Source organism: Sarcophilus harrisii, chromosome 4 (assembly GCF_902635505.1).
Source record: "Sarcophilus harrisii chromosome 4, mSarHar1.11, whole genome shotgun sequence".
NCBI lineage: Eukaryota > Metazoa > Chordata > Mammalia > Dasyuromorphia > Dasyuridae > Sarcophilus > Sarcophilus harrisii.
In genome coordinates, this window is record NC_045429.1 from 182,781,563 (window position 1) to 182,925,741 (window position 144,179).

General features: G+C 33.5%; 1 protein-coding gene across 1 annotated transcript; it reads right to left on the reverse strand.

Moving 5' to 3' along the window:
* Positions 1–45,516: 45,516 nt before the first annotated feature.
* On the reverse strand, positions 45,517–111,024 carry RFX6 (regulatory factor X6). The gene is made up of 19 exons (XM_003769394.4): positions 110,805–111,024; positions 110,301–110,460; positions 104,879–105,002; positions 101,883–101,944; positions 88,434–88,511; positions 85,412–85,439; positions 77,866–77,973; positions 72,271–72,348; positions 72,063–72,176; positions 68,792–68,841; positions 65,550–65,709; positions 62,842–62,986; positions 59,766–59,875; positions 57,778–57,895; positions 55,708–55,830; positions 53,786–53,995; positions 50,906–51,418; positions 49,243–49,464; positions 45,517–46,413 (listed from the first exon to the last, which is right to left on the reverse strand). The coding sequence occupies exons 1-19, from the start codon at positions 111,022–111,024 to the stop codon at positions 46,238–46,240; spliced, it is 2,799 nt and encodes a 932-aa protein (XP_003769442.2). The 3' UTR covers positions 45,517–46,237.
* Positions 111,025–144,179: the final 33,155 nt, after the last annotated feature.

Sequence of the window (144,179 nt, forward strand, 5' to 3'; positions counted from 1 at the left end):
CTTATCTGTTAAGTTAATCATCCTTTCAAGAGGGTATTTCCATATGTTTATTTGGATTGAATGAAGTTGATAAAAGTTTACGACAAATTTTCTCATGTTCTTTCCCAAGAAACAACGACTATTTATCCTTAGGATTTGGGGTAGGTGGATACATTTTTTAAAAGATTGTATTTTAGTTAATTGTGGGTTTGGGTTTGGTTTTTTGTTGTTATTGGTTTTTTATGTTTTTTCTTTACCTAGAAAAAAGACCTGTAATATAATACATTGAGTCCTGAATTTGTAAGTCACAGAAATCTGAGTATGAATCCCATCTGAGACACTCAATTGCTCTGTGACCCTGAGCAAGTCTCAACCTCTCAGGACTTTAGCTCTCTATCTGTCATTTGAGACAGAGTTTAGCTCCATAACCCATGAGGTCCCTTCCTTCCAGTTCTAAATCACTGATCATATGATTTCATATTTGAAAATAATCCAGGGAAGAAACAGAGGAAAAAGCTGGAATTCTCTCACCTGAATAACAGGATTAAGCAGCCTGTTCAGCTGCCACCACTTCTATTTATAGCTTTAAGGACTTCCTCTCAAGCACACAGTAACTCTGCAACTTTGAGAGGCTAAGTGATGTTTAACCCTTGGCATTATCTTATTGGCATTTGCTTTTTCCCATAAACAGCCATTTTTTTCATTCAGAGAGAACTATTCTGCTCTTATATTCCACCTAATGTAGTGGTAAAAGATTTAATAGAAGTATAACACTTTCGTCACAGTATATTTTCAGGAGCTAAAGTATGAGCAAAATGGAATAAGGGACAGGTGGCAGTATCTACAAACTGCTAATGGCCCCATCAACATATGTTTAATGTACTCAGAGTTATTCTTCACATCCTACTGTTGCTAATACATTTCCTCTGATACCTCCTCTCGACACAGAAATTTTGAGAGGGAAGGAAACATTAATAACCCCAAAGTGTTTAATTTGAAAGGAGATTTAAATTTTAATACTAGTCATAAGATGACCTATTGGACCAATGAATGGCTCATTGCAGGCTCCAATAATTCTGTTGCCATCATTAGTGAAAGGTTGGAACAAAGTAGGAACTGAACAGAGTTATGTGCTTCCTCCTGTTTGCCCTTTGATGCAAAAGAGCTCCCAAAAATGAAAACATGAGCCTGCTGGGATGGAAAGAGCATGACAGAACAGTAATTGGGCCAGGTTTAGGTACTGGTGGGTTGGGCTGGTGCCTGTGTTGAATTAGCTGAAGTAAATCATTACAAGGAAGCTTAACTCAAAAACAGCTCCTCTTCATTCCCAATAAAGGACTCTCTCTCTCTCTCTCTCTCTCTCTCTCTCTCTCTCTGTCCATCTGTCTGTCTGTCTGTCTGTCTCTGTCTCTGTCTCTGTCTCTGTGTCTCTTCCCCCCCTCCAAATAAGTGAACAACAGATCAAGAACCAGCCTCTCCAAAATAAACCCCTTATTCACATCCAGTTGACAAATAAATCCTAGGATTTTTCTTTTTTTACTCTCTGGAGACAGCTCTGTGCAATGTAGAAGAATGAGTCAGATGGTAGGAATTTGGGGTTGCAAAATATTTTACAAATATTGTCTCATTTTTCATCTTCTCAACAACTCTAGGAGATAGGTATTATTATCCCCATTTTACAGATGAGGAAAACTCAAGCTCAAATTTTGTGACTAGTTTAGAATCACACACTTAATAAGTATATGAAGCTAGGTTTGAATTCAGGTTTTTCTCACTTCAAGTCCAGCTCTCCATGCACCAAGCAGCAAAGATGCCTTTTGCCTTTTTACAGTTACCCAGTCCTAGCACCATTTTACAGGTGACAAAACTGAGGTTCAAAGAAATTAAGTAATTTCTTTGAACCAGTCCCATGACTGTAATCTGAGAGATAATTTGAATCTTCATCTTCCTTGTTGTTATTGTTGTTGCTGTTGTTCAATAGTTCAGTCATTCTTTGTGCCTCACATGGACCATATCACACTAATACTGTCTATGGGTTTTTCCTAGCAAAAGTACTTAAGTGCTTTTCTATTTCCATCTCCAACATCTTTCTCAGTCTATTGCACCCTACTATTACTATTAAATAATTTCTCCAGTTTCTTTAACTATAAAATGAGAAGATTTAACTACATAATTTTAAGGCATTTTCTAACGCTAAGTATTATCATTCTATGAATCCATAAATACTGGAGAGGTAGAATAGAGGATCCATCTGTGTTCATTACTGAAGTTATTTAATATAAAGAATGTTAAATTTGTATTAAAGATCATGCCTAAGCGAAGGGGCAGGTTAATTCTCCGAGAGCCTCCACAGCTGTGAATCACAACACTTGAAGGAGTTGCAAAGTAGCCTTTAGACACAAATATTCCTTGTGGATTGGGAATGAAATAAATTTGAGACAAGAGGAAAGAGGAGAGAGGTCAGACAATGCAACTGTCTCTCAGTCTCCTTGTATCATCATCATCCTCTCACATGAAGTGAATCATTCTACAGGTCTGAGTTAGACCTTCAGCAGCCACTAGCAGGTGGCTCCTGTATCACAACAATTTGTAAACAGAAATCCAGGGCTTGAATCCATTCTCTCTCCAAGAGTATGACTTCAGAGAAGTTACTTAACTTTTCTAGACCCCAGTTTCCTCATCAATGAGAGGTTACTCAAGATTATTTCTAAGATTTCTTCCTATTCTAATTCCTACAATCTAAATCTTATACATCTTCTCTGGCAGTTGTCTTCATGGAAGCCACCAAAACTTCACACTTGGACAACTGCAATAGCAGACTGTTTGGTCTTTCTGCCTCAAGTCTCTCCCACTATAATCCATCCTTCACTCACAAGCAAAATGAGCTTCAAAAAGTACAATTCTGACCATGTCATTTCCCTATTCAATAAATTCCAGTTGTTCTATATTACTTTCAAGATCAGATATAAAAACAAATATAAATGCTATTAAAGTTTTTCATAATCTGGTCTCTTCTATTTTTATAGTCTTACTAAATTTTACTATTCTGTCATTCAACAACTTGGGAGTCTTTACTGTTATTTGATATTCTATTTCCAGAACCCATTTCTTTTCTCTGTATCCCATGCATAAAACCCTTTTCTCATTATCCCTACCATTTGGCTTCCTTCAAATTCTAGCTAAAAACTCATTTCTGTAAGAAGCTGTTCCCAACCCTAGTGCTTTTCCTCTGAGATTATCTACAAATTAATATCTATATCTATCCACAGAGATTATTGTTTGTCCTTTATTCTTAAAGAGAACCATGACATCAGGGAGGTAATGCCATGACAAGTGAGTGAATTGGATTTAAGTGAGGGAGGGCTGGGCAAGGTCATCTGCTTCACTTTCCTCTCCAGAGCCATCTGGGTACAGTGGCCAGGTATAGATGAAGACAAATAGAAATGGCCCTAGATGCAATGGGAAACTTTGGCCTTTTAAGCTGAAGTCTTCAATAAGTCTTACTTTAACTGAGGTTGCACACATTCAGTGATTAAGGCTAGGTACTAATTGGAAAGAATCTCCTCTTTCATCTAGTCCCAAAACATCTAAATAAATATATAAATGAATAAATCTGGGAGGGAAAGACTGTCAGGATTTCTGACCAAAACAGAAATAACTGCTATTTACATTCAATCTGAGTCCATCAGGACGCAAATAATGACCAAATGAGGCTTAGTCCAGGACCTATTGGGGGCCAATTAGAATCAGATTGGTTTTGCATTAAGGCGGGGTCCTTAAGAAAGAAATCTAGCGTACAGACCTCAAGATATCTTGGGAAGATTCAGAGGTACAAAAGAGAAAAAAAATGCTTTAAAGAGCATCTCTAGGTAAGAGTATGATATCCTATGTGGATGGAAGAAGGGAAGAAAAGAAGGAAGGAAGGAAGGAAGGAAGGAAGGAAGGAAGGAAGGAAGGAAGGAAGGAAGGAAGGAAGGAAGGAAGGAAGGAAGGAAGGAAGGAAGGGAGGGAGAGAAGAAAGGAGGGAGGGGAGGGAGGGAAGAAAGGAGGGAGGGGAGGGAGGGAGAGAGAGGGAGGGAGGGAGTCTTTCAATTCCAGGTCAGCTTTACTCACAGAGGTTGCTATGTTCTCTGTATCTAACATGTATTTGTATGTACATTAACATGAATATTTTATATTTGTATATGTAAATATCCATATTAATATTTATATGGTTACTTATGTTTATATCAATATCTATATATGTATAACCATATAAGTATAAGGTTTATAACATATAAATGGTCATATCTACATCTATAATCTATCTATCTATCTGTCTATTACCTAATAGACAGTGGTTTGCATATTGCTTCCCCTATTAGAATATGAGTTCCTTAAGAACAGAGATTGGCTTCTTTTTTTTTCCTTTCTTTATATTCTCAGGATTTAGCACAATGCTTAGCACATAGTGTCTAAAAAAATACTCGTTGATGATTTAGAATGTCATAGACTTCATAATAGTAGGAAGAAAGGCTTAAAGTACAGATGGGCCCCAAATACCAAGAAAGCATCTAGCGAAGCTAGAGGACAAAATTTTTCTTCCTGACTTTCCTGACTATATGTATCCCTCCTCCTTTCTCTCACAGTAGATAGAAAATTTAACATGGTGTCAGAAAGACCTAAGTTCAAAATCCAGGCCCAGATACTTACTAGCCATGTAATCCTAGGAAATCATTTAGCTTCCTCCTGTCTCAGTTTCCACAATTGTGAAATGAGGGTAACAATAGCGTCTTTCTTCTAATGGGGATAAAATAATATATTTATAAAGTACTTTGCAACTTTAAAACACTATTTAAATGCTATTATTATAATTATCTCTTAATCTTGTCCTTCCCTCTTTTTCACTATATTTTTATCTTTATAAAATAAAAAGGAAAATATGTCCACTAAAATATTTTATTTGGATAGAAGACTCAAAATAAATAACCAGCATAAATGGAATGCAAAGGGTTGAAAAAATATATTGAAAGATTGATGAGTACTTCTCAATAGCAATAAGTCAATAAACACTCAAGTGTCTACTGTATGTCAGCACTATCAATGTTTGGATACCTATATTTCATCAATATGATTAAAATTATAATAAAGGCATTGTCACTTACATAGAAGAACTATATCCTCTCCTGTAACATTATAATTTGAAGGCTTCTTAGCTTACAAAGTATGGAATTTCCTTTCATATGACATTTATAGGGCATGTATATAATAAAGACTTCCTTTAACTAAATCTAGTTTAGATAACATTTTTAATAACCCAAGGCAAGATCCTGGACAATGAGATTATGTCACTAAATGTCACCAGAATTGAAGGAAGAAGTTCTAATACAAATATATTCATATCAAGCAAAGTGTTCTCCCTTAATATAAACAAAATACAGGTAATAGATGTTACCACAATATCTGCTGATTATTCCTGACGTTGCAACCCCAACTCAAGACTCTAAAAGATTATACAATTCTGCTTACAGATATTCAAAGATATGCAAAGTATGGGTCTTTTTTAAAAAAATTTTTATAGCTTTTTATTTACAAAATATATGCATGGGTAATTTTTCATCATTGACCCTTGTGAAACCTTCTGTTCCAACTTTTCCTCTCCTTCCCCCCAACCTCTCCCCTAGATGGCAGGCAGTCCAATACATGTTAAATACAATATATGTATACATATTTATACAGTTATCTTGCTGCACAAGAAAAATCAGATTTAGAAAGAATATAAAAATAACCTGAGAAGGAAAATAAATATACAACCAGACAATACCAGATAGAGTAGAAATGCCGTGTTGTGGTCCACGCTCTTTTCCCATAGTTCTTTTGCTGGGTGTAGCTGGTTCTCTTCATTACTTAACAATTGGAACTGATTTGGATCATCTCATTGTTGAAGAGAGCCACTTCCATCAGATTTGATTGTCATATAGTATTCTTGTTGAAGTAGATAATGATCTCCTGGTTCTGCTCATTTCACTTAGCATCACTTCATAAAGGTCTTTCCAGGTCTTTCTGAAATCATCCTACTGGTCATTTCTTATCAAACAATACTATTCCATAACATTCATATGCCACAATTTACCCAACCATTCTCCAATTGATGGGCATCCATTCAATTTCCAATTTCTAGCCACTACAAAAAGGGCTGCCACAAACATTTTTGCACATATGGGTCCCTTTCCCTTTTTAAAGATCTCTTTGGGGTATAAACCCAGTAGTAATACTGCTGGATCAAAGGGTATGTAACTTTTTGTTTGATAACTTTTTGAGCACAGATCCAAATTGCTCTCCAGAATGGTTGGATCCCTTCACAGTTTCACCAACAATGTATCAGTATCCCAGTTTTCCTACATTCCTTCCAACATTCATCATTATCTTTTCCTGTCATTTTAGCCAATCTGAGAGGTGTGTAGTGGTATTTCAGAGTTGTCTTAATTTGAATTTCTCTGATCAATAATGATTTAGAGCATCATTTCACATGACTAGAAATAGTTTCAATTTCTTCATCTGAAAATTGTCTTTTCGTATCCTTTGACCATTTATCAATTAGAGAATGGCTTGATTTCTTATAAATTTGAGTCAATTCTTTATATATTTTGAAAATGAGGCCTTTATTAGAACCTTTGAATGTAAAAAGGTTTTCCCAGTTTATTGCTTCCCTTCTAATCTTGTCTCCATTAGTTTTGTTTGTACAAAAACTTTTTAACTTGATATAATCAAAATTTTCTATTTTATGATCCATAAGGATCTCTACTTCATTTTTGGTCACAAATCCCTTCCTCCTCCACAGGTCTGAGAGGTAAACTATCCTATGTTCTTCTAATTAATTTATAATCTCATTCTTTATGCCTAGATCATGGACCCATTTTGACCTTATTTTGATGTATGGTGTTAAGTGTGGGTCCGTGTCTAGTTTCTGCCACAAAGTGTGGGTCTTGAAAGGGGAAGAACCACCTCAAGAAAAGATGTCATTCAAAATCCATCTAAATGAAACCTGAGAATTGCTTTTACAATTCACATCACCTGCCATCATCATTCTTAATTAGAGACATGACTATGCCCGCATAGTTGGGGCACAGAGGATCAATGGCAACATGTCTCAGAAGAAAGCAGCTCTAAGAGCAATATTGCTATATGAACATGAGTATGTATTGTATGGAATTGGAAATTATTGTGGTTCAGCACTTTGGACCGTGGTACTTAATAAATGATAGTGGTTCAGGAAAATTGCTTTTTATAATATTTTCTTATAAGACCTATTGCTCAAAATGTTTAGGTCACTAAACAGGCATTGTGTTTTTAAATTTTTAATGATTTGTTATACAAACTATATCCAACATCAATACCTGCTTAGTCATCTTTTGCATTTAAGTTTATTTCAGTGCCTATCATATAACCATTTTTTCATTCCCTTTAAGATTCTATATAGAGTCTTGTCCTTTACTTCTCATTCAGTTCTCTTAAATATGTAATGTAAATGCATGTACAACATTCTTTAAAGTTTAATGTAAATTGTTAATATTTTCTCCCTTAAATCTGGAAAATGAACAAAACAATAAAGCAAGTTTTTTCCTTCATTTAGCGTTTGCCAATTTTTGCAATGTTAATACTTACATTGAAAATTGAATAACTGGCTCTCTTGAGTCTGTATGAATTAGTGTCAGCCTGTTTCTTGAACTCCCCTCCTTTATGATTTTTACAATTGAATAGAGCCAGCTATTATTACCACAAATCCTAGATTTGGAGCTAGAAAGAAATATAGAATATATCTCATCTAACTTCTCATTGAAAAATTAATCATTGAGGTACACTGGGTGAATAGATTACCCAAAGTTAAAGCGGTGGCAAGTGGTTAATCAGAATTTTAAACTATAATTCCTGATTTCAAATTCAGGATACTTTCCTCTATCAGGTTGCCATCAATTCATTTGATAAGAAGAAAGATTATCATTTTCCCTAAGAATAAAACAATACAATTTAAAAATCTGATTAAACAGTTTCTGAATCATTCTAGATGGATGATCTCAATTGTGATGTGTTAATCTTATGCCTAATTCAATAATCCAAGTCATATAATTCTTAAAGAAGAATACAGATACATTGTTAATAGACTTAAGTAGCACCAATTTCCAGTGATTCCAATCAACGGACTCTTGCTATTTTTTCTTGTGGGAGACAAGGAATGTGGTAAAAAGTCATAACTTAAATTTCCCTGAATTCACTTAACAAGATCTAATTGTTAATAGTACCATATGCAATTATTATTCACTTAGGGACATTCTCAGTTAAAGTATTTTCAATCTGGAATTTCTATTAACTTCTCCAAAGCTTTATAATTTATAAGGCCTCTCTCAGTGCTCACATATGCTAAGTTATTTTAATGGTGTCCTAACTGTAGGAATAAGAGGAAGACCTCAGTGAAGTATTTCATGAAATTGTATATCATTTCTCCATTTGTTTTCTGAGCAAAAAAGGGAAAAGGTAAATCATAATTTCCCACATGCTGGGCATCCCTACAGAGTTCTCATAGGTTATCCTGGTGACATTAACTAAGATCATAATGTTTGGAGATAAGACCTATCAGAAATGTTTATTCTGTTTAACCATTCAGGCCCTCCTACACCTGCTCAGTAGTGCTACCTCTTTTTTAATCACCAGATACCTTTAATGATTATGAAACAAAATTAAGGCTATTTGAAGGAAAATGTATATGGATTTCTCCCAACTTAATTTTCCTACATGATTTCTTTTTTTCTTTTAAAAGCTGATGTAAAAATAATCGCCCTAGAAGAATGTCACTGTTGTATTAGTGACACTGAATTTTACCATAGAATTCTACATCATTCTGCGTGTGTGTATGTGTCCCTCTCTGTTTCTGTCTCTCTCTGTCTGTCTCTATCTCTATCTCTGTCTTTCTCCCTCCCTTCCCCTTTCCCCCTCTCTTCCTTCTTCCCCTCCCCTCCTCTCTCTCTCGTTCTCTCTTGTTCTCTCTCTCTCGTTCTCTCTCTCTCTCTCTCATTCTCTCTCTCTCTCTTTCTGTATGTGTCTCTCTTATTCTCCCTCCCTTAAGTAATAAAAGCCAGCATTTCCATTATGTCTTAAGGTCTGCAGTTATTCACATATATTATCTCATTTTATTCACATATAACTTCATTGATATAAGGAACTCCCAGTGAGAAAACTCCCTCGATTAATAAGGAAATGCAATTGTTCTGCAACCTGGATAGTCTTTGAGAGTTTCCTGAGTACCATGAGCTTAAATAAGTGTCAAAGGCTACACTTGATTCCAGGTCTTCCTGATTCTATCCATTAAGACACACTTTCTCTTACATATTAGTATGAATTTGGATCAATGTTTTAATCTATGAATAATCTTCAATCTGTTTCCCATGACTTTTTTTAAATAATAGCACACTTTAATAAGATAATCTAGATTTAGATTCTACCTATATACAACTTTACAGAAAGTGAACATTATACTCATTTCTGCCACCATATTTTTCTGACATTGATTTTTTTTTGTTTGAGCCAAAGCCCCTAGTTTTAATTTTAGTTCAATCAGCTTTATTTTTCACAAATTCAAAATGCCATGATATTGTTCATTAATTTCACATGCACTCTGCTTCAAAATTCTTCCTAGACCCTCAGGGGGTGAGTGGAATAAAAATTCAATATGAGGAAGCGTTGTGACATAGCCAAACAAAAACAAACAAAAGTATAGGGGAAGAAAGAAAAAAGAAGACAGGAAGGGAGGGAGGAAGGAAGGAAGGGAGGAAGGAAGGGAGGGAGGGAGGGAGGATTGTCTGGAACAATTCTGTTCTCATCAGACTATATTTGCAGCACTATACTCAGTCATTGAAGTGACATGATTAAAGAAGCATTGAAGGGTTCCATGAGAATATATCCAAGATAGGGAACTGAAAATAAGCCTACAGAAGGGTAGAAGCTTCAGAGAATCAAGTACTGACATGATATAAGCCCAAACTTCTTAACAATGAATGTTTTCCATAAACTGAATAGAATTGGTGACTCTTCCATCACTTAAAAAAAAAAAAAAAAAAAAAAAAAGGCTTGTCCTAATGAAGGTGAAATGTCAGAGAAAGGATAACTGTTCAAGTAAGGATCAGATAAGATTGCTTCTGTGATGCCTTGCAAATGTGAAATTCTATGAAATGTCTCATTTTTACCAGAACTGCACTCTGCCCAAGAATATGGTGTTTTAATAAGCTTCCACCAACTTTGTGTTACTCATCGCCTTCCTGTGTTTTTTTTTTTTTTTTTTTAATGTAAGTAATTTTTTCTCTGCCATCTACCCATTCTAGAGGAGAGGTAGTTAGTAAATAAGGGTTGAGGATCAGTTGATCATTAGTTTGCTGAAGCCCTGATGGAGAGCTGTACTGCAGTAGCTAATGCAAAGTTCTAGTTAAACATTGGCCTAGCGTTTGCCCTGCTCCGTCTGTTGTTTTTACACTAAAGACTCAGCCAGGCTTGGAGGCAGTATTGACTTTGTAATTAAACTATTTTACCTTCAGAATTTTGTAATCATCACATTTAAAACCATCTGTTGCAGTGCAAGAGTGAATTATTTTTCCTCAAGGCACAGAAAAAAAATCACCAGTGATTTTTAATGGCAGAGCCCCAGATTTCAGTGCTTCTATTCACTTAGTATATATGTCAGAAGAAGCAAGGGTGGTGATTTTTCTCTCTGAGACATAGAGAGCAAGCATGTTGGAGAACCCATAGTAACTATTGCTTTTTGCTTTTTAAAAAGATGGTTTGTTTTCTTTTTGTATTGTGTAAAGTTTTTATTAATCAATTCAAGTGAGAATTTGATGGACTTAAAGACATATTAATTTTGTGTAATGTTGGAAATCATTCATTTCTGTCATCTTGCTAGTCCCATTATCCATTTAGAATTAGGGTTGAGAGTTACATTTTACATATTACAATACATCTAATGTGTTGCTTATTTCAATTAATAACAAATTATTCATTGAAGACCAAAGATATCAAGGATAGAAAAATATTAAAGTAGCAGTCCCATTGTAGTACCATGAAGGTACTGAAAATCTAGGCATGATCATTCTCAACCCTAGAAAAACAAGACAGAAATATTTCAATAAGAGAGTGCTTTTAAAATTTCTTTTAGCCCATGCCAAGTGTGATGAACGTATTAAAAAAATCTTCACCACTTCTTTTGGATGGTTCTAATATCAACCCATGGAGTTATATTTCTGATAGGATGAAAGTCAATTTTAAATATTCACTAATATTTCCATCAGTTGAAGCACTAAACATAGATTTGTGGATTTTTTCCTAGTTAGCTTCAGAATTCTGAATAGTTGGTATCTATTATTTATTACTATCCAATTTAGGATGGGAGTAATAACAAGTAAAAATCTCCTATAATCGAGATGTATAATTATCTTAGTTCTCCTATTCACATGACTTTTGCCATTCGGGGATTCTCTTCCTTCCTCTGGACCTCAGTTTCTTTATTTGAGGGTAGCCTATATTTTTGGAGTGGTTGAACTGAACAATCTTTAAAGTTCCTCCCAATGTTAGATCCTATGTTTCACCCTGGAATTTCAATTCTTTATTCTCTTTCTCTTACATGGACTTAGCCCCAATTCAATCTGTAACTGCATTAGTATTTCAAAGAACCAGGAGTCCAAAATGGAAAGAAAGGGAAGAAAGCAATAGCAGCTCTAACCTTCCTAGTTCCATTCATCCAAGTGACACATTTTTAGTAAGGAATGACCTAGGAGAATTAAAAAGCAGATGTAGCATTCCAGAAGGGGATTCCAGAAGAAAAAAAAAAACTAATTCTAAAATGGAGCATTTAAAATGTGTTTGGCAAAAAAAATTCTAGAAAAGGAAGTAATGATTATAAAGAACCAGCATAGCTTAGTCAAGAATAGGTCATGGCAGACTAACTTCATTTCTTTATATTGACAGTTTTACTACACTTGTTAATTTCTTATGGTTGAGGCTTTCCAATTGTGTTCAATTCTTTGTGACTCTATTTTGGGGATTTCTTGGCAAAGATATGGAGTAGTTTGCCATTTTTTCTCCTCCAGTACATCTTACAGATGAGGAACTAAGGCAGAGTTAAGTGACTTATCCAGAGTCATACAGCTAATAGGTGTCAGAGACCAGAGTTGAATTCAGGAAGACATCTTCCTGATTTCAAACCCAGTGCTCTACCCACTGTTGCAAATTTAGTTTACCTAAATTTTAACAGACCTTTTGATAAAAGTATTTAAAACTATTTTTGTGGACTGGGTACAAAGATGACAGGTTAAAAAACAATGAACACTGATGAATTAAATTGGTTGAATAACAAGGAATAAAAAAGGGGTGGTTAAAGACAATGTAACAGAAGGTAAGGGTGAAATGTCTCAGGGATCTGTGCTTTTCCCTGTGCTTACAGAAACAATGAAGAAAGCAAACAAAGGAGATTAAGGAGAATGAAAAACATATTCTTGTAGTTCTGGCAAAACAGTCAACATTTTAATCAATGATTTGGACAAAGGCTTAATTATTATGCTTGTCAGATTTGAGGATAAAACTAAGCTTGCAGGGAGAGCTCCCGCATCTTATGACAGAGTAAGGATCCAAAAGAATCTTAAAGGTGAGAATGTTAGGTTGATCTAATAAACTAAAACTCAGTAATTGGATAGATAGATTAGATAACATTTAATATATATTTAGAGGGGGTGAGGGAGTCTTATATGTAAAAAAAAAAAAAAAAAAAACATTTCCAAGAATAAGATGTTAAGAAACATGCTTTGGCAATAATCGTTCTGAAAAAGATTTAGGGGTTTTAGTAATCTGAAAGTTCAATAAGAGTCAGTAGTGTGATGTGAAAGCCAAAAAAAATTTAATAATGTGACCTGTGTTTGGATTGAAGGATACAGGGCTTCCAGGATTAGGAAGATGGTAAACCCATAGTACTCTGCCCTCCCCTGGGGTGTTGTGTTCAGTCTGGTGAATCATGGCTAAGAAGGACACTCCTAAGTTGGACAGTGTTCAGAGGAAGTTAACCAGAATGGTCAAGGCTCTTAAGTCCATGTCATATAAGCAGTAGTTGAAGAAACTACGAATGTTTAGCTTGAAAAAAAAAAAAGGCTTGGGGGAAGACACAAAGTTGACTTCTTAAGAGTATTTGAAAGACTGTTATATGAACAAGGATTAGGTTTGTTCTGTTTAATTTTATAGAGCAAAGTCAGATACAGTAGGTAGTAGATACAAGAAGATAATTTTAGGTTAGGAAAAACTATGTGTAAATTAGAATTGTCCAGTGGAATGAGCTACCATAAGAGATTGTTGGTTACTCTTCCTTGAAGGTCTTCAAGCTGAAACTTGACAACTTGACATGAATGTCATCATAGGGATTTCTTTCACTAGATGACCTTCTAACATACTCCTATGACATAACTAAGAGGTATACAGAGATTAAGTTCTCATTTTCCTCTAATCTCCTATCCAAAGAAAATGGGTCCCAGTATCATAGCATTACTAGCAATTCCTATTCTGTAGGAGACTAACTTTATCAGAACAATGTAAGTCTTACCTCATTTCACACTATCATCTTTTGGGTTTATTTTTATTAGGATTATTAAATAAGGTGAAATCAGTTCATTGATAAGAACTGGCACACCCTTAAGAATAGAGAGAATGATTTGTAAAGTTGGAATCCAAGCTCCAGATTTTTGTGGCTAAGGTAAGATAATAAGTTTGTGATTAAGGCAATAATGAAACAGTGCCAAAAATTGGGGGGAAATCAGTTATCAGAAGAATTACTCAAAGGGATTTTTTTTTTCTTTCTGGTCATTTAAATAACTAATTAACTAATAGAAATATTGAGAGTCTTGAGTAAAGCAGTTGAAACATTTCTAAGATAGAAATGTCCAAATATATGATAAGGCACACTTCAACCACTCAATTCAACTCAACAGACATTTATTAAATGACTGTTATGTGCCAGACATTGTGCTAGATCCTGGGAGTAAAAAGGCAGAATTCATATAGAATACCACATATGGCATATTTCCCTTAGGAACTTAGATTCTAATAGTTGTAGGGAAGGAGGGACTAGAGAAGGGAGTAGTGACATGTATCATAATAAGGAAATATACAAAGTATGTTTATACTTTATAAAATAAATATTGTAAAAGACTTTGTATAATAAATGTATACAACAAATTAAAAAGTAATATGGAGAGTAAAATGAAGGGAATCAGGAAAGGCTATTTGCGGAATATAAGAGTGCAGTAGAGAGTGCTGGACTGGAATCAAAAAGATATGAATTCAAATCTGGGCTCAAGTCATAGTTATATGACCTTGGTCATATCTATTTGGCTTCAGTTTCCCAATATTAGCACCTACCATAATATTGTTATGAGAATCAAATGAGATAATATTTGTAAAGAGCTTTTCACAGTACAATTCAGGATAGGATTCCTATTAATTGTCATGGAGGATCAGACAAATATAGGTGATTATATCATAATGTCCCTTTTTCTTCTACGGAATCAAATGATGTGTTTTCTCCTTTGTGGAATGACATAACTAATTAATAATACTGTTTCCATTTTTATTATTCTTTAGATTAACTCAATAATACTAAAATATGAATTAATATGAATATGAATATATGAAAATATGAATAACCCTAAATGACAATATCACTTTACTCTAAATAGCATGAGGAGGGAGGGGAAGAATTAATATCAATAGCAAAATAAATGCTTACTCACTAGCCTTTTAATGGAATCAACCCCAAAACATACATTGTTCCCAGATTAACTAGGAGTGACTATTTCAATAGAATATGAAAAGTGGGAATTTAGTGAATTGGCAGGTAAAAATAAAATACTATTTTATATCTTTAAAACTTAGAGGCATTACATGTTTAAATTATATATTATTTATTACAATAAATATTTAATGTTTCTAGTAATATATAACCACTATCACTATTATCTTTTTGCACTAGATTTATTAGGAATGAGAAAATAAAATCACAAGAAATCGTGCAAATCCAAGTCAGCATAACTAATATTTTGACATTTGAAAAAAACACCAACTTATAATGATGATAAAGCTGCTCTACTTAGTAAAAAAAATTATAAAAAGCAAATGCCAGGAAAAAAAGGATACACATAAAACCAATAGAGGAACTAAAATAAATATAGAAGCTAAGAAACTTCAAAGTCAAGCAAATTTTCTTAGCAAATGAGATAGTTTTATTTGCAATAGTTGAATATTTCATAGGGTGGATGATATAACATTTGGTGACAATTCAGAAGACAAGATTTGTAGACATCAATTATATATAGATTTCTTTCCCCAGAGAAATAGGTATACTATATGCAAATAAGAGGCTGTTCTGACATGATGAAATTTTGTTGTTCAGTTGTTTTCAGTTGCGTACAATTCTCCATGACTTCAATTTGGGATTTTCTTGGCAAAAATACTGAACTGGTTTGCCATTCCCTTCTCTAGCTCATTTTACAGATGAAGAAACTGAGACAAACAAGGTTAAATGAGTTGTCTAGGTTTCAAAACTAGTGTCTGAAGCCAGATTTGAACTCAGAAAGATGAATCTTCTTGACATAAAGACCAGGTACTCTTTCCACTATACCATCTAGGTTCCCATAATAAAATTATGAAATTAACAATAATAATCAATGATAGTATTTCTAGAGTACTTAGTGCATGTCAGGAACCACACTAAGTACTTTAAAATTATTTTTTCTGTGGATCCCCACAACTATCCTGAGAAGCTGGTGCTATTATTATTCCCATATTACAAATGAGGAAACTAAGGCAAAAGCTAAATGCCTTGCCCAAAGTCACACAGCTAGTAAGTATCTAAAGCACTCTATATACAGTGCTACCTAATTTATCTGAGCAAACAATGATGATCAATGATATTCAAATCTCTATGTCCAGAAAGTAGTGATCTTGAACATGGTATTGAAAAATTAAGATATTGCATCATATTTGTGTTAATAAAATAAAATTTTCCATGAAAAGTCACATTCACATTTTCTTAATCCTCCTTATTGCTAACTATCTAATAACAAATCAAATGGACAGATTCCTGGGCCTTTTTAAATTTCCAAGATCCACTTTGATAATTTCCCTGGGGTTATGGCAAAGTCAATGATAGTCATTGCTTCTGGCCATTAAACAATTAACACTACTGAAATTGGCTATCACAGAATGTATTTAATAATACAGTTCCCAAATGGGAAGGAAGGAAGGAAGGAAGGAAGGAAGGAAGGAAGGAAGGAAGAAAGGAAGGAAGGAAGGAAGGAAGGAAGGAAGGAAGGAAGGAAGGAAGGAAGGAAGGAAGGAAGGAAGGAAGGAAGGAAGGGTAGGAATTAAGCATCCGGATCAAGTCATATACTAAATGCTTTACAAATAAAAGAAAACTAAACTCTGATAAAATACAATAATAAATCTTAGTTCAAGAGAAAAAATAAAAATTCCTCCCTATGTTGTAAACACAGTTAGATATAGTTAACATAGAGATTGGTTGTTTTTGCTCAACTATTTTATGTTACAAGGAAAGGTTCTATAATTCTTGCTAGAGTGGAAAGAGGGTAGCTATGATGTCAAAACAAAAGGCATCAATAAGACTTGTTTGAAAAAAAAAAAGTGTATGAGTGGAGAAGGAATTAGATAATGACAATGAGCTTCCCTTCAAACAGCCAAATTTCTGTATTACAATTCATACAAATAATGGTTTTTATGTAAGGCAAAGGTTCTTGCCTGAACTAATATCTAGGCTGTTGTGAGAGCTTTCAGATCCCAGTCCTTTCATTAATTACCATTCATTTTTTCCCAAATTACACTATAATCAATGATTCTCTTGATACATTTAGAAGTATGATATCTCACTTGGTTTGTGTACATTCAAATACATTCGTAGTGGGTTATCATTTTGTATTATCCAGCTCAGAAGCTTTCCTTAGGTTTATCAGTATAGATAAAATGGGTGAAATCAGATGTGAAGAGAGGTACAGGTACCTGTACGTCAGCTCTCCAATTGTTTATGTCCCTTACTCTGCTCTTGTTAGTCACCCAGGACACGAAGGCCTCAGCTTTGATCTCAGTCTGACTCTGTTTGACAAATCTAGTCTTGAACAGTCTTTGGGGATGCAGCAGATTACAGATAATACCACCTCAAAGAAGTATATCTTCTATCCATTCATACGCTGCCGCCAGCTGGCTCCTCATCGTGAGATTTGCTTGTTTCATGGAATGGCAGAAACAGAGTGACGATGGAATGAAAAGAATCTGTTCTTTTCATTGATGTGTCATTTGTTGGGACACATCTTCCTCAGAGAATCAGACATACCCATGAGGATGTCTGCAACCAAATGAAAAGTAGCTCCACAAACTTAGCTGTTGTAACAATATCAAGAATTATTTATGAAGGTATAGTCCAAAAAAAAAAAAAAAATGATGATGCTCATTTCCTGGAAACTATTATAGAGAAGATGGCTGAAGGATACTGGCAGATATCCATCTTTTCTTTCTCCTTTTCCTCTTTCCCTTCTGCCTTCCCCCCAAATCCTTTCCACCTTCATCCTGTTAATGAATACAGATAATAGAATTTTATGGCTAAAATTCAAATTCCAGGGATGTGATGTGAATGCTGAATTCCCAGTCTAACATTTGGTATCCCTACTATTTACTCATAAGTTTCTGGTTTCACTAGGATAAATATTTTTATAAATATAATGGTTATTTTGCAAATTTTATATTATTATATTTGATAATTATTCTTAAAGTATTAATAAACTTTAGAATCAGAAAGCCAATCAATATCCATTTACCTTTAAGTTTAGGATTTTACTATCAAGATCTAGAAAATAATTCTGAGGAGGATACTGGGTGAGTGAGACTAAAATGCACTCTTTTATGTTTATCAATTAACTATCATAGTAGAGAATGTGCTAAATTTGGAGTCCCAGAAATTTATTATCTTGGTAAATTACAACCTCTTTTAGACTCAGTTTCCTTATCTGGGATAATAATAGTACCTACCTCAAAGTGTTGTTCTAAGGATGAAATGGGATAATATTTGTAAAGTGCTTTGCAAATCCAAAAATTCTACACAAATGTAAGCTGTTGTTTTTATTTTAATGGGAACAATAAAGAGAATATTTTATATTAAGCATATCATTTGGTATTTGTGTTAGACTGAATTGGTAAAATGACATTTGCTTTGGCAAATTAGTAGTCTCTATCATTTGTATAGCTAGTTTCTCAGCCTTCCAGTTAAAACATATGAACTAGAGGCAGATAATTAAGAAAACATAATTACCAGATTATATTTCCATACAATATCAATAATGTTATTTAAACTACATTAATTATAATTAATTAATTTAAAGCTTATATGCAAAATAGAAAAAAGAAAAATTGCTATGCACAGCAAAGCATGAGAGGATTCAAAATATCAAGTAATAAATTTCCATTTCAAGAAAATCCATATAATAAATACTACATTGTATTCAGAGTTGTCTATCATTTCTTTGCTTTCTTATAGGTAATCTTTTGATCTCTGCTATGCACTTTTTACTAAATTATAGCTTTAAAATTTCAATGGGGAAAAGGGTGTGTGTGTGTGTCTGTGTGTGTCTATGTGTGTCTGTGTGTGTGTCTGTGTGTATGTAAGCACACCTGTGTGTGTTTTTGAAGAAAGATGGTCTCAACTTCCCTTTAAGTTAGAAAATATTTAGGAGATGATTTATCTTTAAAATCAAGTAATCCCATATTACAAATCAGTTTTCACTTTAGCATTATTGCTAATGATTTTCAGCCTTCTCACAATCAATTACTTCACTTGTAGTTTATATCTAAGACTTTCATATTGCATAATGAATGGTAATTTATAGGCATTTAACAAAATAAAAAAATTAGGCCTAACAAAATGCCTTTTAAAAAAAGCATTAACAAATGCTTATTAACTTGAAGTAGCAAATCATCCCCCCTATTTTTCTGTAAAAAACAATTATTGCCTTAACATTGGCTCAAATCAGGAAAATATAAGTAAAAATGATTATTCAAATCAATTTAATAAATATCTGCTAAATACCTATTATATACAGAAGTAACTGTTCTAGGTACTTAACTAGCTGGGGGAGAGAATGGGGAGGAAAGGAAAAAAAAAGAAATTTACATGATAAATTTATTATATGTTTACAAGGAATAGAAAGTTGTACATAATAAATTTTCAGTTTCATGTGCAATCAACTTTTTATTATTCTAAAATGTTATCAAAATGCACAAATTAAAAATAAATAAAAATCCCTACATTCAAGGAGCTTATCTGAGAGAAGGAGGAAAATACTTCAAATACACAATTAAACAAATGTAATGAATGTGCAAAATAATGCAAAATGATTCCAACAGGGAAAGAAGGCTCACAAGTAGGAAGTTCAGAAAAGGTTTCATGTAAAAGGTGTATTATCTGAGCTGTGCACTGAAAGAAGGTAGGGATTCTATGAGACCAAGTAGAAAAGGGATCATATTCTAGAGTTGAAGAAATATGTGTACAAAGGCATAAAAGTGAGACATGAAGTATTGAATATGGGAAACAAACCATTAGGCTTGATTAGAATGAGGAATATGTGAAAAGAAATAATATGAAATAAGACTGGGAAAGTAGGTGGAAGCCATAATGTGGAAAGTCAACACTCTAGTGGCAATTCAGTTTTGTTTTTGGTTTTGGGGTGCTTCTAGTGGCAATCAGGTTTGTAGTTGACCAAGGGTAGATAAATTGCAGGAATTATTCAAAAACATGCATTTTTCCCCTTCTACCATCAGTTCCTAGATTGCCTGTCTTTTATCTGATTTGGTTTAGAACCAATGATACAGAAACATCACATGGATTCCTTGGAACTAATGAGCTGTATACTAGATGCAAATTGTGTCCATGAATCCAATCAGAAAGTTCATTTGATAACTCCACAATGGTCAGATTTCAATCATCAGGATTGACTGAAAAATTTAAGTGACTCCTAGACCATCAGACAAAATATCAAATTGCTGTAGAGTTGGTTGACTGAATATACTGTAATGATTACCTTGTTGTTCTGAATAATTCAGGATATTTCATTTCAAAACCCATTCTATAATATATATATTAGTGAATAAATAATAAAATAAATGAGTAAATTTCTAAGATGTTACAATGAGTCTCATACAAGATGAGGTATGGTGAAAAAAAAACATAAAAAGAAAAACAACATAATTTTAGGAAAAGTGTCTCATTCTATTTACTTTGCGGAAATCCAGAGATTTAAAGACCTCAGCAAATTGGCTTGAAATAAGCCAGAGTGTGACTTTTTTCACTATTAATGGAAAGGACTAGAGAGCAGTACAGATTCAGTGTACATGTATTCACATGTATTAGACAATAATTAACATAAAAATCTAATTAACACAGCATCTAATCATTTTCTGTTCCTCACCTGTAATGTAAGCCCACTGTTAATTAAATCATCTCTTCACCCTGACCATCCTAATCCTAGTGTTTTGATTATTTTTCCACAGTCAATCTAGAGCTATAACCCATTGTCCATGAAAAGAAATGCTAACACCCTTGCCATAGATTTTCTTCCCAATTGTTGCACAATAGAAAACATTTTGAAATTGGTCTTTTTTGCAGATTTGTTTACAGGCGAGAATGATCTTTTAAAATATGGAATATGAAAGCAAAAGGCACATATGCACTAAGAGTATCTGCCGATCCATGAACATATTCTTTCAAGATAGAATTTTCAGAGTACATATTTTCTTTTTCACTTTGCTTTTTTTTTTTTTTAACTGTGGTAACCAGGGCACAAGGGCAGTATGAACATGTGGCCCTTTATTTGATCAGGGGATAATAATCAACCAAGCAAGAGGAAGGTAAGTAGGTTTTCCTATTTCACCTGCTTGGTTAAATCTTTTATGCGCTTTTCAATTGTCTATCCATCTGTGCCACCATTGTGATGAGGAAAACCTCAAAGGAAACAAAGATGAATTAGGGAGAAACTGAAGGCTTCAAATAGGAAATATCACTTTACATTTATATGCAGAAGTACTAGCTACTGAGTAGAATTTTGTTTCCTGTCCATTTCAAATGTCCTGGGATGATTGCTTATTTTGTAGTACTCAACTCTACTGACCTCATCTTTTCTGTTTGTCCATTTTTTTCCCTTTAGCTTTCTACAAAGCACCCCAAAGACAAAAAGAAAAGTTGCATGTATAGCAAAATATTCCTAGTAGTACTTTTTGTGGTAACAAAGAATTAGAAACAGTATAATTGGTCATTGACTGGAGAATGGCTAAACAAATTGTGGTACATAATGTTATAGAATACTGTTCTCCATAAGAAATTTAGAATATGAGGAATTAGGAGAAACATGGGGGAAATTATATGACCTAACACTGGGTAGTAAGCAGAGTCAAGTACAACCAAGAATATTTACAAAAATTATTATAAACATAAATTATAAAAAACAAAATTGAATGCTATGCAATTGTAATGATAAAGCTTGGCCATATAAAAGAGATGAGGAAATATATCTCCCTTCTTCCTTTCATTGGAAATGTGGGAGACTATCCACATGGATGTTGTATATTCTGTCAAATGTATTCAATGTATTGGTTGGTTTAGCTGGCTTTTTCTTTGATCAGGGGAAGAAAAATATATTTATTCATAAATAACTATGATACACAACCAAAAAACATCAATAGAATGTTTCTAGAAAATTTAAACTGCTATTGGTTGAGAGTACATATCTCGCACACATACATGTACATGGGGCATTATGTGTATTAGTTAAAAATAGAATTTCTCCTTTTTATGTGGGGAAGAATTGCAAAGGAGAAAGGAAGTTCAATGGGAGGCAGCACAATGTGTCTGCCACTTATTACTTCTTGAAGCACTTTGAGCAAATCCCTTGACTTCTCTGAGACTCCGTTTTCTAATCTATAAAGTGAGAAGACAGGGAGATTCATCATTCAAGGTCCCTTCTAAGTCTAAATTAGTAATTTTATGATTCTACAGATTTCCATGAAATTTCTTGGGTGTAGGATATATTAATTGTCTCCTGGGATCATAGATTTATTACTGCAAAGGGCCTTAGGGGTCACCTAATCTGTCAGCCAGTCAACTGTTAAATAGTCTACAAGGTCATTCAAATGTATCCAGGACAGCATTCCTGACTCACTGGTTTTGTTTGTAGATGCCTATGGACACATGTACAAAACTGAAATGAATATACTATTTTATGGAGATGCTTCAGAAAATTCCACCCTGGGTTCTAGTGACTCAGTGACTCTCAACAATGCTCATCAAAGCATTTGGAACTATTAAATCATATTTTAAGGATTATGTTCTTAAAGAATATAATTTCTGCTGATGGAGGCTGATAAGTGGCACAGTGAATAGAATGCCAGGTCTGGAGTCACAAAGACTCATCTTTGTGAGTTCAAATGTCAAATCAGACATTCACTAGTGTGTGATCCTGGGCAAGTCACTTAATGCTATTTGCTTCAGTTCCTTATTTGTAAAATGAGCTGGAGAAGGAAATTGCTAACCATTCTGGTATCTTTGCAAAAAAAAAAATCCCAAATGAGCCCATGAAGACTTGGACACTACTGAAAAATAACAATAGCAATAAATTCTTGCTGGAATGTTTATCCATAAATCGTACAAAAATGCCCAGAAAATTTTCAGTCATGTCTAACTACTCATGATCCCATTTGAGATTTTCTTGGCAAGAATACCAGAGTGGTTTGCCACTTCCTTCTCCAGCTCATTTTATAGATAAGAAAACTGAGGCAAACAGGGTGAAGTGACTTGCCAAGGATCATACAGCTAATAAGAGTCTGAGGTCTCATTTGAACTCAGGTCCTCCTGACATCAAGACCAGCCAGTACCCATTACACCATCAAGCAGCTGCACTTTCATTCTCAAGACTACAGGTAAGCCAATTTGGTTTGGCTTCAGAAAGCATCTGAAGAATGGGTCCTCTAATCAATAAGTAAGTTTGATAAGATATCTTGCTTCCTTTCCTGCCTTCTGCTACAATGTTGTATCTTTCAACTCCACCCTCTTCAACAGAAGTCTTATAATTTTCCATTTTGATTCTTTCACCTTTCATGCCTAATAAAGAAGAGATGACTAAGAAATAGGCACAGAGAGACTAAAGGAAAGAATCATAAGTAATAGCTACTAAAAGAAGAGTGGAAGGAAAGAAGGAAGGAAAAAGGAAAGGAAGGAAAGAAGAGAGGGAGGGAGGGAAGAAAGAAGAAAGGAAGAAAGAGAGAGGGAAGGAAGGAAGGAAGGAAGGAAGGAAGGAAGGAAGGAAGGAAGGAAGGAAGGAAGGAAGGAAGGAAGGAAGGAAGGAAGGAAGAAAGGAAGGAAGGAAGGAAGGAAGGAATCGGAAAAAAAGGGAAAAGAGGGAAGGACAGAAGAGGAAAGGGGGAGAAAGAAGGGAGGGAGGGAATGATCCTTAGTTGTTATAATCATCACAAAATGTGTTGGGAATTTTATATTTGGAGGAGATATTCAGTGGCTAGCTTTGTGGACCATGATTGTGTAAGGGCAGGTATTGATTAACTAGGCATGTGCCATCTTTTAAGCCTTCTAATACAAGGAACATAAAAGTGTGCCTTTCTGACGCCTTGGTGCCTCCTTCTATCTGTTTCTGATTCCAGAGTTTATCCGTAATCAAAGACAACCAGCACTTTCTTCCCTGTAGCTATCTCCTTCTCCTCCTTTCCTGTCTCCTCTTTAAGATTGCTTGTGAGATTTACAGCTGGGGTCATAATTCTTTCCTTCTACAGGTTAAGGATCAGCAGCTGTTGAATACAAATAGGATATGTAGGAAACCTGTATCCATACAATCAAGCTTCCAAACAATCAGCCAATCAATAATATTGAACAATAACACGAAAGACAGCATGGTGTAATGAAAAGAATGCTGGATTTGGAGTTTTAGAACCTGGATTCAAATCCCGACTAGTACTTATTTGCTAACTGATTTTAAGAAAATCATCCAGTCTTACAATGTTTCAATCTCCTATGAAATTAGAATTAGACTAGATTTCTAAGAACTCTTCTAACTCTAAATATATAATCCATGAGTCTAGCAATATAAGGAGGGTCCTAAAAGTCTCAGTCAACTTTTAAAGCTTTTAAATCTTTACAAATGAACTAAGACTTTTGGGACATGATTATAAGGTGCTAGAGGGTAGGAGGGACAGAAGTACAAGTTCTGTCCTCAGAGTTCACATTCTATATGATAAGGGAAAATTAACTTTCATGAAGCAATGAGAATAATGGACTATTAGAAAATAAAGTATTGACGAAGTGCAACAGGAATTAAAAGGGAAATTTTTACCACACCCCCTAGCTGTCACAGATGGGCTGTGATAACATACATTTACACTGGATGAGCAGTAAGGCAGGACTAATTTTTCTTGAAATTGACATTACACAGAGTATTTCTTTTGAGGAAACTGGCTGGTCTCTTTTCTGTCTAGCCCACAGTGCTGTATCTCTCTTGGCAGCATATAAAACGTATAGATGTCAGTTTTGTATACTTTACTCTCTTAAGCACTGAAGAGCAGAATAATAGTAGGGAAGACAGTGGGAATTTAATAGTCTTCAGATTTGAAGGGATTTCATAAGGATATCATAAGGGATATCTTAAGGACAAAGGATTAAACTTTTTCTGTCTTCCTCAGATGGCAGAAAATAGAATGGGTGGAAGTTTCAATGCAATGAGGCAGTTTCCTCTATGTAAGGACTCTAACAATTTCAGCTATTCAAAAAGGAAATTGGCTACCCAAGGGAATAGTGGTTTGCCCTATCTGGGGGTCAAGCAAATACAATAGAAAATGGGTGAGTTGTGTTCAACTGCTGTTTTAATAGCTTTTGTTTAGTTGTTTTCCAGTCATACTCAACTCTTTGTAACCCTATTTGGGATTTTTATTGGCAAATATAATGGCATGGTTTGCCATTTCCTTCTCCAATTCATTTTACAGATGAGGAAACTGAGGCAAACAGGATTAAATGACTTGCCCAGGATCACATAACTAATAAATGTCTAAATGTGCATTCTATCAACTGTGCTACCTAGCCCCCCCCCCCTTTTTAATAACTCAAAATCCATTAAATCTTTTGGAGTACCCTAAAGAGTTATGACTCAATGATCTCTGAGATCCCTTTCAACTATTAAATTTTGCAAAGGGACTACAAGTAGAGCAAATACAGATGTATTTTTTTGTTTATTGAAGAAAGGTTTCATCTTTCCTCTGTTCCAAAAGAAGTCCAAAGCAGGTGGGAGATGTATCCTTGGAGAAGAGCAGGAGTGACTGAAAAATTGAACTTTACTTAATGGTACTTAATGAGAAGGGGATCTCTCTTAATTTTCACCATTAGTTCATACTAAGATCATCTCATTAGCGATAGGCATGTTTCACCACAGCTTAAATGGATGCTACTGAATTATTAAGCCCTAAGGGACTGAGCACTAGCCTATTAAATTCCCATTAGGAATCCTCTGATCTAGCTCTGAGCTTATTATAAGCAAACAAATTATTTAAAGGTGGCAGTAATAATAATAACATCTGGCATTTGAATAGCACTTCAAGATTTGCAAAGTGCTTTACAATTTTTTTTCATTTAGTCCTCAAAATCACCCTGAGAAGCAGGTGCTATTATTATCTCCTTTTTCAGATGAGGCAACTGAGGCACAGAGAAGTGAAGTCAGAGTCACACAGCTCATATGTGTCCAAGAATGGATTTAACCTTAGATCCTCTTGACTCCAATTATCACACCATATTCACTATACCACCCACTTGACTATTTTTAAGATATAAAGTTAGAAATTTTTCTCATTGTGCTTCAGAAGTTTCAGAGCTACTCTTTTAGTAGATCCAATAGCTTCCTGGGGAGTTCAGAATATTATAGCAAATAATGGAATCGAAGAGTTCAAAGCAATAGTTGATGTCCTCCATGTATCTCATAAAAGTCATCTTGGCTCTCCCCTATTGTTGGAAACTTGGAAAGGAAAGAGAAGTGTTGAAAATATATCTGAATCACTCCATTTAGTTAAAGGAATGCTTATCATATCTAGTTATGAGAGCTAGTATAGTCAAAAGAGTTGCTAGGCTATTGATAGGTATGCTTGTATGAAGAAAGATCTCAAGGCAGGAAGCCCAGTATTTACATCCTCACAGATATTAGCTTGAGTTTAGACAATAAATTTTGAAACTAGTCGATCAAATTCTTCTCTTAATAATATATTATTTGTGTTGAGAATTCTTTCCACTTCTATCTTTGGAGTTTTCCTATGTACTAATTTTACTTTCTCTTGTAGTCAATTATTTGTGTTTATCTTTTTCTTCCATTAGATTCTAATTTCCTTGAGGGCAGTCTCTAAATTATATCTCTCTTTATATTTCTATTACTTTGAATATTGCCTAGAATAGGTTCTTAATAAATGTTTGTAGAATGGGTTGAAGAATAAATAGCTATGCCAGAGTAGAATTTGCACCTCTATTCCAAAAAAGCCAAAATAAACTGCAAATTTTATTTCTCCTCATTAAAGTTTCCTTTAGTTATGGGTTACAGTGAAAAAGTGAATAGGGAACTGGAGTCAGGGAGAACTGAGTTCAAATTTGACCTCAGATACTTACTAGCTGTGACTGACTACATGTCATTTAATTCTGTTTCCTTCAGTTTCCTCAACTACAAAATGAGATGGAGAAAGAAATGGCAAACCACTCCAGTATTTTGCCACCAAAAAACACCCCCAAAAATGGGGTCACAAAGAGTAGGGCACAACTGAACAACAACAACAACTGAACTAAGGAGTCATAAAAACTGCATTCCAATCTTAGTTATGACACTTCTCAACTGTGTGAATTGGGTAATTCATTTGCATTTGTGTTAAAGTTTCATCTTAATTGAAAATCAAAGCACTGGTTTCTAATAAGAAATCAACACTCAGATAACTATTTCGAAACCACTGTGTCTCCATTATAGCCATCATCCCTCCTAGAAATTTATACTCTGCCTTTGAGCTCTAACAGGTAAGTTTTTTATTCTGTTCCATTGGAGTTCTCTATCTCCCTTCCTAGCCATCTCCTAACAATGTGACAGCATGTTTCCCCACCTCTCCCCTTTCCAAATCCCCTTGATGTATTGTTTTCTCTAGAATAAAAATTCCCCGAAGTCTGGGACTGCCTTGCTTACTTGCATTTGCCCCCAGGATTTAACACAGTACCTAGGCACAGTAAGTGCATAATAAATGGTCTAGCTACCTGCTTGCCTACCTATTTACTTATCTATTTATGAACTAATTTCTCAAATTCATAAATGCAAATCACATTCTTCTTGTAATTCAGGCAAACAAGGTAGTTGTGATTAGTCTACCATAAAGTGATCACAGTGCTAAAGTGTCTAAGGCACAACAAGTATATTGTGCTCCTCAAAACAACTTTGTGAGGTGGATAGAACAAGCAGCATTATCTTCATTTTACAAATGAGGTAATATAAGGGTCCAATAGATTAAATGACTTCCTCAGGTTAATATTTAGTCATTTTCATTTGTGATGCCATTTGGGGATTTTTTGACAAAGATACTGGAGAGCTTTGTCATTTCCTTTTCCAGTTCATTTTTACAGATATGGAAACTGAGACAAAAAGAGTTACTAAGTTGCCCAGTGTTTGAGGCCAAATTTGAACTCAGGATTTCCTGACTCCACGCCCAGAAGTCTGTTCCCTGTTCTGATACAGGAAGCTGTGTATCAGAGATGTAAACATTCTGGGTCACTGTCAGTCAACTTGCCACTGGAGTATGATGACTCTGGAATAAAGAATGAGGTCGATGACTGCATAACTCTGTCTCACACTCCTGATATCACTGATTCTCTTCAAGAACGAGGATGAACAACAACAATATCAGAGATGCGATTCACAAACCCAATCTTTTCTGATTCAAGATCTAACATTTTCTAATTCCACCTTTCCCTCACACACCTATCCCTTGTGTAAGCTCACAAGGTTAGATAGAGCAATAGGAAACCCAAGGATCATCTTGCCCAACAATCTACATTTTTTAAAATTTTATTTCTTACTTTAATTTTCTTTTAGATTACAAATTTTATAATCATCAGCAATCACAAACATCTCATTTTATAGTTGAGGGAACTAATGTCCAGAGAAGTTCTGGACTCAGCTCTGGACAAAAAATAGGTGATTTTTAAAGCACCCTCCCAGCTACTCCTTCCTGCTTCCTTTGCATAAGTCCAAGAGTGAACATGTAGAAGCAGCGATAAAATTTAAGGGGAAGAGAAGGATAATTCAAGCTCCACCAGCGGAACAGGAGCTGGTCTGAATTAAGTAAGGGCATGGTAGTTGGACGGCTGAATTTAATAATTACATTTAAAAATGAGAAAGCTTGCAGATGGAGAGCTAAGCTGAGAACTCTGTGTGCTACAAACTCTGGAGTAAGAGTTCTTAGCATAGTGATAATAAGAGGAGCAATGGGAGCTAGAGGGAAGTAAACAGGCCAAAGATGCAAGAGTAGGATTCTTATGGAGATGATGCTCCCTTAATTGATATCCTCAAGTCTGTCCATTAAGTATTGGACTATATAAGTTTTCCAGAATGTTCTGAACTTGATTAATGGGAGAAAGGAAGTTCACCAGAAAGGAATTACCTATAAATTCTTTCTTATGCTTCAATCATCTCTAATATGATTATTATTTTATTAGATGTTTTGGCTACAGGGGAACATGGACCTTGAGTAAACAGAGTTGATGTCCCGAGCTGTTAGCTGTACTCAGAAAGAAGTAAAATGAACAGAACCAAGAGAACATTGTATATAATGTATTGTTTTAAGAATGGCATTGAGTGAATAAGTCCTTTTACTATTACAAATATTCTAGCTACAAAGGACATATGAAGAAAGATGCTATCTGCATCCAGAGAAATAACTGATAAATTGAATTATATTACATATATTTACATACATTTATATTACATATATTTACATATTTTATAGGTATATATATTACATATATTCACCTCTTTAAGTCTAATAGTAGCATCTTCAGAGGGAAGGGAGAGAAGGAAAAAAGACATCTATATAGAAGCTTTATCATATTTTTAAAAGAAATGGCAAATTTTTTGCAGCTTCATGTATAATTTTTATTATATTGATAGGGAAATTTTATTTATTCCATAAATTAAAAATAAAAGAATTTTTAAAAGTGAAATTAAGAACATTTTATACCCAAGAATCTTTGAGAATTTTAATATCCCATTCATTCATTCAATAATTATTTATCTACTATGTTTCAAAGGTAGGTCATTGAAAATCTTTATGAGTATGTGGCTGTGACCATCATAATATAATATGAATCTAATCATTTATTGACCCAGGAAAGCTAAATCTAAAGTTATTTAGGTAAGAAGATTGCTGCATTAATTGTCTGCCTGTCATCATGATGATAATGTAGATGGCACAAGGAAATGAGCATTCACTGGGAATCATGAAATCTGGGTTCAAATCCTGATTTTCCCACTTATTAGAAGAATCTTGAGCAATAATAACTAAAGTTTTATAGTCATTACATTCTGTATTATTTGGATGTATCTGAATATAAAAATGTATGTTATCTAGACCAGACAATGACATGCATCATTAATGTTTTTCAGTTTTTTAAATAGAATTTTTTGAGTGGTATCAATATGTTCTAAGAGAACAAAGTTGGAGTTAGAGGAGTGGGAAAGAATCTAGAATTTTAACCATGACCATAAGAAAGCATCTAACATTAGATATGGGATAGTTTTAACCCAAAGGAAAACATAAGATATGAATCTGCTGTTCTTTTAAAAATAAGCACCAAATTCTGGAACAGCGTGTCCATTGTGGCCTGTGTCCATAGCCTTACATCATGGCCCATTCTGGAGTCCCCATTGGTTTGGTCTAGGGCTAGGCATAGTAGTGGGTCAGAGAAAGGTGGTGGCAGTTGTGCCTCTGTTCCACCATAATTCAGATTTCAAGTATACTGTTATAGTTGTTTGTTGCTGTTCAGTTATTTCAATCATGTCCAATTCTTCGGGACTCCATTTGGGCATTTCTTGACAAAGACAATGGAATTATTTGCTATTTCCTTCTCCAGCTCATTTCACAGGTCAGGAATTGAAGCAAACAGAATTAAATGATTTAACCTTGTCACAAAACTAATAGGTGTCTGAGACTAGATTTGAACTCCTGAAGATGAATCTTCTTGACTCCAGGTCCAGGATCTCTATTCTGCCATTTACTGAACTACAATCTTGGCCAAAATACTTAAGTTTTATTGGGTTCAATTTCTTCATCTGTAAAAAAAGGGAGATTAAGCTTAATAATTAGATTTTAGGTTAATCACAAATAAATCTATCATCCCCAATCTCACCAAGAAAAACATAGTTTATACCTTAACTTGTCATAGTCCAGGAATGCCCTGTTACATTAACATTCATTGAGTTCCAATGTCATGTAATCAAATATACACTCTAGACCTTAGTCTCAGCCTTTCTACATTGGCCTATGTTTCACACTGTGATACTTTTTTATATCTATCTCATAAGCTCCCTGGCCAGTTATCATAAAGACCTACTTACTTCCCCCTTGCAATATCACATTGGAGCACAAAACAAATGTGAAGACTTGGGCCAAGAATTTCCACTGATTCAGCACTCTTTCAACCAGAATCTCTCCTCTAAGTAGAAAGCTAATGCTCTGAGTGGTTTCAATGCCATTAAAACTAATGATTTTTCTATAAACATTTTCATTAATCTTGCTCATTTATCAAACATGTCCCTAGAACTCCTATCTTGACCAAAAAATACAGAGGAAGTTACAGTCCCTGTAAAGTGATTTGTTACCATTTCAATATCCTGTAAATCTTCCTTGGTGACCACTGTCTCATATTACATGGACATAATTGACTGAATATTGTAGTGATAGCATCAGTAAGAAAAAATAAAGGGAAAATATTAAAATGATTATTACATATATTTGTGTGTATGTACATATACATAAAACATGTAACATTTGTTTTCTACATACTCAGAAAAATATTTGTTAAACTTTTTTCTTACAAAATATTTATTTCTATCTAAATAGACATATCTCTGACACATATACTCCAGCTTTAAAAATTCTTTTAAATTTTAAAATATTTTTGAAATTAAAATTTAATTAAAATTAAAATTAAAAAATAAAATAAAAAACAAATATCAAATAAAGAGCAAGTGGAAAAATTCCCATTGAAAAGTTGCCCTCTGACAATAGTTTGGGGTTCATAGATTTGTGTATATGCGTGTGTCTTCATGTTTGTATGTGCATGTATTTTCTCTCCATGTATAGCTCTTCTCCCACCATCTTGAAATGAGGCAGATTTCCTACAAAGTTCTAGGACCAGCTTCCTCACTCTACTACTCACTTTACTTTCTAGTTCTTTCTTGTAATAATGTATAATAATAACAATTCACATTTCCATAGCACTTGAAGGTTTTTAAAGCATTTTTGTCTCAATAATCCTAGCATTCTAGGAGAGCAACATGTATAACATTCCTGCAAGAGATTTCAGCCAGAATAATGGAGAAACATATGGAAATGGACAAGGTACATGTCTTTGCTTGTAACAGAACTTAACCCTACAATCCATTCTTCCCCATGCCCCACCCTTGCAAGTACCCTGGGGATCCAAACTCCATAAATGACATCTCTCTCTTGCTGCTGAGCCATATTTCTGAGGAAAAGAGAGAGCAGGGACAGCACATAAGAACCAATGTTTGAAATGTGAAGAAACAAGCTCAGATAAGGAAAGTGGTGTGCTCATGATCATACAACTACCAAATTTCTGAGGCAGAAGTTGAATGCAGGTCTTTTTACTCTAATTCCAGCACTCTTTCAACTATGCCATGTTTCTGAGACATAAGAAAGTGATGGGGATGGAAGAAGTATTTCTCTTGATTTTGTCTCAATATCTCCTATCATTATTTGCACTCTAATTAAGCTTCTTGACTTGATTATTTGACAGTAGAGTCTTGGATCTTTTAAAAACTTCTTGGAACTGATTTTTTTGGATTTAGTAGTTTGTTTACATGTAACTATATTTGAAAGGGGTTTTTAATTGTGGGGCTATATTTGTTTCTAAAAAACAAGAAAGACTTGGGTCAGAAGATCTGGCGTCAAACTCTAACTCTGATATTTGTTGTGCAGACAAGTTACTTTCAATTTGTTTACATGTTTCCTGACCTTTAATAAGAATTTGAATTAGTGTACCTCTAAGTCCCATTCCATCTTTTAATTTCCAATATTGTGATGCTTTGATTTAATAGCTACTTTATATGTAATAAACTGAGGACCAAAGGAAAATATCGTACCCTTCATGTGATTATGAAAGATTGAAATATCATTCAATTAATTTTTTCAATGATAAATTTTCCATTAAAGCAAACAAAATATGTTTCATAAAATTGATTTTTACTAAGAAAACAAGTTAGTTTAATTCAATGAAAAGAAAAGAAAAAATTGAGTAACATTGATTTTTATCAGGTATCTTCCAGTAGCAGAGGTTTCATTTTACTATCTCATTTCATAAGCCTGTGATGTCATGAACCTACACATTTCACTTTTGTTTGATCATTGGCATTCGTTAGAAAATAGAAGCAGGATATTATTTTGTCAGTGTAATTACTGAAATTCCATGTTATGTTTCTGGCTCATGAGCCCATTCAGTTGGAGAACTGGAGATTTTCTCAGATCTTTGATACCCCTAAAACTTCTCCCAAATGGGAACTAGGGGTCAAAGGAAATGTAATTTCAGGTATCTGTGATCCAGGACATCAGATCCCAAACAAGGTAAAAATTCAATGAACTAACAAAAGAAAAAAATAATAATTCCTAAAACTTAAAACTCTCATTTAACATCCCATCCCCTATCACTCCACTAAATTCCAGGAAGCAAAACAAGCCACAGAAATTAACTCCATATCCTAAGCCTCAATGCCTGAGATTCAAAAGACAGAAATTTGCTCAAGCTCAATAGCAAAATAGCAACATGGCAAGTGATCTCAGCCAGAAAAATGGAAAAACAGAGGGAACTGTGCAGGACATATGTCTTTGCTTGTAACATACTTATTTCTACAGCCCAAACTTTCCTTTACCCCAGCCAAGTACCACAAGGATCCAAACTCCAATGATGTTGCTGCTGTTGCTCTGTTGCTGCTAAGCCATAGATCTGAGGAAGAGAGAGCAGGGACATGATACTTCATAATGTTAGATATAATGCAAGAAAACAGCCCAGAACTTCTGGACACAGAAATCAAAGAGCCAATAAAGAAATCAGAGTGGGAGGAAAAACACTCTTATAATACAAACTCTGATGCATATGATGCAAATATTGAATAATTCCAATAACAAAAACACATTCTGCAAAGGATCAGGAAAAAGATCTTCAAATGTAAAAGAAAGTATATTTTATTATCTCAAAGCCATTATGCACCCATCAGAAAACTGCATAATAAAGTGGAATAATGTGTTCCAAAGAATAGAAGGGCTCAAAATGCAGGCCAAATTGACCTACCCTGAAAATAAAAGGTGTCAAAATTGGAAAAGGAAAGAAAAAGAAGTTGGAAAAAGAAGTCAAATGGAAATGAGGGTGGGAAAAAAAACCTTGAAATATCATAGACTAAACCTTTTAACACCCCATCTATAAATAAATCAATATTTTTGTGGGACTATATTAAGAATGAGAAGGTGAATAAAAGGGAGAGAGGAGAAAAAAGATAGAGGGGAATATGTGATGTTTGCTAATCAAGTTAAAGGCTAACAATGAAGGTAGAAGAACACTTATTTCTCTAGAGGAAGAGAATAGTCAGGAGAATAGGGAAGAAAGCAAAAGAAGGATTGAAACTACAAAGAAAGAAATCATGTTTTAATGATGAGACTAAACCAACCACTCCAATGAGAAAGAGAAATTCTATAAAAGGAGCTGAAGGCTTCACAATGAGTACAACCTGCAGGGATTTGATGCTTAAAGAGATACCATCTTATTCCTTAGAAGTAGAATCAGAGCACCTGAGAGAAACACTTAAAGGAGTGAAAATCATGAATCAGTGGTGAAGATTCTATAGCAAATGAGATAGAAATGATGGTGAAAAGGGCAATAGTTAATAATGAACTGCATAATTTTGGATATAGGAACATTGCTACTATGGGAAAGTTTTCTACAGTAAATGATTTTTTAAGAGTGAGGCACAACAGAAATGGTGTGTGGGGAGAGGTGTTGAATCTAAAAGATATAAAAATAACAGTATTTTTTAAAAATAGAGAACCATAAGAAATACATGAACTAAAGAAAGTCTAAATAAGTATAATAGACATGAATCAAAGAACAAAAGTTTAAAATGGACAGAAAAGAGGGATAATGAAAAAAAGTTAGGGAAAGAAAAAAATTTAGATAAAGTGCACAAAATGAAGTTGCTAAAACTAATAAATAAGACAAAATGAATCAGAGGTGAGGTATTGACTCTTTTTTTTTTTTTTTTTACTTTACTCCTTTATTAAGAAAGATAAATGTGGAAAGTAATTAAGTAAATGGATAAAAGGGAAAAAAATAAAATGGAACTACCAAGCTAAACAAAACTCCAAAACCAAGGAAAGGGGATACAAATGAGAGGGCACTTAGGATGAGATGAATAGAGCTGATAATAGGACTGCTTTAATAAAAATTAAACTAAAATAATTGAAGTTACAAATTCATTGTTTACAAAAATTGGCCTTGTAATAAGGTACATAGATATTGCAAACAAATATTAAAAGGTAGCAATATAGACATATTCTTTATAGATCATAATGCAACAAAAATAGTAATCAGTTCCAGGAACATAAACAGAAGACATATATCTAAATGGAAACAACAATAAAATCCTAAATAACGACTTGGTCAAAGAACAAATTGTAGAAATAAATCATGTGGAATATGACAAAGAATATTGATGATAATATGATAAAGAAAAATACACCCAATTTCTAGGATGTATTAAAGTAGATTTCAAGGGAGAAATTATATTCTTACACATATATATATTAAGAAAATCAAAAAGAGGCATAAAGAACTGAATATTCACTTTTTAAAAATTAGAAAGCTAGCAAATAAATATAAAATAAGCACAAAGGAAGAAATAATAAAAGATTGGGGAGGAACAAATTGGAAACTAAAAAAAAAAAAACAAATAGAAATGATCAATGAAATGAAAAGAATCCCCTCGGCAACACAAAACACAGTTTACTGCCAAAGGATGCATACAGGAGACCACACTTAAATTTGGTTTTTAGATGAACTTTAATTTCTAGTATTACAGATGATACCATGAATAATGAGTGCATAGAACAAGAAAACTGACAATGGACATTTAATACATTTAAAAGTCAAAGTACAAAAATGTGGTACTTTGAACATTAAATATAAAAATATGGTTAGGTTTTTCCCTTAGAAGTCATATATCTAAGGCATTAATAAGCTAGAGTACACAGTGCCAAATGACAAATCCTGATTAACAATCTATTGGTGAAACTTGTATTTGCCTCTGTGTGTTTAAAGATGCTTGAAGGCTATAAATCTCTGACCCTTATTCTAACTATTGATTGGTGAGAACACTACCCTTGTTTTCAACTAATCAAAACAATGGTTTCTCTTTACTTAAGAACAGGTATCATTTTGAGTAGTTAATTTTTCACTTTTTAAAATGTTCTCTATACCCAAGTCTTTCTTGGAGTCTCTAAAGCATCTTTTTTTAAAGCAGGTCTTCCCATTACACTGAAAAACTTAGATTGACCTTTTCTTCACCTTTACCTCTTTTCAACTTCAGGGATAAATCAATCAAATTTACATATAAAAAATCTTATCTAAGGATTTAAACATTTCACATACTTTTATTAATATTTTAGCTGGAAAATATGTATATATAGACATAGAAATATGGATGTACATATATATCTATAATTCCTCCAAAAGAAGGGGAAAACTTTATTGCACACACATATATAAACATAGATATAGATATATATATGAATAAGTATGTGAAATAATAAAGGGTGCTTTATTTTTCTTATTGGAGGAAGCAAGGAATTATATTTTCAAAGTTTTGTGACCTACCAAGAATAATCTTGTTTAAAATATCTTTTTGAAAGATAAATAAAACTTAATAACTTCAACGCATTGATAGCACTAGGTAAGAGATAGTATGGTATAGTAGATCAAGCTTGGTGTTGGAATCAGGAAAACAGTTTGGTCTTCTACCTCTAATATTAACTAGTAGAGCTTAGACAAGTCACCTAATTTCTCTGTGATTAAGTCAGTTCCCTAACCATTATCTACTAAGACTATGATTAGCAAGTTTTGATCCCATGGAAGAGGCTGGTGAAATCACAGATCTTTCAGGTATTTGTGTATGCAGCATTGAAAGAAAAATATATTAAATGAATTCTTTTAGTTTGTGTGATATGTCACAGAAAGAGCAAATTCCAGATATTTTAAACTATAATATCAGGGAAATGACCCAATCAAAAAATTACCTGGCAATAAATATTTTAGTTGCTTTTTAACAAATTTCTCCAGTCCTTCCTATTCTCATATGATGATAATTTATTATCACTATATCTCATTACTATTACATATATATAGCTGCTGTTTATATAAGAATTTAAGGTTTGCAAAGCATTTTCAATACCACAACTCTGTGATGTTAAGTACTAAAGATAAGGAAATTGAGGCAAATGGAGGATGTTACTTGCCCAGAATCACTTAAGTTTTGAAGGCAGGATTCCAGGTCTAATTTTCCTGATTCAAAGTCCAGCACTCTCCTCTGCTAAATATATATATATATATACACACATATGTGTGTATGTGTTATAAAAATATACTGTATATATGCATAATATATAGAGACATACAGTCTATATATTTGTATGTATATAAAAACAGCTCTAATACTATTATGTCATCTTTACCTCATCCTTTCTAAAATATCTATTTTGTATGCTTTATAAGACATGATTATTAACACAGTAGCAGATACAGATATATGTTATTGAAAAATAAAATGAAAAATACACATATCAGGGGAATATATTCTTTTTTTACTTCTACAATTGCATGATCTCAAAACTGGGGGCTACCAGCTTAGAGGTCAGTCCTTTATTCACATTTTATATATAACAGAATATGTGGAACAGAAATTAGTAAAAACATATGGAAGATTTCTCCAATCAAAGAGAATTAATTTTTTATACTAAGAGAATAAAAAAGGCACTATCAATAAACACTAGGATCTATTTTTATCAGGGATGTTATTGACAAATAAAGAGAAACTTTTATATAAACAAAATACAAACAAGCCATTATTTTATAAAAAAAAAAAATTGGTCTCAAGATGAGTGACCAGATTTAAAACAAATTCAGATACTAATTACTCCCCTGTAAGTCTCAATCTTTCCAGGCAATTGGATATTCTTGTAATCAAGGGGTAAATATGGCCTTTGAAAGGGAATCTATTTTTACTTGTTTGGTACATTTTATGGAGCAGTATGATGGTGTCCCCTACCATTTACAAACTAAAGAGTTTCATTTAGAATTCAATAATTGAATAAGATAGGATAGAAACAGTGTGTGTAAATGCATTGTCTTTTATCTCCCCATAAGAACAAAATCTGCCCAATGTCAGTCATAATGACTATAAATGTTGTTTGCTTTTCTTTCTGCTCTATTTTTGCAACTGAAATAAATGTGTTAACCCTTTCCCTTAAGATCCCAAACGGGTCTCAGATCCAGACACTTGTAAATGCTCATGGCAGCTCTGGTGACATTTATAGGAAAACTGAAACTTATCACTGTTCTACAAAAATGATAGAATTATCAATCCCAGAGTTCAGGGGAGCTTGTGTAAACCAAGCTTCTTGTAACCAAGAAAACAGAATCAACCATTGTTACTGACTTTCTGCTTCCTAGCAGAGTTGACACTTTGCTCTAGAACTCACCTATTCTAATGTCTTTCCACAGATGTTCTCCATGAGCAAGTTACTAATTTGAACTATCTTTAATGAACTTGAAAATTACTGCTTTTAGTCTTTTCTATATGGCCAATATCTGCTAAATATGGAGGTACTTATTCACTCTATTTGTGTTTACAAATGAGAAGGCCCAAATTATAATTAGTGAGAACTCAAGACCTATCAAGAGACAATGTTATATAGCAGAAGTAATCCAAAACCAGGAAAAAAGAAAAACATACATCAAATCTTGCCTGTGATGATGCTTAATATTTGTGTGCCTTCAAACAAGTCTCAACCTAGTTGATCTTATCCTTCTTTACTTGTAAAGTTGGACAAAGAATAATCATGGTATTTTTCCCACTGAATTGTTACAAAATTAAGTTAGATAATGTGATGTTGTTCAAGAAATTTATCGAAATAATCTACTTTTATTTATCATTTGTAAATCTCCAGATCTCCAATTTGTCCTTTATCTCTCCAATCTTTGTTCTCCCAGTTAATCAAAAAAAGCATCATGATTTAGTACAAAGCTTTTTAAACTGTGGATTACAACCCTACATGGGCTTGTGTACTTGCATGTGGGGGTCACAAAAAATTTAAACAGTAAAACAGTAAAGGGTATCAAATATTTCAGCAAGATTTAATTCTTTATATAAAAATAAATAAGCACATCTATTCATCAGTATCCAAAATTTGCTTTCATTTTTAATAAATGGCAAAATTATATATGTGTGTACATACATATTCCAAAAAATGATTTTAAATTATTTTCTTTATGATTTATTATAAGTAAATGTTTGATTTGTATACCTACTTTATGTACCTGTGTACCCAGGACATGTAAAAATTTCTGGAGTAAAAAGGAGTAGCAAGTAGAAAAAGTTTAAGAAGCTCCAGTTTAGTTTATAAGACAAAAGACTTAGATTTAGGACAACTAGGTTCAAAAACCACCTCAAACACTTATTATACATATGACTCTTTCTTGCATGTTTTTGTAATATTTGCTGTGGTCTTGCTTTTTTTCCCTTCATGGTTTTAACCCTATTATTGACAAATTCAACTATACACCATCCTTTACTCTTGATTTCCATTTTTATTGCTTCTTGTGTTTTGATATATTCTAATCCTAGGTTGCCATTTATTTACTTCTACTCCCCTATCTGCTGAATCCTGCTAGAAATAATAGATAATTATGTAGACCTCGACCTCTCCATATTTATGTTTTATCTTCTCAACTGTATCCTCATTGCTATATGACAATCTAATTATTGTTAGATAATTTTGCTCTCCCAAAAAAGCTCTTCAAACTTTAAGAAGGATTACTTGTCTCTCTTGGGTAAAGTGCTTTGTCCAGTTCAAGACATGAAGACAAACTAAATAGCAGTATTTGGCTCTATAGAAGTTTATGTTCTGCTTGGGGATTAAACATGTAAATAAATAAGTAAACATGAGCCAATCTGAGGGGGAAGAGAACACTAACAACCAGGGAATTAACACAACCCTTCTATAGGAGGTGGTATCTAAGCTTAGCCTTGAAAGAATGAGTAATTCTAAGAAGTGGAAGAGAGAAGAGGTTATTTTGTAGGCATGTTGGAAAGATGGTGTAAAGACACTGAGGCAGATTCTGGAAATAGAAAATAGACCAAGTTGACTAGAATAGAAAATTCATGGAAAATAAGAGATAAGTTGGAGCTAGACTGAAGAAAGCTATAAATGCTAAAAAGTCTTTACTTGTATTTTATCCTGAGGAAATTATTGTGACACTCTGAAGAGGATTAATTGAAGAGGGGAGAAACTAGATGCAGGGAGACTTATTATAGTCTGGGGAAAATCAAAGAGGATCTGAACTAGGCTGATGGTCATTTGAGATCAAAAAGGTTTTCAAACTGGTATTTTAGAGAGATTTGTCTTTGGCCTTGGTTTATTTGAGAATTTTATTAATGATTTGGCAAATAGAATAGGAAATATTCTCAATAAATTGCTAGTAAGAGCAAATCAGATGAGAAGGCTGGTACATTGCTAAACCCAAAAATATTTAGATTCTAGACCCTGCTAGGAATTATGTTTACATAGTTTTGTAAAAGGAATGTTTAGGAGTAACAATAAGTAACTTTATAGAACACATTCCAAAAGTCTCAGTGCAATTTTAAGCTTTGATAGGGTATATAGGGTATAAGAACGACTTTTTGTTGGAGGGTGAATGGATTAGGGGTCTGGAAAAGAAGTGAATAAGTACCTACTCTCATGTCCATTTATGGTAAAGACAATCAAAGAAGGAATCCTTTTTATAATGTAACAGAACTTAGGTAAATACTTGGAGTGAAATGTTTGGAAAAACTTTCATTTTAAGGATTATGAGTCACATATTAAGAATACTTCTTCCCTTTCTTCTCTTTTTCCTACCTCCCAGCTTCCAATGACTTAAGTGAAGTTTTAGGGAGATGAATGACATAACCATATGATTCATCCATCCTTACAGTTCTATCGTATTGATTCAAGTGGCTTTTTTTTCCTCCAGTTTTTTCAGTCTCTTACCTTTCCTAAGGATCCACCTAATTGATGCACTTATCTGTCCCTTTATTTTATGGAACTAACCACAAAAATGTATAATTCAAAAAATGGTGCACTCTAGGGATTTATTGAGAAGATAAAGATTTAGCTATATTAATTTCTAACATTGATTGCATTAGAAAAATTAATAACTTTTTTGTTCCTGTTTTCTTCATTTAAAAATTGGACATAATTTTTGGGGGGACAAAAAGGGGACTGGATTTGTAATTTAATTGATATCAATAAGTCCCCGTGATGGAAACTCTTTCCACCAAAGCAAATTCCTTCTGCTATTGCACATGGGCACCTATTTTGTGATTTATATTTGTTTATTGTCTGAGGCACTTCAGGTTAAATGACCAGGTCTAGATTGGGATTAAAGTCAGGACAATTTATTTTCCTGAATTTAAATCTGCCCTCAGACACTTCCTAGCTGTGTGACCTTGGACAAGTCAATTAACTTTGTTTCCTCATCTGCAAAATTAGCTGAAGAAGCAAACAACAAAACACTCTAGTATCTTTGCCAAGAAAACCCCAAATGGAGTCACAAAGAATTGGACATGACTGAAAATGATTCAACAGCAATACTTATTAATCAAGTATGTGTCAGAGGCAGTGAACTCAAATGTTTTTCATTCAAAAGGACAGTTTTCTATATGTCACTGCAATTACCTCTATAAAAAATATGTACACACAAAATGTGCTACCAATATAAAAGCTTATTTATGACTACACTGATAAATCTATTATCTATCACAATATAACATGTCATGGTAAGTGTAAACTTCAATAGAATGACAACTCCTTGAGGGCAGGGCCCAGATGCCTAACAGATATCTTCCTCTCTAAGATTTTTATAACAGTGCTCCATTCTAGTTGTCTTCCTTCCTGTCTGACCATTTTTTCTCAGCCTCTTTTGCTAAATCACCCTCTTAGTCTGTGCCTGGATGTAACCCTAAACTCTATCCTGAATTCTTTTTTCTTTCTATCTTTTTCTCTTCTCTTTTCAATCGCTGTGTATAATAATTTGGACAAAGTATATATTCCTCTGTTTACCATTAAAAGCTTACCATTGTAAGCTAATTCCAATCTATTTTGATAAATTCACTTAATATTACTCCCCCTCATGTACTTTACACTCCTAATACTCCATCTCTCACCTCTGTGCCTTATGAACAGGTTGCCCTTCAAGTCTATGTTTCTCTCCCTACTCACTTATGTCTTTTGGAACTCCTAGTTCAAATGAAGGTTCAGTTCAACTGCTCCCTCCTATAGAAGATCTTTCCCTGTCCCCATTGTCTCCCATCAATTTCCTAGTATTAGTGATTTAGTATGCAATTACTTTCTATCTGCTTATTTACCTGTTGTTTCTCCTCAATAGAATATAAACCCCTGGAAGGCAGGAATTGTTTTATTTTCATCTTTGTATTCCCAGTGCCACGCACAGCAGTAGTGCTAGGCAAAATAGGTGTTTAGAAAATGCTTTAAAAATCAAATGTTTGTTGTATTGCTGGATCAACTTAGTTATCCAACTTTAATAACTATCATATATTTGATTTCTTCACTAAATCTTTCTGTTCTCCATAAAAACTATGTTCTTCATTCTTAGCTTCTCTCTCTAGACCTCTCACTTATTGATTTCATACATTCCACAATCTCATCTATGTAGACTATATGGCTGACTCCAAAAATTATATCTTCAGTCCCAAATTGTCCTCCAAGCTATAATCATTTTATACTGCATGCTTGAAATACAGTATCTTGAATGTGCTACCACCACTTCTTTTTTTTTTTCCCCCTGAGGCAATTGGGTTAAATGACTTGCCCAGTGTAACACAGCTAGGAAGTATTAAGTGTCTGAGACCAGAGTTGAACTCAGGTCTTCCTGACTTCAGGACTGGTGCTCTATCCACTATGCCACCAAGCTGCCCCCATCACTTCTAAGTATTCTCCCTGCCCCCACTAATATCTCAAAGCCAGCTTACTCTCCTAATTTCTTTAAATCTTATTCATCAACCAAATATTTGTTAAACATCTATTACTTGCTGTTCCTCATATAGGTTCAGTGCTATCCTACCTCAATTCCTGTGCCTAGAATGTTCCCTCATTCATTTGTATCATCTGAAATCCACTCATTGTTCAAGGTCCAAATCATATGCTCTGACCTCACTCTGCCCCTCCCCCTAATCCAAGCGTGTATTGGCTCTCCCATAGCACTTTGTATTTCTTTTAGAAGGTAAGTGATGCAGTGGATAGAGTCTTAAGTAAGGTCAAGAGTCTGGAAGACCTGAATATAAATTTGACTTCAGAAATTACCTAACTATGTGATCCTGGGCAACTCATTTAATTTCTACCTGCCTCGGTTTCCTCAACTGCAAAATGGGAATAATAACTCCAATTTTCCATTGTTGTTGTGAAAATCTAATAAAATATTTGTAATATTAAACATTTATAATAGTATACTGCCTAGCATACAGCAAGCATAATACATGCTTGATTCCTTACTACCCTCTTTCCCAATATTCCACTCTGTGTTGCTTATGTGTGTACTATGTCACCTCTTAAATGGTAATTCCATCAAGGCAGAGCCCATCGTATTTATCTTTATTTTAATCTCCAGCACACAGAAACTAGCTTTTTACATACTAGGTGTGCAGTAAATATTTGTTCAATTTAAACTGTTATATTTAACTAACCCCTCTTCATTAGCCTCAAATCAAGTCCAATTTCCTTTGAAATGTCTCACAGCTGTCTTTTCTATTTCATTCCTCATGTCTCCTTCATAGTACAGATTCTCACTCAATTTAAGAGATATTTATCAAGCCTTTACTGTCTGCCAGGCACTCTGCTGGGTACTGGGGCTATAAAGACAAAAAAAGGAAAAGAAACTATCTCTGCCTTCAACAAGATTACATTCTCCTTGGATAAAACAACAGTACATCTTTAATAAGAGATTATTTTCAAAAGGGAGAAAGTGTTAACAATTGATTGGGGTTGGTGTGAGAATCAGGATTTGCCTCAATTACTGGACTAGCAAGTTGGGCTGTCTCATTCATTTCAATCTCTACATATTACAATAAACCTTGGGTAGCACTGCCAGATTAATATTTCTTAAATATAATTTACATAATGACCCTCATATTCTGCAAATTTTCAATTGTCTCTATTTCCCAACATATAAATTCTATACTCCCCTAAATTTGCTAGATTATAAACTCCTTGAAGATAGATATCATGTCTTATTCATCTATGCATCAATCATGGTTATTACCATGGATGATATTTAATAAAACATTAGCACTTATTGTGTTGAATGATTGGCTTTTAACCCAGTTCAAGAACCATGTATTCCAAAAAGCTTTCCATAATTACTTCTGGTTTCACTGAACTCCTCCTCCTCTGAATTCTTCAGCACTTACTGGGGGCTGCCTCAGATAAACTGAAAACTAGAAAAGACCAAAACTTAAAAAGGCCAATATTTCCTCCACTATATTTGAGATCATCACCAATCATCCTTACCTACAGCTTGCCAATGGACTTCAGTGACTTTGGCGGAGAGAATGGGGCTGATATTTTGTATATCTGTGCCTCACTTAAATCCATTCCACTTGCAAAATAAAACATCACCCTTCTGATGTCATTGATTCTCTTCAAGAACAAAGGACAATGACAACAGCCCTTAAGACACCATATTGCAGAATTTGATCATTGTAATTGTTTCACCTGTATCAGTCTCATAAATTCATAAAATGTTGAAGCTTTAGACATAAACTAGTTCAAAGGTAAGGAATTTTTTTCCTGTCATGGACCATTTGGATATTTATAACATCACTCATGGGCTATACAAAAATATGAACTTATAGAACTCAAGCAATGGGAGGTTGCTGTGCTTATCTTTCAACTTAACATCACCTGCAGTTGCTTTAAGCAAACAATTTCATATATGGACCATGGACCAGACATACCTTGCTTCTGATCTAGCTCAATTACCTTATTTTATAGAAGAGGAGACTGAGATACAAGAAAGTTAAATGATCAAGGTGACACAGCTAAGGAACAGAATATATACTTGGAATAAGGGTCCTAATGCAGGGCCCTTTTTATTATTAAGCTGCCTCCTCATCTTCTCTCTTCATCTAGATTGTCAATTTCTTGCATGGAGGTAGGTAGAAGGGAAGAGAGCAATCATCCCTTATACTTCTATATTTCCCAACTTATTTTACTGATTACATAGCTGCCTTTTCTACCAGGATATATAAAAAGGGAAACTAAATGCAATCATGTAAATGATGTGTCAAGTTATTTAAAATTTATAAATCATGTGATAAAATTGTTTTTAATAAACCTTAAATTGTAGGTGTATGCCCCCACATCTCTTTCCAATAGAAATTATTTCCAAATCTTAGTCAATTTCAGAAGACAATCTCTTCTCTCTTAGAACTGCTAACTCTTGAACTCATGCCTAAAATCCATTACTTTTAAAGGATAATAGTCATCCATTGGTCTTAGGAACCAAAAATTTTGATGCAATTCCAAATAAAAGTAATTAACCATCTATTAACACATCCTTGATACCAATTTATAGATGATGATGTAAGGCAGAAAGGATTGGTTGGCTTCATTTTTCTTTCTTTATGTTTTCTATAGAACCTTGGAAATACCTCTCATGTTTTATTTTGTATACTGCAGAATGGATCTAGTTATTGAGCATGTCTGTTTGCTAAGATAGCCCAAAGCTACATTATCTAAAAATAGCACCATTTATGAGAACAAATAGAAAAAGCATATCAAAACATTTTAATTTTTGAGATATTTCCTTGCATTCCCTCTTTTATTTCTCCTCATCTTTTTCCACTTCTTTTAAACAGGTAGAAAGCTTTGGTCTCCATTCAGTTACATAAATAAAACTATCCTTATGTAACAGAAACCAATCTACTAAAGCACAAAAGATTTGAAAGTTAAGCAACTTTGGCATAGGCTGAATTGAATCAAAACTCGACCTTGTAAACATTTCCATAGGAGGTAGAACACATACATTTGACAAATAGTCAAATAAGGGATCGTAAACAGTGATTCTGTGATACTAATAAATAAAGGACAGTATACAGGCATTAAATAAACTTTTTCTCTTAAAAAAAATAAAGAAGAAAAAAGAGAAGGAAAAGAAAAAAAAGACATTTTCAATTCAATAAATTAGAAAGGGAAATGTGAATTCTCCATAATAGAAATATTTGCTTTTCCATATCCCTACTAATTCTATTAGCTTGCTGATGCTTGAAGCTACAACTATAATAAGAACTCATATCAAATGATTCATGTGCAATGTACTCTTTGCAAGTGTTTGTTTTCTGATGAGTAGATAGATCATCCGGTCTTTTAAAAATTTTTCTTTATCAATGAAGTGACTTCAAGAGTAGTATCCAGCTACAGCAGAGTCTATTTTCTCTTTTCTCTTAGAAAGCTGAGAGAATAGTGGTCTTTGGATCAGTGATTTGGGGAATGCTTTCGAAATGGATGCACCACATTTTCTGGTCTAAGTCCCCCCAGCTGCTGTTCCCATGAAGACAGTGTTGATTGGTGGCAAAGATGACACTATATCTCTATTATTTGTTCCATGGGAGTCCAGAGATTCCTGAGTTGGATATTGATTAGAAGTTCCAAACATACACTGAGATGAGGATGCAGAAATTGCTGTTGACATACTGGAGGCTGCAAGACAAAGGGAAAAAAAAGCAATCACCACCTATAGATTCTGTTCCATTTTCTTTTCATCTTTAACTGTCATGTTCTGCAATAATGACTCATATTTCTAAATTATTTTAAGTTATGCAAAGATTCAACTCAGAACCCTGTAAAGTAAGTAGTAAAATTATCATTATTCCTATTTTACAGATGATAAAATTAAGGCTCATAGAGATGAGTTGACTTATTCATTGTTACCCAACTAATAACATTAAGTCAGTGGCTCATGCACAGGTCTTCTAATTGTGTGTCCATCCTTAAAATCATAGCATAATATTTAATATTACTTTTCTTCATCTAATTTATTCTTCAATTTCCCACAGAAAATTCAGTCAAGAACTTGAACCATTTTTCATAATCATCAAATATCCAAGTTGTTTCTCTTCTTATATCTAACATAGTACTTTACACATAGTAGGCACTTTTTAAAGTGTCTGTTGGATTGGGGGAAGAAGGGAAGAAGCATATACGTGTGTGTGTGTGTGTGTGTGTGTGTGTGTGTGTGTGTGTGTGTGGAAACTGAGATAAACAGGCTAAGCATCTTGCCTAAAGACACATAGCTTGTAAGTGTCTCAGGACAGATCTAGATGCTTCCTGCCTCCAGGTATAATTCTCTATTCACTGCAACACCAGCTGTCTCATGAATTAAATTTTTTTTTTGGATAACCTAGTCTCTCTTTTTTTTGTTTTTTAAATAAAGCTTTTTATTTTAAAGCATTTGCATGGATGATTTGACAACACTGACCTTTGCATAGCCTTGTATTTCAGATTTTCTCCTCCCTCTCCCCAACCCCTTCCCCAGAGGGCAAGAAAGTCAATACATGTCAAATCCAATTGTATAAACATATTTATACAATTCCCTTGCTGCACAAGAAAAATCAGATCAAAAAAAAAAAAAAAAAAGAAAAGAAAGTAAATGAGTAAGAAAACAAAATGCAGGCAAACAACAACAAAAAGAGTGAGAGTGTTATGTTGTGATCCACATTCAGTTCCTACAGTCCTCTCTCTGGGTGTAGATGGCTCTCTTTATCACAAGATCATTGGAACTGGCATCGGTCATCTTATTGTTGGAAAGAGTCACGATGAACTGAATTTTTTCATCACATTTGTCATATAGTGATAAGTGTAAGATATGCAGTTAGAGAACCTGAATCAAAATTTCAACTGTGCTATCATTATCTGTGTGGTTTGGGGCAGCTCAGGGAGAAAGAGGGGGCTAAATGGTCTCCAAAGAACCTTCAAGTTCTAGCTTTCTGCCCAGCATCTCCCAAAGCTGGGATTTTAACCATAAGAATTTGGGGACAGAAGCTAACGGGATTCTCATTTCATTTTATACCACTTAACCTCCTCCTTGGTTTTGCCTTATCTAGTTGAAACCCTTTTTGCCTGCAAACTGGCCCTGTTACAAATGCATACAACTGCATCATTCCATCAAAAGTATCACTATCTCTATGTAAATAAAATGAAGAGTTACAATGGGAACATTTTAGTCTCCCTTGATGAGGAAACTTCCTAGACAGATATTTTCTGCTTCATTAAAGTAATCTAAAAGCAATGACCATTTGCAGAGGACAGAAGATGTGTTGCTAGACACTACTCAGAACTCATTTGTATCAGCCACAGGAAAGCAAAATGTTTCCTGTCAAATTGTTGAAAGATTACATTGAATAAGATAAGGATATTAATGACATTTTTTTCTTCTTCAGTGATTGTGAGTCAACAGTCTTCTTCCCTGTAAGGATCTGAAGGAGGCCTGAATATAAGAATATTGTGCTAATGGGCCTCAGAAATAGTTATGAGACACATAAAAATGTAAAGCTGATGGGAGGAGATTGTTCCCTCTTCCTCTTTCCACCCATTTCACTGATTAGTTGAGCTCTTAATGTACATCACACCAGTCAGTGACAGCTTTAATTGATTATTATATCAATTCTGGCTGTCCTGCCAAGCAAACTGACAGTTTAGCCAGACAATGACAGAGGAAATAGTCACAAAGAGACAGACTATACACATACCCAGACACACATTCCCCACACCCCCTTCTTCTGACAAAGCACAAGATAATCCCAGATAGTATTCTAAGGACATTGCTTTGTTAAATGGAAATGCTAGAGCAATAAAGAATATTGCTAGTATTTAGTCTGTTACTCAGTGTCTCCCTTAATAACAGAAAGGGGAAAAGTAGGTTTCCAGCAAATGTCCACAAATATATAGTTCTTCCATATGCCCTGGGATCTTTATGACATCAATCCAACATCAGTTCCAAATGAAAGGCAATGGCACAGTGGAAAGAGCATCAGAATTAGAGTCAGGAAGACCTGCGTTCAAATTTTGCTTCAGATACTTCCTGGCTGTGATCCTGAGCAAGTCACTTAACCCTGTTTGCCTCAGTTTTATCATCTATAAAATAATCCTGAGAGGGATATAGCAAACCATTTCAATAGTTGTCAAGAAAACCCCAAATGGGGTCAAGAATACTCAGACACACTGAAACAACTAAACAACAATGAAAATCCTCCCAAGACCATATCTTGGCAAAAGCAGTATGGATAGAGAGCAGAATTAGAAACGCCTTATCTAAATCATGTATGTGAATGAATGCATATATGTGTGTACATATATTATACGTATTTTGTGTATTGTATATGTATACATGTATGTGGGTACATGTATGTGTATATATACATATGATACAGTACCCTCCAGTGCCCACGGATAACTCCCAAAGATTTTAAATTAAAGAGAAGTGTTGAATGTGTGCATATGTGTATGTATAAAATATGCTCAAATACTTACCTATTGTTGAAGTTCGACAGCCAACTGAAGAGGATGTATCTGTGTAATAGGAGCTTGCTGGTTTCTGACTACTATCATCCAAGATATTCAGGGGATCATGGATGTCATTGTATGGGGGCAGTGAACGAATGCTGCTCACACTGCTGATAACAGACACATGTTGATCAACCATTGATCCAAGCCTATGAGATTCTGTATAGTTTACATTGTTTCCATAATAACCTATTAACAAAAAAAGATGACAGTTTGACAATGGATTAATTTGCTCTAAAGTTCATTTAATCCTGAATGAAGGTGGAGTGGGTGGGGAAATCTTAACATATTAAGAAAGCTCATTCATTATACAAATAAAGATCCCTAATTTTTCAACATTGCTCTTACTATTTAGCTATAAATTTGGTCTTTAGTATGTTCATTCTCAGGAGGGATAATAGTAAGGAAGCAGAAGTATTGCTGGTTCTAAAAGCAAAGAACCTATGTTCAAATCCTCCTTTGATGTTTCTTATTTGTATGACTTTGACCACATTTTTTATTCTTGTGCTACTTGGCCAAATCATACCCCTTCTGTTCTTCTATTTCCTCAGTGGTAAGAGGAAAGTGAGAAGACTAGACTGACCTCTGATAGCCTTCTTAATGCCCACTAAAGTTAAGAGGACTCTTGGGTGCGTGAAGAAAGAAGGATCAGGCTCATTATTTTAGTTCCTAGATAAAGAATTTGTTTAATTCAAAGGCGTGTCCTTGGATAACATTAAGAGGAGCCACACATATGTATTAAGAAATTAAGGATTTCATAAAATAATACCAAATTAAATTTACCAGTTTATAATCCCCATAATAGCTAAAATCCCCTCTCATTTATCTACATATGCCCTAAAACATCCTGCCTAGGTATTCAGTGTTGAATGAGTAGATTTTTAAAAAGCTTTCATTATGTGTCAAAGATAGAAACAATTGACACAAACTGTTACAAAGTTAGTGTTACTGGAAGAGATGAATTAGAACCATTCCAAGAAGTGGCACTAAAAACTACCCCCAAAGAATGTCATAGGCTTTTCAGAGGTTCCATATTATTTATCATAGCTTATATATTTGGGGGCAGATTAGAGGAGGGTAGAATAATCTTGGGAAATAGAATGGCTTATGGATGGGACATAATACATTTTCAATTTTTTTGAAAAATAGGGAACTGAACGTTTTTCCAATTGTTTATTTCATGAAAGGCAAGTTATTATATTCAAATAATGTTCTAAGCTAAACCATTAGAGAATATCTATCTCTAATTATTTCCAAAGAACAGCATTACAACAATTCAATATTAAGGAATTACTTTAAGTAGCAAATCATTTTTCAGTGTAGAATAAATTCCTATTTCTGGTTAGGTTCCTCTTTCACAGTTTTAATACAACTTTTTTCTTTGGTTAAATAAATAAGAGATACTTATAAAGCTAACAAAATTAGTCAAAGTACTTAGAATGGATTTTTATGGGGGACAAAAAAGAGACTTAACCAAATTAATTGCCACCAGAAATTTGCATGGCTCAGCAATAGATAGAGCTATACTCATTCATTCTGATTACAAAAATACCAGTGTATACTTCACCTTACTTGGAGCATAAAACCAGCTAAAGAAAGTAAAGGAAGGTTCTTTAAAATTCCCCAATACCGTTAGGTGCATTTGGAAGATATGAGGATCCTTGGCAGCCATTAGCCCCTGTATTACTCAGGAAATTGAAACTTCCATTATTTAGAAACTGCATACTGTGTGCCTCCTGCATGGCTGAAGATGATCCATAGTTTGAAGATGACCTTTCATTGTATGGAGACACAGCACAGCTGTTACTGAAATAGTCTCGAGAAAGTTGTTGCTCACTTAAAGCCATAAACCGACTATGTTCAGATCTGTGATGATAGATTCCTGTAGTTGGGTGGGTCTGGGCTCGAAACATGGTTTGGTAATTGTGGCTGGTCCCATAATAGTTCTGGTTTGTTTGTGAGAGAGTCTGATACAGGGGCTCTGAGTATGATGAGCAGTGAGACTGAGCAGATAGCACCTGACCAACACTGGGAGGTCTCCCAGCCATTGGTCCCTGGTTAATGACACTTCCTCGGCTGACCATGGCTGGAGAAATAGGTGGTGTTACCAGGTGACCAGTACTCTGAGACAGCTCTACTGGACCTGAAAAAAGTCAAAATAATAGAAACATCAATGTGAAATTCTTTTTGGAGGAATTATTAAAGGACAAGTCTATGTCTTCGGAACTAAAGAAATTCAATGCATCAAAGTTAAAAAATAAATAGCAAATGGTAATATTTCATAAATCCTACATTTATCAAGGAAATCTGTGTGTTCAAGCTTGAAGAATGATAAGGAAATGTTGCCTTAAGAACAAAAAAAAAAAAAGTGGAACTTGAAGTATACATTGTTAATTAACCAGGTTAGAGAAGCATAACAATTTTTTTCTATCTTCCATCCTGATCTCTGGTTACAACTGCCTTAAATATTGTAGCTAAAACCTGTTATTAAAAGTTACATTATTTTATAAGTTCTGTTCATATATGAAAGTAATATGTACTATATATTAAGTATAATTGAAATAGGCTTGGGAATATGATAAGATTTTGTAGAGCAGTTTAACCAGAAATGAATCTGCTTCCTGACTTCATGTATTCTAATTCCAACTAAATTAAACTGCTATTGCTTTTCCAAAAATCTATACTTTTATTTTTTGATTCAATGCCTTCACAAAGACTGCCCTCCCATACTTGCATGCATTTCCTTCTCATCTCCAATTCTCTGTGTCCCCTCTCTTCTTTCCTCTTCCTATTTTACTTCTTTCATGAGGTCTTCTTTTCCAACTCATTCTATAGTCACCATAGCTGCTCATGCTATCTTAGACTGCATTGAAAGGCAAAATTCAGGACTAGGAAGGTAATAACCCTGCAATGATTTGCCCCGATCAAGTATAAGTAATGGGTTCAGTTCTGAGAATTGCATTTTAGGACTGATAAACTGAAAACTGTCCAGAGAAGGGCAAACAGGATAATGAATTCTCTCAATATCATGTCATATAAGGATCAGTGAGAAAACTAAGAGGCAATGATATTATAACTATCTTTAATTGTTTGAAAGGAGTCCATGATGAAGAATTGGACTTGTTCTTCCTGGCCCTAGGAAAACATAAAAAAATATGATTTGAGCTTGATTATTTGGGAAGTACTTTCTAGTAATCGATGCTGTCAAGGGTGAAATGGCTTGCCTTGAGAAGCAATAAATTCCTCCTTAAATGAAGTTCTTTGAACACATTAGATAAGCATTTCTTAAGCATAAGGAAAGAGATTAGATAGGGCTTTGACTGGATAACCTCTGAGGTGTTTCCAATTCTGTGATTCTATGATACTGACTACTAAGCAGGCTAATAGTCATAGCCATTCAGTTGGCCACAACCATGTAACCTTGGAATCTACACTATACTGGAAGCTCCTTACAATAAAGGATTCATAAAACTGGAATCATTGATCCCTTCTCAAAAAAATGAGAGGAAGAAAGGATAAATTCACCCTGATTTTTTAAATGGAAGATTTCTTCAAAACCTTAAATTGAATTATCTAGCTTTTATATACTTTCTTATTCTTTGATATCATATGAATGCCACTGAAGTTTAATAAAAATCATTCAGACTGGGGTACTTAGGTTTTCATGATTTTACTACTAGTACAAAGATTCTTAGAAGAATAATGTTTGCCTAGCATCTGCAATATAGACAGCATGGTGTTAAAGAGCACTATCTTAAGAACCTAATTCTACCTTTTATTAATTAGTGTATTACCTCAAACAAATAATTGAATTTTGTCATTCTCATTTTCCTCATCTAAAAAATGGGAAGAATAAACCAATTCCTTTCTTCCTCAAAGGATTATAATACTGATCAAAGGAGATGATGTATATGAAATAAGTGAAAGAAAAATACTTTTTAAAAAAAGAGGACTAATGTAAGACACTATTATTATTGCTATTATCTATTAATCACTAGCCATTTTAGCAACAAAGGAAGGCTAAGCCAACATAAAACAAAAACTAATTTGAAGAAAAAATTTTATTCAGAAGAGTTGATATAGCTTTGCTACAGTCAGTTAAGTCAAAAAAGTAATATTTGTAAGCACTATAATAAAACTAGGTTACTAAATCTGCCCCTCTCCATCCCTATCCTTGAACTATGTTTGAATTGCATTATATAGATGAAAGCTTGGTCTCTTTATCCATACAATAAAGATAAAAATCTACTTGTAGTATGGGATAATTATGTTATTAATAATAATTATGTCATTATAGAAATTATAGTAGTAGCCATTATAATGAGCATTAATGGCAGTTGCTGTTATCATTCAGTAGAAAGGTTTACTAGGTTCCAAATGGAGTAGATTAAATCTTTCCTATTCTCAGAATCATTAGAGTAGAATGGTTCTAGGAAAGAGAATGGGAAGGGAGACAAAATCATTTGTTGAAGTATAGTGAAATATTGTTCTTGGTTATTTTATACCGTACCTGTAAGCTGCATATTCTCTGTATCTCCAGGAGAGAAAGGGTGTAAAGCAGAAGGCAAGATACTAGACTGGTTGGGGGTCAGAGAAACGTAATTTGCCTCAGCAAGACATTCATTCTTGACTGAAGCATCACTAGGAACAGTGCTCCCTTTATTCCGGTTAGCCAAAAAACAGGAACTTGGTGAAGCAGTGAAGGCAGCTTTGCTTGCATCTGAAAAGATTAAGACAAAAAAAGTCCCATTCACTTACTTACACAGCTTATGAGATCAAGTCAAAGAGAAGGAAAGTACCTGAAAGTTAGATCATTTAGTTCAAGGTTTTGAAGAAATATCCCATTAAAAAACAAGATTAATTGAGCTTTCCTTCCTTCTACTTTTTGGGGGGAAAGTGTAGGAGTTCCAGATTTATAAATTCATCATTATAGAGAACTTCCAGTGTAAGGATTCCCCACAACAATGAAGATTAGAAACAAAACTGTAAGTTATCATGTTAGAGAATTGCTTAGGGACACTAAAAATTTAAGTGACTTACTGATGGTTACACATCTCACTAATTGTCAGAAGCAAGCCTTGAAAAGTCTTTTTGCCTCTAAGGCTGGCTCTCAGTTGCCACACTCTGTATTTCTTCCTTTCTATGGCTATTTCTTAAGTCATTAATTCTGGAGTTACAGGTAACATAAAATAACTGTCACTCTCAAAGAAAGTGATTTCTTACTCTTCTAAGCATTGATTTAATCAGACTAACAAATATTGATAAAGTCTTCACAATGATCCCTCACTCCTATCCATTAGTTAATTTATATTACTGAAATATATAAACATTAAATTTAGGATTCTATTCACATAATGGTTAATGTGTATTTCTGTTATTAAAATTATCTGTATCTTATCTCCCCTCCTAGAAGAGTGCAAGGAAATTGAGGACTCAATTTGTTGTTCAATCATCACAGTGATGTCTGACTCTGTCACCCCATTTGGGGGTTTGCTTGGCAATGGCACTGGAGTGGTTTGCCTTTTTTTTTTTTCAGCTTGTTTTAAAGATGAGAAACTCAGTTAAGAGACTTGTCCAGGCCCACACAGCTAGTATCTGAGGATGGATTTGAAGTCATGAACAAGAAAGAGTCTTACTGATTCCAAACTCAGTGCTCTATCCACTATACCACCTATCTGCCTCTGATACCTCAAAATCAGGGGTCCTCAAACATTTTTAATAGGGGGCCAGTTCACTGTCCCTCAGACTGTTAGAGGGCCGAACTATAGTAAAAACAAAAACTTTGTTTTGTGGGCCTTTAAATAAAGAAACTTCATAGCCCTGGGTGAGGGGGATAATCATTCTCAGCTGCTGCATCTGGCCGGCAGCCGTAGTTTGAGGACCCCTGGAGCCTCAAATCATGCCATATATTACTTTATTCCCTCCTCTTCCCATTCCTGACCCAATCATGCTTCTCTAAACACAACACCTTGCACATAGATACATAATTATTTTTTGAATGAATCAATCAATAAACTAGCATCTGGTCAAAGAATTTTAGATTTTTGAGCCGGAAGAGAATTATAGATGTCATCCAATGTTTAGACTTTTTTTTTTTTTTTTTTTTTTTTACAGTTTTTACAGATCAGGAAACAGATTCCAGCCCCCATTTTTTTACAGATGAGAAAACAGATCCAGAGAGGTTAAACTATTAATCCAAGATCATGTAGGTAATTAGCAACAAAATCAGGATTGGAACACAGATCCTTAACGATAGAAATCTACCTTTTCCCCACCAATGCAAATATTTTATATTTCAGCAAAGAAGCATTCTGAGGTACTTTGAAAAAATTTTGCTTCGTAAGCCCATTTGGTTTATTCACTTTAAAAATATGAAATGTCAGATTAGATAAAGTCTGTATATTTCTCAAATGTATGCATTTCTCAAGTTACCTGAATTCTTCATATACTTTTCCAACAAATTCTGCAACTCTTGCTCTTTGTCATTGTTAAATTGGGTCTCCATGGCTAGTAGAATATATTCATCCAAAAGCATTCGGATCAAATGAAAAGAACCTTATGTGAAGAAAAAAGTAGAAATGGGAGGAGAAAGGGAAGAAAAAAATGAAGAAATGATTGTAACCCAGTTATCTCCATGACCATCTTTCAACACTTTACCAGAAGCAAGTGAAATAAACAAATAATCGTTGGACTTTATATGACCTGCCAAGACCAACATGCTTAACCTGAAACTCTAATCTTTCTTTGTCCTGGCCCAGCTAGTTTAGTGTGTTTACTATCCCTCAAGCTCTTTGGGCCCTAATTACATCAAAGTGAAATACCGATGAAAGTGAGACATACTTTATACTTAAAGAGGCACACACTGGAGTGAGATAAGCTTTAACTGCAGGAGAATGGGGCCAGTTCTGTACTATTGCTGTTTACTTTATATCAAATAATTAGACAGTTGTCAGCATAATTGTGAAAGATATCAAAAGAAGATTTCTTTCTAATTTAAAAAACTTTATCTTTTATTTTTCAAAAGATATGGATATATTTCATGGGGGGGGGGGGGGAAATCCAATATACTGGAAAATCTTTGACTCATTCTTAAACTGTCCATAAACTGCCTCACAAAAAAGAAATGGGAATCTTTTTCATTTTAAAAATGTTTAACATCTGTGAAGAAATCACTAAAAATGAAACAGGAACATAATGTTCTAAATCAGGACTTTTTATACTTTTTCCACTTGTGACCCCTTTACACCCAAGAAATGTTTATGAGGTCCCAAGTATATAGGTATATAAAAATAAGTATACAAATCAATGATAATTCATTATTATGATAATAAATAATAATTTCATGATCTCCACATTCAATTATACAGTCACAACCTGCAGTTTAAGAAGCTCTATTCTAAACAATAAGTGTTATATATACAATCAATCTCTGCATATACGATTTCTCTATCTTTTTTAGAAATACATTTGAGATGAAGCTGGCCTTTTCTTTGCTCACAATGAACCATCAAAATTTTTTGAAAAATATTTTTAGTTCAATTAGTTTAGATATTATATTTCAATTCAATTATATGCATAAGCATTTATTACATTCCTCCTATAAGACAGGCACCATACTAGGTGTCAGGTATCAAGGATATAAAGAAAGAAAAACTTCAAGTATTATCTGACCTCAAGGAACTTAAAAGGATTTCAAAAACAAATGAACAATAACAAAAAAAGAAAAACCTTATGAATGAGAGTGTCAAGAAACTAAATGGCATAGTGGCTAGGGAGTCAGCCTTAGAGTCAGGAAGGCTTGAATTCAAGTCTTACCCCTGCCACATACTGTCTGTGTATTGCTAAATAAGCCACAACCTCTGAGTGCTCTAACTCTTTAATTCTGTAAGTTATAAGCTGATCTTCATTTCACTAAAATTATTTCAGGAAGAAAATAAACAGAAGCCTTCAATTTTGGAAAGACATAACTCAAGATAGCTTTCAGGTTTCCCCCACTCAAGTAATAAAAGTATCAAAAGATGATTTAATATCTAATCAGATAGACCTAGAAATGGGTCTATGTGGCTCCTCTCTCTGACTCCTTCCCCAGAGAGCTCTCTCTAGATGGAGTCTTGAAGTCTTGCCTCAGATATCATTGAGAGCATTCTTTTCCCCTGTGGGTTGGACTACATGGCTATTGATGTCCCCACCAACTCTGACATTCTAGGATTCTCTGATCTTATAGATCAGCATTTTGGATACATAGCCAAAAGCCAGTGGCTCCCACATACAACTCACGTTGGCATGGAAAACCTGTAGCCTCTCCTCTTTTTCTTTCAAAGTCAAAAAAAAAAAAAAAAATCCAAGCATTGAACGGATGCAACATTACATTTTCATAAAGCACAAATGGTGTAAAAAAAAAAAAAATAGGAAGATGAATCAGTTTTATGAGTGATCAATCCAGCTATTGCACTAAGCAGAAAATACATTTCAGAAGAGTTTCCCAAAGCATAGAAGTGATACCAAAACTGGAGGCGTTGTTCAAGGTCAGGTTGTGCATGACTCTAGCACCAAAGAAGCTCCATTTCAATAGGAAATCTTGAGCCCTCTTCTTTAAGGATCTGCCATTTTGCTTGCTGGTCTAAAATTAAAAGGACAACCCAAAACTTTTAGTCTTACACAAAATAGAAACACTGACATTAGTTTAGACTGGGTCTGTAATTTAATTGTTGTAGGCAACTCAGTGAGGAAATCCTTTTAACAATGCAGAGCATCACCAGCTCTGAAATGTAAGAGTCTTGGAGTATTATCTGGGATACTGAAACATTAAGTGATTTGATTAGGGTGACACAGTCAGAAATAATGTGTTCAAAGGGTACATGGTTCAGAATACCTACCTCCCAGAGCAATGGGATAAATTGGAATATTGTTAAAGCACATTTCAAACTCTAAAGTGATATATAAATTTTAACTGTTTTTATAAATGTTTCTAAAAATCTCTTCTGAAGAAATTTTATGTGTTTTATTTTTTTTAATTTCCTTAACACTGTTCAGAGCACAAAGCTTAGGATTGGGAAGACCTCAGTTTAAATCCAGCCTCAAAGACTCGCTAGCTGTGTGACCTTGGGCAAGTCATTTAACCTGTTTGCCCCAGTTTCCTCATCTGTAAAGTGAGAGCATCCACCTCCTGGGATAGTTGTGAGGATTAAATGAGATAGTAATTGTAAATGCTTACTTAGTACTGCTTCTGGCACATAATAAGTGTTATATACATTTTTAGCTATTATCATTATTATTATTATAATTATACAGAAGTACAAATTGACCTTCAGTTTTCCTAACTCCAAGCCTATTTATTATGTCACAATAGTTCTTGATGTACTAATTATTGCATCATGTTAAAAGACATTCTTCTATACTGGGCTTTAATCTTAACTAGCCTTTATTGTCATTTTAAGGTTAGAAGCATTTTATCTCATATAATAACATTATAGAATAGAATTAGAATTTGTCATTTGCTCAATTGAAATAGTCTACAAAATTATGTTATCTCTGAGTTTTCCTGTGACAGCACTTTAAAAGTGAACAGACGGCAAAGTGCAGGGGAAGGGTTACATGTCCCATGAATGATTAACTTGCACTCATCTGATCCCGAATGATACGAGCAAGTCCTCACACCATAACTTAGATTAGTAAGCAATTTCTACACTCTGATTGTCTGGTTTCCTTGATGAATGACTTGAAGGTTAACTGAAAGAACCAACAAAATCACAAATCATCACAAAATATTGAATGCTTTTAAAATTGAGAATTTCAAATTATATTTTTAAAATGATATTTTGTGATGCAATCATTTCTTATTATTTATTTTAATCTAAGCTAGATTTAAGTTTCTACATTTCATACCTATATTCTCTGCTCCATGCTTTTCTAAGTAGATTACCTCCTCATAGCACCAACCTTTGGCAAATGAAAAAATAAGGGTTTTATTCTTTCCCATAATTCTTGCTTATTTTCTTGGAGTATATGTCTAATATTGGTATCTCTGGTAAAAAGATATGAACACTTTAGTTACGTTTTTGTTTCTTAAGTTTAATTCCAAAGCTTTCCAATGATTGCATCAATTTTTTGACTAAGAATATACTAACGTGGCTATCTTTCCACAACCTCTCCAGTATCTACTATTTACACTGATTGTCATCTTTGCCAATTTGTTGAATATTAGAAAAAAATCTAATTTTGATTTACATTATTCTTTTTATAGCAATTTGAAGTAAAATTTCATGTGATTATTAGAAGCTTGAAACTCATGATTTCTGTATCTGCATGCACAGTTCTACTTGGGTTTGGTAGAGAATATTGCATATTATGTTGCTGAAGTTTTCTAAAATACTTTTAACCATCCCCTTTTCCCTTGTCTATCCCTAAATTATCCTTCATTGTGAAACTTCAAGCAACTATTAAAACAAAGTTTTTATTATCACGAATCTATTAAAACCATAGAACAGTACCTTAATAACCCTTTGCTCTACCACAGTATCCAGCCACTCAATAAATGATTCCACAGTGGCATTCTTCTTTAGCAAATCCTTCAGTTCTTGAAACACTGTAATAGAGTCATCTACCATGTAAAAAGGAAAACAAAATGTTGCACTCTACGCAGAACCCAAATCCACTCACCAAGAACCATTGACAATTTGATAGCATGCAAAAGAAAAGACAACATTAAAACAGAAAAAAAATGTACCCTGATTTCAAAGCAATGCTAACATCTCATCTTTGTTCCCCTCCCTGCTCTCTATATGTTAGTATGATCATTTTTACTTTGTGTATTCTCAATCAATTTCGATAATTTCTGAAATCTTGAACAACTTTCATAGATTTTTTTTCTTCATCAAAGTCTCCTGCCTCAGGTTCCTCATCTGTAAAATGAAAATAATGAGTACCTACCTCCCAGAGCAGTGGGATAAAACAGAATAATATTGATAAAGCACATTCCAAACCCTAAAGTGATATATAAAATTTAGCTGTTTTTATAAATGTTTCTAAAAATCTCTTCTGAAGAAATTTTATGTTTTATTTTTCTACATTTCCTTAATTTTTAAACTGGATTCCTATATCTAATTGCATAGCAACTAATCATTTCACTAAGCAACTAATATTTATATAGTCTGTTGTGGTTGACAATGAGCTTTCTCCCCAAGAACCTCATGAAGTAGGAAGTGTTAGAGTTCTCATCTTCATTTTATAAATGAAGAAAAAAGCTCAGGTCAAGGTCTCACAGATTTGAAACTGATCTTGAGCCATATCTCTTGATTATAAAGCCACAACTCTTTCCACTTCACAATGAAAATTTTTCAAAATTTATGTCAAAGCAAATTTCAACTGTGTCAATGGACTAATTGTTTAGAACATTTCTTTGCTTATGGTCATTTCTAAATTTAAAAAAAAAAAAAAAAAAGGATTCGAGTTCAAGAGTACTGGTAGTGTTTTTTCAGATTTATTCAGGTTCTAGCCAAAACATATATTTAGAATTAATGCCCCAACTGAGCATTTAGTGAATGTGGAGAATTAACTCTTAGGATAATACAATACTATAATGAAAAAAATTAGAATTCACTCAGTTGGCATTTCTAGCTACTGTGTTATGATCAAACTAGAATAGTGTGGTAGAAAGAGTAAAAAACTTTGAGTAAAAAAATTAGACTTAGCATTTCATCCTTCTGGACCTCAGTTTCTTTGTCCATTAAAGTAAGGACAATAACACATCCAAGAGGCTTTCCACATTGAATAATAATGAGAAGACTTGTATATGTGCTATGTAAATGCAAATTAAATTCATATAAAACACAGCTGATATCCTAATTATGACCTAATGAAAAATGTAAACTTTTCATTTATGGTTTGTGTCATAAGCTCACAAACATGCCCAGAAGACCTGAGAAGCATCTTGGATGGCTTGATAGAAAACCAATCACAATATGTTCCTTGTTTTATTGTTCATTGAAGCTATTAGTTTCTGATAGTGACAAATGTCTGTGATTATAGAAGCCCTAGGAAACCATATGTGACCGAACAGTTTGTTTGTTCTAATTCTCATTGCCTGGCACAATATATAGTCTCCTTTAAGTGATAGGGATATAGGAGTGGCAGCATCCTAGTTTGTAGATATGTCTTCCAGAAGTTACTGTTAATTAATTTAATCAATGTACTTCTGCAGTTAATTTTCTTATTATATTATGAAGTTAAATATTCTTACTGTGATTTGATATATTAAATTTAAAGATTCTCATAATATATTATTAATGAGAAAACAATCCTCTCTATTTCTCCTTAACTCACTGATAATTTCTTAAGTGCTTTATTTTGCTAATTTAAAGTTTTAATTGAGGTCTGAGTCAGCAAGTGTAAACTGCTACCCAGTTTCTGATAGAATAATCTCCTAAAAGCATATCTTGCTTGCAGAATGATTTCTACTCTCAATAACACATCCAGATAATATATAAGAAGTACTATAATTAACTTTTGAAATCAAAATATAAGATTATAGCACTGAGGAGGCAGATGTCTCTATTTCATTAGATAATAGTAGATAACATATCTTCGCTGAATTTTGCTATATTGTACAAATTAGACTGACTCATAAAATATGTTCTTATATCATAACATGCATTCTAGACTTAGAAACCAAACTATAAATGTTAGAAGAAAGATCTTGTTAAAATATTGAAATATCCAAAGATCAATTAAACTAACCTGTCTTTAAGAACTGGAGTGCTGTTGCTTAAAATATTGTGAGATAGAGTAATAACTAAATATAGAAAAGTAGGAAAACTCAGAAACTGGTGGAGGAATAAGAAATGTTTACTTTTTTAAAAAATTATCATTACAGCAGAAACTTTTTTAAAGCTATATGTTTTAAAGCTTGAAGTTAGAATTCAAGTAACTGAGATTTACAAGTATAAAAGCAAAACTATCTCTTACGACAGCATATTAGACCTCACAAATAAATTCAAAAGATCTTTTGAATCTAAAGTACCTTTGTCAAATAAAAGAGAATTATTATTGAGAGCTAATGAATTCAATGTAACCTCATTATTTTGCTAATTTTAAGATAAAAATGAAGTTACTTAGATTTTTCTTTCCTTTAAATACCAGCTCCTTCATACTCATCAAAGTCCCAAATTCAATACTATGGGAGAGGGGAGGAGGAAGGTACAGATCTCAAAGCAATTTCATACATACAGAAATGCATGTATGTGTGTATACACACACATAGAACAGAATCAAAATGGGATTGGGCTACCATTAGACCTCACTCTGGATTGGGCTATCCTCAGATTTTATTCTGCATTGGGCTACACTCAGGCTTCAAACTGCTATCAGATAGATGGTCTACAAAAGAATGTGAACTTTTTTTGCACTTTTAAAGGTAGAAGATGATCACAGCGATAATTTAGAAAATGTCTAGTTACTTCATCATGTGGAATTTACCCAGTCTGTAATTTGCTATCAGACCAAAATTGGTCAAAAGTTTCTTGGTTTATTTTTAACTTAAATATCATAGGGAAAAAAAATCAGACTTACATTCAGTATAGACTTCAGATTCAGGATCAGTGCTTCCAGAAACAGTGAGAAATGCCTGAGATCCAATGCTATTCAAATCAACCTTTTCAATGTCAGACACCATAGAATTCACAACATGTTGGTCAAACAGGGCTGGTCTGGCAATCTGCATTGATCAAGAGAAAAGATATGAAGAAGATTTCAATTCTCCCAGAAAGAAAATCTTCATGATGACTAGAGGAGTAAACAACCTAGATAAACATCTTCCTCCTCTACTTTTAAGACTAAAATAACAAGCTCATAGAATTAAAGCTAAAAGTGAGTCTAGAAGTGCTTAATAAATGTTAATTGAGTGACTGATTAAACTTTAGCTTTTTCTTCACATAGGTATTTTGTTGTATGCATTTTTACATAGTTTTAAATATTATTTCAAGGAGTTCATAGACTTCACCAGACTTACAGAGATCCAATTCTCAATCAAGGCCACACTTCATTTTACAGATTAATATTAATAATAAATCATATGTTTAAAGAATTAATTTAATTGTCAATAATTAACTATAATAAGTCATTAATTCTCATAATAGCAGTTATGCTTGTGTTCAAAAGTATTAGTACTTTTGAGAAATCCTATATAAGCCCTAAAGGGGTAAAGAGTACTTTAATTTTTATCTCATTTAATCTTGACAATAATTCAATGAGACTAGTATTATTATAATCCCTATTTTCCAGTTGGAGAAACTGAGGATGAAAAATTAAATGACTTGCTCGAAGTTAAAAAGCTATCTTTTAAATATCTGAAGCAGTATTTGAACCCATCATTTTTAACTCCAAACCTAGAACCCTACTGTGCTCTGCTATGCCAAGTTCAACACTATCTATCTACTCTGTCACCAAGCTAATGAGGAAACTGAAACCTCTAGAGATTGCTATTGTTCCAAAGTCACACACAGAGTAAATATGAAAGATTTATGTGAGAGTCAGTGGAGATGGCACTGACTCTATAGCAGAAAGCCAATCCTCCATCAGATACTTACTACCTGAATGATCTTAAGTACTTAAATCTCTATTAGTATGAGTTTCCTCATCTATACCATTTTTGTGTGTCATTGACCCCTTTCATGATATAAGAAAGGCTATGGCTCCCTCCTCGGAGTAGTGCTTCAAATACCTACAATAAAATATATAGACCTATAAAGAAAACAAAACTTTATTTAATAAATAAGCATTTATTAATTTATTACTGTGCCATGCACTGGGATGATCACTAGACTTGCAAAGAAAGGCAAAATTCCTGCCCTTGAGGAAGTCACAGTATAATAGGAAAGATAGAATGAAAAAACTATGTACAAGTAATACAGCAGAATTTCATACAATGAAAACTGAAGGAAATTACCAGAGGGAAAGGATTAACATTCAAAGAAATCAGGAAAGGCTTTTCAAAGGTGGAAATTCAGCTATAATTTAGGCAGAGAAGAGAAAGAGACTCCCAAGCCTGGGGGTTAGATGGTCATTGAAAATGCATGAAATAGAGAGGTAGAGTGTCTTGTGTGAGGAACAACAAAGAGGCCAGTATCAATGGATTGAAGAGAGGGGATGGGGAAGAGAGGTATGAGGTATGAGAAACCTGGAAAGGCAAAAGGAAACCAGTTTGTAAAGACCCCTTAAAACTACCCACTTGTGTGAGGAACAGCAAAGAGGCCAGTATCAATGTATTGAAGAGAGGGGATGGGGAAGAGAGGTATGAAGTATGGGAAAACTGGAAAGACAAAAGGACACCAGTTTGTAAAGACTCCTTAAAACTACCCACAACCCCTTTATAAGATCTTTTCTTCTCTTTCCAATCCTATATCTAAAATCCAATGAATAATCTTGTAAGGCAAATGAATGATGGTTCATTGTTTGTTTTCCCCACAGAATTTAGCTATTTCTACATCTACTACTTATGTTTTTACTGATCTAGATATATTAGGAAGGAAAGAAGGAAACATTTATTAAGTTTCTTTGGTGTTCCAGGCACTCTGCTGAGCACTTTACTTATATTATCTCGTGTGGCCTTCAAAAATAACTCTTGGATGTTAGTGTTATTATTATCCCATTTTACAGAAAAGGAAAGTGAGCCAGAGAGGTTAAGTGATTTTTCTGGTGATCACACAGCTAGTAAGTATCTAAGGTTACATTTGAACTCAGTTCTTCCTGACCCAGGCCCAAAGTTATATCCACTCCATCACCTCACTTGTCTTGTCTTGTAAATGATTTTATGAGCTTCTAGTCTTAGAGAATTAGCTCTCTCCTCCATAAGATCAAAATGAGGACTAGAAAACTCACATCTGTTTTATGATAATCCATAAATTCTTCCAGAGATTAAGACACTAAGCACTTCCCAGAGGGGAATAATCAGATGAAAAAAAATACTTTTAAGAAATATAAATCTTTTTTTCTTATTGGCAGTTCTTATTTAGAATGAAACTTTTGATGTCTTTCCTTCTCAGTATATTTAAAAGGGAATTGGAAGATTTCTAGTTTGTCACTTAATAAGCAGTGAATAAGTGGGCTTTCTCCACAGCTCTCACCAATTCACCAAAAAGACCACACCAACATCACTTTGACCATTTGAATGTTTGTATTCAAAAAAGGATTTCATCTCTTGATTACACTATGACAAATATGGTTTGTTTTAATATAGCAATAGCCAAAAGATTTTAGATATAATTTACACTTTGGCTTACCTGAGCAAGATGTAAGAAAGATGTTTGTCGTTTTAGGGAAGATACAAATCTCCGTACGATGGGTAGTTTCTTCTCAGTTAGGGCTTCTGGCAGGTTTTCCAAGGATGAAACAACCCACTGTTCCCAGTTTTTAGCAAAATTTCTTATGTCTGCTAACAAACTACAAAGAAACCCATATGTTAAGGTAATTTTACTTTAGGGGAGGGAGAAGTAATTACAAACCTAGAAATCAAAGAAATTTGGTGGGTTTAGACTTGGTTGTTTTGAAGTGTCCTTTCACAGCTAAATTTCTATGACTCTATGAAATAATAAATGTTCTTGAAAAACTATTAAGTTCTGAATAACTTTCTGACAACAGACATTTGAACTTTTCACTACATTCTTCAAAGGAAGTAAAATTGACCAAGTAATATTGTCAAAACTAATGATTATTATTCACAGGCAATTAAACATAATGGACAAAGCAAACTTGGAATCAGAAGACACATAATTGAATGGTCTCATTGTTTACTAATTATAAACTTCAAAATTTATCCATGGACTTAAGTTTTCTCATCTTCAAAACAGAAAAAAAATAGTACCTTCACCAGACATTCTCTCCCAAGATTGTTGTGAAAGTCAAACAAAATCATTCAAATCCTCACTTCATCTACTATATGCAAATCATTTTGCTAGGTGCTGGTCATATAAAGACAAAAAAAAATTTTTTTTAACTACTTTGAGAAGAGAGAGGTAGAAAATAATTTGAAAGTAGCTGAGATTAATTCAGTATGACTAGAAGGATGAAAGGTAATAGAACTCTCAAATGGGAAAGAGGCAGTTTGAAAGGGAACAGAAGATAATCAATTCTGTTTTAAACAGTAAATTTGAGATTTAAATGGATTATCTAGAATAAGATGTGCAGCAGGTAGCAAGTGGCATCAAATTTAAGGCCAAGAGAGAGATTAGAGCTATAGATTAGGATTGTAAAATAGATAGATGGATGATAGATAGATAAATGGATAGGTGGATATGACTATATGTCTTTGAAATTGAATTCATTGAAGTTGATGAACTCTACCGTGAAAGCACTTTGTAAATTTTCAGTTGCTAAACAGTAGTCATAGTTAACATTTATAGAGACAGAGAGAACCCTTTATAAAGTGCTTTACAAATATCATCTCATTTTTATCCTCACATCCATCCTGAGAGATAAATGAAAAAAATTATCAGTAATCTGTGTCTTAGCTGCAATTTACCAAATACCTTTGTATATGCAATCTATTCATATATTTATAAAATTCACTTGACTGGATGATTGTAAACATAGCCACTGTATTGCAGAAACTTTGATCTACTGCAGAGCCAAGAGACTATGTATAATTTATTCTTATTGATCTAAATTAATATCAGTTTCACGATGCAGAAGTAATAAAGAAGTCAAAGGAACATATGGTAAAAGAATGGTAAAAGGAAAAACTATAAGAAAAATGTAACTCAGTTAAGTGTAATTCATAGGATCATAGATTTGAAGCTATAAACATTCTTAGAGACTAACCACTTCAATCACCCTCTTTTCACAGGATCAAGAATCTGTGGCCCAGAAAACTCATTCATTCTACCCATGGTTATGCTACATAAAATACAGGAATCAGATTGTGTACTCAGGACCTATGACTCCAAAACTAATTACAATACTTTTTCTTTTTCAAGACACCAAGCTGCCTCTCAATTTCTCTATCACATATTTATTACACACTTTCCATTTACTTAGCACTGTGTGCATTTGCTCCTTGATATACTAAGGTTTTAAACTGGTTATTATTCAAAAGAAAAGAGCTTTTTAAAAATTCTGTTTTTTGGCTTGGTCATGTAAACTTATGGTGTATCTAATTTATTTATATTTAACATCTACTGGTCATCCTGCCATCTAGGGTAGGGGGTGGAGGGAAGGAGGGGAAAAATTGGAACAAAAGATTTGGCAATTGTCAATGCTGTAAAATTACCCATACATATAACTTGTAAATAAAAAGTTATTATTTTAAAAAATAAAATAAAATTCTGTTTTTCTCCTATTAGCAAAAAAAAAAAAAGTTTTATAGAGGCCTCCAACAATCAGTTCACATCAAATCATCAGAACCCTTTATTCTTAAAAGACTACATTACTATAATATTACTTTCTCACTTAAGCAAATTTTTAAGTTTAGGGTCATTGTTTCTAAATAAATATATGGTGCTGCATTTCTTGATGCACTTAAATCTTTCCTTATGATTCTTATTGTTAGAAATTTATATTTAACAAACCAGTTTCTATTGAAACTCTGTCTGGGGAATTAAAACTTAGATTTTGTCTAAGGCTACCCACAGGTTTTAAAGACATCATGTTCCTTCACCTCTTTTTCTATGATACTCAAAAAAAAGACTTTTGGCTGAAAACATACATAATTAATAAAATTGGGAAAGGAAACAAAATGCATGCAGATTGCTACCTATTACTTAATGCTCCATCCAAACTTGCCATTCCCCAAACATTTCTTTTTTTATTTTACTTCCTTCCATCTTTACCTTGGATTATACCTGAAATTCCTTCTCTTCTACTCTACCCTAGGCCAATTTTCGATTACTGAAATTCTACCCACTCTTCAAGGCCCAGCTTGAATGCTTTGAAGCTTTTCTCTGATTTTTCCAAAGTGGAAATGATCTCTGCCTCATCTGATCTCATGGTACTTATATACACTTGTCTCATTTAATCTACATTATACTAACCTATGGACATTTTACCTCCTCTACTAGGCTATAAGTTTTCTGAGGGCACAGGTCATTATTTATAAATAGGGCAGATATCTTCATTTAACTTTTTAATATTACTTATGCAAAGTCTAGACACTTAGTAATTTTATTTTACTGAATAGATATCTTTTGTTCTGGTGTGATTTTTTTTTAAATGTGATTAATTGGTAGAGAAAGAAGAAGAATGGAAACTTGAATTTTCATTGGCATAGGGATTTGTCAGTAGGAAAATTCTTCAACCAAAATAGATTGACATTTTCTTTGCAACTTCCAGTGTTAGAGAGTCCCTTGTATGCATCATAACTTTGCCCAGGGTCACACAGTCAGTAAGTGTGAAAGGGCAGGATAAGGTCTTACTGAAATCAAAACCAATTCACTCTTCACTGTACCATAGCATCTCTCCTTTAGTGTAATATGTAGAATGAAACTCCTCTGTACTGACAGGTTAAACATATTTTCCCCAACTTACCTACCTTTCAGGCATTTCTTGCATTGTTGCAGGAATGAGGACATCTGTTAAGACCTTAAACATAGGAAAAGATAGTCATCTTAAATCTTTAGAGCCAACACTTTCCATAAAATCACTTAAAAATTAATAATTATTTGATTATTTTCATGTATTTATAGTTTTAATATCTCTAAAATGTGTGGCTACATGGGAACCTAGGGCAGGTGGGATATATATATATATATATATATATATATATATATATAAGAATTATAGACAATCTATCACTTTAAAAAGAATCTTAATCATCTGGAGTGAAGCAAGGTTGCCCACTATCACCATTATTCAATATTGTATTAGAAACACTAGCCTCGGCAATAAGAGTCGAGAAAGAGATTAAAGGAATCAGAATAGGCAGTGAGGAAACCAAACTATCACTCTTTGCAGATGATATGATGCTATACTTAGAGAACCCCAGAGATTCTACTAAAAAGCTATTAGAAAATAATTCATAACTTTAGCAAAGTTTCAGGGTATAAAATAAATCCCCATAAATCCTCAGCATTTTTATACATCACCAACAAAATCCAACAGCAAGAGATACAAAGAGAAATTACATTCAAAATAACGGTCAACAGCATAAAATATTTGGGAATCTATCTACCAAAGGAAAGTCAGGAATTATATGAGCAAAATTACAAAAAACTTTCCACACAAATAAGGTCAGACTTAAATAATTGGAAAAATATTAAGTGCTCTTGGATAGGCCGAGCGAATATAATAAAGATGACAATACTCCCTAAACTAATCTATTTATTTAGTGCTGTACCAATCAGACTTCCAAGAAAATATTTTAATGATCTAGAAAAAATAACAACAAAATTCATATGGAATAATAAAAGGTCGAGAATCTCAAGGGAATTAAGGGAAAAAAAATCAAATGAAGGTGGCCTAGCTGTACCTGATCTAAAAGTATATTATAAAACAGCAGTCACTAAAACCATTTGGTATTGGCTAAGAAATAGATTAATTGATCAGTGTAACAGGTTAGGTTCACAAGACAGAATAGTCAACTAGCAATCTAGTGTTTGACAAACCCAAAGATCCTAACTTTTGGGATAAGAATTCATTATTTGACAAAAACTGCTGAGATAACTGGAAATTAGTATGGCAGAAATTAGGCATGGACCCACACTTAATACTGTATACCAAGATAAGATCAAAATGGGTCCATGATTTAGGCATAAAGAACGAGATTATAGATAAATTAGAGGAACATAGGATAGTTTATCTCTCAGACCTGTGGAGGAGGAAGAAATTTGTGACCAAAGATGAACTAGAGACCATTATTGATCACAAAATAGAAAATTTTGATTACATCAAATTAAAAAGCTTTTGTACAAACAAAACTAATGCAAACAAGATTAGAAGGGAAGCAACAAACTGGGAAAACATGTTCACAGTTAAAGGTTCTGATAAAGGCCTTATTTCCAAAATATATAGAGAATTGACTCTAATTTATAAGAAATCAAGCCATTCTCCAATTGATAAATGGCCAAAGGATACAAACAGACAATTTTCAAATGATGAAATTGAAACTATTATCACTCATATGAAAGAGTGTTCCAAATCACTATTAATCAGAGAGATGCAAATTAAGACAACTCTGAGATACCACTACACAGCTGTCAGATTGGCTAAGATGACAGGAAAAAATAACGACGAATGTTGGAGAGGATGCAGGAAAACTGGGACACTGATGCATTGTTGGTGGAGTTGTGAACGAATCCAACCATTCTGGAACTCCATTTCCTTATCCATAACATGGGATAATATCTGTACTCCCTACCCCCCACAAGGTTGTGGTGAAGAAAGTATTTGGTAAATTTTTAAAGCACTATAGAAATGTAACATTATGAAGGAGCCAATTCTACAGGCCTTCCATCATTTTAAGCATCAGGTGCTAGAACTTGAGGCTTCCTTGAATTGCTGCCCAGTCCCTGGATTCTCCATTTGGGAACCAAGGACTAGGAGAAGAGACATGCAGATGCATTGGCCTATAGCTCTACTTTCTATTCAGATCTCTCAGCAGCCAATCTAAAGTTCATAACCCAGTTTGTCTTTCAACTTATCCCCAATGCTGTGGCTTGAGTTTGCAGAGTAAGTGGTCCAAGAAGCAAACATTTAAGGGTGAGCCTAAGACTCAAGCACTATAATTCTTTATTTGTCTTCTGAAGCTACTTAAGCTTTAGTTTTGATTAATGGCTTGTTTTTTACATTAGAAATGATGAACTATTCTTTATACCTGTTGTTACAGCTTGAACTCGGGAGAACACTGCATCTGCCCAATCCTCTTAGGTGATAATTGTTTCATTCCTTGATTGGGAGGAAAGAGGTTGAACAGGATACTATGATTCTGCCCCTAAGTTTCTCTCCTTCCTGCATCTGCAACTAAGTCACTATAAAGATAAGTACATTTTCTAACAGTTTTGCCACTCTTTTAGCTTGAAGTTCTCTTGATTCCAATTTATTTTGTAAAGAGCTGATTTTTTTGGCAATGTAAGTCTTAAACTAACCAAGCAAAATCTGATGATATTTACACAGTGGGCTGGTTCTCCCCACACTTTTATGTCCATTCACTGTGACTGAGAATGAAATTAGTTATGGATCCTTCTTGACCATTTCCTCTCCACCAGAAAAGCTTCCATGTATGCTACCTCATTTAGTGTTTGGCTAGGAGACTGAGGCTCTTGTCTTTCCATAAGAATCCATGATTGATGAATCTTTTGTAGATGCCCAAAATCTTTTATTTCAGTTGAAACAACATGCTAGGAGCTTTTTTATTAAAATCAGGGGCCTTTTCTATTATACCTAATCTTTTGTTTTGAAGGCTGCATTTGAAGCCAATGGAAAATAAGATGCTCAAAGGAATTTCCATAATTGCACCTAATTCTTTTTTGCAAATATCATAAACTTATCCAGTAAAATATCTAAATGGTTTTCTTTAGACTATAATCTAATAATAATAATGATAAATTTAAAAAAAAACAGAAGTTGCATCTCTTCAATTGTTAATGCTAAGTGATAGATTAGACTAGTTTTGTAAAAAATAAAAATCCTTTGAAAATCAAATAAAAATTAATTTGCCAGCACCTCTTCAGCCTGAGGGATTTTTGTTATTTTTATACTCAAATGTAAAATTTATAGAAAACATTTCCCATAAGGTAATCCAATAAGAAGTTGTTTTTTTAAGTGCACATTACATGTAGAAAATATTAATATGTGATGAGGCTCACCTTATAAAGAATTGAGTCACAAACACAAAAAATGTCAATGATAACAGGGTTTTCAAGTAGTGGAAGAAGATGATCAGGCATTCCTTGCCAAAAATGTAGTAAAAAATGTTGAATCTGTTGGTGGGAGAAAGGGTAAAAGTAATTAATTTCTTCACTCTACATGAGCACACATATAATATAAAAAGAAAATGTTTGTGATCACCCTTACCTCTTCAAAGTTTCCATTAATTGCATTATCCAGAATACACTGACAGTGAGTTTTGTACATCATAATGAGAGTGTCTACCTATTCAAAGAAGTGAAATATTAAGCAAAAAAAAATTTTAATTTCTTTTTAATGTTAAAGGAACTCAAATAATTCTGTCTTATCAGATGGGACAGTTGGCAAAAAAAAATAACATTAATATAATGATGAAATTACTTTTTAACCTAAAGTAAAATGAAGTGAAATTCCAAGCATATATACATAAAGTCCCCCTCTCCACTTCTAAATCAATAATCTAGTAGTTTGACCCTATAAATGTTAGCTTCTTATTTTAACCACCTGATTTCATTAGTGTGTGTATTCCCTGCACCAACACAATTTACCATCCCTGTATAATTAATAGATGGTCTTCAAGGATTGTTGTGGCTAAAATATTAATCACTTTGCAATCAGCGCTTAAATAAAGGTCTCCAAAGTGAGACATTTCATATATAAGATGTTTATTCTATTCTTAACTCCTGAAAACATCAATTTTCTCATGAGTTAAATAGAGCTAATAAATTTCACCAGTCATGTTAATATTTGTTGTTTTCTGAAAAAAAATTAGGATATAGAAAGATTCTTAAAAATTGATGAAAGTGATAGATTTTGAAAAGATCTTAGAACTGGTCTAGTTCATCCCCTTCATTTCACACATGAGGAAATAGGATCAAGTAATTAAAGTGACTTGGTCAAACACATATAGGTAATGAGGGAAAGGGTTAGGATTTGATGACAAGCTGACTCCAAATCCAGCATTCAGCCTAATTCCTTCAAATACAAATTATCATAATTGTTATTTTTTTTGCCATGGATTCAATATCAATAACTCATTTATTCATTTTCAAATTTTATAAAAACTTTGGACCATGACTGCCATTTCACAATTACCATGATTTTGCTTGATATGACTGAAAACAGACAGTATCATTTTCAAACCAAAAGCTAAAGCAAAACTTTTTTTAAAATTAAAGTTAGTGAAAGCAGAGATGGATTAGGTTAGGAGGGGTAACTGCCTTGGATTAATGTACTAAGTTATTTAGAGGTAAAAAAGCTGTCAGAAGCTTCTCTGTTCAATGCTGTTCACTGGAGCCACTTTCTAGCTTTTTTAGAAACTAGAATTTAGAATTTTTTTATTTTTTGATAAATCAAAAAATAGATAGGATTTTTTTGATCCTATCTAACCCTGACTCTAAAAAAGCTATAGGTAGTGGGAGAAAGAATGATGAAGTCCTCAAATTCAATCCCACCTCATCCCATTCTCATCAAAACAAGCAGGCAGCTGGAATAGGGACACAGAGACAATGAAATGGCTTTTTTCAAGAGTTAGAGTCAGGGTCCCCAGCTGCCTACTAAATAGAAGCAGAAGGTTGTTCATGATAATGCTAGCTTAGTTCTGCTCTGTCATCTTACAAATGGATGTTTCAATGTTTACATGAATTTATAACAGCAGCAAATTCTCCCAATCTGTTTTTGAGTTTATAAGGAAAGGAACTCCTCAGAAATGAAAAAATGAGATGGAGATGCTAAAATAAATTGCTAGTATATGTTTCTTTTTCAATAATACCTGTCTCAATGAATTGTTATAAAGAGCAAATAAAATGTATGTGTATTTCTTTCCTTCCTTCTATCCCTCTTTATATGTATGTTTATGGCCTGATTTCAGGGAATTTCTCCCATCCTTGCAGGTTAGCAATTTATTCCATAATGTAACATTAAAAGAGTTTATAGCCTGCGTCACTGGAATGTTAAGTAACTTACTCATATAGCTTGTATCTGTCAGAGGCAACCTTAAGGCCAACGATCTACTATACTACCAGATCTCTGCCATGAAAATATATATATATATACACATATATTATATGAACAGGGATGCATAATGCATATTTACACATATGCATGTGTGTATGGCTGAGTATGTGTTATGACACCACTATTTCCATATATGAAGGAAAGTCAACTAAAAAGGGAAACCCCAATATAACAAATAAATCTATTTGTCCAAGATGCTAATCTCAAAGAACAGGCTTTCCCAGCTAGGTCGTCTAGCTTTGTTTGCTACAATTTGTCCAGAGACTGCCACATTGTTAATGCCAGTACCTCACAAAATCCAAAGTTGCAATGTCACTTTCAAACCAGAAATATAACAATCTTTAGGTAACAAAATTATTTTCAAACAGTTTATAGAATGATGAAAAAATTCCATTAAATTAAACAAATTGAGAGATATGAGGGGAATCATGTTAAAAGAATGATATCATAGGAAACAATCTAAGATTTGGTCTAAATGAAAAAAAAAATTCTAACTAAATGAAAAAATGAGGCTGAGAATCAGCCTGAAATAGTTCTTTTCAATTTAAATTGAGAGGCAAAAGAAGATCATAGAAAGTATAACTTAAGCTAGATGGGATGGGTGAGAAAATGACACCGTAAAAAGAAGAAAAAAATACTCAAATCTCATTTGGCTTCTGTTTATTCTGCTGTGAAAAATAATCATTGAACTAGAAAGGACAGAACAAAAGATAACTCATAGAAAATTGATACCTAACACATGTAGTGAGATATTAGAAAAAGCAGCAAAGAAGATTGGGGCTAGGACTGAGAAAACAGTACAAATCCCAATGCCATATTACCTTAGTATAGTAACTTCATCTCTCTTGATTTCAGTTTCCTTATCTATTAAATGAAGGAGTTGCACTAGATCCCAGCTTCTTAAACTATAGGTTGTGACCTCATATGGAGTCTTGTAACTGAATGTGGGGATTATGAAATTATGATTTATTATCAGTAAAGGGTTGACTTGTATACCTATTTTATATAACAGCAATCATGTAAAAATGTCTCTGGCAAAAAGAAGTCATGAGTGGAAAAAGTTCTAAGTCCTACACTAAACAACTTTCAAAGTATGTTCCAATTCTAAATCTATGATCCATTGATCCTTGATGAGTTTGTCACTAGGCCTGAATGAATTACTAGGACCCTTTCACTTATCTGAATGGCTAGGGATGCTAGAGGAATTACTATAGCATTGGAGAAGGACAAGTATTATCCCTATTTTCAAAAAATAAGGGAAGATAATGGAGTCTGCAAACTAAGGCTTGTGGTTTTAATTTCTTTCAAGGTAGTCTCTAAGGTTATATCTAACTGAGATTGTTTGATTTTGTGAGAATTATTTTTAATTCTTAATAAATAAAAGAATAGAATCCAACCAAAATTTAAAATTATTTTTACAATGTATCCATCTACTATTCATCTTTCTTGCCACTTCTACTTCTATGATATCTTTTCCTTTTGTCTTTTTTCCTATTCAGATAGCCATCCCTTAGTTCAAGCCCTCATAATCTCTCACCTAAATTAATGCAGTTCCTTCCTAATTGAAATCCCTAGCTCAAGCCTCTCTTTTCTCCAGTTCAAATGCCATACAGCTGAAAGAATAGTTTTTCCTTAACTATAATTCTGTGTCACTCTCCTAATCAATAAACTCCAGTGTTCTTTCTTGCTTAGAGAATAAAATATAAGCTCCTCTATGTGGCTTTTAAAGTCCTTTACAATCTAGTTCTAACCTCTCTCTCCACAGTTGGTATATATTATTTTCCTAATTTGTATTGTTCGGTTGTGTCCAAACTGTTCATGACCCCTTTTGGTATTTTCTTGGCAAAGATACTGAAGTGCTTTTCCATTTCCTTCTCCAGTTCATTTTACATATGAGGAAATGAGCAAGTAGGATTAAGTGACTTGCCCAGGATCATACAACTAGTAAGTATTTAAGGCAAGATTTGAACTCAGGAAGAAGAGTCTTCACTGTACTACCTACTTACACAACAGCCAAATCAAATTGACCTCTCTTTTCTTCACACATAACATTTCATTTTCTGCCTCTGTTCTTTTTCAATAGCAATACCCTGTGCTTAGAATTCCTCCTTCTTCACATTTATGTCACAGAATCCCTCAATTCCTTCAAGATTCATTAATTCTGCATACTTTCCCAATTTCCCAATTCCCCCAACTTCTGGTACCCACCCTCTCAACTAACTTGTACATCTCTATTTGTACCTTTTTTGGTATATATTCATATATATCATGGATATATAGTGGATAAAAAGTTAGCCCCAGAGCCACAAAGATCTCAATTTAAGTCTTACCTTTGTCACATACTGGCTGTGTGACCCTGCATAAATCATTTAATCTCTCATTACTTTAGATGATTCTCTAATACTATAAGTTACAAAAAAGGTGGTAACCTTCATTGATAAAAAATATTTCTTCATCAAAGAGTTGTCTATATAAATGAAATCACAAGTCTGATACTTATCCCTTATCCAATACTAACACATGCATATGTCTATTCCAATGAAATGTCAAGTCCTGAGAACAGTGATTCTGATTTTTTTTTTCCTTTAGGTTCCTGGTTGCCTATCTTTCAACACTGCTAATCTCCACATAACTCTCTATGATCTGGAATATTTTCTAAAGTTATCTGGAATTATGTTACCCATATTAATACTTCAGCAATAATTATTCAAGTATTTTCCAAAATTATAATAATAATAACTAGCCTTTATATGCACTATAAGGTTTGCAAAGTGTTTTGCTAATATTATCTCACCACTTGTAGCAACAAACCTGAATAGTAGTGTTATTATTATCTGATTCATTCACTTTAGTTAAAGAGAAAAATAAAACAAAACCAAAATAACCAGTCCAATGATACATGGCAGGGATTTTATAGATTTAGCAAGTAATGGAGGAGTGTCTCTGGCTACTATCTAAATGAAAAGCCTGGCTAGACAAATGATTTCAGTGACTCTAAAATGAGCAGTTGAGTTTTGAACTTACTATATAAGCATAGGAAAATCAAGTGTTTGTATTTACTACATATAGGTCTCTTCATTAAAAACTAGAGGGAAGGATGTGTGTGTGTGTGTGTGTGTGTGTGTGTGTGAATACATATATACATATATATGTATATTATGTATATATACACATGTATCTCAAATATAAGACTATCTAAGAGTTTTAAAGGTGAAAATTACCATTGAAAACATCTAATCTAACCTTCTCACTTCACCATTCTTTAAACTTGACAAGTTGATCTAGATGGAAAGCCATTTTTAAACATTTAATATATATTTTGTCACCCCATGGTTAGGTATTGAGAGTAAGAAAGTAAATAATTAAGCTAAAAGCTGTTAATCAACATTAGTAATAGCTTGCCCTTCCATAAATGAGTCAATTATATTCAAGTATATAAAATTCTGACAGCTTTCAGCAAGTGCTAAGATATACTCTGAGGACTGAGCCAGGGGACATGTATATCAATAATTAAATGAGGAATATTTCTAGAGAGAAAGATGGGAAGCAGTGAATGGCCGACAAAAATTGAACCTTACTTTCATTGGAATCAACTCAAAGAGGGAATAATGTAGAAGCTCAGTTGGGTGTGGCTTACTCTATAGGGAAGCAGGGGGGAAGACATAAGAGAATGAGAGGGGCTGATAGAAGGGAGAGCCAATTGAGAGAGCAGTGATCAGAAAATGAAGAAGTATTTCAGATCAATACCTTGTCTTTAGAAATGCATCCTTGGTACACAAGATGTTGTGCACTAGGGAACTCTGGAAGAAGTGTCCCAGTTTTTGAGCTGAGTGAATATTTTCGAGTGAAACCACCCTACAATTCAGAAATTAAAAATATATTATAAATCTACTTTTATATTCCTTACAGAGAATGAGTACTCAGTACATGTCCTTTGAATGAATGAAATCAGAAGAGAATATCAGTTATCAAGTAATTGGTTCAAAGGTTACATTAAATAAAATAGAAATACATATGTAGATATATATTACATATATATATATATATATATATATATATATATATATATATACACATACATACATATATATTTGTTTTCGCTGTCATCTCCAATATTGTAGAGGCAGAAGACTGTATCTACAGTTTGTCCAGAGCATAAAATGTATAGGCCAACAAACCTATTGTTTCTGTTGTTCAAACATCTATATATATTCAAAGTAACAAAATTCAATGAAAATATAAAAAGAAAAGAAAGATAAATACACAGTCATCTGGCTTTAATATATAGCAAATAAATTTTAATGAGTTCTCAGAACTTCACAGTTAGCTTAATATTAAAATTATGGAAGCTTCACTATGACTTCATTTACAGAAAGGAAGGGGATTGAGATTATTATTTTATTGTTATATTTATCGATAAGTCCCAGGTAAGAAAAATCCTTACTAATTCAGGTGGTAACTTCTCTCCAATTTTTCATTTTAAGGTATTATCTAGAACCCAGTTTCTTAAACTGTGGTTCACAACTCCATATGGGCATTTGTAATTGAATGGGGGGGGGAGTCATGAAATTATGATTTGTTATAAGTAAATGTTTGATTTGTATATATATTTTAAATTCCCATATAAGCAGGTTCATGTAAAAACTTCTCAAGTGAAAAGGGGTCACAAGAGGAAAAGTTTAAGCCCTGATATAAAACACCAAGAGATTAAACCCAGGCTCACATAGCCAACATGTATCAAAGGCAAGACCTGAAACCAGATCTTCCTGATTTCAAGCTTTTCTATCTACTACATCAAATCACTCCTTTCTAAAGAATATTACTTCTGGAAAGGACTTTAGACATCATCACTTCCCCTTCCTATTTCCCATGCAGCCCACAGATGTTAAGAAACTTGACAAAGATTACATGGTTAGTTAGTGACAGTATTAGATTCCAATTTCCTTACTCCTAGTCTAGTGTTCTCTAGAACTTTTTATTTTTTTATTTCTGTAATTTAATTTTCATCCAATTTAGAAGAGACACAGAGACACAGAGAGATCTAACTATTCACGTAGGTGTTTATATATATATATATATATATATATAATATATTATATTATATATATATTATATATTACATTATTTTGGGTATAATCAGTGAAATTGACATCTGGTTAATAACTAGTAAAAATTATATGGGACTACGAAGTATAGATATGTGTATACACATTTACATATATACACATATGTGTGTGTTCACACATATACACTGAATCATAAGGAAATAACATTTAGGAAAACATAGACTCTATTTTATTCATTATCAATGTGATCTTTGACAAACCACTTTATTTCTTTATTTCTCATTTATAAAATGAGGAGGCCAAGCAATATGAGCTTCAAATAGAAATGCCACCAGATTTATTAACACTAGAAAATCACGAGTCGAAAATACACACTTAGATTCACATAAAGCACAAACCCTGAAGATCATCTGTCTGTACTCCATTCATGTTTAATCAAGAAAAGCCCATCAAAATGTATTCTCCAGGTATACCATGCAGTATCAATCACAGTCCTAGTCATAATCATCAGGAAATTATTTTTGGCAAGAATAATTATAGGATTCTATATTTGACGATGAAAGAGTCCTTAGACGTCATGTAGTTCAACGCCTCTCATTTTACAGATTAAGAAACTAAGATTTATAGACAATAAAAAGTAAAAGACTTGTTCAACATCATTCAGGTAATAGAAGGAAGAGTGAGAACAAATCCCGTGTCCTCTGACTTTAGTTAAACCCCGATCTCATTACATTGTACTACACAACCTATAGGTATTAGTAGCTTCCTATTAAAACAATTTCATCCTTTATTTCATCCCATCTTTGCACATTTGTTTCAAGATTTTTTGTGCCATATTTATGACCTTTGCTGTTCCCATGCAAAAGATTTATTATTACCTATGAAGAGGTGACATTCTTCCTTGCCTTATAGATACCCTCTGTTCCATGAAAGCAAATAAGATGAAGCCTAAAGACTGGGTAGAGAAAATGTGGGCTCTAAAATGTCTTGTGGCTTGAAAATACTTACCTGATAAAGACCAGGACAATGTTTTAATATGGGTACATGTTCAATCATTTAAAAATAATTCATAAAAAGAAAATAAAATGGATGTATTTTTCAGGAGAAAAAACATTTTTTCACCTATTTACACATTCTGTTATCTGAAATAGTTGAAAAAAATGGTTGATCAGTATTCTCATTATTGAGTTGTCATACTCACCTTAATGGTTGGCAAATTTGCAAAGAATTAGAATACAATGAAATGCACTTAATACCAAGCCAACTATTAATGCAATTTAATCCTTTCTTTCTGAATCAGAATGCACTTTTGGAACTTGCTATAACTTATGGTCAATAATGTGAACATCAGTTATCAATGCACTGAGAAGGAATGGAAATAACAGTTAATAGCAAGAAACTCTGGATAAGGAAATTCCTTTAGGGGGAATTGGGGGTGTCTTCTCTGCAATTTACAATCTTATTTGCCTATGCTAATGGGAAATGAATTAACTTGCCCACTATGTGTCAGAAGCAGGACTTGAACTCAGTTTTTCATAGCTTCAAAAGTGACTTTTCATCCACTCCGCCATGGAACAAGAAAAAGTAGGACAAAATATGTAATGTCAATTAATAGGGAAACTATTCATAGAATCCATAGGATTTAAACCTGGAAAAGACTTTAGAGATTGCCTAGTTCAATATCCTTGTTTTACAGAAGAGAAAACTTAAGCCAATAGAAGTCCATCCAGTGACATTCTCAAAGTCATACAGCAAATAAGCAGTAGACCTGAAATTCAAACCCAGGCCTTTTTCACTCCACATCTAAATTTTTTTCCACTGCAAAATATTGATTATCCATGGCTAACTTAAATTTTCAGAAAACCATCTTTTCTCCTTAACAACTTTTCCCCTAATAACGACATTTAGCAAAATAAAATGATTGAGTGCATTATTTCTAAGAAATGCTTCACCTCATTTTAATGAATATATCATTCTATAAATTCAAAAATCATGTGAATAAATTATAGTTTTGTTCCAAAGTGATGCACTTTTATTCTAAATAGGTAGAGATGGAAATCAATGAAAAAGAAACCTAAAAAATATAGCTTGAGTGAGGGGAGGGGAAGCAAATAGGAGAGATCACTTGGGAACATTTCTACAATGGGGTAAGACAAAAAAAGTTTTACCAATAAAATAATAATAAAAAGCTAGAATGCAATGCTAAAAGAAAACCAGAACTGGGAAGCAAGAAATGTGGGTTTCTAAAAGAACCAGAAGGCTGTTCTTTTGTTTTCTATATAAGGAGGTACCAAGTCATTGATTAGAGAGATGCCTCCTTGCTTACCTAGTGAAGTGACATTTGGACTGTTGTGTTGAGCCTTAAGCATCTCATTACCAAAAGTTGTAAGGAAAGAAAAACAGAATGAGCCTAGAGAAGAGAAACAAATATGATTAGAGGGAGGGAGGGGCTCATTTATGAGGGAAGATTAAAGGAGCTAAATCTATATAGCTCAACTAAGTGATGACTAAGGGAGAATGTGATAACAGTCTACAAATATTTGACAAGCACACTGAGATGGGGGATGCACTATTTGGCTTGATGTAGAGTTGTTAAACTGGCCATACAAGGATGAAGTCAAAGAGGAAAATTTGAAGGGAAAATATGACTGAAAAAGATGAAATCATGGGATTTTGCTAGAGCAAATGACAGCTGCATTATTTGGAATATTTAATATAAATCTGAGCCAAAAACTAGAAAACACATTGTTTATGGCCAATCTTGCTCTGGCTATGATTTTTTAAAAACTTCATTTTATACATTGATCCTACAGAAATTTTTCTGACAATTTTATTTTTTATCCTCTACATTGTGTTGACTTCAACCATATTTTGTCCATTGTAATTATATTTATTCTAGTTTTATTCTTGTATTTTATTATGAAGAGATAACCTTTTAAGGAGGCACTTTCTTATTTTTCTGATGACCCTGTTTCAATAAATTTGAATATTTTTGCTCTGATCAATGTTTTACAAAACTTCAAATATCTTACATCAGACAAAACCACTCAAAATGAATTGCTGTTTTACTCTTACAACTTCTAAATTCATAAGAAATAAGGCAATACTTTTACTCTGTACTTTCTGAATAGCCTCTTTAAAAAGTGTGATTATCATAGTAACTATCTCAAATGTCCTCATCTATAAAATGATGAAACTCTCCCTCCACATAGAAGCATTGTATATAAGGTGCTATTAATTAATTTAGCGTTAGTAGAAGCATTAGGAGTAGGAGTGGTAATATAGCAGTGGTAATATAGTAGTAGTAGCAGCTGTTATTATTATTTTATCCATAGAATCCTTCACAAAACTCAACTTGGAGCAGTGGATAGATGATCAAACTAAGGAGTCAAGGAGATTTAGGTTTCAGTTCTGCTTGTGACACATACTGGTTATAGTTAAGTATTATAGACCATAAGCCTTAACTTCTCAGTACTTCCAGCTATTCTCTAAAATCTTACAATTATAGAACAATAGCAGAGGGATTTTCTTTACCAAGAATTCCCTAACCTAATAAAATCTCAAATTCAGGGGGAAAGAAAGTTCTTTATGGTAGTTTTATAAGATATTTTTATAGATCTAGGTCCAATTATATCCAAATTTGCTTTTGTCAAAATTCAAAGGACTAAATCTCAAAAATGAAAGTTTAACAGTTTAACACTACTAAAAAAATAAAAATAAAAAAAGTCTTCCATTAATAAGCACTATATTGCTAATAAAATTGATCATCTTTAAAAGACTTTTGGTTTGATAGTTTCAGATAACACTTTGAGTATAATTTTGCTCATTTCTAACCATAATACTATATCCCATAATCTGGAGCAGAGGCTAATAATGAGAATTATCTATTTTTTCCTAAAATCAAGAAGATTGGAGAAAAGGTTTCTATAGATTAGCATGCTTAGAAGGTAATGAAACAAACATTTCAATCCTTGCTTTTTCAAAGTAAAAGAGTTAATCATGCTTACTGACATCCAGGACTAACTTCACCATGAATTCCAGGAATGTTGAACTTAACACCACAAGCTCCTTTCAAAATTGCCTCAATGATCCTAGGACTGTTAAGTCCCCAAATCAAAATGTCAAAAAAGATTATTTGGGGAATTCCTTTGTTTATTCATTTTAAAGCAAAGTCTTTAGTTTAATATGCTGTTAACTCAGGCTGATAGGTAACTTCTCACTATTCAAGAAAGGAGCATGAAAGAGGTAAACAATCTCCAAGTTTTAATTGAAATGAAACAATGCATATGGAAGCATTCTGTAAATAATCAAAATCCACACAAGCCTAATTTGTTTATCCCTTCTTCCCACCCCTACATTGAATCCTGTGTCACATATATATTTGGCATAGCCACTTCTTCCATCACTTTCTCCTTTGAAAACTAAATCTGATCTTAAATTCTGTTCAGTTCCACAAATTTAGATTATCTATTATGTGTAGAACATTGGGCTTGGCATAGGAAAGAAATGGGAAGATTAAGTAAGACAAGGACTCTGGACTGGTAGAGCTGAAAACAGTATTTGGAAAGTCCAGAACTCTGATTTCACTAATGTAGAATGCTTCCACTTTTCCACAGACACATCCCAATAATCACCTATATCATCGGTCTACTAATGGCACAGTGGCTTAGAGTCAGGAAGACCTGATGTCAAATCTGGCCTCTGATACTTGCTTTTTGACCTGATGTCCATCATTTAACTTCTGTTTGTCTCAGTTTCCTCAACTGTCAAATAGGGCTAATAACGATAGCATTTAGTTTGATGTAAAAAGTGCTCCCTCTTTTCCACTTATTTTCCACTTGTTACTTCAGAGAATTGCCTGGGACATTAAGAAATTAGCTGAGTTGCCAACACACAACTAGTACATCAGAGGTAGAACTTGAATCCAGGACTTCTTGACTCCAAAGCTGTTCATCCCATCCACTATGACATGCTGGATATCACATCCACACAGGATCAGAGCAGTCTTGATGAACGATTTTATTTTCTTAGACACAAAAGGAAAGACTACTGAATATTTAATATTGAAATGTCCTCTACTATTATTATCACTTTCTGTAAAATAGATAAAGCACTAAATTAAAAAAAAATTAAACTTAAAATCTGAATAGATGCAAACATTATGCTGTGTGAAATCCCATATTGAGTAATTTTTCCATTTTAACAATTGTTTATCAACAAAGTTTATTTCATTGATAAAAAAGGACAATCTGGGGAGCTTTATTATATAATGACCCATTAAATATATATATTTTTTTAAAAGCTTTGGTGAAAAGAAATTGGTTCCCTTCAGAGGGTTGGGGGTTCATTTCATTTGATTTTATTTTTTCAGATAACAGACTTGCATCATTTCACTATCCTAATGGGGTTTCATAATTCTCAGTTCTAGATTGGCTCAGGAACCACATTGCCACCCACTCTTAGTTCTACAGCACCTGTTTCTAATGGCTCTTTAACCTCAGGATAATGAGAGCATTATTATCTGCCTAATTAGCCATGCAGTCTCTAATGGCAGATTAACTGGTTTAGATAAAGATAGTTTGCTGATATGTTGTTCCACGGGAAAAATACTAACCAAAGAAAAGTGGTACAACATACCAGAGATAAGCAGCATTGGTGATTTTCAGTAATTATTTAAATGGACATTTTATGAGCACAATTTATATTCAACTTTGTTATTTTAAGGCTTTTCCTTTTGTTTTGGTGAGAATACACAGCGGCTTTGTTTTAAAAAATCTTTAAATATTTTATCTAAGATAGGGCTCTTAACCTTTGTGTGTATTGAACTCTTTGGCAGCCTAGTGAAGCCTATGAACTCCTTGCCCTCTTTACAGAATCATATTTTTTAATAATTATTGGAAAGGTTAAATTTCACTTTGAGGTAGTGAAAATGAAGTTTTCCATCCAGTTTCATGAATCCCTGAAAATTTATCCAGAAGTCCTTTGGTGTGTTATAAATTAAAGAAGCCCTGATCTAAAGTATAAATAATTAGAAGATTATCTCTGCAAGAGGTTGTGTAATTGAATCATGAAGCAAAACAAAATTTGCCCCCATAAAAGAAACTGAGGTTTTCTGTTGTCCAAAACACCAAGAATTTTTGAAATTCTGAATTATTTTATTATATATTGTTCAGAAACTAAGCTTTGTAGGAAAAATGTGAAATTCATTTAAAAGAAACAATGCTTACCTCATTCTTCAACTTGCTTCCAGAAAACCTTGAAAAATCAATACATTTTCCATTAGTCCCAAAAGAATATTATAGTTCTAGCATTAGGGAAAAATACTTAGAGAGCCTAGTGACTTCATGTCAAACCTGAGAAAATATACAAGGTCATACAGAAGTAGTTCTTTGAATATCTCCTTAAAAGGAGCCAAGCTCTTTTCCTTAATTTATTCAGAGACATATGATCAAAGAGACATTTGGGGAATCATTATGATGAGATGAGATTAATAGAAGTTGCATGAGGATTCAGGTATAGGAATCTCAAGAAACTTTTCACATGGTTCTAAGTAGTTTCTGAAAACAACAACACAAAAATTTCATAGATTATTTGCCATATCAAATGATAATACATAAATATTAACATATTACATGTTGGGGTTCAGGTCAAACTCCACTTCTTACCTGAGTTCTAGCTGCTAATGCCTCCCTCAAAATTAGGAATGGAGAGTTGGAACAAGCATTTAATAAGCACCTACTATGTGCCACACAATGTCCTAAGTCTTTACAAATATGATTATTTCACTTGGTTTTCACAACCTTTTAAGAGGAAACTGAACCAGGTTAAATGGCTTGCCTAAAATCACATAACTATTAATTGGCTGAGATTTGAACTCAGGTCTTCCTGGCTTTCAGGACGATAATCTTGTATTTGCTTAATTATACTTTTATGTGTCTATGTACAAGCTCCCAATGGAACCTCCAAGGAGCAGTGACTGCTTAATTAGTTGCAAAATATTGGAGCTAATACATAATTAGTTCTCAACAAATGCTTATCAATGTATCATTATAATGCATGAAAACACTAAAAATGAAAAGCTGAGCACTTGAAGCAATAACAAAATCAAACGTGTATTTTAATGAGCTATTCTTTACTTTCATTTTCATCATTTTTAGCATTAGAATTTTATTAATAATAATAATAAGTAATATATTGGATTTCAGTTGCACCTTTTCTCTGTAGAACTCAAAGAGCTTTCACATATGTATTATAGATGTTTTTATTGTTCTATTAATCAACAAGCATTTATTAAGAACCTACTATGTTCCAAGTGTTGTGCTAGCGGCCAGAGATACAAAAATAATTAAAATCATCTCTCAAGGAGTTTTCAATTATCCTCACAATGACCTTGAGAAGTATATATTTTCACCACTTTGAGACAAAAATGACATAGAGTGTGACAACCAACAAGTCACTAGCAGAGTCTGAAAAAAGCCCAGTTCTAATAATTCCAGTCTAAGATCCTTTCCATAAGATGTATTGCCTTCACTGCATTCATCCCTGTCTCTTTGGCAAGTGGATACTACATTTTAAGCATATTTAAATTTAATTTAATTTAATAACTTTTTATTTATTTTTATTAATTAATTTATTAAACAAATCAATAAACAGAAACCAGAAAATTAATTAAATAAATTAGAATTAAATTAAATTAAGCATATAAAATAAATATATTATTTATATACTTCCACTTGGCTACTTCTAAGATAAAGTCTTATTCTTATCAATATGAGTCAATTAGTAAACTGAAAAAACTGCAAAAAAATTGATTTTTATGGGTTTTTCTCCTCATAAGAAGTAAGTTTGCTCCTCAAAAGTTGTATTATAATACAGTCTCAGATACAAATCCCACCTTAGACATTCATGAATCCTGTGACCCTGGACAAATTCAGGTTACTTCTAAGAGCCTTGGTTTCCTCATTCATAAAATAAGGATAGCTGTTTTCCTCAGAGTTGTTATAAAGTAGGGGTAGGAACTAGACCTATGATTTCATTAATATAAGGAACTACATCATTAATTTAAGTGACTATTGATGAGGAAGTCCATTTACCACTTCCAATGGGTACCAATTTTTGAAATTTATAATTTTATAAATTGCCAAAGTAAGCAATTCTGAGAGGTTACTGAGAGGTTAAGTGTATAGGGTTATACAACTATCCCAGGCAGAACTTAAACCCAGGTTTTCCTGCTTCTGAATATAGTTCTCTGTTTACTCTGACATGCTGCCCTTTACCTCATGCTGTTACAAAGAAAGGTGCTTTAAAAACTTTAAGGAGCTATATACAAATTCAAATTTACTCATTCAAAAGCTGGGTATTATTCATTGGTGCTACTAGCTGCCCCGTCTATTTAATACTTCCCCTCCCTTAGGATCATCAAAACACAATTATTTAGCCCTAGAATTATGATAAGCTAGCAATATGTTCTGTTAGCTACATGTCCAACACTCTTTTCACTCCAGGCATACATAGTGATGAGAGGCAACATAGCATAGCAGACTGAGGGTCTTGGAATCAAGAAGTCTTCCATGTTAGTCTTGCCTTGTTTACATACATATTTTCTGTAAAGTCAATTTACCTCTCAGTAGCTCAAGCATTTCTCTAAAAATCAAAATTGAGGAATCTTTCCTCATCTACATGTGTCAAAGGGAGATCACAAGTCTGTGAAAAAAATGTATCAATTATTAGTGTTCGTCATGTTCAAAGCACTGTGCTAGTTGCTAGGGTACAAAGAGGAAGAATAAAACAATCTTTACTCTCAATAACTTTGGCTGAATCATAGCATGCAGAAGGGAGAATAAGGGCTAATGAAACTGGAAAGAGAAGTCAGCTTGTGGAAAGCTTTAGCTATCCTTTAAGCAAATATAATTTCTCCTCTTTTTATCACTGATATCTTTCAAATAAAAGATCTCAGACTAGCCGGCAAACATTGATTTAAATTGAATCCTGCTCCCCTCCTCTTTTTTTTTCATCTTTCTAAGAACCAGTTAGTTTCTAAATACTTTCTCAGCAATCCATCTTTTTAAGTGCCAAGGAGAGAGAATTTGACAAACACAAAGGTCTATATGAAGTTAAAAATCTCTCCTGAGATTTACAAGAAAACAAATTCAGTGAGTATAAATGGATAAAGAAGCATATTCAGGAGGCATCATTGCTAATTTGGAGAAAGACAAAAGCAAGCCAAAAGTATCACTGAACCATACATACCTTGTCAGACCCTTCCCAGAGTAGACAGAGTGATAATATGCACTGCTCTCTTTGATGCCGATTCCATAATAGTGATACCTGGGATGGAAAAGAAAAGAAACAACAGGGAGTTCAGCAACAATTTGGTGAAAGACCAACAAAAGAAAGCTCAATATAGTAAATATTAACCTTATTTCTAGATTTTCTTGTCATCATTTCATTAATCAATATATCAATGTGCTAATATAACTAATACAATACTTTCCCCAGAAGTTGATATTTAAATACCCAAACACAGAATATTTTGTAGGACTACTGAATCAGCATTTTTGCCTTCACCTTGGCTCTGTACTGTACCCCTATATTTGTGTTTTGGGCAATCTAAATTAAGGCTGGGGTTCTTCCACTGTAGAATTATCATATGTGAATGCCCTGAAGCTGCCAAGTCACAGGCTTAGCACCCCATGCTGTGTGATTTTGGGGACAGGGTGAGACATTTATACACATTGCAATGAGAAAAAAAGAAGGAAGGAAGGGAAGAAGGGAGGAAGGGATAAAGGAAAAGAAGGGAGGAAGAAAGGAAGACTGGAAGGAAGGAAGGAAGGAAGGAAGGAAGGAAGGAAGGAAGAAAGGAAGGAAGGAAGGAAGGAAAGAAAGGGAAGGAAGGAGGGAGAGAAGGAGGGAGAGAGAAAGGAAGGAAGGAAGGAACAAAGGAAGGAAGGAAGGAGGGAAGAAAGGAAAGAAGGAAGGAAGGAAGGGAGAGAGGGAGGAATGGAAGGAGGAAGGGAGGGAACAAGAGAGGGAGGGAGGAAGGAAGGAAGGAAGGAACATTAATTGAAAACTGCTTCATTCTAGAAAATGTGAAATTAAACAAAAATATAGAGGGGAAGAAAACATCATGACATGGAGAAATCACTGATATTTCAGGAGAATATATGTCATATGGTGGAACAGTAAAAGCTCTTCACTTTAAGGGAGGAAATAAAGACAAGCTTATTTTTCTGTAAAGCTCAGCTCAAATAGAATAGAAGAGGTTTTTTTCTATGCTGAAAATCAAGAACAGCAAACAATTAGAGAAGTGGCCATCAGAATGTGGACAAAAGTGTCAGATAGATAATGAACTCTTAGATGAATCATTATGTCCATGCGCATTAATCTCTTCCCAACTCTGGCCACATCTAATAACATCCTGTACATACAAGTAGATATGAGATCTTGATCCAAAGTGCCTACAAATATTAAATCATAGGTAATCTCAAATTTTGTGACACTTTTTCCAAGCTTAAATTTCTTGACTTCTATATCACTCCAGAGTTCTGAAAATAAGTTTTTCTATTCCTAATGTAGATTTCCGACACAAGCAATAAAAGTAACAATCTGTTTAGCTGTGATCTTTTAGTATCATCAATATCCTTCTCCAGAAATGACAACCATAATGATTTGCATTTACAGTTGTTCCATCTTGCAAGTTCCAAAAGTCCTTTACAAGTTGGTTAAATGCATTAAAATCACAGCAATCATTCCCTCCACCAAAAAGGTAATATGTTTGTAGCTTTGATAAAAGGTGATCACATCTGAATAACAATGGTATTATGTCCATGCTCAGTGCTCTCCAAGGAAGCATAGATTTAATTTAATGAAATTAGAACTTGAGAATAGAAAACTGTGATGATGATAAACACAATAAAATCATATAAAAATGGTTTCAGAACCCCTGTGAGTATGATTTTTGTCTGAAAGAAAAAATGATTTTAAGAGATCATTATGAAAAACTGAGGGGAATGAAGAAACAGTGGCTAAATGACTAAATTTTAAGAATAAATGTGAAATTTGAGAGGCCAGAGTATTTGATATAAATAGCCTCAGTTCCTCTGAAAAATATAACTCTTCAATTAGAAAAATAGAAGAGGCTAAGATTTGTTCCATGTTTATAGACAGAAAAGATTTTTATTTTTAAAAATTAAGATTTGTTTTTAAAACTGCAAGGATATAGAGAAGGAAAATTGAGAAATGTGAGTAAAAGACAAAGCTTAAGAAAACCTTAAACTACTGAACACATTGTTTATCAATAACAGAAAATAGTATGGAAAGAAATTGGCACAATTATGAAAATTGTACAGAAAGTAGTTGTCTTAGCAGATATGAACAAGAGAAAAACTAGAGAATATAAACAAAATCAGCAGGTTTTATAACAATAATGACCTAATTCACAAGGTATTTTGCAGGGATTTTTTTTCAGGTAGCCATCGCTATCAGAAAAACTAAATAAAAAAATATTATTTTCCTTTTTGTGATTTAACAATCAAGTATGAGGAATAAAATGCTATTTACAAGTAGGAAAGAATAAATAGAATAAGTCACCAATAAAAATAGATTTACATTCTAGTTTCAAATTCTTTGCAGATTCCTCAATATGCTATATTGTATACAAGAGACTATATGCACATGTATACAAGAGACATCTGTAGCTATGTAATAGCTATTTCTTGAAGAAAATGAATATTAAGTGATACCCAGCAAGCAAATATTGTCCTTTGTTTGTGATTGTTTTTTTCACCCCTTATCCCTAATATTTGATGACATCTTGAGTCAGCTTGAGACATCTCAAGGTGACACCTTGAGACTCTATACACACCATGTCTGGAACCCATTACCTCCTGAATTCTATCTTTGTTTTGTTCTACTTCTATTTCATCCTGCTATAGGAGACAGGGAGAAAAATTCACTAAAAGTGGACATTTTCAATGTTTCTCATGATGAACTCAAATAATCACAATTAAAGCTAATTATTGCTGAGAAAATATGATATTAAATCACATTTTCCAAATTGTTAACTTTTTGTTCATTTTTCCAGGTGTATTTGAAGGTAAGAAAAAATGCTCTCTCGATCCAGAAGCTCCATGTGACTTTGAAGAAGGCTGTTGTCACCTAATTTTATCTTGATGGGAAACATCTTTCTTTTTGTCTTGATCTGAACCTATGATTTCATTGGTGTGGGAAATTTCCCCATATGTAAATTGATAACTTGTCCATAACATCATATCAGAATATGACTAGGACATTGGGAGGTTAAGTAACTTGTTCAGGACTACATAAGCAATATGTGTCAGAGACATGGCTTGAACATGAAACTTAGTGATTCAAAGGAGGGTTCCTGGTCCACTGAAATACAGTTGCACCTCTTCTCTAGAGTACAACAAATATACCATGGCTCCTTGAGGCCAAGGACTGTAAATTTGTCTTCTTTGTAACTCTCTTGGTTCCATACTTAAAACCTGGAGCATAAGATATTTTTATTGAATTTAATTGAATTCATCTGGCATGATTGAGTCCAGCTAAAGATAATCTTACAGACTTCTATCACCTACATCTTCATGATTTGAACAAAATGTACCATGATTCTTTTTCTTTAAAAACAAATAAACATCAAGGTTACTTGTGAAGTAAAAGTACTCTCCAGTTATTTCAGCTTCAGTTGAAAATGAAGATGTCAGGTCTCAATCATGTATTATTCACACAGAGTTTGGCTCACTTCAACTGTATCCATCAATCACTGAAATTTAAAAATTGATCTGTGTGGATTGAATTTGAATTCTGGACTTTTGCACAGAAACATATCCAAAATCAGGCACCTAAAATAGCATATAATTGATACATGAATATTTAGATCTAGAAACTGTTAATAGAAATGAAAATTTGTACATAAATCCACATAAAAACTTAGATTATTTCATGCAGATCCTTTTTAGGAAATAGTAAAAATATAAATTGACCTCCAAGATGTTGTGTTGATTTTCAGTGGAACGTCTGTGAAAACATATGAACCAGAATTGTCACTGAGGAGAAGCTTGGATGGTTTGGGATCTGCACCATTAGAGAGAATCTTTAAAGCAAGGGAGTAGTCTAGAAAAAACTGTCTCTTTTTAGAAGAGCTGCAAGTAATGCGGAAAGAGGATTCCACAGTAATTATTATTTATTGCATGCTAATAAAGGTGCCAAATTGATTTTCAGTTAATGAGCTGGTGCTTATCAAAACCGGAAGTAGGATTTGCCTCTTTACTGGAAAACCAATAAATTTTCTTGTCTAGCTCATTACTATAGGCCCATGTTATATCCTGCATGTACAATTTAAAATACAACTCTTCTGAGTAAAGATTCCAGTGTCTAAGAATGCTTCCATCCTTTGTTACCAGCTTTTATTTTTAAAAAGAAGATAATAAAATCTTTTAAAGTCCTGAAATTAACCAGAGGCAGTTCCATTCTGCAAAGATTGTCTGCCCAAGATAAGACAAATTAGGACAGTCAATTTAGATTATTTAAATCATTGGTCATATATTCGCAATGTTAGAACAGGAAGGGAAAGAGAAAAATAGCTAGTTTAACCCCTTTATTTTTTAGAGAAAGAAAACTAAGAAACAGAAAATTCAGGCTCCAATCCAGTGCTTTTTCTCACTATGCCAATAACTTCTTAAACAAAGAGGGTCTGTATTTTTTCATAAAAAGTGAAGACAGGTTACTTTATACATGTACTTTAGATAAGGAAAAATAATAATGAGACATAAATGGCTTTTTTGAACTTTTTTTGAAGCTTTAAAATGCAAGGATTTTTTTTTAGAAAAATAAATGAAATTATTGAATCTAAATTTTGCTCTTTTGATTAAAAACTGAATCTGATAACTTTTTAAAATTTTCTTAAGAACTTGGAAGTGCCACAATATTTCTTTTCCTTTCTAATCAGTACGTAGGTTTCCTGTAACATATGCTCACATAGAGTTAGTGGCCCTGATTTCTGTTTACACTCTACAAATGATAACTGATAAGGAAATGATGGGATTAAGCTGTTTGAGGGACTTGCAATAACTTGTTATGATAAGGCCAGCTGCCATATCAGTTTTATTAACCCACTAAATCACTGCTAATAAATAAGATAATAGCGTTTATTCATTGTGTCAGAAAGTTAGGTCTTGCCTGACAAAGGTCAAAAGAAATTAAAATGTAATCTTCAATTAATCTATTGTCTGCCTTTAATCTGTAGAATGGACCCATTTGCTGACAAGAATATTTTCAAGGCAAGGACTAAAGAATAGAGCTATACCTACATTTTTGTTGGATATTTGTCAATTCAATTTAACTCAATTCAGCAGATACTTATGAAGTATCTAATACATGTAAAGCACTTTGCTAAGTGATAAGATACAAAGACAAAAATATTAGAATCTTGGGCTTCAAGGAGTTTACTATTTTTGAGAAGAGATGAAGTAATGCAGTGGAGATACAATAGAAAGTTAGGTATGTGTGGTCGGGGAGATAGGGGTGATAAAGAACAGATCCAAACAAAGCTATCTAGAAAAATCTGAACAGAGATAGAGCACTTTCAGTTTATAGAATCAAGCAAAATCCACCATCTTCTGTGTTCTCATTTTGTCATTATTATCATATGATAGAGGAGAATGCATAAGTTCTCTGAGCCTTATCCATAAAATGACCAAAATGGAATAACTGACTGTAAGGTCCCTTCCAGCTCTAAATATATTTTAAAAATCAATCAGTAAACATTTATTAAGCACCCACTATGTACCAGATACGTGCTAAGCACTGAGGATACAAAAAGAGGATAATGATAATTCCTGTCCTCAAGGAGCTCAAGTCTATTGAGGGAGAAAATAAACACATATATACAAGCAAATTTATTCAAGATAAACAGGAATAATTAACAGAGGGAGGGCATTAGAATGAAGAGAAGTTTGGAAAGACTTCCCTTATAGGAGATTTAATGGGGCCTCCAAAGCAGCCAGGGAAGCCAATAGGTAGAATTGAGGAGGGAAGGTATTCCAGGAATGGAAATAACCAAAAAAAAAAAAAAAAAAAAAAAAAAAAAAAAAAATGACCAAAGCTGCAAGATGGAGTGTTGAATAGCAGAAGGCCAATGTTCCTGGATTGAAGAATACATGATGGGGAATAATACGTAAGAAGACTGGAAAGACAGGAGGGGGTCAGGCTATAAAGAGTTTTGAATGACAAGAAAAGGATTTTATACTTGATTCTGGAGGACAGGGGAATGCTGATCATCAACATTATTTTTAAAAGCATTAATAAATCATAAAGGTTTGCATGGTGGGTGGCTTATAAAAAAAATCTAGCATTCATAGGCCTAGTTACTGCCTTTCAGAGCTTAAAAGTTAAGCCATGCAGATATAATCATGTATAAAACACAAAATAAAAACTTTCTTCCCCAAAATAATTTGTAATATATAAAATGCAAAAAGGTCAGGGTCAAAACCACTCTGGGGAAACTGGAACCATTTGGAGATAGCTAGATGCAACTGGGAGATTTATATTCCACCTCCAGCTAGGTATATTTCCCTTTACTATATGGGTTGCTATTATTAGTACAAGACCCCTAATTATAGCCCTGATATAAAAAATGACAAAAATGAATTGACTTTTGATCAAAGCATCTATAATATGTTTATATCTGGTGTGATCTTCTATGGAAATCCCTTAAGAGGGAAGAATTTTACTGTATGGCCCATAGTAAATGTAGCTAACAATGTACCAGAGATAGATTCTGGAACTGTAATTTCATTGTTTTATGAAAGCCCAAAGTGGATAAATTTTTCCACTGATTCTGGTTAGCACATTTCATTTTATAGCCTTAGAGGATTGGTTAAAACATTGAAAGGCTGTCATTTGGCCAGGGTCACATAATCAATAACTCAGTTATTCTTGATTCTGAAACCAGTTCACTAGAAAACTATAAGCTTGTCTCACTGGAAAACTAAATTATTAGCAATCAATCAAAAGTAATTAGCTCTTTCCTGCTATATTATGTACTACATTCTACTAATTTAACTGGATTTTTACTAAGCTGTTGGAAGGAAATTAAGACTTTTTAAAAATGGGAAGATTGTAAGTCCCTTTGTGTCACAGAATGCATGTTACATTTCCTTAACATCCTGACTAGTACATACTTGATAGCTCAATAAATATTTGAATAGTTTTGATTGATTACCATTATGAATTTCACAATTCTAATCATTACAAATGCTATACAGAACAAAATAAGTATGTGATTTTTCCATGGAAGCTAATATGGCAACCAAAAAGGATTATCAAAATAAAATTATTTGCATTAGTTACTAAATTAAATTAACAAGCATTTATTAAGTACCTACTACATGCTAAGCACTCTTACTTCACATTGAAGATACAAAAATAAGCAAAAGACAGTCCCTATCCTAAAGGAATTTGCAATGTAATGGGGAAAACAATAGTAAACTAAAGCTGATTGTCATCATTGTCTTTAAAATTGAATTTTAATCTGATGTTTCACTGTGGCATAGAGTGACCAAAGTGGAAATAGCACCTCAACCAGTTAAAAATGTGTATGGGTGTGTGTATATATATATATATATATAAACTGTAAATTATCTTAAAACAAAACAGTGGCTTTTTTAAAGTCCCATCCCATCCCCTCATCACTAGCATAGTACTTTGTATGTGGCAGGTATTCAATAAACATTTTGAACTGAACTATCTTGTATATAGTAATTACTCAATAAGCATTTTGAATTGAATTGAAAAATTCAATAGTGGATCATTGACTCATTTTATTATTATAAGATCTGATGTTTCTATTAGTGTTATAAAATATGTTGGGGTAGGTAAGCAGTGCAGTAGATAGAGTAATAGTCCTGGAATCAAGAAATCTCATCATATTTCTAAGTTTAAATCTGATGTTGGTACCTTCCTGGCAGTCACTCAATTCTGCCTCAGTTCCTCATCTGTAAAATGAGCTGGACAAGGAAATGGCACACTCTAGTATCTTTGTCAAGAAAACCCCAAATAGGATCACAAAGAATCAGACATGACTGAAACAACTGAACAACAAAGACATAAAATATATAAAATTCTTTGCATTCATTCTATCACTGTAGCTTATATTTAGTTGCATAGAAGTTTATATTTATATTATAGTCTTTCCATAATATTTATTACATTAATCATATTGTCTCCATTAGGTTAATGAATTAGGAGATTTTAAACAAGGTAAAAGTGAACTTTTTGCAACAAAATTAGGGTTAAGTGATTTGCTTAGGGTTACACAGACAGTATTAAGTGTCTGAGGCCAGATTTAAACTCTGGTCTTCCTAACTTCACTGCCTGTGTTCTATCCACTGCACCATCGAGCTGCCCCTTAACTTTTCTGTCAACTAGACAAAAACATAAATTTCCTGACCCTCTACAATATGGTTACTAACTACATTTCTGATTTTATTTTGTAATTTCCCATTCCCATGCTCTACATTTCAGATACTCAATATCCTATCCTCTACTTCCATGCATAAGCATTCTCTGTACCTAGAATGCTTTCCCTTTTTCAACTATTCTCAAAATTTTTACTTCTTTCTAAAGACTCCAGTCAGGTACTACCATATTTGTGCTACCTTTCCTGATCCCTCTCCTTCCTGCTATTATTATGTTCTCTTTTTTAAATTACCTAATATTTAGGCACTGTACCTCCCCAGTAGAATGTAAGCTTCCTGAAGACAAGAGTTATATTTTATTTGTCTTTGCATTCCTAGAACCTAGTATTTGCACATAGAAATCACTTAAGAATGATTTGGTGAATAAAATTGTTCTTTACATTTATATAATATATTGTAAAGCATAATACCTGGCTTATAGTAGATAATAAATCCTTGTTGATTAATTATAAATCCTAAGCTAGTATGTAAATGTGATTAGTTATGTTGTTTCCACAAGAATGTCAATGTATTTTCCTAATTGTTTTTTTGAATTTCTTTTTTTTACTAAATGCACTAAAAGGGCATGGTGCAGGGGATAGAATGCCAGGCCTGATTTTAATTAATCAGGAAGACTCATCTACCTGAATTGAAATTTGGCCTTAGATACATATTAGCTAGATGTGTGACCCTATACAAATCACTTAATTTTACCTCAGTTACTGATGTACAAAATGAGTCGGAGAAAAAAAAATAGCAAACTCCAGTATCACTACCAAGAAAATTTCTCCAAAAGGAGTTACAGAGTCAAACATATCAGAAAAATGATTAAACAACAAAATGCACAGATTCAGAATTATTGTTTGCCCTTCATCATCAAAGAGGACCATGACATCAGGGAGGTAATGCTATGAGTTGGCACAAGTGAGTTGGATTTAAGTGAAAGACATTAAGGAAGGTGGGGCACAAAAATAGCTATCAAACAAAGCTCTGAAATAATTTGCAATATCAACAATAATGAATTGTGTTTGAATGCTAATATTATCTTATTTATTCGATCCAATTTAAGTTGGTGCCTTTCTTGCTGACTGTTATCTCCTTTAAAAGAAAATATTCGATTGTGTCTTCTGATAAGTTGAAAAGATGAATTCCCTGAATGTTTTTGCAATGATTTTTTAATTTGCAATAATTTAACTTTATTAAGATTTACCATCTTAATAGCTACAATTATCATTTTAGTATTCACATACAGTACTCATTTATAGTTAAGCTACACTTTGAATGAATTTTTTCTCTCAGGCTACAGCAACAGTCTTTACAATTTATGTCAATAAAGTATTAAATGGAAAACCACTTGTTGAATTAGGCTGTGTCTACACACAAACTGGCTTGGGTAAATTTAATGAAACAACTAAATCCCAAACCTTCACTGGATTCAATAAAAATAACAAAGCATCCATTTGTTTATTTCTCCTTTTTAATATGTTATACCAAGCAAATGCTTTCATTGATTTTTTTTCCCTTTTCACTTGATTGTTCAGCTGTCGCACAGACTTGGTTTTAATATGCCATTAGCTTAAACTTAGAACCTTACCCACTTGTTTGATCTAAATGACTGAGTAGAAAAGAAACACAGAAGTTCCATTAACTCTCAGGATTTTGCCTTTTCTTACAGGTTTCATCACAAGAAAACATGAATACTTGACCTACAAGATTTCCTTCCACTTGTCTCCATTTTCTTAATGATTACTTGACTTACTTCAGCTGTCATAAGTGGAAAATAATCAACTTTGGTTTTGTGAATTGGCAAAATATTAATGGAAAAGCTACATGTGTCCTGAATTCATAGGTACTATCATTCAAAAAATTATGGAGACTCCAGTGACAAATTTAGTTTTCTCCCTTAGCATTATTTTACTTGTTTTAACTCAGCTAGAGACTTGAATTCATTTGTCTATTTTGCATTTTATATAAATAACATTTTCTGCATGATACAGGGAATAAAGCATTGAGCCTGGTGTTAGGAAAACCTGAAATAAAATCAGAACTCAGTTACTAGCTATGTAATCCTGGACAACTCACTTAGCAACTGGTTTCCTCAACTATGAAATGGAAGTAATAAATGCACCTATTGCCAAGGCTGTTGAGAGGAATAAATGAGATAATATTTATAAAAAACGGCATATAGTAGACACTGTATAAATTCTTAGACCCTTCTCCTCTTCCTCTTCCCTATCAATATTCTTCTACCTGGCCTCCCCTTTGTCTTGCTCTACAAATTGAAAAACAAAGAACCATGCAATTTCAAGACAAAAGGGACTCGAAAGAATATGTAGTGCAACCTCTCCTTTTTTAGAGTTTAGCTAGGTGGTTAGAACATAAGCTCTGGAGTTAGAAGAACCTGAGTTTAAATATAGTCTTCCATACTTATTATTTGTGTGACTCAAGTCACTTAACTCTGCCTCAAAAAAAAAAAAAAAAAAAAAAAAAATTGAGGAACTGAATGCCATAGAGTGTAAGGAATTACCTAACATCACTCAGGCTATAAACAATTGATTTGGAATTTGAATCCAAATCTTTTGATTCCAGTGCTCTTTTCTCCACACTACATTACCAAAACCTGTTTATATGTATGTGTGTATATGTGTGTACACATGTATGTATATAAATATACATAGAAGGAGAAGGGAAGTTGAGGAAAAGGTATCCAAAAAACATAGAGAAATATAGAGTGGGAATTTAATATTTTAGAAATCAGTAAAATAGGATGAAGAATGTTGTTAATTAGTTTGTCAACAAGGTTTTCTCAAGTGCCTATTATAAGTACTAGGTATTATGCTAAGCCCTGGGGAATATCAAGGCAAAGGGGGAAATATAGACTATAACAGTAGGAAATTCATCATGTGACAAGTTCTCACAATGGTGAGAGATCTAGAAAAAGGCCCCTAGTATTTGGTGCATCCCCTGTATAGGAGTTATGATAGGGAATGACATGGGAAAAAAAAATCACCCTGGATGGGACTGTATGAATAAACTGTGAGCTGCAAGTATTTTTAATTTTTTAGAATTAAGTCTGAATTTTTTAAGAAAAAGAAGATAAAATCTAGAGATGAAGAACAGAGTGAAGACTTTTTGTAAGCTCATCCCCAATTAATTCTGAATTAGGCATTAAGACAACATTGTGGCAGGAAGTACCCATGTTAGTGAGGTGAAGAATCTATTTTAGTATTAAAGCATATATGATATATAGCAGTGATAGATACACACATATGTGTGCATAAATATGATATATGTGCATATAACATAAAATATTCTTTTCAATCTTTTAACTCTAGAAGGGTCAAGTGTGTCAACTGATGCAAAAAAAATTCATTATAATTTTATTTTTAAATAAATATTTTTACCCTAACTCTATTTCTTTGACTCATGTATGAAAGAAAATACTCCTCCTGTATATGGTTGCACAAAGTTCAGGCTGTCATTTCCATCTTACAATATCTTTATATTTCTTCATCTTACCTAATCCTACAATATCATTTCTTTATAGATTTACTCCACCTCTCTAATGGTGATTTCTTTATAGATTTCCCTCACCTATTTGGTTTCACCTCTTCCCTTTTAAAATGTTGCTGTGTTGATATGTTGAAATACATCAGTCAATAATATGAATAACAGAAAAGGTTTCTCTTTAATATAGTTGATAAGAAAATTAGATAATCAAGATAATGTCTTGAAATTTTCAATTTAATTATATTCAAGATAGCACTAATATTAAAAATATTCAGAGAGGAAATTATCTTACTGAGAACAGTTTCAGTAAAAGTATAACTAAGTTCATGATACCACTGTTTTAAAAAACACCTATAATTTATAAATCAAAGTAATTCATATCTTGGCAAATTTGTTTTTCCTTACATTATCAAAATGTCAAATTTATCTGATTCATATCATCACAATAAATACCAAAATTGCTATCAAGGCAGAAAGAATTCAAGTTATCAAGGATGCTTTGTACTTAGGCAAAACTATAGTACTTAGACAGACAGGTTCCCTGAAATCAAGACATGTTGCCTACTTCAATCTAAACAGTGAACTGTTCACTATGCTACAATAGACCAAGTTAATGATTTATCTTTAATCCTAAATGCTCCACTGAGGACTAATTGACTTGCATATGTGTTTGCCCATAAGAGTTCAATGAAACTATGTATCTCTCAGATCACAATCCTCTTGTCCATAGTGAAAGTCAAGGAACAATATCTCTTTGAGTTTGTCTTTCTTTCCAATGCCTAACCAACTCCAGACCTTCTCTTTTTAATCCCAACATAATCCAGTACCATGAGTAAATGTGTAATGAGATTCAAATAGTTAAGGGGAAAAAAACAGATTTTCTTCTGGTCTGGGAATTTTCTTCCTTTCCCCAAATAATATAACCAAGAAAATTCTATTATCATTTTTAGAGACCAGGAGAAAGGATAAAATTTCCCTCCAAGGAGGAAAGAAGGAAATATGTAGGACTTTATTCTACGAAAAAGAAAATTCCAGTTCCAGAAAAGAAAAAAGAGACAAAAGCTAGAAATGAGAAACAGATTGAGGACTTTTTGTAAACCCATCCTCATCTTGAAGAGTTCTGCAAAGCTTTCTGACACTTTAAGCCTTTACTCCATAACTGAGCTCCTATGCTCTGAAAGACAAATATAGTCTCATCCATTAAAAGCAACTGTTACCAATTTCAGTATGCGCTTTAAGATTGTCCAAAAAAACAAATAATCATTCTGTCCTATTTAAAAAGTAAGCTCAACACAGCTTTAGTTTTTTTCAGGGAAAATTTTGTCAACTCTTGATATATCAACAATGTTTCAATTGAACCATCATCACCATAATCACCAACAAGAAGATACTGTGCTAGAATACTAAAACAAAAATAAAAACTAGTTCCTATCTTTAAGAACCTTACATTCAACAGAAACATTTAAAGAATTTCAAAAGTGGGTGAGATATAAAGGACCTAAATTCATTTGAATTTTTATTTTTATCTTAATGAAATATTTCTCCAAAATCCATTTTTGCCCTTCCTCCATTTCTTGAAATAACTGAAACCTAGCCTAGTCAACAAAAAACCACATAGTTCTACCTGGCTATTTTGCCCCTTACAAAAACAAAAAATATTTACTATATTTTTCCATATATATTGACACATAAAATGTATACAAGTGTAGCTTACTTTGAATGGCCTCTGGTCCCAAGTCGCCTTGTGGTAAGGAGGGGAAATTTCTGACGAATAGTCTAAAGAGAAAATTGATAGTTTTCATTGTAATAAAAGCTAGCATTTACATAGTACTTTAAAGTTTGCAAACTATAGGTGATTAAGAGAGAGAGAAAAAAAGAGAGAGGATAGATTATTTTCATTGATCTTTACAACACTATAAGGTAAATATTGTTATTACTATTATTTACTATTCCAAGCTCTCTAAATCATCTTTCATATTCAAATCATGTATACCTTTTGGCCTTATTTTGATATATAGTGCAAGATTTTGGTCTATACCTAGTTTCTGCCTATTATTTTCCACTTTTCCCAGCAGTTTTTGTCAAATTATATTTTAGTTCCAAAGAGATTGGATCTTTGGATTTATCACATACTAGATTACTAGAGCCATTTACTATAATATCATTTGCACTTTAACCAGTATCAGATTGTTCTGATGATTACTGCTTTATATATTTTTTGCTAGACATTTTTTCATTCAATGATTCTCTTGATATCCTTGAGTTTTTGTTCTTCTAGATAAATTCTGTTACTATTTTTTCTAGCTCTATAAAATAATTTTTGAGAGTTTGATTGATATTGATAATGAATAAATAAATAAATTTAGGTAGAATTGTCATTTTAACTATTTAGGCTTAACCTACCCATGAGCAATTAATATTTTTCCAATTGTTCAGATATTAATTTATTTGCGTGAAAAGTATAGTTGTGTTCATATAATTGTATCATTATTAATTATTATCCTTTCTATTTTAAAGATGTGGAAACTAAAGCTGAGAAGCCTAGGATTACATAGTTAGTATCTAAGACAGGATTTGAATTCAAATTTTCTTGACTCTAACTACATTTCCTGACTGTATTAACTACCTATTTTGAGAGACAATGTGTCTTCTTTGATGGTCACTCTGTATCATTTACCTCAATAAAAGAAATATCAAACAATTCAACTAACAATTGAATAGTTACTCTTGAAAAAAAGTGATACCATGTACATAATGATAATAAAGATGACCATGGTAGGGGGTTATGCTTTTTCAGATTTATGTATTTCTATGCCCTTGCCATTATTTAAAAGACACACCAAATTGTTTAGATTCTCAGTATCTCTGAGCCTTCATTTCATGCCAAAGAAACAATTCTTGCTTTGTTTATCCTCTTGGCAAGAAGATTTGTATTTTATTTAGCATGATTCTGCGTATGAAGTTATATACAGCTACAATGGATTCTTCCCAAACCCCAGACTTTGATGGACCACTCCTACTCCCAACTTGCTGTTCCCTTTCTGATTTCCTGTAATTGCTTCTTGTAAAGACATTAGAATAGGCATCGCAATGATCTGTGTTCCCATCCCTCCTATTGACTATTTGTATTACTTTAAGCAAATCACAACTTCTTTGGATTTTGTTTTCTCATCTGTAAAATGAGAAAGTAGGAAACTAGATCATTTCTAAAATCTTTTTTCAATTAAAAGTCTTGTGATCAGACAAATCTTTCCCTTTTTTAGGAATTTTTCCCATTGTTGCTAAATATTTAGACAAAGAATTACTTTCCATAGAAAAGAGAATTCTATATCCTTAGAACATCCTTAGAAATCATTTAATTCAGACCATTTATTTTTAATAAATAAGGAAACTAAACTCCATAGAGTTAGGCAATTTGCTAAAGATTCTGAAGAAGCTTTTTAAGATTTAGGTCACAAATTTTTTATCTCATACAATCTGAAATCCAAATTCAAATATGTAGAGGCCATATTTTTCACAATATATAAACTTTTGATCTCAGGCTTCTTCAGAATGTCAAAACTTTTTGATTATACAAAATATTATTGGAAATTCAATGAAAATGAATTTTCCCTAAGAGATTTACATTGTTTTATGATTCTAGAGATGGCAATGAAATAGCAGGGCTCAAATATTTCGATGTTTCTACCTGTTACTGCAACCAATTTTGTCAATGTGGTAAAGAGCATCTTATTTTTAAAAGTGAGCAACATTGAGCAAAATCCAATAGAAAGCTTATAAAATTTTAGGAGTTTTCCAAGTCTATATACAGGATTTCAAATGAAAATATGAGACCACCCAGATAATGCACTATTTAAAATTATTTAAAACTTCTAGATAATACCAATAATCCAACTGAGCAACTAGGTGATGCAATGACTAAAGTGTAGGATCGGGAATCAGAAAGACCTAAATTCAAAGCCAGACTCAGATACTTTCTAGCTGTATAACTTTATGAAAATCACACCCCCATTTGCCTCAATTTCTTCCTCTATAGAATGGAGAATGAAAAGGAAAACCTCTCCAGTATCTTTGCTAAGAAAACATCAAATGGGGTCACAAAAAGTCAGATGCAACTGAAATTAATGAACAGCAAATACATGGTTAATATTTCATATTTGAGCAATTTAGATACTTATCTCCACTCTCCACTTTGATTTGTAGTTGCAGACTATGCAGATGTAGTAACCCTAAAGAGATTTTCAACAAATTTCTCTTTGAAACAATACATCATACTTAAAGAAACTTATCTAGAGGACAAGGGAAAGGACTTGGAAAAGTCCATACTGACTTCTTTAGTTGCCTTAAACAGTTCACCAACATTTCAGTGTGTCATAAATTTAAAATTGGAAGGAACCCAGATTCCATCTTAACCCAATTTCCTCATATTATAAAAAAGAAACCGAAGCTCACTCTAAATGACCTCCCTTAGATCATATTAGTCATAGCTATCAGAGATGATATTTGAAATCAGATCTTTTAACTTTACAGCCTGGTTTCTTATACTGCCTCAATTTGGTTAAGCATCTTCAAAAAGGAAAGCTCCAAAATGCAAAACTATTCCAGAGGATCTACTCGAAAGGCTAAATGATATGGCATTTGATATACCAAAGAATGAACAAATTCGTTAAATGATATACAGAAGTATGAACAGAAAAGTATGTATGTTACCTTTCCAAAAGTGGCTGCACAGGCAGGCTCCAACTTCTCTTTCCTGCAGAAATCCAAATAATGTGCATAGAGGATGCACCGTGGTAAACACACACCTTCACATACGATGTAATTTTCTTCAAGCCTGTAAAGAATAGTAATATTGAAAAAAATCTATTACTTTTAACCATTTTTCCTATTTCCTTCTTTTTTTCTTATGCACTGGATCACAGGATCATGTGACTATAATCTACTTTCAATTTTGCTTAGAAGAGAGAAACTATTCAAAGATACCTTTAGAAGAACTGCATTTTCAACATTCCCACCCCCTAATTTGACAGATGAGGAAATAAACATCCTGAAAAGTGAAGGGACCTACCCAACACCACGCAACTAGTAAATTACCCCACCAGGATTTAGACCTTGGTCACTATGACTAAAGAAAGTCTTTTTTAAAAATTGTTATCTTCAACTTTACAACACATTCTTCAACCTTGATCAGAGATATAGATGATATTATAGTCTAAAAAATTAAGATACCTTTACTTCCTTGAGAGATATATAAACTAGGGAGCTTTCCTATGTACTCATTTGTTTTCAAGGCATCTAAGTGGCACAATGGCTAGAGTGCTGGAGCTGCAGTCAAGAAGATCTGAGTTCAAATTCTGCTGCAAGACACTACCCTCTTTTTGCTTCAGTTTTCTTGTCTAGGGATATGGGTAAAGGATATGAATAGATAGTTTTCAATGGAAGAAATCCAAGCTGTCAACAATAAAAAGTGCCCAATCAATAATAAATAGAGAAATAAGCTCAAATTAAAGTGATTTTGATGTTCTGCTCCATATCTATCATATTGGTAAAAACAACAAATGTTGAAAGTCCTGTAGGAAGACAGGCACATTATTTCTCTTGTGGTAGAGCTATGAATTAATCCAACCATTCTGGAAAGTAAATTGGAACTATGTCCAGAAAGTTACCAAACTGTACATACCTTTTTTTGTGCATACCCTTTAACTTAGCTATATCTCTACTGAATTCATTGCTCCAAATAAAATTTTTTTAAAGTAGAAAAATTCTATATATACAAAAATATTTGGAACAGCTCTTTTCATGGTAACCTACTGCTAGGAAATGGTTTCACAAATTGTGGGATATGATTATAATGAAATGTGATTGTAATATAATGATGAAATGAATAATATTTGAGGAAACTTAGAAGCCTTTTATGAACTAATGTAGAGGGATGGGAACAGAACTAGAAGAAGAATTTATACAATGATAACATAGTAAAGAAAAATAGCTGTGAAAGATTAGCACAATGACAAATCAAGTCTCCAAAAGAGTAAAGATGAAATATGCCTCTGTCTTCCCAACAGAGGGGTGATGGACTTAAAATGCAGAAAGAGATATACAGTTTTAAGACATGGTTAACATGGGATTTGTTTTGCTAGATTATGTAACTATGTATTAAGGAATCTGGTTTTTAGGGTTTTTTATTTTCTCAGTTCAGAAAAGTTCAGGAGGGACAGACTTGAAAAATAAAAATAACAAACTAATTTTAAAAGAACTGCTTTCATTTTAGGCTTTGTTTGCCACAGAATAATAATGGCATTTATGCATAAAATACATTAAGTACTTTACATATGTCATCTCATTTGATCCTCAAGATAATTCTGTGTAGTGTATGCTATTTTTATCTTCTAGATAAGGAAAATGAAGCAGAAAGAGGACAAGTGACTTGCAATAGAACTGAACTCAGATTTTCCTGACTTCACTCCATCCATTGTGCCACCTAGCTATCATAAAAATAAATGAAGACAGCATAGCAAGCATTCCAGTTTACATTACCCAAGGAAGTAAAAGTATCACTACATTTAAACCATAATATCATCTATATTTCTGATCAGGTTTGAATAATATTCTGAAAAAAAAACTATTAAGAAGAGGCATATTCTAGTCATAATAGCTAGAGGTCAAATTCTGCCTCTGCTATTTACTAGCTGTGTGATTTTGTGTAGCCACTTAACCTTTGGGGAACTTTATATCCTCATCAGTAAAATGATAGCATTGGACTAGGCACCTCCAAGGTCTCTTTCCAGTTCTAGTCATATGAGCCCATGATCCAACAACTTTAAAGGTTTCCTGGATTTATAGATGACCAATACTTGCATCTCTTGATTTTCTTTTTAAACCCTTGAAGAGATTATTTCACATTTTAAAGATAATAGAACAGAAAATGAATTAATTTATGAACTAAATAAAAATAAACTCATGATTTTCTACTCTGGAAGGAGATTGATGAATTCTACAATTTTTTGTAAGAAGTGTTGTGCATTTCTGTACTAACTAGCTTGTTTTCTAGGTCAATAAAATGCCTTATAAAGCCCAATTTCTTAAACTATGGTTCATGATTCCATATGAGGTCTCATAACTGAATATGTGAGTCATAAAATTATGATTTATTATTAGTAAGTGTTTAATTTAAACATCTACTTCATATACCCATATACCTAAGGTCACATAAAAATTTCTTAGGTGAAAAGGAGTTGTGAGTGGAAAAAGTTTAAGAAGCCCTGCTATATAATAGAGGACTCCAAATGTAAAAAATTGTAACTTCAGTCCTACACATTAAAAACTGTAAATAAGCATTAATAACTGAAAATGAGTCAGCTATATTCAAACATTAACAGTTAAATAAAGAACATATAGATTCAAGGGGCAACATAGTGGTCAATGCCTTGGTTCTAAAATGAGAAGACAGAGTTCATTTAAATGTATAGATAGCAAAGTATTTTTTCAAATTCTTTGGTATGCCATTTCTTCTTTAATTCAAGCACAGATCATTATGAAACAACACCAAGTAAAGTAAATAATAAATAAGGAATCAAAATACTTTTCCCCATCTATATTAACTTATTTGAAAAAAAAATGTTGACCTTAATTTTGTGGACAGTTCAAATATCTACTTGAATTTGCTAATATAAACCTAACCAAAGTCTCACCTCTCTAATTTGCTAGCTATATAACTTAACTTCCCTGGGTCTGTCTCTTCATTTATAAAATGAAGAAAAACAATGGATAGAGTACTGGATGTGGGATCTTTCTGTTAAAATATGGGTTCAGACACTTATTAGCTGTTTTGACTCTGGAAAAGTCATTTAGTCCTGTTTGCCTCAGTTTCTTCATCTATAAAATGAGCTAGAGAAGAAAATGGCAAATCACTCCAGTATCTTTGCCCAAAAAAAACCCAAATAAGGTGATGAAGATTGATTCCATCTAAATACTTAACAACTAGTAAAATAACAAGAATGAAGGAACTGAATCAGATTGTCTCTGAAAAAAAAATTAAGTATAAATCACAGAACTGAGAAAACTCCAAGATTATATTTCAATATGGGGGGGGGGCAGGAAAAAATCACTTAAACCTGTAACTTAGGGTGGGCATACGATTGTAGTTTAGAACTGGAAGGGACCTTGAAGATCCTTTAGTCTAATCACTTTGGGATAGAAGATATTAAATGGCTTGCCTAAGCTCACAAAGATTGTATAAGGCTGAATAAGGATTTAAACCCAGGTTTTCCACTCCAAAACCAACATTCTTTCCCACATACCGTATTGCCTCCCTAAACTAGTAGATTAATGATATCTACATTATTGTGAAAGCAAGAAGATTATTGTGGAATAATTTAACCTGAAATTGGGTGTAATCTCCCAAAAAATCAGATTTAAATTTTTTATTAGCTTAAATGAGAAGTCAGTTATGATATTCATTACTCTTTCTTTGTTTAAAAAAAAATCACTTGGGCCTATGTTGAAAGTTACTATAATGTTTGTTATTCTGCAGAATAGCAAAATACTTGGATGAAAGTAATGAAGGCAATTCTGTAATAATCCAAAGTATAATTAATTAATTAATGATTTATTTCAAATTATGAAAATTTTTCAAAAATAAAATTTCTTTTTTTGATGTAAAAATTGTCTTTTATCAGGAATCTTATAAGAAATAGGAGGGGGTTGTTATTAAAATACCTTCTGCCCTACTAAAAAAATTATATGATGATTTAGTGCCAATATCACTAAAAATGATACTTGGTATTATTATACCAAGCAAGTATATGTTTAAAAATACCTGGCATTGTAGAGGCAGAACATTTAGCTCACTGACTGAACTTTTCTCTTGTCACTAGTTTGTTTCTTGTTCTTATGTGTGGATAGCAAGGTCTTTTTTGAAGTAAAAAATTCATAAAGAAGCAAAATTCTTTTCCCCATCCATACTAATTTAATATTTGAAGTAAAAATAACTTTGGTCTTTTTTTCCTTTCTAAACAACCCATTCAGACATGTTTACTGTAAGTTTATTGAGCATATGCTTTAAATGTGTGTGTTCTTAATGGCACTGCAAACTTAAAAAAAAAAAAAACTTGTTCAAGAAGTTAGACTAAAATAAAAGAAGAATATAGTTATCTTATGCTATGGTGTTTTTATATTATTCTCCTATTACTTTTGAATTCCTGTGTTCCTCTAACACATGGTAATAACCAATTTTTAAAGTTGCCACATTCATTTTCAATATGTGATTATTACAGCTAAATGAATTTATATTTAGCAGTTAGCATAAATAACATATGTTTTATTAGTGAATTAATAGGAAGAACTTCAAAATAGAATCCTGGATTTAAAGGTAGAAAAAGACCTTAAAAATAATCTAATTCCGCCTTCTAATTTTTAAAGTGAGACTCTGACTGGCTTCTCCAGTGTTACACAGACAGTAATGGCAAAGTCTGAATTTTAATCCAGGTCTTTGACTCCAGATCTGCACTTTGTTAACTCAACCTCAGTGAATATCCCCTCTCTTTATCTCCTTCAATCTTGAATACTTTCATTCTCAGTCCCATATGCCATCCATAATTTTTCATTCCAGGGATGCAATTAAGATTCAATAGGATTCGTCTCTATTAATATAACCCTATTACCTAAATGAGCCATATTTTTATACAAAGCATAACATAAACTATTTAAAAATAAATCCAGACTGCATATTCTGGTAATTGTGGATGAAAATAAATGTTACAGTTTTAAACAAGATAAAAGCAAAAAAAAAAAAAAAAAAAAAAAAAACCCTGTGCTTTGTTAATGATAATAACACCTAAATATATACAGGACTTGAAATTTTATATTACATAATTAAATAGAAAAAATTTCTTGCGTTCAAAAATGAAAAAGTGAAGTTTCTTATGTTTTCTTGAAAATTCTTGTACTATTGTCTACTTTTACTTTGTACCCCCCCAAAAAAAAAAATCAGTGATGGCTTTTTAAAGGTAGAGATATCCTGTTTAGCTCTCAAACTGTTCTTCAGAATAGATAAAAGAAAAGAAATGAAAACATTAGACTTTTGAGTAGTACAGATGTATAAAGGTATACCTGTACTCTATAATCTCCTTACCACTGCAGAGTGAGCTGAGTCTGTTTCTTTTTATCTTTCATGATCTGGGTGATGGTTTTCTTCTGGGACAAATGTGATTCAGGTGCTTTCGCTTTATTATCTTGAATATCCGCATCCTCTTCGGATGAAGAAGAAAGATGATCATTGCTGAGGTGCATTTCTGATTAGGAAAAATATATTTTGAGAAATTAAGAAAAGCACTTCATGACATCAATTATTTGGTCTATAACTGACTATTCTCCTCAACTGGTGTGAGTAGTAATTGCAGACCATAACTCTATAGTTCCGTCTCTCAATAGTTTAAAAGTATCCTTCTGCAGTATATAGATGTATGCATAAACCGATACTAAGAAACATATGCTAGATGAATTTGATCCTCTATTTGTAACTATGCAAATAGGTCCTATATTCAAGCTGAAATAACTTCAGGTCCTTCTGCACGCTCAGGACTACAATCCACTACCAAGGTCCCAGTATCAGCCCCTGAAAGTCTGAAAGGCTCACCTGCTTTGATTCCAACAGACAGCCCCGACTCCTCTGCTTCCTCCCCAATACCCCGAGAGTTTACAGATTGCCCTTCCTCCGAATAGGCGAGCAAGCCCTTGGCCAGCAGCTCTACGTAGCATCCCTCCTCTTGGAGCCCGGGAGTAACTTTTGGAGAAGGTTGTCCCTGCAGGAAGACGCCCTCCCGCTCCGGAACCTTGGAAGTTCTCTTCATGGGCATAGTTCAGAGGCGCAACGGGCGCCCATACAGACAAAATCACAGAGTTGGGACCCTACGAGATGGGGCTGTGGGCGGAGACAGGGAAAGGGGCGGGAATCAGGGTGGTGGGTGGGGTGAAATAGGGTGCGGGGTGAGGTGGTGGCTTCGGAATCCCAGACTGGTGCCTTTACCTGAAGAAGTACTCCAGGAAAACTGGAAAATGAAGCTTTTCTAAAGAGTGAAGGCAGCTACCTTGAGGACGTCCAGATGAATGAATCAAATTTAGTTCTCCAGGGAAAGGGGTATAGACTACTTAAAAATTAATCCTGCTACTACTTTGGAAGTCTGCGTGCGCCCTGCAGACTAGCAACTGGAAAGCGACAGCTACAGTTACGCATCACTTTAAGAAATCCTTTATCTGGCTGGGGAAGGATGCCTGACCTAACATGTACACGCTTATTGTTGGTGCTGAAGTCCCAATCCAGGCCGGAAAAATTAATTCATATCCCCTAATGCTCTTTTCCCTTCTCTTAATCCCCTTCTTTTTCCTCAGATGACAGAATTTTTGAGCTGAAAGGAACCTTAGAGACTATCTAGTCCAAGCTCTTCCTCTACTTGTTTTTCCTTGCTCCCCATTATCTTTTTTTTTCCTGACTCCTCTGCTTTTTCTTCCTTTTTTCCTCCTCCTTTTAGTCCCCCTCACAAAACACACACACACACACACACACACACACACACACACAGAGTTAATCACACTGGGGCCAGCCAGACCGAGCAAGGGTAACTCTGAGTGAAGTCTCACATCCCAGGGATCCACCCTGCTCCTGCTCCTAGAGATATTAATGATTAACTTGGAAAGACAATTATTTCAGATTGTGTGAGTTGCTGAGGTGGGTGTCTCTGGTCTCCCAGTTCTCGGTCTAATTCTGCCCTGAGGCGATCATTGTGTAATTCCTGGTTTAATAGGGGGCAAGGGAAGGGACCTGATCTGTAAAGTCTCTTGCTGATCTAACTTCTTGTGAATACATAATATCATATGATATGATATCATATTATATAAAATGTTATCATATGATAAGCTTCCTTTTCTATTATTTTCTGCTTCTTGTATTGAGGTAAGAAATAATTTAAGAAGAGATTGGCTGACTTCTTTCTTTAATTAGATTCAACTGGATTTGATACAACAAGCTTTAATAATGGAGATGTTAGACGTGTCCTGGATGACACTCCATCTCATCTCATTTTTCTCTTGAACAGAGGACAGTCTACTCTGTCTGACCACAATCATATATGCCCAGTACCAAAGTATGCATAAGGATGAGGACAAAGAGTGAGAAAAGATGTTGGGATCATAAACAATATTCTTCCAAACTGTATGAATAATATTTGCTTACAAGTGAACATCAAGGTCCATCTTGGAATAAAATAAGTTATACCAAAACCTGAAAGACATATGTGTGCATGGGGCATCTGTATGTGCTTTTATGATTGGGTATATACACACATATTCATATATGTATATATAATATACATTTATATATATATACATACATACATACATATACACAAGAAGAGAGAAGATGAGGAAGAAGGAGAGAAAGAGAATAAGAATTAGTCCAATCTACTTGATTAAAGGGTTATTGAAAAAACATGTTAACCTGACTGTGCATAGATGTTCCAAATTTTCTTATTAGCTGCTGGAAGACTCAGAAGCCAAAGAGTCAATCATGCAAAGAGGTACTTTACTGCCTCCAATGACTGCAAGCTTTTTACTTTCTTTACTTCCTAGCTGATTCACACAGTACAACGGCCCCTATGAACACATCTCTCATTAGTGGCCTTGATACTCCTCTCCTAGGAACCACTTCCCACCCCCAATCCCTAATGGAACTCTGGGGCACAGGGAATGTTTTCAGAACTACAACCACAAGTGAGCTTTCTTGTGATCTACCTTGTCCATCTTTACAGTTGCCTTTGTCAAAAGGAAAGAATTTCCATATGACTCTGAAGAGAGCTAACACTTTTTTCCTTCCAGCTGCCTCCTAAATCTTTGCCTAGTAACTGTATTTCCCCAAATAATGCTCTGATTGCTTTAACAACTTGGTATGTTTCTTATATATTCATTTAAGGGCCTTAGAATTTTTATATTTAGTGAATCCTAATACTAATATATGTTAACATATATTAACATATTCTTTTTCAAAGAAACAAAACCTTGGAGATAGAAGAAGTCATAGCAATGATCTATTTCAACACATGCTCTCTTTCCAAATGAGGAAACCCCAACCTGGAGAAAGAGATTTATTTTGTTCAAATCACAATTTTTAGAAGTATCTAGGTCACTCAGTGGAGAGTGTTCTGGGGAAAATCTAAGTTTTGATTCTGCCTTGGATATTTACTATTTGTGTGACTGGGCATGTCATTTAATCTCTGTTATTTTAGTTTCCTCTACCATAAAATGAAGCTAATACTAGTGCCTGCCTCCCAGGATTTTTGAGAGAATCAAAGGAGATAATATTTGTAAAGCATTTAGTAGAGTGCCTGGTACATAGTAAATGCTGTATGAATGTTACTATTTTTTATTGTCCAAAGTCACATAAGATTTGGATAGATATATCTTCCTGGTTCTTCACCCAACTACCCTTTGACTAGGACATATTAAGCACAATAAGGGAATCCCTCTTGTGACTAGATTTATACAACATATAGTTTATGTCTATTATATCGGCATCAGATGGAAAGTGAAAATTTGAGGCAAGTAAGAAGGGTTTGTTTGTTTTCACAGGCTATCAGGAGTGAAATATTCAGGTTGATTAGAATTCCTTTTTTCTTTTTGAAGTTGAAGTTTTTTTTCAGATGTCTTACAAATGATTTTTCTGGTATCTTATAATTTGAGGTAGATATGTGGAATTAGCCAACTGATTTACATAAAATCACTAATATCATTCCAATCTTTAAGATTATTTTGCCCTAAACTCTGAATTCAGCCATTTAACCAGATCATATATTCTAGGTACTTCATGGAAGTAAGTTGGAGAGATGAAAGATGTGATCATTGGAATAAATTTTATTCTCTGAGCTTCATTAATTAAAGAACTTTGAAAATTAACTAATGAGTCTGAAATATCTAAGAAAAAAAAAAAGACTCTGTATAATGTGCCAAAGTCGGATCTTGCTTGCATAACAATAACTCAAGGAATTATATTTTAGAAGTTAACTACAAGGTCAAAAAAGAAAAGTAAGTTCAGTATTACAGATACAATATTGATATCTGTTCTATTTGCCATATGACTTCCTTCAGATTTTTCTTTGAAGAATGTGTATTTTAAAAATTTGTCTTCAAGATTCAAAAAAAAAAAAAAAAAAAAAAAACCCAGCAATCTCATTAGGAATTTTACACAAATTAATCAGATTTTTTTTTTTGTATTTAAAATTCCAAGTAACTACTTTGACTTTTGCATGCACATACGCACACACACACACACACACACACACACACACACCACACATAAAGATCCAAACTAATTTTCATTTAATGAAAGTATGTTCTAATATATTTTAAAATAGGAAAAATGGGCAATGAAAACACTTCTGGATCTGGCATTAGAGAACTTTAGGTTCAATTCCTAGTTTTGTCTATTGACATTCATATGATGGATCTTCTTGGATATCTATAAAATGAGAGGATTGGATCAAATTATCTCTAGGTTCCCTTCCAGATTTAAACATATTATATGTGTGTAAATATGTGTGTTTGTGTACTAGATTCAATCTAAAAGGACAATCTCAACATTTAAAATAAAAAACACATAACTTTGAATCACTTGAGGGAAGAAATATGGTCTTAGTACAAAGAGAAGCACAGTGAATCAGTCAATAAGCATTTATTACCAAGCACAGACTTCTTAGAGCTTAACCCTCAACAAAGAAGCAAGTCCCTTCTCAGTGTTAGGCTACAGGGAATAACAATCCTCAAGTATAAGAAAAGTGTTTTATTAAGATACAGTTCAAGGTTCCAGTATCTTAACTAGCTTGTAAACGCCTGATTTATAATGAATATTTTCCTTTGTAGTTTATTCCACCACCTAGTGCAAATAATATTGAATAAATTGATTTCATTTCTTTATTTCTGGGGCTTCCCTTATAAGAATGAATAATGTAGAAGATAGAGTAATGGAACTGAAGCCAGAAGACTGGATTTGAGATCTGATTTTACCAAAGTGGCTCTCTTAATTCTAATTTCATCTGTAAAATGAATAGGTTGTACAGTATGATATCCAAGGATTCTTTAAACTTTGAAATGGTCCACTATTTTAATTTAAAAAGTATTATCAGTATTCAAAAGTGCAATTTATTTTTCTTTTTCCATACTTTGATATAAGTGTGTGATTTCATTGATCTGTGTGTTCTCATGTGTGGGGCAGATAGTGAGACAGCTATATCTACTCAACCCATGAGGCAAAGTTGTTTATGTTGTTTTTATTCCATTTGGATATCTGCAGCTTAAATGATTTGGGGGTGGGGTGAGGAGTAAAGATACTTTTATTATGTTGTTACCTATGAAAAAAAGGGGAAATGAAGAGTGCATTTACAACTTAATATAACTATGTTCATTTCATTAATGTAATGAAATTCTTAAACAACACATGATTACCAAAGTAATGTTTTTTCTTCACATGTAAATAACAACTATTTTCCCATTCAAATTCTGTAAGAGACAGTCAATTAGTATCTCTTATTTAATATGAAATTTGTATCTATTTGTAATTACAAAAAAAGAAAAATGGATTTGGGCAGCACACAACAGGAACCAATAGGCAATCATATTAAGTACACAAGAACTACCCTTTTATACATTGTCATAGAAATCTGAATGAACATGTCTAGTCATAATAAATATATGTCATATATTAAAATCATTTCAGTTATATTAAAAGGATAAATTACATCTGTGTTATTTATATGTTCATTAGAAATATGAAATGTTTTGGTCAAAAGTAAGTTTGAAATTAATTTCATCTCTGTAAACAATTAAGATCAGAGGTGAATTGCAGGTACTAGTTCATTTTCCATATATTAATAAGACTTTTATGTGAGTGAAACATTTCTCAGAAAACCCAAAACCCATGTGAATTAAAAGGGAATGGTGGACAAGGAGAAACATGCTGTCTCCATATGGTACCCAGAGTAAATGGAAGCCCAAATTCTGACTCATTAGTTCAATCTACCCTGTCTTTTCTGAGTTGTTGCAGCCTCAGTCAGAATTTTATTTACATTTAAATGATGTAAACAAAAATTTTCAATTAAGTAAGAAGTGTTATGTTGTGCTGTTTGAAAACTAATTGGTGGGGGGCGGGGATCTAATATATGCCCAAACAATCCTGAACAGAAAAAGCTGGCTTGTCTGGTTGAATTAAAACTTACTATTGATTCAATGCAACTGTCTTGTGTAAACCCAATCAAAGAATACCTTTTTCTCTTGGAAATTCAATATTTATATTTATTTATCTATATAGGGTGTTATTTTTAATTACTAGTGAAGGCTTTTAAAAATCAATTAATAAAGGGATTATTAAATTGTAAATGATACACTTTAATAACTTATTTGAAAAAAAATTACCTCACAGCTGATTAATGACAATATGACATTAGCTAGAAATCTGGCTTCTAAAGCTGTGGTTTAAGTCCCATCTCTTATGCATAATGCCTGTGAGAACTTGGTAAAGTCATTTAATTTCCTAATATTTCTAACTACTCTTTAAGACTATTATGTTGCAAAACAAGTATTGGACTACATAGGTAGAGGGAAGTTCTTTCTTTGAAGTTCTCTAGGCTGATGAAATCACATACTAGGTTTTATAGAAAAAAATTCTACCTCCACTTGGACAGATCATATTTGCCAAATGAAAAACTGGTAGTTAGATTGATATATGCTCTTAGAACAAAAACAATAGCTTACTTTTATATCACACTTTAAGATGTTCAATGTGATTTGCATATATTATCTCATTTGAGCTTGATGACTATTATTTAATTTTATTTTATGATGAAAGAAAAATAAGATGATTTGTGCAAGCTGAGTTAGTCTCAGAAGCAGAATTTGAAACCATTTCTCTCCTGTCTGTAAGTTCATTGTACTTTTCACTATCCTATGGTAACACTCAAATATCTATTAGAACAGTATTTCAAAATTCCTGAAAGATATTGCTGTGAGCATTGACAATAAATTCATTTCACTAGAATGTGGTGTGAAAGAGGCCACTGGCTTAAGTCTGATGCCTACATGGATCAGATAGTTTTATTATTTAATAGCCATAGACTGTTGCCTTTTGCTCTACATCAGTACCTTGCAATCAGTTCTATTTGCTTAATTTAGGGTACAGCCAAGAATATGGATATACCTCAGCATGAATCTATCCTCAGTACTAGGAAAATTCAAAGGATATACTTTGTGATAACAGGGCACTGCAATTAACTAGACAAAAATTAGTTGCACATTTTAAAAAAGAGCAAAGATTTTTGTGTCTTTCTGATTATTCTATTTTAATTACCATTCTGAAAACATTTGAGGGAGAGAAAGAGATACAAAGAAAAGAAGTAGACTTTTGAAGCAGGAGAGCAATATATAAGTATATCTTGGCAATATAGGATGTGATCTAACCACTGTTAAATGAATTGAATATCTTTGTTATCTTGTATGGTTTTCTTCTAAAATAGACATGAGTTTGATGGTTTTGGTTTCCTATCCAATAGTCCATATCCTCTACTTTTAAGGAAAGAAAATCTTCATTGGGGTATATTTATAATTGAAGTGACAAAACAAAATGCATTAAGAAAAAAAACCACACAATTAGTGTCTAATAATCTCCTGAACTGATATATTGTTGTATTCAGTAATAATTCATATTATAGTCGCAACTCTTTAATTTTAAAACAAATAAGATCATATAGAATGACATGCATATATCCTATCACTGATAATCAGATATTGTATTATCTTAATCTCTATATTAATAAATACGCCTTTGTGTCTTCAAGTATTTGAAAGGGTATTGTACAGAACAGGAAATGGATCTTTTTTAGACATGAGAGTCTAGCACAAGTAGCAATAATGGGAATAACTGCAAAGAGGCATATTTGATCTTTTTAAAATTTATATAAATCTGTCCATCCTACTTTCCTCCTCCCCTGAATTGAACAAAAAGAAAGGAAGCTGGAGGGGGGGGAAAAGAAAATCCTTATGTATTGTCCAATTAAATAAATTCTCACATTTGACATATCTGAAAATATATGTCTAACTCTGCATTTTAAGTTCATTACCTCTCTGCAGGAGGTAATACTCTGCAGGAGTATGTTTTATCTTCAGAAATCACAAAACTGTATATAATTCCATTATGAAAAAAAATCACAATAGTTGTTTTTAATATGGTCTATATTTTCTTATTACTATGTGCAAATGTACAGTTGTTTTTTTTTTAAACAAAACTAGTATTATTTTCCTCTACTTACAAGATCATTAGTTTTGTTAAAATCACACTGTTTTTGTAAAGTTTTGTAAAGTGTCCTATGGACACATAGGATGGATCAATATTTATATCTATTTCTAGATTGTAGTCCCATGACTAAGTATGTAAGCAAGGCATTTATTTGTCATCTTTCCTTCTTTGCTCAAAGGTTCCTAAATCCAATCACTCATCTTTACTATGCACTTCATCACAAGGAGGAGATCATTCAATGATTCTCTGTCTTTATGAATCAGGTGACCTTCTAGCAATCATGAATGTTAAATAGAAAGGTTGTCAGGAATGGGAGATAGAAGCCTGACCTTGAAGTCAGCAAGACCTATGTCAAAGTGCTCCCTCTGACATATACTGGCTATGAAACCATGAGCAAGTCATTTAATATCTCAGGGGCTCAGGAAACTTTTTAAATCCATAACTTACCAAGGAGTTGCTGAACTGAATTGGGGAAGACAATTTCCTATGTACTTAAAATCATGAGCCAATATTCTTGCCAAAAATATTAAATAATAATAATAATTCATAAACTAAAAATGTTACTATAGGAAATGGTGGCAGATTGTTTTTGCAAACCTTTGTGTGTATGTGCTTGTGTGTGTGTGTGTATGTGTGTGTGTGTGTTCTCCCAGAATATTAATTCTTTCCTGGCACACTGCAACTAAATCATCCATACAGAGAGTATGCCTAAAGGATTCAACCCTTTCAATTTTAGAACACCTGACTCTTAGATAATATTACCGTAATTGGTGAGAGTCTCCCATGGTATGCTATAGCTAACCAGTCCTGGGATGTTTCATTTTATATCCTGATCATATTTTTTGTCTAATGCCACCATGTTCCTCCTCATCATCATTTTGAATTAAAATGAATATTGTCTTTGTTTCAGAGTGTCTATCAATTCCCCTATGACTCTATCCAACATTCCTGTGACTTTTCAAGCAAAAAAAAAAAAAAAAGACTGTGCTTGGTTACCATTCCCAAATAAACATATGTTTGTGTGTGTGCACATGTGTGTGTGCTATATGCATGAGTATATGCATGCATGTTTGTTCTTCTCTTATTAGGATAAAACTGCTGATAACTCTTGAAAGATGAAAATCGTATAATTTTGTATTTGTATTACAAGTACAATATTTGGCATATGATAAGTGTTTAATAAATACTTTAAATATTGCCATGACAATTCCTCCTATGTCAGGGACAACAAAAAATGTGTTTTCTGATTGGGGCAAAAGGAAATTACTCTGGGATTTATGTATTTGTATCACAATGCAGCATGATGTAAAGATGAAGATAAAATATATTGGAAACAAAGAGGATCTGGATTCAAATGTTTGGGCTACCATTTCCTATCTGTGATTTTGAACAACTTACCTCACTTTTTGAGGACTCAGTTTCCTGATGAATAAAATTTGGGAATTGCACTCTCTGAGCCCTAACAACTTGAGAAAATCTTATGAAAAATCCAACAAACACTTATTGTGCCAGGCACACTGGGTTAGGTGTTGAACATAAAAATACAAAAGCCAAAGTTTCTGCCCTCAGATAATTTTTTTTTATTTGTTAGAAAATAGTAACTTAGAATTAGTGAGAGGAGATTCCCCAAGAGAAAAGAGAAGTTTTTTATTTTTGGCTATCTTTAGGAAACCTGAAAATAAGTTCATCAGCAAAGTCTAAATGCAGGAAGTACTAGATGAACAGCCTGGTCCCTTTGAATTATTAGATTCAGGTATATGTGATTCTCTCCCTTGAGTAAATCAGGTGAATAATCTTTCAACAAATATTTATTAAGTACTTAACTATGTGCTGAACACTATGCCATCTGAGCACTGGGAATACAAAAAATGTCAAAAGATGCAGTTTCATCCCTCAAGAAATGTACATTTATAAGAGATGGGGGATGCAGACAGACAGTACATCAATAACTAGATATGTTCAATATTCAAGCTATAATAAATGGAAGGTGTTATTATTGTAATTCAAAGCCATTGGTGTCTAATATAAAAGCTGTAATAAGTTAATATTACAAGTTAGTATTACAATTGTTTTTGATGTATACATTAAAAAAGTATACTTATTCCCATTTTGAATTTTTCATAAAATTGGTGTGAACTGTGTTTGTGTAACTTAAAATTTTTGAAAGGGTTCAATATTTGTAATCTGTTTTAAGTCAGATTTACTAGTTTTATGCACAAATATATGATGTAGCTTTTTTAAAAAATAAAATAAATGAAAGATGCTATGAAATGGGAAAGTATTAATAGCTAGGGGGCTCAACAAAGATCTCTTGAAGAAGATAGGAATTGAGCTAAGTCTTGAAGAAAACCAGGGAAACTAAAAGATACAAGTGAAAAAGTATAAAAAAATGCTCTAAATCATTATTCTTACTTTGCCTCAGTTTTCTCATCTGTAAATTGGAGATAATAATAGCACCTACTCAATAAGGATTCTGTAAGGTCTTATAAAATGACAAAACTGCTACATCAACACAAGCTATTATTATTACCAAGTTCAATGGACTATATTATGTGTCCCTCTTATGAGGACCAGGTGGTGCAGTGGATAAAGTACTAGGCTTGAAATCAAAAAGACTTGTTTTCATGAGTTCAAGTCCTCCCTCAAATACTAACTAGCTGTGTAACCTCAGGCAAGTCACATTAACCCTTTTTGCCTCAGTTTTCTCATCTGTAAAAATGATCAGATGGAAATAGCAAACCACTCCAATAGTTTTGCCAAGAAAATCCCAAAATGGGAACACAAAAAGTCAGACATGACTCACATGACTGGACAACTTAAGAGAATTAGCTTATCTTAGCTGCAAGAATTGTTATCAGCTGGTCTCCAAAGTGATTAAATTTTTAATTCATTAACAATCATTAATAACTCTTGAAGACCATCTACTAAATCACAGAAAGGTTCTTAATAACCAGTGAGATACTAAAACATTGAAATATTGAATAGAAAATTACATACCCTATTAAAAGTCTTACTATGAATTTAGAGAAGTATTTGTATTTTTAATAAAACTAATGAACATGGGTTTTTAGTTGTTCATTTTTGTTTCTTCATTGAAAAAGAGCAATATAATATAAAAGGTATCTACTGAAGGGGAGAAAGGGAGAAAGAAAGAAAAATTGAGGAGTAATTCCCATTACTTTCTACAAAAATTAAGAAATCAGTGAAAATATATCAAAAAATTATTCATGAAAATAAATTAGATTTAAAGGAAGGAAATAAACATTTGTTAAGTATCTAACTATCAGGTACCACACTAAGCATTTCACAAATATCAGTTCACTTGATATTCACAACAATCTCTTGGAGTTGGGTGCTTTTATGGCTCCCATTTTACCATTTACCATTGAGTAAAATGAGGCAGACAATGGTTAAGTGATTTTCTCAAGGTCACACAGCTAGTAATTTACTGAGACTGAATTTGACTCATCTTTTTGACTACTGGCCTACTGCTGTATCTATTCCACTTCCTAGCTTCCTTATTGAGGATTTTTCTTAAATTACAATGGTATTAGAAATTTGGGTTATTATTTTCATTATTTTCACATTGTTTATCACAATGTTTTTTTAAACTGTTCATTTAATGAGATGTTTCATTGTAAATTGGGTGCTTTAATGAATAATAAAGAATTTTCTGACGATATTAATTTTAATGGTAATTCCACAAAAATTTATTAAGTAATTATGTTATGTAATACAATAAGCTATGTATATATTTTTAGAAACATGTTACTCCAAATTAATGCTGAGAATAGGTACTTATAATATTTATATTGACAGAAAAATATTTTACATGGTTATACAATTTGCATAAACTTTTAAAATTTGTGCTACATACTTTCAGAGGGCTACTTACTTTATTAATTAGACAATTTGTCCACATGTGAAAATCAGCACAAAATTCACTTTCATTTGAGGTATCTACACAAAATAAGGAAAGCTTCAATTTTTTGAAATGAATACTTCTCCCATTTCATTGGTACCAGTTAAAGCATCATAGCTAGCAATATATTTATTGAATTACATTCAAAAAAGCTATTGAATAACTTTCTACTATGCATTAATTTTTAAATAACAGCTTTTTATTTTCAAGATACATGCAAAGATAATTCTCAACATTTACCCTTGCAAAATCTTGTGCTCCAAATTTGTCTCCCCCCCTTGCTTGCTTACTTGCAATCCAATACATATTAAACATGTGCATTTCTTTTAAACATATCTCCACATTTATCATATACAAAAAAATTGGGTCAAAAAGGGAAAAAAATAAGAAAGAAAAAAAGCAAGCAAACACCAAAAAAAAAGATGAAATTACTATATTGTGTTCCACATTCAATCACCACAGTCCTCTTTCTGGTACATGTGGCTCTCTCCATCACAAGTCTATTGGAACTACCCTGGATCACCTCATTGCTAAAAAGAGCCATGTCCATCAGAATTGATCATTGCATAATCTTGTTGTTGCTGTGTACAATGTTCTCTTGGTTCTATTCACTTCACTTAACATCAGTTCATACAAATCTCTCCAGGCCTTTCTGAAATCATCCTGCTGATTGTCTCATATAGAATAATAATATTCAATAAAATATTCATATACTATAACTTATTCTGCCATTCCCCAAATGATGGGCATCTACTCTATGGGTTAATTTTGAAGGGACATAAGAGATTCATAAAATGACAAGTGCAAACTTTGATATTGCAAAAATTATCAAGGTCACCATATTTTTCTAGCTGGATATATAAGGAAACTATTCTAATGGAAAATTCTCCTCTATGAAGATTCCATTAAATATTCCCTGGATTGACTACTGGCCTTCAGTATTCACTTAAATTTAGAAATAGAAGGGATTAAGAGACCATTAAAATGGAAATGGTCATAGTGAAGACAGGAAATGATTAGATTAAAAATATGTATTTTAAAGAAATATAAGATCATGGTCAAAATGAAATGAATCCTGACCCTCTTCCGGTGATCTTGATAGTTTAAGGTCTCTGTACAGATAAAGTCACTTCATAATGCCAAAAATGAGCATACTTTAGAATTACAATTAGCTAACCCTTTTTTAATATGAGTTCATTTAATTTGTCTAAGCTAGTGCAATAAGCTCATAAAAAAGGTTAGCTTCTGAAAACAGTGGTTATAGGAAATATCCTGAAGAAAATTAACCTCTAGCCTCATGAACAGCAGAAAGATCAATAGCCTCTACCCCTTTCATTGTTCTTTTATCTGAGCAGAAAAAAATTTTCTACATATATTCTTTTTACTTTTGAAAAGATTTCATTTTTAATAACTCCTGATATTGGTATTTTTTCTGTCTATACAAGGAATCCCTTCATCAGCAGTCTAATTAAAAGATTAATGACACAGATTGGGTGCTCCTTGAAAGCAAAGGCTATTTTTAAGATTGTTGAGGTTTTTTTGGTATCCCAGGGCTTAGTATGGTGCCTGGAGTATAGTAGGCTCTTAGTAAATATTGTTTGATTGATTTGTCTATTATATGCAAGACACTGTACTAGGCTCTGAGTCTTTTATAGCTACAAATGATAAAAATATCTACAAGCAAGGAGCTCTCAGTATCAATTAAATATAAAGCCACTTTCTTGAAATTACCTAAGTTTGCTGGAAGATAACTTTTAGAACAGATCTTAACAAAGTTTTTAAGCTAAAGAAAATAAAATGTTTCCATCATAGCCTGACCTTTTTAGAAGCTTCTTTGGTATATCAGCACCATGGTCAGTGGAACAGTGGGATCCAAGAACTAAATCAGCACTATATGAAGGGGAAAGACCAAGGGATTTTCAATTAAAATTTTGCCTTCATATTGTAGTCAGATCAAAGGGGAAGAGGGCAGCCTATTGGCCATTGTTGTAGAGCATTGTGGTAGATCAGAAACATCTAAATGTAAAGGAATGATTTTCCAAATATTACAACATAAGAATATTTAGAAATATATTAATAACATAAACAATATCATGCATTTAAAGTATGAAACCAAACATTACCAGTCAAATCACATCAATTCAGTCAAATGCCCTGAGAATGAGGGCCAGAACTTAATCCAGAATGTCCAAGAGGAGGCATCCAGGGACCGGACAAGACACCTGAAACTCAAGGCAATATATAATGATTATAAGGGCCTTGGGAGTGAATTACTAGAATACAAGGAGACTGTGTGTGTGTGTGTGTGTGTGTATGTATGTATATATATATATATATGTATGTATGTATGTATGTATAACTAGAAATGGAGGTAGCTAGGTGGCTCAGTAAATAGATTCCTGGGTTCTGAGTCAATAAGCATTAAATGTGGCCTCATAAACTCGCTAATCATGTGACCCTGGACATAGGGTTTTCTGTTTGGTTTTTTTAGCTTTTTATTTTTAAATGTTAATACTGATAATCCTTATTTTATTGCTTCATAGTGTTTATATTTAAGTTTTCTTGGTTATTTTAATAATATGTAAATTTCCTTTCACAAAATTAATCCATTGTGAGTAGTTTGATCTGTAACCTAATTTATATAATTCTGATTTGGAATAGATGAAAAAACCTTATAGATTTAGTTTGTAGATAGATTATCCAGGGAGGAGTGATTTCTCCATGGATCAAAAGGGAGAAGTTGAGAGAACTGAAGGGATTGGAGCAGCAAGTAGTGGTGAGAATTGAGTGAACTACACTGACTCCAACTTGTGATTCAGTTCTGGACCCAGCTGAGTTTCCTTTTTATTAAAGTATGCCCTTAGTCCAGTTTCTGTCTTGTGAGAAAACCTTATTTGATTATGAAAACTGGGAGGAAAACTTTAGTGCATTGTTGAACATAGTCCTGTGTGGCTCTATCTACTATTTAGAGACTCTTAACTAAGGATCTGTGTTCTGCTGACTAGAAACTCCATCATATTCAAAGATTGATGCAAGGTGTTTTCTCACAATTGTGCATCTCAAGGAATCCATACATCTTATCTGAAAATTTGCCCTATCAATCAGATATTGTTTCCATATTCCATTGATTGTATACAAACACTTAGGAAAAGTGAATACCTCTTTTTTCTAATTTCATGTAATTGTGCCTCTTTATTTCATCCCTCCCAGTTTGAAAATACCTAATCTTTTCTTGAATTAGAAATTTAGTTACTTAATTTTTGGATCCTGGTTTGTATTTCACTAATTATTTTCTTTTAATTAATTGTTCTTATTTTATTAACTGCTTTTAATGTAGAAAAAAAATCTCCTTATGTACTCAGGATCTAGCATCAAAGCTGAAGAAATGATTGTTCCCAATATGTTGGGCAGTAGCATGCATTACTTAATAAATTTATATCCTCAGAAGCTCAAACCTTTGTTTCCTATATCATTTCATATCTCACTTGCCACACAACTTGGACTAGAGATCTAGGAAGGCTGTGGATATATTGCACAGGATTTCTGAAATTTTTCCTGATATGAACATTTCCTTGTGTGTGTTTCACAGCACATTAACATACCAATTCCCAAAAAGCAGCTAGTGATAGTTGTAAATATATATATTGTGTTGTATTTCCCCAACCTCATATTCCTTGGATTCTATTATTATGATGCTATCTAATTCTGTAAATCTATCAATTATTTAATTGGGAAACATATATTAAGGAACTTTTCAGGGACTATGCTAGACACTAGAAATATCAGGATATGCATGAAACAATCCCTACTCTCAAAAAATGAGTGTTCTACTAAGGGTGTGTGTGTGTGTGTGTGTGTGTGTGTGTCTCACTAGAAATGGAGGTAGCTAGGTGGCTCAGTAGATAGATCTGTTGTTACACGGGAGCCACCTGCCAGTGGCTGCTGGAGGTCTAACTCAGACCTGGAGAATGAATCTCTTCATGTGAGAGGATGATGATGATACAGGGAGACTGAGAGGCAGTTGCTGTTCTCTGACCTTTCTCCTCTTCCCCCTTGTCTCCAATTTATTTCATTCCCAATCCACAAGAAACATCTGTGAAGGCTACTTTGCAACTCCTTCAAGTGTTATGATGCATAGCTGTGGAGGTTCTCAGAGAACTAACCTTCCCCTTCACCTATGCATGGTCCTTAACAATTCCCCATTTTTTTGTTTTATGGGAGTATGATTATTTTTCCCCCACAGCATAGTCAGTAAGTTTATGCATTGGCTGTTATCTAAGTCCACATGCTAAGATATCTGAGTCTGCATGCTAGAGAGTGCAAACAGCATTATAGCAGGTATTGAATCTTGTGAGATGTCATGAAGGCAGACTTTCAAATGGAGAAGAAGACTATCGTCAGAATAGACATTTTTCATAAGTCTCTCTTCAGTCTCCTGGCACAGCCCTTTGATGTGTTGGCCCATTTAATTGCCCCAAACTAAAAAAGTCTTACCGGGTCTCTTCTTCCTTTCCTTCCCTGAGGGTTACCAAAGGAACTCTGGGAAGATCCTTCTCATGAACAGCTCTCAAGTACTGCTGCTTCTTTGTTTCTTGTATTTCTTGTGCCCCACATGTTGTGATACTGGAGCCATCTGCCAGTGGCTGCTGGAGGTCTAACTCAGACCTACAGAATGGATCTCTTCGTGTAAGAGGATGATGATGATGATGATGATGATACAAGGAGACTGAGAGGCAGTTGATATTCTCTGAACTTCTCTTCTGAGAGGCAATTGCTGTTCTGACCTCCCTCCTCTTCCTTCTTGCCTCCAATTTATTTCATTACCAATCCACAAGGAACATCTGAGTTAGGCTGCTTTGCAATTCCTTCAAGTGTTACGATCCACAGAGGTAGAGACTTTCGGAGAATTGACCTGCCCCTTCACTTAGGCACAGTCCTTAATATAGATCCCTGGGCTCTGAGTCAGCAAGAGTTAAATGTGGCCTCATAAACTCACTAATCATATGACCCTGACATAGGGTTTTCTGGCTTTTTTAATAATAGCTTTTTATTTTTTAATGAATTTAATGAAAAACTGGTTTTCAATATTCACCCTTGCAAAACCTTGTGTTCCAAATTTTTCTATCTCCCTTCCCTCATCCACTCCTCTAAATAACAAGTAATCCAATATACATTAAATGTGCAATTCTTCTATACATATTTCCACATTTATACTATATCAGAAAAAATCAGATCAAAAGGGGAAAAAATGAGAAAGAAAAGAAAAAAGCAAGAAAACAACAAAAAAAAAAGGTAAAAATGCTATGTTGTGATCTACATTCAGTACCCATAATCCTCTTTCTGGTTGCAGCTGGCTCTCTTCTTCACAAGTCTATTGAAATTGGCTTGAATTGCCTCATTGTTGAAAAGAGCCAAGTCCATCAGAGCTGTTCTACTCACTTCATTTAATATCAGTTCATGTTGTTAGGTTCATCAGCCTTTCTGAAATTATCTTTCTGATTGTTTCTTATAGAACAATAATATTCTGTAACATTCATATGCCATAACTTATTCAGCCATTCCCCAACTGATGGGCTTCGTGGGGTTTTCTTTAATGCACTGGAGAAGGAAACAACAAACTACTCCAGTATCTTTGCCCAAATAGGACCACAAAGAGTTGGACATGAATGATTGAACCACAACAAGAATAGAAAAGAATACATGAAAAATACACACAATGTAATGTCAGTTGGAAACATTAGAAGCTGGGATCAAGAAAGGATTCAAGATGTCTTGAATTGAGCAAGGTAGAAATGAGTGATGAGTGTATTCCCAGCATGAGGGACAACTATCTTATGAGGGACAAAACCTGGGATCAAGAAATGATGAACAGTCAAAAGATCATTTAATTATAACTGTAAAGTATATGAAAGTGAGTAATATGCATAAGACTGGAAATGTAGATTGGAAGAAGGCTGTAAAAGACTTTAAATGTAAAATGAGTTTATTTTTTATATTAGAAGTAATAGAAAAAGACACTGTAATTTTAAATGTAGAAGCATGATAAAGTTATACAAGACCAATGCCCACTTTATATTTTTTTTTATTTCATGGGTTGTTATGACCAAAGACTTAATCACCAAGTGGTCAAACAACTGATGATGAAATTCTTCAAACTTAACAACTAATATTAGGAAAGTTACCTCATCCAATTGACAGAACCATTCTCAAAGCCCACGATAGCATGTGGTCCCATGATATAGCCTTAAAGAATCCAGGGTCACCGCTCTCATTATGATGCATTGGAGCCAGAATTTGTAGGAAATATTTTCACAACTTCTACAATAATAATAATAATAACATTTCAAATATCCTAATCATCCTCCATGTCATAATGGAAGTGATAATTGCAAAGTAAAGATATATCAACCCGAGTAATATACAATTGGGTCTCTGTATGCCCAGACTATTACATATCCTAAAATCTTGTCCAGTTGAGCTTTGCTTTGGTTGGCACCCCAACCAGCAGGATGTAGCAGTTGCTTAGAGTTTAAAAAAAATAGACAGAGTAGTATAGGCATTATATTAAAAAAAAACACTGGAAACAGATAATGGCAATTAAAAAGGATGTTTTGTTGTTTATTCTCAGTAATATCTTCTGGTTCACATTACAGATCAATCCAAGGTAATTATAAGAAATTATTCATTCCTAAATCCAGATTATATTTTTAAACAACAGAAATTGAGGAATTACCTGAATCTAAAAAGGAGAAAACTAGTCTCATAGCATTGAAACTCAACAATTAATAGAGATCCTAGAAGAACTACCCAATAATGAAACAAATGTCAAAGACAATGCAAAAGAATCAAATAATTTTGGAAAGGAAATGGGCATACTTCAACTGAAATGTCAAAACATCCCTTTTGATGGTGATAACAAAATCCAAACACAGTAACAGATCAACTAAATTTTTAAAAAAGCAATTCAAAAGAGCTGGTATTCCTAAAATTATCATAAACTGATACTTGTAGCTCATTAGAACTTTTTCATTATTATGGAAGTTAGAAGGAGTGTATATAGACAGAAGGTACAAGTCTGAGTTGAATATGAAGCAATAATATAAAAAAGAAATCAAAGAATGAGAGAGGAATGTACTGGGAGAAAGGAAAAAGGTGAAGTGGAATCGTGTAAATTATCTGCAATTAAAAGGAGGGAAGAAAAAGCTTTTACAGTGGAAAGGAAGAAAGGAAGAGAGGGAGAGTGAGTGAACTTTACTCTCATTAGAACTGGCTCAAAGAGGAAATAACATACACACTCACTATGAGTATAGAAATCTATCTTATCCTGCAGGCCAGTAGGAGGGGAATGGGAAATGAGAAGGAAGGAGGGTAATAAAAAAGAAGACATATTGAGGAAGGAATTAATCAGAAGCAAAACACTTTTGAAAGAGGCAAGGTAAAAGAAGAGATAGAAGGAAATACAGTTAGCAATAGAAATTGTAAAAATAATTTTGAAGCAAATTTCTCTGATAAAGCCTCATTTCTCAAATGTAGAGGGAATTGAGTGAAATTTATAAAAAATAAGAGCCATACCCCAATTGATAAATGATCAAAAGATATGATCTGTGTTCAAAGGCTTATAAATTCATGCATATCCTTTGACCTAACAATACCACTACTAGATATGAATCTGGAAAAAAAAAGATTTTTAAAAAAAGGAAAAGGTCCTTTATGTACCAAAAAAATATTTATAGCAGCTCTCTTCTCAGGACAAAAAAAAAATAGAAATTGAGAGGATGTCCATCAACTGAGGAATGGCTAAATAAACTGTGTGTGTGATTATGATGGAATATTATTTTCTATAGGAAATTATCAGGATGCTCTCAGGAAAAATCTAGAAAGTCCTCCATGAACTCAAGAAAAGTGAAATGTATTGTATATTAAAGTAATAGCAATGTTTCTGGGATGATCAACTGTAAATGACTTCACTATTCTCAGCAATACCATGACTACTCTCAAGAATTTAGGATGAAAGATCCTGTTCAGACCCAGAGAAGGAATTGATTGTGCCTGAATACAGATTGAAGCATTTCTCTCTCTCTCTCTCTCTCTCTCTCTCTCTCTCTCTCTCTCTTTTTCCCCTTCTCCTTCTCTTTCTCTGTCTGTCTTTGTTTTTATTGAGAGTTTGTTGTTCTTGTTGTTTTGGGGGTAGGAGATTCTTTCACAACATGACTTTTCTGAAAATGTTTTGCATAACTTCACACATGATTTCTTAATGAGGCCTGAAAGTGGAAATAAGGGAGAGAATCCGGAACTCAAAAATTTTAAAAAACTAACGTAAAAAATCATTTTAAATGTAACTGGGGAAGATATTAAATTAATAAATAAATATTTTTAAAATAAAAACATTTATCATAAGCAATTCTCTTGTAATTTTTGACAAAAAAGTGTAAAAATATATCAGAACATAACAGTACATACTTCAGACATTTCCATGTTAAGGACAATAGGAAGAAAGGTGAAGCTAATTAGGAATGGTTCCAGTGACAATCTTCAGTTTCACCATGGCAAAAGAGCTTATCCCAAAGCAGCTTTAGAAAGATTAACACTTCTTTCTGAAAAAGGAGGAAGAATATTGATAAATACTCTTAGAGCATGTAATAAAGTGGTTAAAAATTATAGAAATATATTTGGGACAAACAAACCAGATTTCATAAAGTAATAATAAAAGATAACAACATACATATGCCAGTGTGTTTCTGGACAAACCCACACAATGGTTAAGAACTAAAATTGGAATCAAACAGTGCTTTATGGATTGTACCCATGAGAACTTTACCAATAATACCTCAACAAGAATTCAGCAAATGACTGAATTATGTAGGGTTTTTTTTTAACAGAAACTGAGGGATATATGATAGAAATTCAGTATCAGATCAATACCAACAGAAAGAAAACAAAAAAGTTATTCTTAAAGAGGCTGGATTTATTAATGTGGATGATGCAGAAGAGTGATAGAAATTGCACATATTATTGCATAACTGAATGTGGGGGGGGTCGCAAAAAAATTAACAACAAAAGCTTTCTGAATGCTCTACATCTTGCAGTATTAAATATTTCTCCAAGATTTAATTATTTATGTAAAAATAAATATATTCATCTCAGTATGCAAATTTGCTTTCATATTAAATTATATATACCAAATAATTATTTTAAAATAAATTTCTTTATGATTTATTATCAGCAAACATTTGATTTGTACACCTATTTTATATAGCTATGTACCCAAAGTCATATAGAAATTTCTCCAGAAAAATTGGATCACAAATGGAAAAAGTTCAAACCCTATTTTAAAATTGTATAAACCCACTAGTGTCTTCCCTTTGAGATTATCTTCCATTTTTTGCAAGTTATTTTCCCTATTCAAGTACAAGCTTTCTGAGGAAAAAAACTGTCTCTTTGCCTTTCTTTGTATCCCAAATATTTAGTAAGAGCTTAATGAATGTTCATGACTAAATGTCTAATTGATTGATATGGCAGAGCAAAGTAAAAAAGTGATACTAGTTAATAAGGGACCTTGAATACCAACACAAGTAGTCTCAGCTTGATCAGGTAGGGAAGATGAAGGCAAATATAGGTTTCCAAGTAGAAGGGCAGATAGATGGTGCAATGTACAGAGAATTACAGACTTGGAGTCAGAAAGACAAGAATTCAAATTTTACCTTAGATACTTACTAAGAAACTGAGTGACCTTAGGCAAGTCATTCAACCCTATTTGCCTCAGTTTCTTCACCTGTAAAATGAGCTGCAGAAGGAAATAAACCATTCCAGTATCTTTACAAAGAACAATCCAAATGAGGTCACAGAGAGTTGGACACAGCTGAACAACAACAAACAGAAATTAGAATGATAAGAATCAAAGTTTGTAGTATTTTATGAAGCAAAGAAAACAATTAAAAGTCCACTGCAGTAATAAAGACATGAAAGAACGAAGATCTAAAATAAAGTCTGACATAATGGGCAATATCCTCTTAATTGATTTTTGACTCATTGATGATGCTGGAAATAGTGTTACCTTGGAAGCTGAATTAACTCAACCAATTAACCAGTTTAAAATATCATAAATGCATCTTGCAAACAAGAAACTTGGGTCCTTTCAGGACCCTGATATTAAGCATACTGAGTCACCAGTAGATGGTGATGTTGAATAAAAATTTTCCTGACTTGTGTGGTCTATTTTCTTAGGAAGACCAATTCTGTTCTGATCAAAAGAGTAAACACTTGATCTGTTGCCCAAAATACGTCATGCTGCAGAGACTTCTAACCCCTATATTTCTCAACTTCCCCTCTGACAAGAATTTATCTCCCATTTTGCACAGAAAATGGAAATTTCTCCACCATGAGAAATGACTATGGAATGACAGAGTCTGGGCTAAAAAGTACAGAGAATTTTTTTAGGAGTTAGACTTGGACATGAAAAAGAAATCTAGAATGATAGTTGACAGAAATTTTCGGATCAAATGAGGTTTTTGTTTTTTTTAAAGATGGGACAAATGCAAGACTATGTCAAGGCAACTTGCAAATTAAATTAACTTGTTTCTATTTTGTATATTTTCTGTATACATTTAGTTATAGATGTATTATTTCCCAGATTGTGTTTAAGTTTCTTGAGGTCAAGGAATATTTCATTTTTCTTGCAGTGACACATAGCATTGTGCTCAGCAAACAACAGGCAATTAATTAGTGCTTATAGCATGCCTGAGAGCACACATACTAGCGCATAAATGATGCTTAATGGAATAAAACTTGCCAAAAAGTTTCATATTTCTGATTTAGTATATATATTCAACTTTGAAGGTAAAATTAATAAAGAAGCAAAGCATATTTCAATACTCAGAGACTGGCATTGTCTTTTCCTGGAAATTATTTTTAAATGTTTCTTTCTCCTAATTCAGCAGCAAACTGGGGTCAATCAGTCATTAGTTCAAAGTCAGTAGTGTGACAATGATTCCTGGATAATGTTTTATTGAAGTTAAAAAAGACTATTGCATTTAACAGGTGATATAATTAGCCAGTATGAACTGAAAAATAATTCACTTCATTTATCTCTACTGCCAAGCTAAAATAATATAATATAAAATTGTAACCTAATTTATTTCAGGGTATTTTTTTTCTTTTCATTGGCTTCATTAGAATATATGCAAATATGAAAAGGTAGAACAGTAGAGAAACAAACAGGCCTGGAGTCAGGAAAACTCATCTTCGTGAGTTTGAAACTGGCCTCAGATATTTACTAGCTATAGGATCCTAGAGTATCCTAGACAAGTCACTCAATACTGTTTATCTCAGTTTAGTCATCTATAACTGGAGAAGGAATGGCAGACTAGTATCCGCCAAGAAAACCCTATACGGGATTACAAAGAGTCAGAGATAACTGAAAAACAAATGAAAAACCAAAATATGAAAAAGTTCCAGATGTTTTATGATGCTGACAGTCACCTCACCAACCTCAATTTCCTTGCTTCTAAGTCAAGTCAGCAATCATTTATTAAGAACTTACTATGAGTCATGCATTATCTGCAAGAAATTTGCTCTCATTGAGACCTGGCTCTCACAAATTGATACTGTAGGAAAGACTATCTAGACTCTACCATCTTCTCCAGCTTTGGCTATACCTTCATTCACACTGAACAAGCAGGCGTGCACACACACACACACACACACACACACACTCTAGAGAGAGAGAGGCTCCCCATTGCCTGCCTCCCCAACACTTTCCTTCATGTGTTATTCTCTTTATTTTTGCTCAAATTATCACAGACATAGGTGGGCAACTAAAAATCCCAAGATTCCTTAAATAGCCAAATTCCTCCTTCAGCAGTAAGTCTTTCCCACTTCACCTAAATCCCCCAAATGCTAAGGTCTTCTCCTTTGAGATTACTTCCCACCTCTGTATAGTCATCTAGATCTTGATTAGTGAGAATAATAAATTCTGTAAAGTGGCCACATGTACTCAAATTTACATTTGAAATTATAGTTATGTAAAATATGATGACCTCTTTCAGCCTACAGGCTGAAAATGCAATGTAAATTCAAACAATATGACCAATTCATAGGATTCATTATTCACATTAATTGGGTTATAGCTGTATCTTCTTTGTACCCACTTACTTACATGTTACTTCCCTAAATAGAATGTGAGCTCCTTGAAGGAAGGAACTGGGGATTTTTTGCTTTTCTTTGCAAACCTAGTTTAGCACAATACCTGCCACATAGTAAGGACTAACTGATTAAAAATGATTGTTGCTTTGTCATACTCCTTCTTCTTCTTTGTTTTGTTTTGTTTTAGAAATAAGGCACTACAGTGTGTTATGGAATCAGTTGAAAAATTCAACTATTCAACAATTTGTTTCTTATCATAAATAAAAGGTGCAAACTTTGTGATACATTTTTGTAGATAGTCTTCAAGGCAGCAATCACCATTTGAGCATGGCCATCTGCTGAAACTAGAATACTTTAGGAAACTATCAAGCCTTTGGATTATAAAGCATCTATTCTTCAAGATTTAGGTTTTTTGTGGGAAGTAGTTGTTAAAATATATAATAAACAAATATGTACATCAAGTGGGAAACCCTGTGAACCATTCATGTGTCATGATTATCTAATATCCATCATCCAGTTAGTCTCTCAAAGGTCACTATGTTAGTTCTTGAGTATATTCCTTTCATTTCTCAACAAAATTGTTTTATTTAATTCATCCCTTTTACCCTGCATATATAGATGTTCAATAAATGTTCCATCAGCTGGAAAAGAACTTCTATACACTAAAATGAGGTGTTTTTTTTTAAAACCACCTTTAGGGAGAGGAAGAGCAAATCAAACATTATTCTCACTTCGTTGGCTACAGTAAGCACTATTTTCAAGTACTAATAGCTCCTATTGAAGATAGCAATTATCAGTTAATTAAATGCATTATAAGAGTGACAAGATCCCAAACATGATTATGGATTTCATTTAAGAAATTATAATGTGATGCAACCAAAAAAGTGTAATCTGCAAAGAGGGGCATCTGCTGGACCTTGCCATCTACAAGGACTCTCTGTTCACCTTAGATTCTACATTGAATCTTCTGCATTGTATTGTTTGTGATTTCTTATTAAAACAAGTGTTTTCTTTTCTTTTTTTTCTTTATGGGGGAAGAGGGAGAAAAGTAAGTGGAGTGGTTACCAGAGAGAAGGAAGACTAAAATGATTTTTAAAGGATTACCCAGAGACTTTAGAATACCAGCTGGAATCAGAAAGACCTAAATTCAAATCCAGCATCAGATACTTATTAGCAGAATGACCCTGGGCAAGTCAGCTAACTCTGTTTACTTCACTTTCCTCATACATAAAATGAGGTGGAAAAGGAAATGATCAACCACTCATTGTCAAGAAAACTCCAAATGGGGTTACAGAGAAAGTTGGACATGGCTGATGAACAACTGAATAGAGATTTTAATTAATTCATTCTAACACCTACTTTGGCTCTCCTCCTGACTTTCTGGACTTCTCCGGATCTTTCCTTACAGCCTTATCATTCTAGATTAGATCTCTGTCCTCATCTCTTGATTAGTGGATGGCATTAACTTCTATTAGAGGAAGTACCTAACCCAGTTACATTTACTTTTCTCTTAGCTCCAAACCTAACTTTTCCCACTTCTCCACTTTGCCCCATATTTTCAGTTTTAACTGTTCCCTTTTATGTGTTATATTCCCCCATGAGAATATAAGCTCTTTGAGGAGAGGAACTTGTTCTTTTTGCTCACATATATATATTTCTGGCATTTACCATAATGAATAGCACATACTGAGATCTTAATAAATGTTTTGTTCATCTATATTTATCTATTAAGGCAGGTGAAGGTGGTATGAGAAGCTCAAGGAGGATTAGCACCTCTGACGTAAGAACTTGATAAATTCTTTTGGGGGCTACTCATCAACCTTCAGTGTCTACCTGTCACCCAACTCCTACTGTTGCTCCATGAAGCTGTAGCAAACACTGCGATCACACTCTGGGTAAACAGACTAAGCCAGGTTGAGGGTAACCCGTCAGTGAATTAGGGGAATGTCTTTCCCAAACATAAGAGACTTCCCCAGCAGAATGGGGAGAGGAGAACAATTTAGTCCAACAGCTATGAAAGTGGTTAAAGCAGATGCTGTGGAGCACTTAGCTTTGGTCAAGCACTGAAGATGTCAAGATCATTGGACCATCCCCAGTCATCCTGACTTTTGTCCGGATTTTGTCCACTAGATTTTGATGACTAGAAAAAAGAATGAGGCTGATGACTTTACAGAACTCTGCCTCACTTAAATTCAATTCATATATAAGTCAATATATCATCCATCACATCATAATGTAATTGGTCCTCTTCAATAACAAGTCATTTGGGCAATGATATGAATAGAATGCTGGAACTGAAAATCAAGACTATCACTTTAAATCCTTCCTCAAACATTACCTATGTGATCCTGAGCAATTCATTAAACTTTGCTTGATTTCAGTTTTCTCATCTACAAAATGGGGATAAAAATAGAAACTATCTCACATTGTTGTATCAAATAGGATAATATAGGTGTAGTGTATGAGCAAACTTTAAAGTACTAGAAAGAAACTAAATATTTATTTTATTCCATTCTTGCCCTCTTCTAGCTGATTTTGTATCAGCTGATATTATAAAGTTGTGATCTATCTAGTTAATATTATAAAAGAGATTGTGACAAACCACTGTATAGTGTTCTATTTAACCTCTTCTACAGTATTATATTCAGTTCTAAATACTACAGTATGAGGCATCTAGGTGACACATTTTTTAGAGTACTGGCCCTGGAATCAGGAGGTCCTGAGTTCATATTCAGTCTCAGATATTTACCAATTATGTGATTCTAGGCAAGTCACTTAACCATCACTCCTCAAAAAAATACAGTGGTTTAAGATGGACACTGATAATCTGGGAAAATTCAAACGAAAACCACCAGGATCATAAAGAGCCTTGAGTTCATGATATATGAGTACTGGTTGAAAGAACTATGCCTTGAGAAGATGGGCATGTTAAGTGTTTTCACGTACTTAAAGGACATTAATATGATTTAGTTAATTTGACTCCAGAGGACAGAAATTGAAGCCATAAGAGAAATCTGCAAAGATGTCAGTTTAGGGTTTAACATAAGGAAAAACTTAGTAATAGAGCTATCTAAAAGTAGAGGGTGTTGCCTTAAAAAGTTGTGGGATCCTCCAGCTTAACAGATCCTCAAGCAAAGAATATTACTTATTTGATCTATTCTAAAGGGGATTCCTTCACTTAGCATAAAGGCATCTTCCCACTCTCAAATATTGCAATTCTGGGGGGTTTTTTCTTGTGCTAAAATTAGTGTGTAACTGTTAGTCCCACTCTGCTCTGTGGTTACTCTGTTACTGTTTACTGAAGCATTAACTTGCTAATGATTTGCTATCCTTCTAAATATCCTTACCCCCTGAAAGATAAAGAAGAAACGGGGAACCTTATCTCTCTTTCTTACATCATACTCACAAGAAAACATCTTCATTCTCTCAGTGTATTTTCTTACTACCTCTAGTCAATTAATGATGACAATTTTTGCTAACCATGGTAATAAGATTGAGAAATGTAGTAAGTAGAAATTAGTAAACTGCATTCAGTAGCTGTTGAAAAACACACACACACACACACACATACACCCTTTTTTCTATTTTTTTCTTTATTCTCCATTCACTCTTTAAAGGGTAATGAAAAAAATTCTTTAATCCTTTATGGCTCCCTAGATTTATTTATTTTTACTGATAAGTAAACAAAGAATAAACCTTGAACCCCATAAAGTTCAAATCAAATGTTACAGCCACACATCATTAAAATATTATTTACAAAGTTAATAGAAGAGAACATAAAGAAAATAGAGTTGACATTTCATATATTTTCCCTACATCCTGGAAAGAAAAGAGGATTCTGAGAAAGAAATAACAGAAAGACTCAAAGAAGTAAAGGAAAAAGTGTTACTGGCTTTTATTTTTAGAAAAATGCCTCAAATTCTAATATCTAAAAACTAGTCATTAAAATTTCTTTATCTCTCAGACTTCCCTGGTGTGTGGGGGAAAACCAGAATGGAGGTAAGGACAAGGCAAAAGAGGACAGACAAAAGAGTGCAAAATATGAATGCAGGCTCCTATAAGCTATGTAAATTTAGAGTTGAAATGACCCCCCCACACACACAATTGTATAGGTAAAGAAATGTTAAGTTCAGAGGATGACAGGATTCTAAATAATACAGCTAAAAAGAACCTCAGAAGTCACCTAGTCCAAGCCCCTCATTTTATAGATGAGGATAGATGCCCAGAGTGACAAAATTCCTTGCCCAAAGTCACACAGATATTAAACAAAAGATGAATAATTTAGATTCAGATCTTCAGAGAGCGCAAATCCGATATATACTGGATTTCCACAATATATTGATCATGTATTTGTCAGTATGTGACTTTGAAACAAACATATTCTCTACACAGTGGCCTTATAAATTTAACAATATTCAGTTGCTCATGTACACACTCTCTCTCTCTCTCTCTCTCTCTCTCTCTCTCTCTCTCTCTCTCTCTTCCTCTTTCTCCCTTTCTGTGTATGTCAGTCTCTGTTTCTGTCTTTTTATCTCTGTGTCTATCTTTCTCTGTCTGTCTGTCCATATGTCTTTGTTTCTTTCTCTATGTCTTTTAGCTCACTTCCCCAGTATCATTCCATGCTAAAGGCCAGTAGTTTGGGTACAATGACTATTGCAATTATTCTCAAGCTTCTAAAGATAACTTGGGGGAGGGAGGGGCAATTCATTTTACAACTTGAACTTCTGAGCTTGAACCAATCAGCCAGCTGACTCAATTTTTTTTGACATAGTTTTTTAATTCCCCCAACAACAACAAAGCAATCTGATATGGGTTAAATACAGCAATCCTTTTAAACATATTTCCATATTCATCATGCTGTGCAAGAAAAATTAGACCAAAAGGGGGAAAGAACACAAGAAACAAACAAACAAAAATATGAAAATAGTATCCTTCGATCCAAATTCAGTCTCCATAGTTCTCTCTCTGGATGTAGATAGCATTTTCCCATCCCAAGTCTCTTGAAATTGCCTTGAATCATTGCACTGTTGAGAAGAGCCAAGTCCATTACAGCTGATCATCACATAATGCTGTTATTACTGTGAACAATGTTGTCCCTGGTTCTGCTCACTTTACTCTGCATGAGCTTATATAAGTCTTTCTAGGATTTTCTATCCACTTCATCATTTTTTTTTCACAACATAATAGTATTCCATTATATTTGATGGGGGCAGCTTCTAGGGGAAATGTAGCAATAACCCTAAGATTCCCTAGCCTTGGGAGTAATGTAGTTTTATATTTCTTCCCCTTTTAGGGGGATTTTAGGGAAGATATAGCAATAACCCTGAGATCCCTTGGACTTAGGAGTACTGTAGTTTTAAACACCTTGCTGGCTGCAGCTGATTCAATTCTTAACAAAAGCATTTAATCAAAGGCAAAACAAGAGCAATAATTACAGAAAATTCTATAATCAACCTAGGAAGAGTTTTGCCACAAATGTATTCAGCATTTGTGAGAAAAGGCAACACAAACATAAAGTATCATATGATAGGGAGCTACATGGCACAGAGTGTTAGACTTGAAATCATGAAGACAAGAATTCTATTACCATGTAAGTTCAGATGAACTCGAAATGAATTCAGGTCATCATCCTGAATAAATTATTTAAATTCTCTTAGACTCAGCTTCCTCATCTGTAAAACTGGGATTAATAACAACTTTATAAGATTGTTATGAGGATCTACTAAGATAATATAAAGTACTTTGTAAATTTTCAAGAGTTATGTAAATATAAATGCTAGATATTATTATTATTAATGAGGTTCAAATGATACCAGAGAAAGTCATAAGTCTATAACTATAGATCTTTATGTCATTTTTCAGGTACTATTTCCACAACATTTACTGATGTCAGTCTGCGTTAGATTGGTGATTCTCCTGATTCTCCTGATAAACTGAACTGCTCTGCTGAAAAGCTAGGCTACTTTACTACTCCTTAACTACTGGGCGGGAGTAGTTGCTACAAGTACAGCTGCTACAAGTACAGATTGCCATTAACTCTGGCTATTTTGGGGATTTTTGCTCCTTTGGGTGGGCTCTGAGGATTTCTATCTCCTCTATGCAGAGAAACAAATTCTCTCCTTTACCAGGTTCTAAGATCTTTCCTGGTTCAGAACTGCTCAATGAAGAGCCTTATCCTGTTTTATGGTGATAATTAATTCACTTACTAAATCTTCAACTTTATAGACTAAACCATACCCAATGTACATTTGTGCAAAAAATACAAAACAATTTTAAGGTTTTGAGTTTCCTACTTATTAATGCCAAAGTTCTCTTGTTGGTCATATGCAAATAGGAAATAAAACATGGAGGCAGCTTTAGACTAAAGTAAGTATGCTGTCTCTGTTGGTTAACTTTTGTTTATTTTTTAAATGGATCTCACATTCATCTTTGTCATTGCCTCTTTCAATCAGCAGGATTGCCTATCTAGAAGGTCCATACCTTTCTACTTGAATGGATCATTTGTTTAATAGAAATATCTAATATGTCTCTAATCCTGGAAGTCTTAATATCCATCTCTATTCAAGGAAAAAGGAAATATAAAATATTCTAATTTTCACAGATCTGTCTCCAGAAAATTATAACACTGCTGAAAAAAGGGAGGGAAGAAAGCAAGAGGATATTAAGGTTATTGATTTTTTTTTATGTGTTCCTAGGTTATGTGATGAACAATCTCTTACACTCATACATTCCTATCTATGTAATGAGTGTCTCCAAGGTATGACCAAAATGTAGTCAGTTACATTTTTAAAACCATGGTAAATTCTGACTGGCAACAAAAGGCTAGACTGCAAACACTTCTTAGCTATGTGCTCTGGATAATTCATTTCATCTCTCTCAACTTCAGTTTCTAATTCTAATGGTATTTATAGAACCTAACTCAAAGGGTTATCAGGAGGATCAAATAAGACAATATATATAAATAAATTATTAATATTATTTAGCATTATTATATGATTGAAATAAGAGCAAAAGAATGTCTATTTAAATATTCTGGCTATCATAAAAGCAATCAAATGGATCATTTTGATTAGTCATAAACAAATTATGGCTTTATAACCCTGCCTTTTCTTCTGAAATTGGCCATTTAGTGCTAACAAATCACAAACTGGCTAAATCAATTGTTTAAGAGAAACTTCTAATATGTCTCCTAGAAATCCCAACATCCATTTCCAAGGAAAAAGGAAATACAAGTAATGAACTGGTAATGTAAATTGCCAATTCAATTGAATGCAAGCCTCAGAGTGGAGATGAGAACCCAAATTATCCAAATCTCATTCTATCGCACATCAATCAATCCATCAACAAAATATCTCTTAAGCAAGTGGTATGTCTCCAAAATACCTGACACTGTACTAAGCACAGAAAGATAAAAAGTAAAAATTAAATAGTATCTTCCTTCAAAAACCTTATATTGGGGAAAAGAAATTATCTTGGTTCGCAGTGAAAAAACCTATGAGCCAGAAAAGGCCCATGTAGGAAGTAGCACTTGAGCATAGACAAATTAATTACATTAGATGCATTAATACATCTAAGAAAGTAAGTAATCAAATGATAAAAAAATTAAATAGAATGCTTGTATCAAATTTTTCTGATAAGGGTTTGGTATCCAAGTTAAATGAAATATGTGTGTATGTGTATGTATGTGTATATATGTATATATACTATGTATGTGGGTATACATACATAGATATGTATACCTATATATACACATTTATCTATTCATTCATTTATTTACACATGCACACACACACACACATACTCACACATACAGACATATAAATAATAACCATTCCTCAGTAGATAAGTAGTCAAAAAGTATGAACAAAGAATTCTCCATTTTTTCTTTTTTCTTTTTGGATTTTGTTTGATTCTTGATGTCTCATTGAGTCATCCACTTTGAATTCTAATTTTTAATGAATTGTTTTCTTTAGTTATCTTTTTTACCTGCTTTTGCATTTCACCAGTTGGACTTTTAAAGGAATTGTTTTGTTCATTGGATTTTTTTTTCCATTTCACCAATTCTATTTTTTAAGAAGAGGTTTTCTTCAGTATATTTTTTCCCCATTTAACCAATGTATTTTTTAAGGAGTTGTTTTCTTCAGACAATTTCAGTGTTTCCTTTTCCAAACTCTCCTGAAAAGCTGTCATTTCCTTTCCCAATTTTTCTTCAAAACTCCCTTTTAAAATCCTTTATGAATTCTTCCAAGAGATCCTTTTGAGTTGGAGACCAGTTCATAATCCTCCTTTGAGGCTTCATCTGGAAATATTTTGCCTTTGTGTCCTCAGGGTTTGAGGTCTATTCTTCCCTATCTCCATAATAGCTATTTATGATCAGAGCTCTTCTGGTTTTTTGGTCTATTCCTAGGCCACAAGGGAGATTGTTCTGAACTTTCTCTATAAAGTGACAGAGGTTTCTCATTGCCCTGGGGCCAATGCTGCTGGCTTGCTTTCCATGCTAGGTAGACCTGTTCAAGTCCCACTTGTTATACTGGGCTTCAGGAACTCACTTTTGCCTTCTGTAGTTGCATTGGAAATCTCACAGCTAGTCTGCTGATCCACTGGTGTCTGAACCAGGACAGAGTAGCTAAATCTGTTGCATTTTGGATAAAAGCCTCCTACTATATTTCCCAGATGGGGCCTCTCCATACTGAGCCTCCCTGAACTGCACCTACATTGGGCCATGTCCCCCTCCACCCAATTGAGACAGACTTTTCCTGAAGTTTCCAAGATATCTTTTTTGCTGGAAATTTGTTGCACTACAAATATTTGTGAATTCTGTCACTCCAAAATCCATTCAGAGGCTTAATCTGGTATCGATTCTGAGAAAAGCCAGGAAGAACTCAAAGTCCTGATTACTCTCCACCATCTCGGCTCTGCCCCTGAACAAAGAGTTCTCTAAAAAAAGAATTTCTTTTTTTAATCCATTTTTTTTAAACAATAGCTTTTTTATTTTCAAAATATACGCAAAGATAGTTTTTAGCATTCTCCCTTGCAAAATCTTGTGTTCCAAATTATTCTACCTTTCTTCTCCCCACTCCCTCCCCTAAACAACAAATAATCCAATATATATGTTAAACCTATGCAATTCCTACAAGTCATTCCTCAATTGATAAATGGTCAAAGAATATGAACAATTTTAGATGACAAAATTAAAGCCATTTATAATTATATGAAAAATGCTCTAAATCACTATTGATTAGAGAAGTACAAATTTAAACAACTCTGAGGTACCACCTCACACTTCTCAGATTGCCTAAGATGACAGGAAAAGATAGTGATAAATGTTGGAGGAGATGTGGGAAAACTTCAATACTAATGCATTGTTGGTGGGATTGTGAAATGATTCAACCATTCCTATGAGCAATCTGGAACTATGCCCAAAGAGCTCTAAAACTGTGTATATCCTTTGATCCAGCAGTGCTATAACTGGGTCTATATCACAAAGAAATAATAAAGGAGGGAAAAGGACCCTTTTGTCTGTGTCTGTGGCAGCTCTTTTTGTGGTGGCAAAAAAAATGGAAAAGGAGTGGATTCCCATTAGTTGGGGAATGGCTGAACAAGCTATGACACATGAA

Excerpts from the sequence above, each read along its gene's own strand:
- RFX6 (XM_003769394.4), bottom strand. The coding sequence starts at position 111,024 with ATGCCCATGAAGAGAACTTCCAAGGTTCCGGAGCGGGAGGGCGTCTTC. Across the intron at positions 105,003-110,300 it reads ACTCAGCTCACTCTGCAGTG|GCTTGAAGAAAATTACATCG; the intron begins GTAAGGAGATTA and ends TATTCTTTACAG. Across the intron at positions 65,710-68,791 it reads ATGCAAGAAATGCCTGAAAG|TTTGTTAGCAGACATAAGAA; the intron begins GTAGGTAAGTTG and ends GTTTCTTTGTAG.